General features: G+C 57.6%; 5 protein-coding genes across 8 annotated transcripts; 3 read left to right on the top strand and 2 right to left on the bottom strand.

The window, feature by feature from the left end:
• Window positions 1–909: 909 nt before the first annotated feature.
• Window positions 910–3,196, bottom strand: PGAM1 (phosphoglycerate mutase 1). Its single transcript, XM_088528705.1, has 4 exons — window positions 2,969–3,196; window positions 2,058–2,332; window positions 1,261–1,441; window positions 910–1,180 (listed from the first exon to the last, which is right to left on the bottom strand). The coding sequence occupies exons 1-4, from the start codon at window positions 3,105–3,107 to the stop codon at window positions 1,011–1,013; spliced, it is 765 nt and encodes a 254-aa protein (XP_088384831.1). The 5' UTR covers window positions 3,108–3,196; the 3' UTR covers window positions 910–1,010.
• Window positions 3,197–4,261: 1,065 nt separating this feature from the next.
• Window positions 4,262–15,881, top strand: RRP12 (ribosomal RNA processing 12 homolog). Of its 3 annotated transcripts, none has more exons than XM_088528704.1 (34): window positions 4,262–4,417; window positions 4,658–4,893; window positions 4,995–5,078; window positions 5,331–5,407; window positions 5,601–5,706; window positions 5,912–6,028; window positions 6,149–6,287; window positions 6,645–6,772; window positions 7,118–7,216; window positions 7,291–7,382; window positions 7,461–7,572; window positions 7,785–7,882; window positions 8,049–8,163; window positions 8,442–8,584; window positions 9,293–9,414; window positions 9,554–9,618; window positions 9,693–9,855; window positions 10,003–10,157; window positions 10,764–10,831; window positions 11,012–11,105; window positions 11,418–11,576; window positions 11,726–11,770; window positions 11,843–11,948; window positions 12,159–12,266; window positions 12,463–12,620; window positions 12,985–13,076; window positions 13,236–13,394; window positions 13,568–13,719; window positions 13,850–13,966; window positions 14,315–14,364; window positions 14,667–14,745; window positions 15,004–15,071; window positions 15,465–15,547; window positions 15,765–15,881. In XM_088528704.1, exons 1-34 carry the CDS (start codon window positions 4,279–4,281, stop codon window positions 15,865–15,867), a joined length of 3,831 nt encoding a protein of 1,276 aa, XP_088384830.1. In that variant the 5' UTR covers window positions 4,262–4,278; the 3' UTR covers window positions 15,868–15,881. The 3 variants fall into 3 exon arrangements, 2 of the variants coding, with proteins under 2 accessions (XP_088384830.1, XP_088384829.1); XM_088528703.1 differs by having other exon boundaries at window positions 11,690–11,770; XR_015913595.1 differs by lacking the exons at window positions 14,315–14,364; window positions 15,765–15,881 and having other exon boundaries at window positions 11,690–11,770; window positions 15,465–15,548.
• A 2,916-nt stretch (window positions 15,882–18,797) lies between these two features.
• ARHGAP19 (Rho GTPase activating protein 19) lies at window positions 18,798–42,514 on the top strand. 2 transcript variants are annotated; one of them, XM_088528885.1, is made up of 12 exons: window positions 18,798–18,853; window positions 32,350–32,615; window positions 36,094–36,174; window positions 36,497–36,706; window positions 37,292–37,518; window positions 38,068–38,154; window positions 39,104–39,169; window positions 39,896–40,084; window positions 40,757–40,855; window positions 41,451–41,543; window positions 41,655–41,723; window positions 42,200–42,514. In XM_088528885.1, the coding sequence occupies exons 1-12, from the start codon at window positions 18,810–18,812 to the stop codon at window positions 42,254–42,256; spliced, it is 1,488 nt and encodes a 495-aa protein (XP_088385011.1). In that variant the 5' UTR covers window positions 18,798–18,809; the 3' UTR covers window positions 42,257–42,514. The 2 variants fall into 2 exon arrangements, with proteins under 2 accessions (XP_088385011.1, XP_010211756.2); XM_010213454.2 differs by lacking the exon at window positions 18,798–18,853 and adding an exon at window positions 29,445–29,581.
• An 8,606-nt stretch (window positions 42,515–51,120) lies between these two features.
• Window positions 51,121–89,014, top strand: SLIT1 (slit guidance ligand 1). Its single transcript, XM_088528702.1, has 37 exons — window positions 51,121–51,263; window positions 59,050–59,121; window positions 59,244–59,315; window positions 59,845–59,916; window positions 76,656–76,727; window positions 76,835–76,906; window positions 77,297–77,368; window positions 77,745–77,908; window positions 78,255–78,402; window positions 78,832–78,903; window positions 79,019–79,090; window positions 79,178–79,249; window positions 79,323–79,466; window positions 79,576–79,739; window positions 80,028–80,051; window positions 80,504–80,648; window positions 80,777–80,851; window positions 80,927–81,070; window positions 81,386–81,529; window positions 81,627–81,793; window positions 82,528–82,660; window positions 83,154–83,222; window positions 83,556–83,627; window positions 83,814–83,885; window positions 84,002–84,073; window positions 84,640–84,803; window positions 84,932–85,056; window positions 85,250–85,347; window positions 85,833–85,972; window positions 86,070–86,163; window positions 86,295–86,432; window positions 86,595–86,832; window positions 86,916–87,046; window positions 87,202–87,356; window positions 87,440–87,728; window positions 88,464–88,675; window positions 88,751–89,014. The coding sequence occupies exons 3-37, from the start codon at window positions 59,251–59,253 to the stop codon at window positions 88,990–88,992; spliced, it is 4,332 nt and encodes a 1,443-aa protein (XP_088384828.1). The 5' UTR covers window positions 51,121–51,263; window positions 59,050–59,121; window positions 59,244–59,250; the 3' UTR covers window positions 88,993–89,014.
• A 10,094-nt stretch (window positions 89,015–99,108) lies between these two features.
• Window positions 99,109–109,381, bottom strand: LOC104566648 (uncharacterized). The gene is made up of 2 exons (XM_088528693.1): window positions 109,301–109,381; window positions 99,109–104,053 (listed from the first exon to the last, which is right to left on the bottom strand). Exon 2 carries the CDS (start codon window positions 103,984–103,986, stop codon window positions 99,571–99,573), a length of 4,416 nt encoding a protein of 1,471 aa, XP_088384819.1. The 5' UTR covers window positions 103,987–104,053; window positions 109,301–109,381; the 3' UTR covers window positions 99,109–99,570.
• Window positions 109,382–118,509: the final 9,128 nt, after the last annotated feature.

Below are 118,509 nucleotides of genomic sequence, written 5' to 3'. Positions count from 1 at the left end.
TACTTAGCTGCCCAGGGGCACCCTGCTGTACATCTAGCAGCAGCTGGTGCTGTGACCCAGAGCAAAGGCTCAGGGAAGCATGGGGCAAGGCAGGGAGCCCCCCCAGGGCCCGGGAGCACAGAACAAGCTGCAGCAGGAAGGCACCAATACTTCTTTCATATCACTGCTTTTATTGAACTGGAACAAGACAGCTGCTATGGTTGGACAGTTACAGTGACCCAGTGCAGACCCAGGCTCGCTACGGCAGCAGAGGGTAGAGGCCACAGTGACAGCGCCAAGTACACGTGTGGGAGGGAGGGGGCACGACAGCACCTGCTTCACCAACACGAGCAGCAGGACGAGGATGGGCTGGGACAGGTACGAGCCTCCAGCCAGCAACGCTTCCTCCCTTATCCTTGTGCAAAGGCAGTAAGTGAAAGCGTGTACTGGTGGAGCTAGGTCCAAAGTGACACATAGCATCTCTGGGTGCTGTACGGCACACAGGAGCACAGTGGGTCATGCACCCAGCCACACCCTTTCAGCATACAGACACCCTGGTCCCGTTCTGGCATACCCACGCCTGGAGGGGACACCCCTCTTGGTCACTGGCTGTGCTGCACTCACACCACCGCTCCTGCGGGGCTCCTGGAATGACTGAATCACGCAACGGAACTACAGTAACTGAGTGACAAGAGCTGCCGGGAAGCAAAGCGCGGGAGGAGCCGGGCGCGACAGGGCTGCGCGGAGCACCCGCTGCAGACGGGCCTGAGGGTGGGATGGTGCGGGGCAGAGCACGTGCGGTTACCGCCTGCCTTTCGCACCAGGCCTCCTCACGGAGCAGCCCTAGAGCACAGGCTCCCGGGCTATCTGCAGAGGGGAGCCTGCTCCAGCGGGAATGGGGCCTGGTCCCGGAGAGCTGCTCCCCGCTCCAGCTCTGCAGCTCCAAGTTCCTACGGCTGTGGGGTGTGTGCACAGGTGGGGCGGGGAGGGAAGGGGGCTCACCTACTACTCGCTAGCCCACGCATCCACCCTCACTTCTTGGCCTTGCCCTGGGCAGCAACGGCCTCCATGGCTTTGCGCACGGTCTCCTCGTCTCCCAGGAACTGCATGGGCTTGATAGGCTTCAGGTTCTTGTCCAGCTCGTAGACGATAGGGATCCCGGTGGGCAGGTTCAGCTCCATGATGGCCTCTTCCGACATGCCTGCGGAGAGGCACAGTGGCTCGCGGGGGGCCCTCCCCGGACCAAGCCGCTCGCCCCGAGGTGGGACAGGGCTGACCTACCTTCCAGGTGCTTAACAATCCCTCGCAAGCTGTTGCCGTGGGCTGCAATAAGGACCCGCTTGCCCTCCTTGATCTGAGGGACTATTTCTTCATTCCAGAAGGGCAGCGCCCGGGCAATGGTGTCCTTCAGGCTCTCGCACGTTGGCAGCTGGTCCTCGGTCAGGTCAGCGTAGCGACGGTCCTGCAGGCAGAGCCACTTTCACACAGCAGCCCCAAACCCACAGCTGCTGCACATTGAGGAGCCAGAGCTCAGGGCAGCTCCAGCTGGTAGAGCAAGGTGAGGCCAGGGCCTTCATCCACCTACACTCTGCCCAAGGACCGACGTAAATGCAGAGATGGGCTTGCAGCTCCCGCCAGCAGTGTCACTGCTGCTGTAACAGGACAGCAAACAGGACAAGGCCACTGCAGGCTGGGAAATGCCTTCAAGGTAAACCTCAGCTCTCAGCTATCACGCCTGCCTAGATAAGACAGTGCTTCCCACCCTCTGCTCTCTTTATTCACTGCCAATATCTAGGCATTGGTCATCGGACTAATGATTAACATGAATCCCCCTGGAATCAGTCTGTGCCATGCCCGGGGGTTCAACCTCCTCAGGGACAGCGCAGAGTGAGCCGAGCTCAGCACCAGCCATCCCCACAGAGACAGGAACAGAGGGCAGTACCAGGAATGCCTGACCCACCTCCCTTCCCTGAGGGAAAGGGGACCAACCATGGGACTCTGAGTATTCTTTGAGTTGTTTTTAGCCCAGAGGCTGCTTGACTAGAGAGGGAGGCACAGCCTGGAAAAACCTGCCTTACCTTGCTGATAGTGCTGTAGAAGGGGTGATCCGGCTGCATGGGAGGCGGGGGAATGTCGTATGAGCGTCTCCAGATCTTCACCTGGGCCTCTCCATGCTTAGCGGCCGTCTCAGCCTTGTTGAGACCAGTGAGCCCTCCGTAGTGCCTCTCGTTGAGGCGCCAGGTCCGCACCACAGGCAGCCACATCTGGTCGATGGCATCCAGGACGGTCCAGAGGGTGCGGATGGCCCGTTTCTGCACAGAGGTGAAGCAGATGTCGAACTCATAGCCAGCATCTGAAACAGAGCAGAGCCGCAGGCATCAGCGTGCAGCATCACCGAGCAAAGGCAGGGAAAAAAAAAAGAGCATCTTCCATCCAGGCACCAGGCCAACACTTTTGCTGCTGCTGTTTTCCAAGCTGAACTGTTATTTCAGTCACTCAGCTAACTGCTCCTTGCATTGGGGCACAGTGAGCAAGCTCTGGAAGCCTCCTGGCCCATTTTCCCGGCTACAGACGCTTCCAGGTCACAGAGAAGAGGCCGAGCACGTGCAGTGGAAGGGCCTGTGACTCACGGCATTGCCCGCAAAGGTGCCCACGGCTGAGGCGGCGGCTGGCGCGGCTAGAGCAGCCCGCGCCACGTGCGCCCGCCGCGCACACGGGCTGTGCCCGCCACGCAGGGCGGCTGCAGGGGAAGGACACGGCGCTTACATAACCGGGGACAGGGCAGCCGCGAGAGCTGCCCGGGCCTTCCGCGCCGGCGCCCGCAGAGCCCCGGGGGGGCCGCGGCGCTCGCCGCCTCCGCCGGGATTTGCCGGCGGCGCGGGAGGCGGCCGGGCCGGGCCGGGCCGGGCCAGGCCCGCGCGCCCCGCCCGGGCACGGCTCCCGCCCCCCCGCCCCGCGCCGCCCGGGTCCCCCCGCCCGCGCCAGGTACCTCGCAGGGCCTCGCCGCCGCGCTGCGCCTCCTGCTGCCCGGCGGGGCTCAGGTCGGCGTCGTACCAGCCGCTGAAGCGGTTCTCCAGGTTCCAGGCGCTCTCGCCGTGGCGGATGAGCACGAGGCGGTAGGCGGCCATGGCGGGGCGGTTGGGACCGTTAGGCTCGGCGCTCCGCTCGCCGCACGCGCTGCTTCCGCTCCTGCCGCCGCGCGCGACTGCGGCCCCCGCGCCCCGCCCCGCCCCGCGCCGCGCGCATGCGCAGCCGCCCGCCGCCGCCGGGAGGGGGCGCGCGCGCGCGCGGCGGCCGCCCAGGGCGCACGTAGCGCATGGCGCGGCGCGAAGGGCGGCGCGACCTTCGGCGCCCGTGACGTCACCGCCGCCGTAATGGCGCGAGGCGCGGCGCGGCCGCTGCCGTAGTGCGCAGAGTAGCGGCTCCCTCACGATGCCCGCAGACCCCCGCCGCGGCCCCGCCAAGGGCTCTGCACGTTCCAGCCAGCCCCTCGCAGCTGCTGTGCTGGTGCCATCTCTTGTGCTTGGGCAGCTTCTGGTGGAAAATCTTGTGCTGCCTGTAGAGCTTGCACTGGTCCTGACATGCATGGATGGAGAGGGCAGGAGCAGACCAATGGAGAGAGCGCAAGAAGAAATAACCCCCCTGGCTTGCAAGGTTCTCCTATTTTTCCTTTGGGAGGAAAGTGAGGTCTCATGGGTGAGAGGGAGCAAAGGGGATCCGGCTGCTTCTCACCCCACATCCAGAAGGAGCTGGAGTCCAGGGGGACAGAGGCTCCAAATGACCGTGTCCCTGTGGCCTTGCTGGACTGGGGTAAGAAGTGCTGTGCAGCTGCTTTTCCTGGTACTTTTTGAGGGACAACAGGGCCACTGGCCCTTGGGGTCTGGAAAGCCTCTGTGCCCAATTTGCAGGGTCCTTCCTTGCCTTGGTCTCCTTTATGTTGACCTTCATGGAAGGTATCAGAACAAGAACGTGCTCTGGATAAGGGAAGCTGAATGATCCCCCAGGGTAGTGATGCAAACCCATCCTGTCTTGTTCCTGCTAGCCCAGCAAACCACATAGTGCTTGCACATGTCCCCACAGGCCCACATCCACAGCCTGTATGGCACTCGCTGTCCATGTCCCAGCTCCTTCTGCCATCAGGAGGCCCTTGGTCTCCCATCCACACCGTAACCATGCGCGATCCCGCTTAGCTTCCCTGGCGCCGCTGCCCTGCCCTCAGCAAAGATGGCGCCGGGTGGCGGAAGGGGGCCCGTGACCGGGCGGAAGAGGCGGGGTGCGGGCACGTGGAGCCGGACGAGCATGGCGCGCTGCGGGCGGCTCCGTTCAGGCGCCGCCGCCAAGCTGAAACGCTGGCGGAAGGGCCACAGCAGCGACTGCAACCCCGAGAGCCGCCGGCACCGCCTGGCCGCGCGCAGCCGCTTCTACAGCCGGCCCGCGGGTGAGGGGCCCGGGCCCGGCCCGGGCCTGGGGCCTAGGAGGGGCCTGGGGGGTCGGGCGCGGTGGCGATCGGGGCAGCGCGAGGCGAGCGGGGCGCGTTGCCCAGGCCGGGGCAGGGTCCCGGTGCCGGGGGATGAGCTCTTGCTAGTCTGCAGCTGCTCTCGGCACCGCCTGGCCCTTCCCGGGCTCACCGCGTTGGCGCCTGCCCCCCTGGTGCTCAGTGTGTCCCCTTCCCTGGCAGAGAAGAGCAGCCTGACGGTGGATGCGGTGAAGCTGCACAATGAGCTGCAGTCGGGGTCCCTGCGCACGGGGCGGGCGAGTGACAGCGCTCAGCTCTGCATGGAGGAGGAGGAGGGCGGTGAGGCCGCCACAGAGAAGTCCTCGGGCACCTTCCTGAGCGGGCTGAGCGACTGCACCAACGTCACCTTCAGCAAGGTGCAGCGCTTCTGGGAGTCCAACTCTGCCGCCCACAAGGAGGTACCAGGAGGAGCAGGGCTGGGTGCGGGGATGGCCCACATGGCTCTCCCACAGCCCAGTCAGCTCAGAGGACTGACCCGCTCCTTCTGCCGCTTGCCTAGATCTGTGCAGTGCTGGCGGCTGTGACAGAGGTGATCCGCTCGCGGGGCGGCAAGGAGAGCGAGACCGAGTACTTTGCAGCACTGGTGAGTGGCTCGTGGTGAGCAGGCGTGGAGGGAGTCGCTGTTGGCAGCTAAGATGTGCACATGGTGACCTGTGCACTCAGGAGGGGCTGGTGGAAGATGCTGTGCTCATGTCTGAAAGGCTCTGGGCAGCACCCTTCACGTGCCCAGCGCAGAGAGGTTGCTGGGCTGCTCAGCTGGCTTGCGTTTGCTGTCAGTTGTGCAGCTGGTGGTGACTGTCCTGGATGCTCTTTCTCACCCCTTCTCTGTTCCCAGATGACCACGCTGGAGGCAGTGGAGTCCCCCGAGTCGCTGGCTGCTGTGTCCTACCTGCTCAACCTGGTCCTAAAGCGGTGAGTCCCCAGTCAGAGGGCAGGGAAATCTACCCGGGCCAGGTCCCCGTTCTGGGAAAGGGGCTGGCACTATCTCCCCCCATGCTGCTCTGGGGAAGGACTGGACCCTGGCAGGCTGCGTGCACGGTTCCATGTGTAGCTGCTGCTAACAGCTTGGTCTGTGCCCCACTGATGCTCCCCCTCCTCTCCACAGTGTCCCAAGCCCTGTGCTCATGAAAAAGTTCTCAGACACCTCTAAAGCCTTCATGAGTATCCTGTCCTCGCAGTCCTGCAGTGGCTCTACTTCTGCCCTCCGATGGGTGAGTAGGCGCAGGGTCAGTCAGCAGTGCCAGCTCAGCGGTGTCCAGGTGCCTGGGGGGCCTGGGCTCAGGTGGCTGCTTGAGAGTTGGAGCTCAGCCGGCTGCCATGGGATGCTGCTGCCTGCTCCTCTTGGGGCTGTTGCAGTTCTGAGGGCTGGGGTTCCTAAGGGGAGACACTAATATCCCTGCTGCTCTCCCCTCGCAGGTCCTTTCCTGCCTGGCCACCCTGCTGCGGAAGCAGGACCTAGCAGCTTGGAGCTACCCCGTCACCCTCCAGGTCTATCACGGCTTGCTCAGCTTCTGTGTCCATGCCAAGCCCAAGGTGAGCCCCAGCACCCCGCTCTGTGTGGGTGAGTGGTGACGTTGCCCCTGGGCTCGGTTCTGGTGCTTGCCCTATTCCCAGGGTCTGTGCTTTGCACACAGCTGCGTGTTCCCTCCACAGGTTCGGAAAGCAGCTCAATACGGCGTGTGCTGCGTCCTGAAAGGCAGCGAGTTCATGTTTGGTGACGCAGCCCCGCCGCATCACCCCGCAGCCCCATCCACTGCCAAGTTCTGCGTGCGGGAGATTGAGAAGGCTGGAGGTAGGAGGTGCTGGAGTAAGGGGTCTTGTAGCTGCAGAGAGGTGTGGACCATCCTGTGACCACACAAGAATGGGGACATTATGGCACCTGGGAGCAGGGCAGTGTGCAGGTCCCCAGATCCTTCTGCTAGGGGCTCCTGATGCTGTGGAGGGTGTAGGATCATGCGGAGGCTCCAGAGGTGTTTTGCAGGGCTTTCAGCCGTCTATCCATTGTTCTGCCCTTCCTAAAAGCCTTGTGGGGTTATCCATTGCGCCCCAGGTCTGTGGGAGCAGCTCCAGGACCGTCACAGAGCCTTTGCCTCGGGCAGTGCCGTTGCTGCAGGGGGCTGTGAGCTCAGGCCCTGCTCTGCTCCCGCAGGCACCAAGGAGGCCACCACCACCCTGCACGTCCTGACGCTGCTGCGGGACCTGCTGCCCTGCTTCCCTGCAGCCGTGGTGAAGACCTGCTGCGAGACCTTGCTCAGAGTCATGACCCTCAGCCACGTGGTGAGTGTCCCTGTGCCCAGCACGAAGCTGTGCGGGCAGGGAAGGGGGCAGGCCTCGTGCCAGAGCTCTTGACTGTGCCCTGTAAGGGCTCAGGTTCTCTTGGCTGCTGTCTGGGAAGTTGTGGAGCCTATAAACACAGGAACCAAATGCAGAGGCCCCTGGAGCAGCTGATGTCTGCTGCTCTGTCTGGCATCGAAGAGGGAGGCCATGGAACAGTCACGATGGGATCGGGGTTTCCCATGGGGCTGGGTCGGGCAGAGATTTTATAGGGATACGGATGCAGAGGGGGCAAAGGAGCCGTCATCTGCCCCAAAGCCTGCCATGCTGACAGCATTTCCTTTGCAGCTGGTGACAGCATGTGCCATGCAGGCCTTCTACAGCCTCTTCAGCGCCGAGGCCAACTCGGCCTGCCTGCCAGCTGAGCTCAACGCCCAGATCATCACAGTGAGCACAGGGTTGGAGCGGGGAGGGATGGGGCTGGCGCAGCCACCACACACACCCACCCTCTGTGTCCCCAGGCCCTGTACGACTACGTGCCCAGTGTGAATGACCTGCAGCCGCTGGTGACCTGGCTGTCCACCATGGAGCGGGCACACGCCAACCTGAGCAGGTATGGGCACAGGCTGCTGCTGGGCAGCAGCTGCCAGGGCGGGCTCTGTGTCCCACTGGCCTGGACTCTCTCCCCTAGGCTGCAGAAGGACCTGTGCTGGGCTCACCTGCCCCGGTTCTTCTCTACCGCCATGAATTGCTTCCTGTCCCCGCACTCCCAGGTGGTGTCGACAGCCGCACAGACCCTTGAGGTACTGTTCACAGGCACCTCTCCCACTGTGGCTGCTCGGCGGGGGCACAACCGAGCTGGTCCTTCCTGGAGGGGGCTCCGTCTGGGCTTTTGGGGCTTGCATGGGAGCAGTGGGCTGCTCTGTGCTTGCACTTGCCTCTCTGGCCCGTGGCTAGGCCCAGTCCTGGGGTATCCACAGTCCTCTGCTAATCTCCCTTTCCTTGGCTACCACAGAACCTCCTGTGTGACTGTGTTGCTCCCTACATGAATGACGTGGGCACCGTCTCTGCTTCTGCCTCAGCTCCTGGCTCTTACCTGTGCAAGATGTTCAGGTGAGGATCGCTGAGGTGTGGGAAAGACTCCCCGTGGGCCTAGCTGAGCTCTCACTGGCCTCTGCCTGGTCCTTGATCACTCCTGGCAGGTTCTGGTTGGCACGGGCAGTGCCAGCACTGTGTTGGACCATGCCAATGTCACTGTCTCCCTCTCTTTTTCCCTCAGGGCAGTGGAGGATGGCCTGACGTACCGTTTTCATGCAGCGTGGGCTGATGTGCTGCAGGTGCTGGAGATTTTCTTTGAGTCCTGCGGGAAGCAGTGCCATCCCATCATGAAGAAGGTGAGCAGGGCTGGGAGGGCTGAGTTCCGAGTGTCTTAGAGCAGGGAGCAGAGTCGGAGGAGGTGGTTGCTCTGCTGTCTGAGCTGCATTACTGGCTCTAGCAGCAGAGCGGGGCCGTTGCAGTGCCTGCCATCCCACCCGGGCATGGGGAGAGCGTGTGCGGCCTTAGGACACCCTGGGCTTGCAGTCAGCCCAGGGATGCACAGTGCAGCTGGCATCCCTGAGTGAGAATAGCGAGTGACGTGCACCGTTGTGACTGTCCTGCCCTGTCCCCGCAGTGTCTGCAGTCCCTGTGCGACCTACGTCTCTCCCCGCACTTCCCGTACACCGCGGAGCTGGAGCAGGCTGTGGGCGCCGCCGTGAGCGCCATGGGTCCCGAGGTGCTGCTGCAAGCCGTGCCCCTGGAGATAGACGGCAAGGAGTGAGTACAGCCACGCAGCACCCTCGCCGCGGGCGAGCGGCTCCTGCCAGCCCAGGGCACTTGTCTCCAGCTGGGAAGCAGTTCTCTCCTTAGTACCCTTCATACCTGCCCAGAGTGGGCACCTGCAGCAGAGCAGGGAGCTTGGGAGTCTTGGCTCCCCACCAGCCCTGGCTGCTGTCGCGGGCCCTGAGCAGCCCGTGCCTCCCTCTGCCACAGAGCGGGAGCCTTTCCAGCTTCCTGGGCCCCAGCCTGCGGCTGCCCTAGACCAGCACGGGTGGCCCTGGCTGAAGGTCCCGTGTGCTCAGGCAGGAGTGAAGAGCGGGAGTGTGGCAGGGTGATGCCTCCCCAGCCTCAGGCTGCCCTCAGCTTAGGGCCCTCTGTGCACAAGGGGGATCTGCACTTTCTGTGAACCGCTGCAAGTGACTGGCTCGCAAAGCGTCCGTGGTAGGGTGCCAATCTCTCAATTCCTTTCCTTCTTATCCTGTTTGCTCCCAGTTCTTGTACAGGGAGGTGACTGTCAACCCCTGCCTGTCATGCTGGCAGTTTTGCAGCCATTGTCGCATTCCTGTTTGGTCCCCATGCTGTGCTGGAGGCATTTAACTCTGCTGAGCCCCCCTCTCCCCAGCTCTGGTGCTGAGAGTGTCCTGTGTTCCGGGGCTGATGCTGGTGGCCCCCCGTGCACCTCTCACATGTGTGTCCTCTCCCCAGGGAGACACTGGATTTCCCCCGCAGCTGGCTGCTGCCCGTGCTGCGGGACTACGTGCAGGACACGCAGCTCGACTTCTTCACCAGCTACTTCCTGCCCTTGGCAGCCACCCTGAGAAGCAGAGGTGAGGAGGGGTGAGGTGGCAGAGGCCCCACAGTCTCCCCTGGGCTGTGGGGAGCCCCAGCTTGCCCTCTGGGACGTCCCTTTCTTGGGGCAGAGTGGCACTTAGCCACCTCTGCTCATCTCTCCCTTCTCTTCTGCAGCTGTGGAGCTTGCCCAGGCTGGGAAGAGCCTGGAGTCCAAGATCTATGACACGCTGCAATGGCAGGTAACAAGGGGCCCCAGGATGCTTCTGCGGGGTGTTAGTGATGCCCAGAGTGGGAAGGTCCAATTCCCTTTCAGGTCTGGACCCTGCTGCCCGGCTTCTGCATCCATCCTACGGACGTGGTGGTGGCCTTCAAGGGGCTGGCCCGCACGCTGGGCATGGCCATCAGCGAGCGCCCGGACCTCCGCTCCACCGTGTGCCAGGCCTTGCGCACCCTCATCCACAAGGGCTGCGAGACAGGTTGGGGGAGATGCTGGCAGTGCTAGGGGGATTTCTGGCAGAGAGGAGTCCCGCATGGGGCTCAATAGCGGCTCCCTTTGCGGGTGTCCTCTGCAGAGACCTGCAGGTTGGCAGGCTGATGCATGCAGCTTGTTGTGCTCTCCCTAGATGCAGAACGGGCAGAAGTGGGTCGCTTTGCCAAGAATTTCCTGCCCATCCTCTTTAACGTGTACAGCCAGCCTGAGGAGGACGGGGACAGCAACACACAGCGCCGCTCTGTGCTGGACACTGTCCGGGCTTACCTGACCATCACAGAGCCACAGGTGAGGGGCGCTTGGGGAGAGGAGGGTGGCTGTGCTGCTCAGGCCAGTGTGTCCCAGCCAGACCCAACCTGATGGGCCTGGTGGGTTCGTAATTGGGAATAAACAAGTCGGGCAGAGAGCAGTCTGTTTCCTGCCCACATCCTTTCCCAAGGTTGCGGCTGCACCTGGAGCGTCATATGTGAACCCCTATTGAATTTGTCCAACCCACTTGGACTCGCTGATATTCGCATCTTCACCATGGCATGTAGCAATGCTGCTCCTGGGTGGATTGCGTATTCTTGGAAAAGTGCTCCCTTCGGCCCATCCTGAGCCTGTTCCTGGGCCGCAGCAGGGATTGAGCATCCTGAGCTGCGGTGCTGCCAGTTTGCAGGTGGGGCTGCAGCATGGCAGTCAAATGAGCACGGGCTGTCCTGGGGGCCCCTCGGACACCGAGCCTGCTGCAGAGCCAGGCAGAGGAGTAGGGTGGTGGGCACCAGGGAGGTGAGACCAAAGAGAGGGCGCCTGTCGCTGTGCAGGTGGGAGCTGCGCTGCAGAGCTCCCAGCCTGAGCCCGCGTGTGTGCAGGGGCAGGATGGGGAGCCCTGCCAACTGTGTTCCTGTCCCGCAGATGGTGTGTGGGTTCCTGCAGAAAGCCAGCGAGAAGCTGACGAGCTCCGAAAGCTCCGAGTTTGCCAGGTAACACCCTAGGGCTGGGGTGAGGGGCAGAGCTCCTGGCTTCCACCAGCCAGGCAGCACCAGGGAGCTTGTATAGACCCCTGGGGAAGTGCTGCTGTCCTGCATCAAACCCAGCTCGCAGGTGGAGTCCTAGCATTGCAGGAGAGCCTTAGTGCCCTGCTAATCATCTCCGTGCTTCAGGCTCTCCCTCCTGGATCTGATTGTGGCAATGGCCCCCTACGCTGACGAGCAGTCCCTGGGCTCTCTGTATCGCACTATCCAGCCTTCCCTACAGGTGAGTGGGCTCCCGGCCCCACAGGTGCGAGGGGAGCAGGAGGGCACCTTCCCCATAGAGGTGGGAGATGGGTCATGCTCCTCCTGCCCACACGCAGACCATGTGGCTGGTTAGGATGAGGCTGGGGGCACACCAGGCCATGCTGTCCTTGTCTGCTGGAGGAGCAGGATGGGGCTGTGGTGGTGCCCACGGGGGCCTTCTCATTGCCAGCATGGAGCTGAGCTGCGGGACGGGGCTCTGCTGCCGCGGTCCCCACGGACGCTGCGCTGAGGAGCTGCCCTGCTGAGCGCCGCGCGGCGCGTGTCCCTGCAGAGCAAGGAGCGCAGCGTGCAGAAGAAGGCGTACCGCGTGCTGGAGGAGGTGTGCGCCGCCCCCCACGCGCCCTGCCAGGCCTTCGTCCGCTCGCACCTGGAGGATCTGCAGGCAGCGCTGCTGGACTCGCTCAAGAGCGCGGCCTCTCCGGCCAAGAGGGTGAGAACGAGGGCTGCCGAGCCTGGTTGCTGCGCGGAGGGGACGGGGAGGGCTGCAAGAGCAGCCGGGCGCATGTCCCTGCACCTGACGGCAGCGGCGGTTTCTCTGCGCAGCCCCGGCTGAAGTGCCTGTTCCACATCGTGAAGCAGCTTTCCGCAGAGCACGAGCCCTTCGTCACCGCCCTGGTCCCAGAGGTGAGCCCGCGCCGCGGGGCTGCCCCGTTGCGGCGGTGGCAGCGTGGTGCTGATGGGCAGCTGTGCCCCCAGGTGATCCTGTGCACCAAGGAGGTGTCGGTGGGTGCCCGGAGGAACGCCTACCTGCTGCTGGTGGAGATGGGCCATGCCTTCGTGCGCTTCGGGCCCACGCCACCAGGTGAGCTGCTGCCGCGGCCCCCAGCACCTCTGCAGCCCCTGCTGTGTTTGCTCAGTCCCAGGGGAGATCGGACCCTTGTCCAGCACCCCATGCAATGCAGGGAGCAGGGCCCTGGGACTAGGGGTTGGTGCTGAGGTTGCTGGGCATGGGGAAAAGCACCAGGCTGCTGGCATGGGTAGAGCAGCGCGCTGAGCTGCACCTCTCTTGCAGAGGCCCTGGAGCGGTTCCTGCTGCTCATCTACGCGGGCCTCACGGGCTCTGTCACCATGATCAGCTGCACGGTGCTGGCCCTCACCCGCCTGTTCTTCGAGTTCAAAGGTGAGTGCGGGCAGGGGAGCGGGATGTGGGGCAGCACTGCCCACGCTGGGGTTCACTGCCCGAGAGCTGCCCAGGCTGTGGGGAGCAGCCCCTCTCCTGTGCCCAGCGCTGCTGGTGCCGTTAGCTGTGCTGGGGAGCGGGACGAGGCGGGCGGTGGGAGGAGGCCGGGCCTGGCTGAGCCCAGCTGCACTTGCAGAGCACCTGGGGCTGAGCGTGGTGGAGCAGCTCCTGCAGAACGTGTGCCTGCTGCTGCGCTCCCGCACGCGCGACGTGGTGAAGGCGGCGCTGGGCTTCCTCAAGGTCGTGCTGCTGCTGGTCGACGTCAAACTGCTCGCCAAGCACGTGCAGACGATGGTGAGACCCCAGCGCGGGCGCCCGGAGAGGGGTGGCAGAGCAGAGCCTTGGGCTGCCTTGGGACTGGTGTCCCCAGCAGCATCCCCAGCTACATCCTGCTTCCGCCTGGAAGCCGAGGGCCCAACCCTGGTCCCAGGGGCTGTGAGAGCAGCGAGGAAGCCCTTCTCCTGTATGCTGGCATGGATCTGCCAGTGCCTGTCCATAGCTCAGCCCCGCCAAAGGGGAGTCCTCCCTGTGCCTGTGCCCAGGCGAGTGGCAGGAGGATGCTGAGCAAGGTCAAGAAGGCTGTGCAGGGGCAGGATGGGAGGCTGGGTGCCCAGGGCGCAGGGCAGCTCTGAGCTTGAGGGTTTCCCTATCCTGGCAGCTGGAGGCTGTGGGGAACCTTTCGGACGACATGAGGCGTCACTTCCGCATGAAGCTGCGCAACCTCTTCACCAAGTTCATCCGCAAGTTTGGGTGAGTTGAGGGTGCTGGAGGGGCCCTGGGCTGCCCCACAGCTTATTGGAGCAGCACTGGGGACAGTGAGAAGTATCCTGGGAAGCGTGTGGGAGGAGGTGGAGCTGTCCCACGTGTGGGGGGAGCTTGGGCTCTGATTGCTCTCTGTGTCCCCCTCAGCTTCGAGCTGGTGCAGGGGCTGCTGCCGGCCGAGTACCACAAGGTGCTGGTGAACATCCGCAAGGCGGAGGCGCGGAGCCGCAAGCAGCGCGCCCTGAAGCAGGCGGCAGCGGAGGAGGAGGAGGAGGAGGCACCGCCGCTGCCGCCCCGCGGAGACAGGTAGTGATGGAGCAGGGCCCTGCCGGCGCCTCTGGTGCTGCCGCCTTTAGACATAGTGGGAACGGCTCTGGAGTGGGGCTTCCCGCGAACAGAGGAGCAGGCAGGGCCCTGGGCCTGGGCCCTGCGGCCCTGGGCTTGTTCTGTTTCTCTCATCCTCTCTGCTTCTTGCCCAGCATTGAGGAGGTCCTGGCTGACTCAGAGGAGGAGGAGGAAGAGGAGGAGCGGAAGAATCAGTCATGGCAGAGGGGCCAGGCCTGGCTGAAAGAAGGGGAAGAGGATGAGCCCCTCAACTTCCTGGACCCCAATGTGTCCCAGCGGGTGCTGGGTGAGCAGCAGCGCATTGTGTGTGGCTGGGGTGGCAGCCGGCGTGACACACTGGGGCCGGGGGCTACAACTCCTGCCTTCCCCTGCCGCTGGGCTCTGCCCCAGCCCCTCATCTATCTCTCTATGTGCAGCCACCAAGCCAGGCACCAAGAAGCCCAGAGGAGTGAGCCATGACTTCCAGGTGTCTGAGGATGGCCGCCTGATCATCCAAGAGGAGGAAGAGGAGGTGTACGATGATGAAGCTAGAGGTACTGCCTCGGCTGGCAGGTGGCCACTCTACATTTACTCTGGTTCTCTGATTTTTGATTTTTTTTCTCTTGCACACCAACATGTGGGAGCTTGAGGGAAGGGGGTGGAGGTAGCAGGGGTTGGTGTGACCTTGTGTTACAAGGTACAAGGCCCTGCCACGGCTGCTGACACCCAGGAGAGACAGTCTCCACTGCCATCGGAAGGGTTGGAGGGGACACGACCGTCTGTGCTGTGGGACATCCTCTTGGTAGAGGCACCCTGCTTGTGGCAGCCTGCTGCGGAGGCTGGCGCAGTACGGGAGCGCGCTTGTCCCTGCGTCCTGCTCACCCTGCTGTCCTGTGCTGTAGGAGCAGATGAGGAGGTGGCAGATGTGCTGCAGGAAGTCGGCCTTCGCAGTGTGAGTCTGGGCTTTGTGCTGGGGAGGGCATGGGGGCCTGGGCTGGGCTGGGCCCCTCCATGCTGCTGCAGATGCAGTGCTGACCAAGAGGCCGGTGGGGACACCCGGAAAGCAGCAGCTTCTTGGAGAAGATGCAGGAGGATGGCCTGGGTCAGGGGATGGGCACAGAGAGTGGGGAGAGGGGGGCTCTGGGTGCCTTTTGGAGGAGGCAGGAGGCACTCTGCCCGATGGAGATTGCAGGTCTGTGGGGCAGGACAGTGAGGACAAGCCAGTTGCAGAGTCCTCTCTTGTGCTTTTTCCAGAAGAAAAGCCAGAAGCGTCGGTTTAGAGAGGAGCCAGACGATGAGGAGATGGAGTCTGGGGCCTACGCTCAATACAGAGGTGAGCTGCCTGGTCTGCTGCTCTCTGGGCAGCCAAAACCACATACTGTTACCGCTGGGTTGCTGCAAAGCAGCTTGCGCTGAGGTTTATGCCCATGTGAAAATTTACCACTTTTCTGCTTCTCTTCTTTGCTCACACCTAAGAGGTAGAGGCTAAAAAGGGAGCAGCTCCCCCAGTCCCTTTCTTGTGTTGGAGCTGGAAAGGGGAGCCTGGTCCTGGTCTGGGGATCTCCTGATCTGCATATTCCCTGTTTTCCAGCCGGAGGCTCTGGGATCCACCGGCAGCTGAGCAAGGAGCCAGCCTTCGGCACAGAGTACAGATCCAAGGTGACGACTCCTTGGGGTCACCCGGCTTTGGGGAGGGATGCTTTGGGCTCTGGTGGGACATGTGCTCCAGGCACCAGGGATGGGCCGGCAGGGCAAGCGCAGGGCTGCTGTTGGCCTGGGGGCAGGACTGTCGAAGCCGGGGGATCTTGGCTCCACGGGGAGTCACCAAACACTGGTTTCCACGGAGTGTTTCCATCCCATCTTGTCCTGCCCTTGCTGTACACAACGCCTGCTCGCAGTGGGTGCCTGGTGATGTGTTGCTGGGGGGGGAAATGTGGCCCCAAGGGCCCTGTGCTCGGCTGGCGTCCCCACTGCAGCACAGCCTGCGTGCCAGCGTTGCCCCAGGTGACTCCCTTTGTGCTGCATCTTCTCCCATGCTGGTGTCTCTCACAGAAAGGCAAAGGCGACGTGAAGAAGAAGGGCCAGCTGGACCCGTATGCCTACATCCCCCTGAACAGGGCCAAACTCAACAGAAGGTGGGTACAGCTGGGAAGGGCAGAGAAGGGCAACAGGACCAAAGCCAGGGTTCTGCCCTGCTCTATGTCCCAGTTCCCTGGGGGTCTGGGGACTCTCTGCTGGCTCCTGTGCTGCTCCTTGCAGAGCTGGGAACAAGCCTGTGCGTTCACTGCAGAGCAGCCACCTGTGTGCAGTGCCTGGGCTATAACACAGCCTTGTGCTCCTTCCTCCCCCTAGGAAAAAGGCAAAAATGCAGGGCCAGTTCAAGGGCCTGGTGAAGGGGGCCCAGCGCGGGGCCCAGGCGGGACGCAGGAAGCGCCCGAAGGACCGTCGCCCCTGAGGAGCCTCGCACACCCTGTCTGCCCCTGCCCGGGCACGGCGGAGACGCTGCTGCCCTGGGCGCGTGGGGACAAGGGGGAGGCTCCTGTGCCGGAGGCAGCCGGCGCCTGCTCGAGCCTCCCGTGGAAGCCGCCCCGCCGCGTTACAGACTCACGGCCCCAGCCCTCTCCTCCCGTGCTGGGAGGGGGGCGCTGGGTTGCCCCACGCGGGCCCTGTTTGGCGTGTGCGCGTGTGAGAGCAAGTGGTGTGTAATGAATTCTCCATCGATAAATTCCCACTGTTCCTATCCAGCCTTGCTTCCTGCCATCCTTCCCGTAGGTCCTACAAACTCTTTCTGTTTGCCTGAAACTGCTGCACCTTCTCTGTGCTGCCCTTTCTCCTACCCGTGAGAGCTGAGGCCAGCCCTTTGCTGGGACCACTTCTCACCCCCTGGACCTGAGGCAGGGCTGGACCTTTAGCTGCTCAGTTACTTCGGGTTCACCCAAGCATCCATTTTCACCTTGTCACTTCTGCTAGTGTTGGCCAGAGCGCCCTGGAGAAAACAAGGATGGAGCTGAGCACAGTGGATACGCAACAGCTCTGGGCTGCAGAGCAAATGGTTCACACTGTGAAGAACATGTATTTATGAACATATCTGTTTTTTCTTTCTTCTTCTGTATTAAAAAGCTTTTAGTCCTTTGTCATTTCCTATCATGGTAGCTTACGTGCTGGAATTACAACGCTTCTCAATCTTGTCATAAGCTAAACAGATTGTGCTTGTTCAGCCTCTTACTGCAGGCTTCTTTCTGTAGGCTGCAAATCCAGTTTTGTGGCTCTCTTTTGTGCTTTTTTGTTTTTTAAGATCCTTTTAAAAGCCTGGGTGTGGAGGGAGGAGCTCTTGTGCTGCTATTGTGCCTTGCCAGGGGCACTGTCTCCCTCCTGCTTCCCGACACTGGGCTCTCACTGTGTTGATGTGCACAGGGTTGTGAGGAGGCGCTGCTGCTCTAGTTCTGTGACTAGTTCACCGTTGCTGCCCTGAAGGCTCCCAATCCCCCTGTTTTGGGGAATTACTTTGTATTCCTTATTCCTACCTGGAAATACTGTGTTTGCATGGGTCCAGTCCTGGCTGCCCTGTGGGGCAGCCTGTGTTTCTGCCCCCAATCTTCTTTAGTATTGCATGGGTGGCAGCAGAGATTTTTATTATCTGACATGTGGTGTTAAGTATTGATTATTAGCAGGTCAAAAACAAAAAATCATCACTCAATTGTCCTGTTATAGCCTAGACTTACTCAAATACTCTGGCCCCTGAGGAAAGAAAGCCTCAAGCCCATGAAGAAAAACTAATCCAGAGCAAGGAGGGAAGAAAAAAAAAAAATGAAAGTCTTGGAGCTGGAGGGGTGCACAAGTACCCTCAAATACACCCTCCCTGCCCGCAGAGCTCTGCAGTACTGATAGAAGTGGAGCTGGGGAAGCAAGGACACAGCTCTGTCAGACCTCTGCCTCGACCCTGCCAGGGTCTGGACGTACAGACCCATCACCATGCTGCAGAGGGAGCTCCCGGATGGAGAGGGAGCAAACGGGGAGCGGGTGCACAGCCAAAATTCCTGTGTTGAAGCTGTGCTGCATCTTCTGTGACATCCAATGCTCAGACCATCACACCTGACTCCAGAAGCAGAGTCTGCCTTGGCCCTCACCTGTAACACACGGCTGCAGCCCCCTCAGGGCTGTCGCTTTTACTGCTCCTTTTTATCCTCTTTCCTCCTTTGAGGCGGGAGCTGGAGATGGCTGTAGCTAATTCATTTAAAAGCTCCAAATTATTCACTCTATTGTTCTTCATTTGCATGTTGTAGCTTAAATTAGTGCGTGCCTGTGTGGAACAGAAGAGTTTCATTAGCGCAGAGGCTGGTGTTCGCCCGAGCTGGTGTCCAGAGAACAGATTCTTCTGCAACAACATGTTGTTAATCAGCTAATTAATCATGTAGCGGAGAGGGCGGCGGGGAGCAGCGGGGGAGCTCCCTGCCGCGGGCCAGGGCGAGGGCTCCGGCCTGCCCTGGGAGCCGGGCTGCAACGCGGGGCTCCTCGAGGGGCAGCTGTTCCCCAAAAGGGCTGCACAGGTTGGGGCTGCAGGCGGCAGCTGGGCCGGGCAATGCGGGGTCTGAGGCTGCTCCAGCTGCAGGTGCCGGGGAGGCCCGGAGGAGGCGTGAAAGCTGCAGGAGGAGGGGGAAATGGTGTCTGCTTAGCCTTAGCAAGCACAATGGGAAGACAACGGCCTGGGCTATGTGTCCACGCGGGCTCCTGCGCCTCCCTGCTGCCTCGGAGCGAGGAGCAGGCGCCGGCCTTGGGCAGGGCTGGGCAGCTCTGGGGGGCAGCAGCACCTGAGGAACCGGGTGTCCGTCCCCAACCCGCCCGCAGGAAGATCTTTAATGGAAGCTGGAAATGCCAAGGGACTGCTCCAGCCAAAATCCAGTCAATTAAAAAAAAAAAAAGCCGTTTAATTTCTAGCCCCCTCAGCACTCTCTGAGCTGCACTTTCCTTTGTTTGCTTGTAAAAAGTTTTTTTTTTTCCCACTTTTTCGAGGTTGCTACCTCACGAAGCACGTGCAGGGTAAAAGGGGACTAGTTGAGGGCAAGTTCCTCACACAAAAGGAAGAAGCCAGCCTGATTCTCTCCTGCTCCTGACGGTTTCTATTTAAATTAAATAAAATTGAACCTTTAACGAATTTCAATTTTCACCCACAGCTCGTTCGGGGGAAGGGGGCTACGGCCTACAACTCCCAGCATGCCCAGCGCGTCGGGCGGCCGTTGCTTTCCCCTTCGCGCGCGCGCGGACTGGTCGTTGCCAGTTCGAATGGACCAATGATAGTGCGGCTGCGCCGGCTCCATCCAATGGAGAGCCAAGGGCCAACGGGGGCGGGGCCGGGGGTGGCGCGGCGGGCCAATGGGGAGGCGGGGCGGTAGGTATGAGATGGCGGCGGGAGCGCGGGCGCCCAGCGAGCGGCGCGGCGGCAGGTAGGAGCGGCGCCCTGCTCTCCCCGGTACCGGTGCCCTGCTCTCCCGGTACCGATGCGGCTCTCGCCCGCCCGCGGCCTGGCCCGGTGGCGGCGCGTTGCGTTGCGGGCGGGCTTGCGCATCTCGGCCCGCCCATTGCGGCGCTGCCCCGCGCGCAGGATGTCGCCTTCCCCCCGTCCTCCTCCCGTTCCCCACGTTGCTGCAGCCGCCCGCTCGGCGCGGACGGGTCTGTCGTGCTGCCCGGTGCCTGGCGCGGGCTCGGCGTGCGCCTCCGCGCCGGCTGGAGCTCCCTCGGCGTGCCCCGGCCTCCCCGTGCTGCATTGCAGGGGGAGGCGCATCCCTGTCCTCCAACGCCGCGCGTGGGAGCGCTATTCCCGCAGGGAAGTGTGTCCCTCTGCTCAGGTGCTAACGCTGAACCCCCCCCGCGGCTCCGCTGCGGCCGCTCGCTGCCTGCCCAGGCACCCGCCGGGCTGCGGCTCGGGCCGCCTCGCGCCGCAGCCGCGGGAGCGGCGGTGCGGAGCGCCCGGCAGTTGCAGCCTTCGGAAGGGTGATGGCACTAGATAGACTCGCTCCGCAGCTCCTCTCTTTCTCCCGAGCTTTGTCTGCTCTGAGGTTCCAAATGCAGATACTCTGAAGGGTCATCGTGATTCAACTTTGTCGCATGTTTGTATATGTCTAACAAGCTATGTTTGTGATAGCCGTTGATAACGTAATCATAGAATCATAGAATGCTTAGGGTTGGAAGGGACCTCTAGAGATCATCTAGTCCAACCCCCCTGCATACGCAGGGACACCTAAAGCACGTGGCACAGGACTGCATCCAAGTGGGTTTTGAAGATCTCCAGAGAAGGAGACTCCACAACCTCTCTGGGCAGCCTGTTCCAGTGCTCTGTCACCCTCACTGTTAAGAAATTTTTCCTTAAGTTCCTATGGAATTTTTGATGTTTCAGTTTCCGGCCATTTCCTCTAGTCCTATCAGTGGCCACCACTGAAAAGAGACCATCCCCGTCCTCTGCACTCCCTCCCTTGAGGTATTTATATACACTGATTAGATCCCCTCTCAACCTTCTCTTCTCCAGGCTGAACAGGCCCAGCTCCCTCAGCCTCTCCTCATAGGGCAGATGTTCCAGGCCCCTGATCATCCTTGTAGCCCTGCGCTGGACTCTCTCCAGCAGCTCCACATCCCTCTTAAATGGCAAATATACAAGCACCTTGATGGAACAGTGCTCTTGGTGACTGTTGGGAGGCTGTAATATCCTGCCCCAGAATGTGTGGCAAGGTGTTGCAGACAGTTTTCCTTGACTGGTAATTCATGTGAGCTTGTGAAATAAATTGTCTGAAGGGTGATGCATGGTGCCAGCCTGAATCCCAGTCGTGCCGCCTTGTTCTCTTACGGAATGGGAGCTGTATCCGATGGTGCTGGTTTACCACCTATGGGATGTGCTATGGCCTCCAGAGTGTGTATGTGTGCGGGGAGGGGTAAAAGAAGGAGAGCCCTCCTGTGGAAGGAGGGCGAAGATGACACTGCTCAGTACAACAGCCTTGAGCAGGGAGGGCCTCAGATGCTCAACTTGAGGGCCAAGTGCAGTTTGTACAGGTGATTCTTGGAGCGCTCTATTCAGGTAAAGCATTTAAATGTGCCCTGAATGAGTATGACTGATTAAATTTCCTCAAATTTCCTTACTGTGTGCTGACGGTTTGTATGGGATCTAATCCCCCCGCTCTGCCTGTTCTCTCACAAGCAATTGTGTTAAAGCAACAAGTTTTACTCTGGCGCTTTGTCATCCACAGATACTCATCTCTTGCTTTGCAGGTCTATGACTACAAAGTGTGTGTGTAAATATAACATTAAAAAGTTATAACCTTATTACCCACTGCCGATCTCTCCTCTTCTGCAGAGAAGTTCAAGTTAGCTTGTAAAGCTCCCATGCCATGTGTGTGGTCTTACAGCATGCTGGCTTGGAGATTGAAAGCTTCTTGTCTCAACTGCCTTACCAAATGTTGCTGAACATGACAAAAGATGATTTGTGTGGATGTCTGTTCTATCTGTGGTCTTTCTAACCTCTGCTTGGCTCTTCCTAACTGAGAGTGATGATTGCAGTGTGCCTGAGTGCTCGGTTCCAAAAAAGAACATCTGTCTTTTTGAGTGCGTTTGATGCTTGATTCAAGCACTGCCTAAATGACCTACCAGGCTCTCCGTGGTTGTGTCAGCCGCCTTGTATGACACTGGTGAGATAAGGGCAAGGGAAGGAGCTGCGGGCCTGGGGGGCAGGATGTGCCAGAAAAAGGCATCTTGTTAAAATGCCTGGAAAAGAGTGTCACTGGACGGCAAGAGCTTACATCTTAAATAGGCGATGAAAGGAGGCACAAAAGCCATCTATGTTTTGCTGCAAATAGAAATATGTTCATTGCAAACATGAGTTAGTAGCAAAAAGTCATTCAAGTGGCTTGCCATGGTTACACAGAAAAACAAGTTGATTTGGGTATTAAAGCCAAATCTGAACAGATGGCTACTTTTCTCAGAAGATAGCCTGAAGCACGGGATGATGTTATTCAATTATTCCCTTCTCCACAGCTCGCACTAAAATCTGTGAAACCTAGACTTGTACTTAATCTTCTGCTCTGTCCAGCACAGCACCTTGTGAGGTGCACATCCTGACTTGAACTCGAGGCGAGCTTGCATTTGCACCATCCTTGTATGTCTGCATGTAACACCCTGTCTTGTTCCCATCCGGGGCCTGGATGGCCTTGGACAATGCGATCCTTGTTCTGCTCCACTTCAGCACATTGTCTGTTTGCATGAAGGGGGACATTGCTTGCCCGTGTGTCCCAAAGCAGTGCCTGGGTCTTGTTGCCACCCTGGTTGGTGCCTTGTTGCACATGCATATTTACATACATATGAAAATGTCACCAGGTTCCTTCAATGCTGCTTGAAAGGTGCCTGGGCACTTAGGTCATTTTGAAACTAAACTTCCTTGTTCTGGACGCTATACCTCTGGAAACCAAATTCCTGGGTCCAAGAGCAGTGGTTTTCAGCACAATCAGAAGGGAGAGAGATGGGACAACATGGAAGTGGTGGCTGATACTTAATGGTCACCCTGAAGTCAAGTTACTCATGGAAAGGGTGTTCCTCTGCAGACTGCATCCCACATCTGATCACAGCTGTGGTCCTGTATTTTCTGCTAACTGATTTCAGAGTTAGCTCTTTGTGTAGGTTACTTCATGATTTTCACCTGCTCACTAATCAGAGGCAAGAAAAGGGAGCTGAAGCCTTTTCCCTTGCATATGCTCTGTTACAGTCAGGCATGGTCTTTCTGTGGTGCTTTTGTGTAAAAGTTGCATGCTTTCACCAAAGTTGTGCTATTTCACTGTGGCCTGACTTTGGGTTATGCAGTCCCAAGTTAAAAGTGTTTTGGAATCAACTTGAGGGGGAAAAAATGGGCAAAACAGCAGCCCTGTGTGATTAAATTTGGCCCACCACTTGTTTCAGAGGTTTGCAGGTCTAGGTTTGTTCCTTGACCTCTCTTCTGGTAAATTCATCACTCTTATTATAGTAACAGTGACAATGTCTGACATCAGGTTGGGTGTTTTTCTCTGAGATGTGGAAGCCTTCCTTCCTTCCTGGCTCCTGGCCTTTCTCACCTCTGGGCCAGGTAATTGCAATTAAACTATCTCGAGTTCCCTCATAAAATTCTTCAGGACCTGTAGTGGAGAATGTGATAAGCCACATAAATAATTGCCTGCCAGCTGGCTCATGAGAACTTTTAATGTGTTTGCTTTTGGCCTATAAACCTCTGATAACTTGGCATCCAGCCAAAACATCCTTTCTTCTTGAGTGGTAATGTGGCAGGCTCTGATTTTCAGAGGCAGGAAGTTCCTCAGGGACCCGGCATTAGTTTCCCTTTTTTCTTTTGCTGGAATTCAGACTTGCTGTTGAAATGCAGCTTCATGGCTTGGGAGTTCCATATGGGCATTCTCGCAGCCTGCTCGCGAGCTGTCACCGAGCAGCAGATAAGCATGCACTGGCTGCTCGTGCCTCGGAGAGCGGAAAGCCTTTCAAGGAACAACCTTCAGAAAGTCCCACTGGTGCCTGAAGTTCTCCTCTCGCACGCTTGTCGCTCCTGCTTCGGCTGCACGCTCTCCAGAGCAGCACAGAGATTTGCCGGTGCTCCATGGGCTCTGCAGAGATACCGGCTGAATCCCAACAGCAATAGTCTGGAGGAACGGGAAAACTGAAGCAGTTTCTGATCTCTATGGGAGCTTTGCATCAAGGGTCAGTACACATATTTGCACATGTATTTTAGTGTCTCTACACCAAGTCCCAGGCTGTGACACTGTAGCCTGCCCAAGTCTTCTCCAAAAGCCCTTGGCCCCCGTTCTGTTCAGTTACACCCAGGTGTTTTTGGTGAGTTGATCAGGCTGCTTCGGTGCCCCTCTCCCTGCTACTGTGTGTTGTGCTGCTCTGCGGCCAGCCCAGCCTGTTTATGTGTGCACCTTGGCAGCCCTGACCAGATGTCACCAGCTTATTTAAATGCTGGCATGGATCCAGGTGAGCCTCATTGCAATTCCAGCTTGGGAAAGTTTACACATCTGGAAGCTGGGATGTGGCCTCTGACATGCACACTGGTGTCTGCAGGGGATTGCTGATGAGATGGGACTTGATGTGCTCTCATCCTTAGCAAACATTACCATGATGTGAAATGTATTCGCAAACATGGGGCTTGCCCACTGCACTCCCAGAGCTAAGGAATTGCTTTATGGAATTGCTAAGGAGTTTTGTGGAATTACAGAAGTGTAACAAATGGAATGAGCTATGACATCCCAAGCACCTTTGTTCTCAGTATTAGCCTGGCTGTGACTACAAAAATTCACCAAGCAGCACTACTGGGAGCAGACTCTAGGTCTTGGTATCCTCCTGGTCAAGGAAATGGAGTTTCCAAAATGCCAGTCTCGAGTTCCACAGCATGTCATGCTGAAGCCACTGTGCTCTGGCCCCGCAGTGGGATTCTGAACTTGATCTTGGTATAAGTTGGTGTGACCGGTGTTAAAAGATTATCATGCTGTGCAAAAGCAAGAGCTGGGTGAGCACATCCTTCCTTCCTAGCTGGGTTTTCTGATTTCCCACAACTTGGTGGGTAATACCATAATTAAAAAAGTGTCAAGTACAAAAAAGGTTTATTTTCCTGAAATATCAAATAAGTGGACTGGCCATGCCAGTTCCTTTGCATTAAGGTCAGCCTCTGGTCAAGCTGGTTCTTTTGATGTGCCTCAGAGGTAGGTTTTTATCTTGTTAATGCCTATCTTCATAATCCTGTCTGTTTCTCCATGCCTCATTTTGCAAATATTTTTCAGCTATCTTAAATTTCCTGATGTGCACTGAGCATCATAAATTGGCTTGTTGGGTCTGCAGAGGCATTTCTGCATTGACAGATGGAGTCCTGACAAACTAGGTAATGTATAGAGATAAAAAGCACTCGTTATCAACAGGTATGATAGAAAGGAATCTGCTTACGTGCACAGCAACATTATCCATGCATTCATATGAGCTCACTGATTGCTACAAGAGCTTGTTAATTTTGCTGTGCAGCTTTTGCGTGATTGCTCATTTTTTGATGTCAGAAGTAAACCTGGTTGTGTTGGGGCTGCTCTTTGTAGATGGTAATTCTGCTCTGTCTGGGCACCAGCTGGGAGCCACTAGACTGAGAAGCAGCAGCACAGCGTATCCGTATTTGTCCATGTCTCTGAAATTCCTGATTCCCTGCCTTTTAAGGATGCCCTGAGGCTCTTATCCTTAAATATAAAGGTGGCTGAATGAGAGGTGCATGCAGTGATTTCACAAAGTCAGAGGCTGAGGAGGCAAGGGCAGGACAGGAGCGTATTTTTTAATGATTTCCAGTACACCCAAAACTAGAAAGCTAAGGAACTAAAGACACTGAAAAAGAGTAAGGCAGTGCTGCTGTTTGGGCAGCGCAGGCACTGTACTGCTGCAGTGAGAGCACGAGTGCCCTGGCAGGCTGCTCTCCTCAGGCTCTGCGTGCTTCGAGGATAGAACAGGAGCTTGTGGACCTTGCGGCTCCTCCAGCTGAGGGGCAAAAAGGCCAAAAGTGGGAAGAAATTTCCTTGCTTCGGCTAAGACAAGCTGCAGAGAGGTCAGCTGGCAAGAGTCGATAGGCACATGTTCAGCAAAGGATTTTAGGTTTTACAAAAAAAAAAAAAAAAAAAAAAAAGCTGCTAGTGTCCAGAGGAGGATTCTGCAATGTCTTCCTGCAGTTCATTAGTTTAACTTCATAGTCAAAGATTGTACCAGGCAATCCTGCAAGGCACACATATCTAGGACAGGGATTTATGTCTCTTCTGAAATGTTATTTAGGGTTGATACTTTGTGATGCCAAGCAATGACTGAAAACAAAACCTGCCATGATTGTATCCCCAGAGAAGGGAAGTTTCTGAATCTGAAGGCTTTGGTCTTCAGATTCAACCAAGTGGCCAGGGCCTTTTCCTGGGCCACGAGAGCTTCATCCTTCTGTGGGTCAGGATGCGGCTGCCCAGCTCTGTTGCTCTGGTTCTGCCTGGGCACCGCTGGCCAGATGCTGCTCTTGCCCTGTTGTTCCTGCCTTGCCGGCAGCTCCGGGCCGGAGCTGGGAGCTCAGCTCTTCAGCTCTGAGCCCGGCTGCCTCTGCCTTCCTGATAGCTTTCAAACCAGCTCCTTTGTGCTTAGTCCCATGTTGCCCCTCACACAGATGCTGGGTTTCTTCTGAATGTCTGCAGTGTGACCTGATTATTTTTCCTGTCCTTCCTTGCCCTCCTTTTTAATAGTGTCTATAGAAAAGCTGATGAAGTTCAGTTATATCTGTCATGCTGACTGATAGTGCTGCTTCTTCTCTTGGGATTCTTCCTCTTTTCTGTCCCTCCAACATTCATTTCAGATTTAGCTATCAGCCCTCTAAAGACAGGGCACTGCCTTTGTTCTGTGTTTGTACAGCATGGAGCACAGCGGAGTCCCCAGCTGTGACTGAGGTTCCCAATGCGACAGTGATAAAAGTGAATAGATTGGTAATGAGAAGAGACAGCTGCTGCCATCTCAAAAGAATCAGTTTTGGTGCTGGTTTCAGGGAAATTAGGATCACATCTAAGGCTACTTTTTCATTGCTGCTTCCCATAAATGTTTAGATTAAAATGAAACCACATACTTATAAACTTTGAATAAAACTAGAAGTAATGGAAACTATAGCAATGTTGTTTTTTATTTAATCTGTTAGACTCTGCTACTGTGATGTTAAGGTGGAAGTGTAAGAACTTGCAAATCCCTAATATAAAATTACTGGGTTTCTGGCTATAGCAAGAAGTATTTCTGCATTCTTGCAGAGATGAGGGGGGTGGGCAGGCTGAGCTGTCAAACATCATGGGAGCATCCAGAGCTGTGTTGGTTATCCTGGGAAGGAGATACAGTGAAGAGTACTGCAGCGAACATGCAGTTCTACTCTAAAATGCTTTCTAGTTCTTTCTCCTTTTAGTATTATAAGGCATCTGGATACTCTTCTGTTGTGATGATAGTTGATTTAAGTACTGCTTTGTTGTCTTCAGATATTACAGTGGATTTTATTAAGAATCACACACAAAATTCATTGAGCTCAAGTTTGAGAAATCTAATGATGAAAGGCAAATTTCTCGATGTTTTACATGCATCAAATTCTTTCTACTGAAGTTTTGTTTGATGCTAGTGGTATGATGCTGAGACAGAATTTGACTTAATAGATCATAGCAGTGGCTTCAATATGCAATTATTTGATGTCCCTAAGACGGCCAAGTGTTCTGTTAGCCTGTGCTAGACAACATGGGACTATCATAACATAACACCAGGATTCATTTCCCTACTCACCCCTGTGTAAATTGTATATTGTTATCTGATTTCCACAGCCAAAAGACTGAATGCCTCTAACTTAGCTGTTTAAATGGGAAGAAAGAAAGAGAACAATTAAAAAGGGAGCAGTTTCTATTTTCACTTGTACCAAGTCTAGAAACAGTGGTCCAGGTTTGGCATCCACTGTGCTATGCACTGTGTACTCATAGCAAAAGCTCTCTGCCCCTAAAGACCTTATGAGTGTAACCCTAGGCAAAAATTACTGCATGTTTTTCTTAACATTTTCAGAGGCAAATCAGTCATTCTGTGGAGAGTTACTGTGCTAAATGTGAGGACTGAATGTGATCTTTGTTATGCTGTCTTACAAGAATGTCAGTCTGAAGTGCAATTCTTAGAGCAGCGTTAACTGTGAAGTCACTTTTAAAGTCTCTACAGTCCATTCCCATTAGGCTTTTTAGGATTTTTTTTTCTTTTTTAATCTAGGAAATAATTTGTCTTCTAGTCCCTTTGTACTTAAAATGATTTCACATAATTCCTCTACGATTCTTTCATCTCTTTGCAAAATCTGGGATGGCTCCTATCTGGCTCTGGAATACTGACTTCAGACATCCTCATTAATTGATTCCTTATTCTGGCACAGCCTAGGAAATGATACTATTTTTCTCTCCCTGGGGAAATATGTGCCTGCGTGCATCTGTCCCGTCTTCCTTTGTGCTTACCCAGGCAAAGAATCCCTTAAATTCTGTGTTCTTTAGCAGGGTCTGCTTATCACTCTGCTCTTGGTGTTTGGTAGTAGTCCAGCTGTTTCGCACATTCTAAAGATTTTGTTCATATAGAAGGAGATTTTCTTCCATTATCTGCCTTATTTTCAAAAGCTCTTTAATCCCTTTACTCCTGTAATGGTAAGGCTCTTCTGCTGTGGTGTGGCTGTAGCCTTTTAGTGACAACTTATGAAATGCACAGAATGCCCCTGGAGATGAATTTTGCCCACTGCATTAACTACCTCAGACTATTTGGAAGTCTGTAGCTTCCAGCTTTTCCACTCTCCCAGCTACACAAACATAGCTAATGTCTTGCCCCAAAGGGTACCTCTTCCTTCTCTTTTGGGCTGTATTTGTGTTCTCCTTATGCTCTAGTTTCATGTTACGTGAACTCCTTTCTGCTGTCACACGCATGAAGTTACAGCAATATAAGACCTGCAAAAGCTGCTAAAACAGCCAGGTCTCCCCTATCTGAATGCAATCTTGCTTCCATACGCACTAATTTGTCTGCTTCCAAAGCCCTTACTCCACAGGTTCAATCACAATGTCTTGCCAGTTCAGATCTCCTTTTTGTCCTCGTTTCCAAGGCATTGCCCTGGTCTGGATCTAGTTACCTTAGGGATTAATTGATCCATCATGATTTTGACCTCCTGCACCACCTACTCCCCATGAAATGATGGGGCTGTCATGCCTCAAGCAAGAACGCGGTGTGTGACAGACAGCTTTCTTTGTGGCTTGGCTGGGATCACAGGCTTCGCTCCTAAAAGATACTAGAATGGCAAGGATCTCGGCACAATATAGGACCCATTTTTTTTAATCTGCTGTCTTAATCACAGCCCTATTAGTACAAGTTTTATTATTCATTGGGATTTGATTTTATTCATGGCAGCAGAGAGGAAGCTATTTGTTCCTTTTTGTTGTCTTTGACATGCTGTAAAGCAATTGCAGTTTGCTGTATGTAGAAAATATAACTCTTGCGATATAATTGCAAGCAAAGCAAAAAGCAATAGGTTTTCCAAATAATGTTTTGTCTCCCTTTTGCTGCTGTTATACACACTATGAGCGTAGGTGCAGCGCATCCATCTTCTTTTTTTTAATATGCATACAGCAGATGGGGCAAATGGCTTTTTTTTGAAGGTTATGGTGTGTGCAGCACTGAGGATTGGCATGGTTATTGTGTGTAAAGCCAGTGGGGGCTTTATCTTTGCTCAGAAATGGAGGTTTGCTTCACATTTCCATTTTGATTAGCAATAATGATACAAAGGCAAATTTTCTGCACGAGGAAGAGCTGCTAATAAAGTGACCTTTCAAAATTAAGTAGCTCATTGAAGTGCAATGCCACAATAAGGGTATACAAGGCTGGTCCCAGCTGCGGCAAACAGGGAAACTGGACGGGAATCCAGAGAAACACGGACCGGGAAGGCTTATGCGGGAGATTGCTCATGGTTGCATAGTAATTGCAGCAAATACCAACAGTCCTCTGCAGTTTCCAGCTCTGGAGGGGGCAATCTGTGTACTTAGGCTTTGAGTGGATCTGAAGGAAAGATGCCAAAAGCTCCTTGGGCCAGTGGGAAAGGCAGGGGCAGAGAGTATTTACAGCAAGGTCCCTGGTGTGGGCTTGATGCAGTTAAGAGACACTGTTATTTTTTCTGCCAATGCTGTAATGTTATTTGTGCTTGACTGCAGCTGGAAATGCGTGTGCATGGTTTGCTCAAGGCAGGCTTAGGGTAGTTTTGGGGCAGTTTTGCAGATTCCTCTTAGACGCAGGTGAAGCACAATTAACACCAAGCTGGTTTTAATTCAAAGCCCTGGTTTCTGTGTAGGAATTATTTGCCGCTCAACTCCAGCTACACAGCCTTTGGCAAGAGACATGAATCAATTTGTCCAGCTTTTCTTTTCTGTTTTGTCCCTGTGTGAAGGCTGATGCCCAATGTGTGCCAAGGGGGCCTTTCAGACCCAATAATGCATCCTTGTGTCTCGTAGCATGCGTGGAATTTGCATAGGCTGTGCTGGGACAGGCAGGTTTCTTTGTTGCTGGAAACAAGGAGCAAGTTATTTTCCCTGTCCCTGCTTCCTAATGCCTCTCCAAAAGCTCTCAGCACTCATGTAAGAAATTTACTTTTTTCTATTTATTTTTGCGTTAAATGTTGTTAAACTTTGTGTGACTGTAACAACGGGTGTGCAGAAAGTCATGTCAGTCAGTTCTAGTTGACAAAATTGTTTAATTTTTTTCTCTGAACCTGGATATCTAACTGTCGGAGGGAGCAGATAATCTGTGATGCTTGATGTAACTGCTGCAAAGTATTTGCATATCTTCTCTGTGGGGAAACAAAACTGCTAGTGAGTGAATAACAGTGCACGGATCATTGCAGGCAGGGTCACTGGGCCTATACACTTGCTATTAACCCTTCTCAGGATCTGTAATGCCATAGAATGAGTTGTCATGGGTTTCAGGCAAAGGGCTTGCTCCACATTATGGGCAGGGTTGCCACTTGTTTGTGCATTTTTAGGCCCATGCAATGAAATGAGAATATGATCAGATCCGTTGGTAGTTGCTTTTTGGCAGCTGATATTGAGTTCTTGCATTTTGGTCTTGATTTATTATGGATAACAAACTGCTGAAAAACTTGCTGGGAGGTACTGGGGAAAATATGGCTCCCATTTGGAGTCAGCAGCATGTTCTCCGGGCCACTCTAGGCGATGCAGCTGGGAACCTTTAAGAGCTTTCTGAGCTTTTAGATGACCTGGCAACCTGCCTTGTAGTCTGCCTTGCAGACCTTCCTCTCCTCCATCCCTTTGGAGGAGTCTTTGACATCCTTGGAGAGCAATGGCAAGGGGAGAGGTTTCTGTACAGATTCTCACGATGCAAATGGTGCCGAGAGCCGAGTTTCCTGTGATTTCAGCAAGTATCTTTCAACCCGTGCAGCCTGAGTCCCAGCTTTTCTTCTCTTTTTGTGATCACGCACCCTGGAAATCACACCAAGATGGTCCTACAGGTCACAGAAATACAGCAGCAGTTCAGATATCTGCTCAAGCTCACAGAGAAAGCATGCGAGTGGCATGGGGTTCAGCTTGCTTGCTGGTGTGTGTTTCCATGTCCTCTTTGTTAGCTGCTCTCAGTTTATATCAGAAAAAAGCTGCTTGGATTTCCAAATTAGCAGGTCAAACGCTCTATATCTGATTCTGCTCTGTTGCTGGAAGCAGAGGGTGTCAGGTCCAGCTGGTTGCAGGTACGCTCCTTTTGTGGAAGTTGTGCCCAGCAGCAAGTGCTGGCGCCCTGCCTCGCTGGGAATGCAGTAATGTAGCCACTGCTTCTGCAAAAGTGAAAGGGATGGCAGGGTCTCCCACGGGAAGATCACTTTGGAGCGCGCGATGGAGAAAACTGGGGTAGTGACTGGCAGAGCACAGGCTTCCCCCAGCACGCTGTGCTGCAGCAACCGCAGGGTCAGTGGTGTCTGAGTGCGCTTGGTACCCGCTGGTGGAGAACAGTGTCCTGTGGTGGCTCACAGGTGAGAGGAGATGCTCCAACAGTGGAATGGAAAGGATTATACAAGAGCCAAAGTATGATTAAAGGATTAATAAAGGTGTCACAGTGAAAGCACCCCATGTCTACAAGCTGGGTGGTCAGACAGACTCCACCCAGAACCTAGGAGGAACTGGCACACCAGCTTGCAAAGCTGGAGCAGCGCGTTGTAGCAGAGCCTGACATCTGGGCAATAGCTTGTGATGGGAGAACAGTGATTTTAATTCTCACATCTAAGTAAAAGGGGAACAGAAGAGGCAAGCTAGGGAACTGGAGGGCTTGACTTTAGAAGCATGCAAGTTCTTGAGAGAGTGGGAGAAAGATGGTAATGAAAGACCTGTAGGTAGTTGGGTAAGATTCAGTGTAAGCACTTAAGAGTGCTGATTAACCTGAGATCTCTAATAACCACTTGCTTTGTTTTTAGGCATGGGAAATATAGCTTACCCAGCCTCTGGTAAACCTACCCAAACTCTAGTAAAGGCAGGGACCCGTTGTGGATAACTGCTAGTACAGCAGTGTCTCGAATCCATCTCATTTCCCATGCCACAGGAGAGGCTATCAAACTGGAGAGAGTAGATGTCAGCAGAGAACTGGAGGTAGGATAAAGGGCAGCCTGAACAAGAGGTAATAACTGGATGAGCTCAAACAGGTCTATTAGGAAGAAGGTTATTAAAGGATTCCTCAGGGACTGGTCTTGAGCAAATGCTGACAAGTTCATACTCACTTTAGACTCAGCGCACATGGCTGGGCAGTCATTTTAGCTGGCAGAGGGCATGAACTGAGGTGCTGGTAGCTGGTCACCTGGGAGCATCTGACCATATTTCTAGCAGAAATAAGGGTCAGTGTGGCTTGTTTGTGACTGTAGAAATGAAGTCCTGTGGTGTGAGATGTGAATGTGATGCTAGGAAGGTAGTGATGATGACTACAGGAGCTGGTTAGTATAAGATGGCCTTGAATCAATTTAAATTAGGGTTTCGATTTTAAGCCCACTAGGAACATATTTCTGAGGAGGAAAGGGGACATAGAAGCCTCCTGTGAGGGGGGCGCTCATAGAAGCCTGACGTGTGGGGAAGTGGATGCAATGAGTTTCTTCACTTTCTTCACTCCCGTGTTGCAAATGCTCTCATCACGGTATGGCGTGCTGGTTTGGGGCTGTGTTATGCAAACAGACCCATTTTTTTTCTCCAAAGGGGAAATTAAGCTGTAGTGCTGAACGCTTGCTGAAGACACTGTACTATGAGTCTACACCAATAGTCGCTATGTTGGCAGATGTCTCCTTCAGGGCAGACCAGCTGGCTGCAAAAACAAAGTAATGAGGAGATTTTTTTTTTCTCCTTCCCTTTTTTTCCAGTGATGCCATCTGCAATTTTGTCATTTGCAATGACTCCTCCCTCCGCAGCCAGCCGATCATCTTCAACCCCGACTTCTTTGTGGAGAAGTTGCGCCATGAAAAGCCAGAGGTGTTCACAGAGCTCGTGGTCAGCAACATCACCAGGCTCATCGACTTGCCTGGGGCAGAGCTGGCCCAGCTGATGGGAGAGGAGGACCCAAAGCTGCCGGGGGGCAACGGCATAGCCTCTGGATTTCTGCGTTCCCTTATGTCTCTGAAGCGCAAAGGTGAGAATGGCATCGTGCCCGATGCCCGCCTTGGTATGGTGCTGACTGGCATCACCTAAACATGTACTTTAGAAAGCTTGCAGTGCAGGCCTGTTATTTCAAGCCTATGTTAAGTGTTTAATATTGTAGCTTTGTAATCTCTGGGGATGCCAGCTTTAATAAGCAACAAAACAGGCTAAGAAGTTCAGCCAGGAACTGCCTTGCAGCTTCCAGAGTATCCTCCTTCTGGCCGTTTGTTCATGTTGGCCACAGTCAATTGGCTGCTCGTTGTGCTTGGTGCAGCCCAAACCACAGAAATACAGTTTTGGCCCTATGGTTTCTGGTCTGGCTCTGTGGATGGCATGAGTTGGAGAGATGTCCCAGATCAAACCGTAATCGATCTTTATACGGCTTCTCTAAGTTCGAAATTTATGCTAAGACCAAACTTATGCTTCTATAAGGATAATCTGAGCGCCACTGCTCAGTGGAGTCTCTGGTATTGACGTGTGCCCTGCAGTCCTGGCTTCCCTGGTGGGATTGCTGATAGACATCTCACCCTGGCAGCGCTGGGCTGGGCAGCACTGCAGGGGTAATCAAGTACTTTGGCATCCTCAGGTGCAAATCACTCAATCATGGTGATTTTCCTTTATGCTCCATAATAACAGGTCTTTATGGTTTTTTCCCAAATGGCAGTTACACTGTGTTTGGGCCTGTGTTGCACTCACCTCTGTTCCAGAAAAGCAACAGGGCACCTGAAATTCAGATGCATGTCACTGGACAAATAGGAGTCATGGAGAAATGTTCTGATGTATCTTGTTAGTGTGCATGAAAACTTCCCTGTTCTTCCCCAAATCCTTGTAGCAGGGACTTGTCAGCATTCTCCTTTCCCCTCTGGTTTCTTCCCCACTGCCCTTTTTTTTTTTTTTTTTTTTTTTTTTTTTAATAGCTGTATTCTGCTGGAACACTGTTCTTACCAGCTTTCAGAACTGATGTCTCCTGCTAGCTCCTCATCTACCAGCAGCTCTTCCTCACCTAGCACAGACTGCGTGTGTTTCCGTGGCCGTGTGTCTGCACTACAGCTACAGCAAGCAGATGTTTCCAAGTCAGCTGGCTGCTCTCCCAGGCTACATTGGCAGTGTCTCCTGCATTGACAGGCCCTGTCTGTGAACTCCAGACTTTGAGAACAAGTTTGTGCCTACAGAGAAAATCAATTTCATGTACTATGTTTCATCTTAGAGCTGTCCTTTGTTTCTCTTGATGTTATAGACCAGCTAGAACAAACAGGTTTTATTTCTTCAAAGCCAGAGGCCATGGACCGTAGAGCTCAGAGCTGATCAAACTGTAAATACTTATGACTTTGAGCATCAGGAAACTCAATCTCATGCTGCTTTTAGTTTCTGAAGCAATTGCACAGTAACATCTAAGCCTTTATAACTCAGCATCCATTCTCCAGACACTTCTTTCAAGTTTCTTTGAGAATCAAATTCTCATTCAGATATCAACTTCTGACTTTAAAAGTAAATCGAATTCATCAGACCCTGCACGTCTCCAGAAAGTATGTTTTCCTCTCCCTGGCCACTATGGATTCTATCTGATGAATGTATAATGAATTTAGTTTTCTTCAAGGACAAGATTCTTTTGCTAACCATTCTTTCACTTCATCCTCAAGTCTTTCAGATCTTACACAAGGATCAAGAGGTCGCATTTTCCTTCTTCCTTCTGCAAGATTGAAGACTTTTTGCATGTGCTTTATCAGAGAGGGGTCAGAAAGTTCTTAATTTAACAGGAGGTTGGAGTTCTTATTAGCTTACCATGTATTTCACAAGTCCTAGAAGGAAGTGGAATGTTCTTCAGGCAGAATAAATTTGGTTGTGCAGGAGGGCTGCTTGAGAAGTGCACAGGGTTAACCTGGTCTTTCCCACCTGCCCTTTGGAGGTGTGAATGTACACACCTCAAAACAGTAAGATCTGTAGTACAACACAGGAAACAATGTAAAATCACCATGTGCTGTGAGGTGGCGGGGAAGCAAGCCAAAGCTTATGCGGGGGGATAACTATTATTAGACCAGCCTGTGCACCTGCTTGGATCACTTAGCTGTCAGCTGCAAGGACAAGAGGAGACCTTTCAGCCCCCCAAAGCTGGTGTAGATGTCCTGCTTGCCCTCAGAAGTGGCCTGTGCTCTTGCATGTCTGGTGATGGGGAGGGGACATTTATTCTTTTCTTAAATTTGATGGCTCTTTGAAGCCTGCGCTCAAGAACAGGCCAAACAGCCGTGTGCCTGGTTCCAGTTCAGGTTAGTCATCACGCACTGCAGGGTCTATCCAGCATTTTGGCTCTAGCTGCGGTCAAACCAACGTTTGTATCGGGGAGCAGTGGTGTCCCTGGCTCTGGCTGCTGCAGTCATGGGAGTTGCTTCAGGCTTTGGAGGCACAGTGTGCTAGCTGTGTGTATCTGATCAAAGAAGTCATTCACTTCGAGGACTCCATTTATTAGACAATATTTCCCTGCTTGGTACCTGCAGTCTTACCTGGGAAGTCCCTCTCTAGACAGGAACAGTTTTTTCTGGTGTTTCAATAAGTGCTTTTCACTTAAAATGGGCTTCTCGTCTAATGTTTCATTCCACAAAGGGGTCTCTTCCCTTTCAACTCAGTTGCTTCTCTCTTCCTTTATAAGAGGAAGAGAAAAGCAACCCTACTGGAGCCAGTATTACTGACTGGAGCTGGCAACTCATGCCTGATTTTTGCTAGCAACCCCACAAGATGAAAGCAAACCCTGGGAGTCAGAGTAGCTGTCTCTCTTCCTTATAGAGAAGGGCTCAGCTCACTGCTTCCCTAATCTCCCTTCTGGTTCTTCCTTGTTCAGCCTTCTGATACTTCATGCTTTACTGTGCTCAGCCCAGGGCAGGTGACGTGGGAGAAAGATTCACTGCTGCTTATTCCTGCCTGGAAAGGAGGCTGCCATGAGCCAGTCAGACCACATCTGCTCTTCTCAATGGTGCTTATTCCTTTCTCCCACATCTTGCAGGTGCAGCTCTTCCTTCCATCTCCCTGCATGTCAGGTTGCAGTGAGGACTAATCCAGGACTTGCCTCCCACTTGTGCAGTGGCTACGGGGCGCACCGAGGAAGTCCAGACTGCACATCTGCTTTTCACATTTTGTTGCTTTCATAGGACCTATGCTTGCAGTTAATAGGCACTTTAAAAATGAAACATCTGTTCTGTGTTTTTGCGAACTACAGAGTATTTGCTTTAGCTGATTAAAACCTCTAAGCTGAGGTAAGAAGCAAAATGATGAAGCCTTTGGAAATACAGCATTGGGAGATGGCATGAGTTATTTGGGAGTGCTTGTGAGATAATGTCTATTAGGGGATCTCTGAGGCCTTGATTCTTAGTATTTTTGTGCACTGGTCTTTGCATGCTGAGATTCTATCCTTTGGGGAGCACTGTTCTGGGGCTGTTGGGCTCTGAGCTGCCTTGAACATGTTATCCTCTGTTCTGCAGAGAAAGGGGTGGTGTTTGGCTCACCGCTGACTGAAGAAGGCATCGCACAGGTTTCCCAGCTCATTGAGTATCTGCACAAACGTAAGTGACCATCTTGCTGCCTTTCTACCTGCTTTGGCCACCCCAGGCCCCTGGTGTGGGCTGAGAGGTGAGCTCTGAGCCTCTCCAGCAACAGGAGCTTGGGGCAGGGCTGGGTGGCTGCTCCTCAGAACTGCCTAGCAGATGAGTTAATCTATTTCCCCCTGTTTCTGTGAACTTTCTGTTGGTGTGACCCAGCCTGAAGTCATGGCTCTGAATGCTGCTCACTGAGGTTTGCTGTTGAGCTCTAGAACTGCTTTAGTAAGAGGAAGGGAAATCAACGTCTGAATAACTAGGGGATTTTTCCCTCCCCTCTGTTGAACAGATCTGCGAGCAGAAGGCTTATTTCGGGTGCCAGGCAACAGCATCAGACAACAGATCCTAAAGGATGCTCTGAACAGTGGTACAGATATTGACCTGGACTCTGGGGAGTTTCACTCCAATGATGTGGCCACCCTGCTGAAGATGTTCCTGGGCGAATTACCAGAGCCCCTGCTGACACACAAGCACTTCCATGCCCATCTCAAAATTGCAGGTGAGTGAGCAACAGGAGGTGGCGATGAGCAGGGGAAGGAAGCCAGCCTGCTGGAGAGCTGGTAGTGCTACTGAGCCACGCAATAGGCTGGGGAAGTGCGATCCTCAAAGCAGGGTAAGAGCAGCCTTATGGTAGAGAGATTGAAACTGAAACTAAGAAATCAAACTGAGTCTCTCTAGCCCAATTTCTTCTCTTCAACAGTGGGTATAAGCAAATGCCTAAGGAGGTACTGGAGTAGCATTGGGTAAACTTGGGTCTCCAGCTGTGTTAAGTCTGGAGGTTTCATGAGCCAGGTTTGGTATCAGCATACTTAGTAACTCTTATTGGACTATCTTGTGTGAACATGCTCTGCCTGCAACCCAACGAAACTCTTAGCAATTGTGTTAACCTGTGGGAGTAGCACTGGAGATTAACATAGCATTTGAGGGACTTGGGAGCTGGGGGGAGGGAACTGGAGGGCTGAGACCTAAGCAGGAGTTTGGAGGAGAATTGGCTTTGTGAAGAGGGGAGAGTAAGCAGTTGCAATGGGTTTGCTGTTAGGGAAGACAATGTGGATCCTTCACATTCTGCCTTGTGCTTTGGCAGACTTGACGCTGTTTGATGAGAAGGGGAATAAGACCAGCACTCCAGACAAAGAGCGCCAAATCGAAGCCCTCCAGCTGCTCTTCTTGATCCTTCCTGCACCCAACCGCAGCCTGCTCAAACTGCTCCTGGATTTGCTCTACCAGACGGCCAAGAAGCAGGACAAGAACAAGATGTCTGCACATAATCTTGCCCTCATGTTTGCACCACACATCCTGTGGCCCAGGAATGTGAGCAATGCCTCAGTACCTCCTGGTGGGATGTTGTAGGGTAGAAAGCAGAGGCTCAGCAGGCCTAGAGAGGAGCCCTGAGATGGGAAGGATGAGTGTTGCAACACCAGTGGGCTATGGACTGCAATGGTGAGGCTGAGCTCCCTGGCAGAACTCAGGCAGGGATGAGACCTGCTGTTTGTCTCATTTGCCACTGATGGTTCCTGTTTTCAAGTAAGATTTAAAGCACATCAGTCCTCTTCATTTTAAGAATTACTGCTGTGGGCAAAACCTGCAGACCTGACTCTGCAGCATTTCCTGGGCTGCTGGTGAACTACTTTGCCCTAGAATTGTCTGGGTGGCCACGGTGTTAGGCCAGCTCTGCTCAAAGAACTTTAGCTCTTTGGCTGTGTGGGCTCAGCTTGTTGGCATAGTGTGAGCCCTGCCTGTTCATCTCCTCAGAGGTGAACTCCTGCTGAGCCCCTGCATGTGTCTGTGTCCCTGAAATATGGCAGACACAACCCTCCTCCCCTTCTAACAGCTGCTCCTTGGCCTGTGTCTCTTTGCCAGGTAACAGCAAATGACCTGCAGGAGAATATCACAAAGCTAAACAACGGAGTGACCTTCATGATCAAACACTCACAGAAACTCTTCAAAGTAAGTGTGCTTCGAGGTCCTGCTGCTCTTGCCTCTTCTGCAGGAGACCCTTGTCCAAACAGCTCTTGGATATCAGGGTATATGCTGGGTGCTCCCTTCTGTGGTGGGATTTATACAAGAAAGAATTTATACAAGAAATTACTGACTAGAGAGGAAGCCTTGGCTGGGCGAGTAGCCCAGGGGAAGAAGGACACAGCCATGGAGGTGGCTTTTCTGCCTTGGCAAGGTCAGAGGCATGGTGCAGTGTAATACCACCCTCTACTGGACACCCATTACCTGCTTTCCACGTGGGAAACAGGTTTTCTTGGGGCAGTTAGTGGTGGGACTCCTGTTGGGAAGCTTTAGGGATCTGGCAGCATAAGGAAACCGAAGGGATTCCTCTTGGATGAGGGCTGCAGGCATGGGAATCCCTTGTGCAGGAACACTGTTGTGAACACTTCTGCCCAGGCACAGTTTGCAGTTCAGAGCCTCCCTGTGCAGCTCAGCACAGGATGTTTTGTTGCAGTTAGGGGTGTGGGGCTTCTGCAGGGCCCTCCAGGAAAGGGTTTCCAGCACACACAGTGTCTTGGCTTCCTAGGGCCTTCCTGCTTTGTGGGCTTCTGCTGTCTGCATAGGGTCTTCCCATAGAAAGTGTCCTTTTCCCCTCTATCAGCCCCTTGTTTCCTCAGTTCAGAGCCAGGGAATTGCTTGAAAAAAGTTTATATGGAATCTGTTGTATTTCTGTGTCCCCCTTGTGTTGATTACATGTGTTAGAGAGGAAACTGAGCAGAGATTGTACCAGGGACATGGAACAGCACTATTGGTCTGCCTCAAACAGCTGAATCTTTGAAATGGCTTGTGTGGTGCAGCTGAGGAGCAGCTCTTGGGGAAGCTGCATCTTCCCCCAAAGTCAAGCATACTAAACATGGTACTTACCCTGTGAGCAAGGTTTTGTGTCTTCTCTGCTCAGGCCCCTGCTTACATCCGGGAGTGTGCCAGGCTGCACTACCTTGGATCCAGAGCCCATGCATCGAAGGTAAGGGCAGCCAGTGCAGTGCCTGCCCCCAGGGAAGGGCAGAGGCTGGGCTGCTGCAACAGGATCTCTGGGAGCAAAAGGGACTGAAAACAACCCAAGTCATAAAGGAGGGTCTGTCTGTTGGAGAGCAGGAGGGAGGGAACCATATGGTATGGTGGTGCAGGCAGCTGCATTAGGGAAATCGGGCAGAGTTGAAGCATCTGTTAATCAGAAACACTGGGAAGGCCACCAGCCCCTCTTCAGCAGCAAACCTGCTCCCTCTGCCCAGCACCTGCTACTTTGAAGGGCTATGCCTTCCAGACAGACAGCATCCACTGCCATGGCTGGGCTGCTTACAAAGCAGGACTGCAAAAAAGGCTACTTGCTGCTGCTGCTGGCATAAGATTTATCTGTGTCTTTCCAGCAAATGCTTCCCTGCTCCATATAGCTGCAGAAGAGGGAAGGTGCATTGGAAGGAACTTCAATAATCCTTCTCGAGCCTGTTAGAGCTCCTGCAGCTGGTATCCAGGAGGGAGGGAAGAAGCAATAGGGTCACCTTTGTGTTGCTGTCACCTCTGCCTGGCACAGGGCCTGCTGGTGCAGTGCTGCTGCAGAGGGGTAAAGGAAAACACAGCCCTGTGCGTTTGCTGGGGTGAAGCAGCTCACGAGACAGCTCCCAGGGTGGCTCGAATGGGCGGCTCGCTTGGATTAAAGCATGGCAAGCAACTGCTCTCTCCGCTTTCCCAGGACGACTTGGACCTGCTGACCTCTCCCAGCTCCAAGGAGCTGCAGCCTCTCAAGTCTCAGAAGCGGAGCCGGCTGGACACTTGCCATCAGGAGGAGACCCAGCAGCGCACAGAGGAGGCCCTGAAGGAGCTCTTCCGCCACGTCCACAATATGCCTGACTCTGCAAAGAAGAAGAAGCTAATTCGGCAGGTAGCGTGGGGAAGAAAAATGAGTTTGGGGGTGTGTTTGCCAGGCACGGGACTAAAGGGAGGGCCTACCATAGAGCTGCTCCCAGTTCTGGGGAGGGTGAGCTTTGAGCCCTGCAAGAGGCAGAGCTATATGAAGGAACGGGAGGAGGAAGCCTGTGCTGGATGTGGCTGATAGTGGAGGTGGTTGTTGCACCAAGCTGTGCTCTGAACTGTCTCCTAAGCTCTAGAGACTTGCCAGTCAGAAGTCCCTCAATCCTGATCATGGTTGTATTGAATTTGTTACCTCAGAGGAAAAAGCCTGTCTCACTTTGCCTGCATGGTGGGGACAAATTGGTCTACTTGGTCCAGGGAGCCTGGGCCCAGGCAGTGCTTACCCTGCCTGCCACCCCCCAGTTCCTGTTCAGCCCCCTTTCTACTTGGTGGCTGCTGGTCTTGGCTGACCTGGTAGCCAGCACAAAGCAGCCTTATGTCCAAGCTTTGTGTGAGCCTGGACAGGGGCAAGGGCCCTTCCCCTGCGTTCATCTCCCTGCAGCTCTGAGCTGCCCCTCCACTTTGGAGAGGGAGGAAAGCCAAAGCGGTGCATGGTCTGAGGGCAGCGCATAGAGCTGCACGCATCGGCAAGAGGCTGTAAGATAGTAACTGCGTAATGTGCTGATCTCATGTTTCCTCCTAGTTTAATAAGCATCCTGCAGCGCTCACTCCTGGCTCTGATGTCCGCACACCCCCTGTGCAAAGACGCAACCGCTCCCGCTCCTTCAGCGGCCTCATTAAGGTAAAGTCAGCCCCTGACCCAGGTGCTCTGCTGCAAGTCTGTGATGTTGCTCTGTGCCTCTGTCTTGTCCTCGCTTGGATAAGGCACTTGACAGTAGGGACTATTCAAAGTACTGTCTGCTAAAGAACACAGATCCGCTGGGGATGGGAAAAGCAGCCCAGCAAGAATAAGCCTTCTTAGTATGAAATGTAATTATGTACGAGACACTCTGCTGTAGGATTTGTATGCCTTTGTGAAGGTGTCATTGCTTCCCAAGGTGAGATGAAGACTGCCAGGGAGCAGTCAGTCTAGGTGACTGGTAGCACAGGTGTGAGCACATGGGAGACTGCTCTACAGCTGCAGGTAGCTGCTTCTGGCAGTCTGGGCTCCTGGCCAGGCCTGGTGTCACCTCCTGAACTCTTTAGGAGCAGGCAGGCTAAGCCTGGCAGAATGGTATTTCAGGTAGTTCTGTTTTTCAGTCTTTGTCCCACCTGGTTTCCTGTTTTCTTTCCCAGCATCTACCCATTTACCAGAAAGGCATCTTGCTCCTTCTCTTCCCTTCCTTTTCCCTTTGCACTGTGAGCACTAGCTAACAGCCTCTCTCTTCTTATGGCAGCGGAAGGTCTTGGGAACACCAGTTATCATGGAAAGGAAGAGCAGAGATGTCACACCAGAGCCAGAGCGAGCTAGCAAAGAGAACATCCACCTGGTAAGAGTGCAGACTTGGGTGGGAACTGCTCTGGCAGAACAGCCTGCTTCAAGAGAAGGTTGTGGATATCATTTCATTCACCATGTCTCTGATCCTATTCCTCTCTTCCAGTTACAGAAATGTGGCTCTCCAGCTCATGCGTCCCCAGCGAAAATGAAATTTTTAGAGGGTCGGAAAGAGGTGAGATGCTCATGCGCACACACACACAGCCCTTCCTGAGAGGAGCCTGCCCCCTTGGGCTCTCACCTTGAGTGCAGAGAGACTTGCAAAGACAGTGTCACTGCCAGCAAGGCTCTGTGGCAGCCGTGGTCCCCTGGCTGCAACAGTCTGGCAATCCCTGGCTCTGAGCTGGGAGCCATAGGCGCTCTGGAAGCCAAGCCAGGCAGGGATCCCTCGGGCAGGATGGGTGTCAGGGGAATGAGGGCAGATAGCCCTGTGGGGCTGGTGCTGGCAGCCTGTCAAGGTGACAGTGAGGGCAGAGGTTAGTACAGCCAAAGGTGCATTAATTGTTCTTGTCTGGTCACTGTCTTGTGCTCCGTTTCTGTGAAAGTTACGGAAACACTGCGGTGGGAGCTGTTGTAGGGGGAGGGCAACATGTCCCTGCTTTGTGTGGCATTCAGGGTCTTAGGCATTCAATCTCTAATCCTCTGCTCCAGGACTCCTGCAGACGTGTGCGAGCCTGCCTGCTTTCCAAGGAATCATCGTCCCTGTGAATCGCCTCTCACCAATGCATGGATTGGGGAATGCCCAGCCTCACAAGCTGTGAATAATAGATGCTGCCCTGAGAGGGGAGCACTGCAGGCTCATGGCAGCCTCCAACCTGCCAGTGCTCTTGGACCTTTGCAAGGACTGCAGGGACTTGTTTCTATCTGTATATAAATATATGTTATTCTACTATGGGGCAAACCACTATCTAACCAAAACCTGTGCAGCATGTCTGACCTGCTGGCTCTGGGAAGAGCTGGAGAGCTTAGTTACGGAGAGAGCCCTGTGCATTACAGGGCTCTGTTTGTACTCCCAGCTCTTTCTGCAACGTGCTAGGCTGTGTTTTTGCTTTCATCTCTGAGCTGCTAACCGGTTGGCTTGTTTCTGCTGCTTCTTCTCTGTATGTAGTGAGAATGGAGTGCAACCTTCCTGGGCATCCTGGCAGCTAACCTTATCTCCAGGCCTCCTGTGGAGCTTTGTTCCCTCCCATCACACAGCACTGCCCTGGTTCTGTGGGGGAGCAAGGAGAGTGTCTGAGCAGGGCTGCCTCGGGGGCAGGAGGTCGGCAAAGGCTGTCCCAGGGCAGCTCAGCTCGTGGAAGCTGGGATGACTGGGGCAGTCAGTCTGTGCATGGCATAAAAACAGTTTGAGCATCACAAGAGGTGAAGGAGGGCTCCAGCCATTTGCAATCTGCTGCAAGTGGTGCCAAAGGCTTTAACTCAAGATATCTGGATGGCCCGTCTGGCAAGTGGCTGATTAGTTACTAAACTGGGGGAAAGCTGGATTCATGTCTTTGCTGTGAGCTGCAGAAAGGGGATGAAACCATCTAGATACAAAATAAACCCCTGTTGCAGCTGGCCAGTGTCAGCTGCCTTGTTAAGCCAAAGTGCTCCAATAAGCCAGTCTCACCAGTAGCTGTCTGCAAGCGTTCCAGGACAGGGAACACATTGGGTCACTACTGTGGAAAAAAAGATTTAATCAGCTGAGGAGCCCTCTAAACACTTCTCAGCCCTTCTCAGCGAAGCAAATAATCCCTGAAATCCAATTATAATTGTCTGCTAATCCATAAGAACCAGCAGCCGACAGAAGTTAGAGCTCTGTCCTTGACAGTTTTTGAGACAACTGGTGGCAGAAGTGTGAGGCTGCGGCATGAGCGGGGTTCAGTCCAGCTGACCAGAGCTGTCCAAACAGGGCTTCAGAGCCGTGTGTGCCTTAGCTGGCATCTGTCACGTTTTGGTACTCTGATTTCTTTTATTTAAGAACTACAAAGCTATATGCCTTGTGCTGCTTGGTCTGGAGGGGTTTTCCGATAGGACACCTCCTCTCATTCTGAGCCCAAAACAGAAGAGCTTCCTCACAAATGTAGGAGGTAGTGGAGCTGTTGATGTGGGAGCCTCTGCCACAGCAGAGGGAGAGCCCTGGTTCTGCAGGGGCCGGGCGGGTGAGGATGCTGTGAGGAAGGGCAGAGGCTGTGCTGTGTTAGCTGCAGGTGCTTTTTGGATGTGTCTAATGATTCCTTCTGGAAGGTGGAACTGTCTGTGTGCTCTGCTCCCAAAGGCAGGCTGTGTTTGCTGGAGCAGTCCTGCCCCTGCAGCCTCTGCCAGGCAGCAAGTGCCCTGTTAGCAGCGACTTGGACCTTGGCACCACCTCTGTTCAGAGGTGTGGGCTGAGCTGAAGGTCCAAAGCCCAGTGAAATGCACGGAGAACCCAGCCTGATGCTGCTACCTCTGCTCTGTCTGTATCGAGAGTGGTTGCTGAGTGAAGCATTTGTCTGCAGCCCCCCTCTTCCCTCCCCATAACATAACTCTAGCTCTGTATGGATGTTGGCTTGGCAAGGCTGGCTCACTGCTAAGGCTAAATGCACTGTCCCTTTACAGATGGGAGAAAAGTAACTTTTCCTTCTAGTGGCCAAGCAACTGTGTTACTCTTGGAGGTGGATCTAGCTCAAGAGCTGTGTCTGATTTCTGGCAGAGCTGGGATGTGCTTAGTGCTGAAGAAGTTACCTCTGGGGCACCCACCTGGCATTCTCCTTGTCTCAGATGCCCTCCCTGCCAAAAGCAAGCCAGGGGCAGCCTCTGGACAGGGCAGACCAAGGAGGGGACTTCAGGACTGTCAGTGCCCTGGGCTTTAACCCAAGGTGCCCTCCTGGTGCCAAGGATGAGGGGGAGCAGCAGGGACCTGGGCTCTAGGATCCCTGGCTGTCACAGCCAGGTGTGTTCACGCTGCCTTGCAGGGGAGGGGGGTTGTGGCACTGCCTGGATGTCCCTTGTCCTGCCTAGCACGTTGCCTCATGGGGATGCTTCCTCCCACAACAGCAACTAACTGTTCCCAGAGTCTAGGGTTTCTGAAATATTTTTAATCTTTGTCCTTATTTATATATGCTATGTATGTACCACTTCAGACTGCTGCCTTCCATATGTTCGTGTGAAATCCCCATATTAAATGCTTTTATTTTTAGTGGTTTTGCTCAGCGGCTTAAGCAGTTTTATTGGGACAGTGCATCTGCTTTCAGCAAGGAGGAAGCATCTGCGGAGGAGCCGTGTGCTGCCACCCTCGGAGCAGAGGTGCCTGGTGAGTGTGGGGACAGCTCTGGTGTTCTGTGGTGGCACCCATGCTCCTTCCTTCTGGGTGTCCCATGCAGCACGGTGCGCAGATGGGCTTCCCCACGCACTGCCAGGTACAAAGTCAGACCTCTTCCTTTTGCTCTTCCTCCCGCTGTCATCCAGGGTGAAGGGAAATCTGGGTTTACAAAGAGCACTTTATATAAATAATGGATCAAACGAATACATTTTTCTCTTTAGAACCATTCTTTTCTTGCTAATCTTGGCTGCCGAAGGAGGATGGTTTCTGCTTGCATTTTCGTTTCCTTCTTTCTAATAATGGCGTCTCACATTTTATGCAGATTATTTCTCTGTGAAGTTCTTCCACATTTGAAATGCCCTGGGCTTGCCTGCCGTGGCTCAGACACTCATTAGCATCCTTGCTGTGTGAGTTAAAAACAAGCAGGAGAAGCAAGCTGCGTGGTACGTTTGAAACCTTCCTGCAGGCTGAGCTTCAAGCAGGCCCGGCTCTGCTCCAGAGGCTGGAATTGGGTGTCATGGGACTGCTGCGCTTCCACTCCCTGGAGCTTGCAGGGCGGGAGGGGACGGGATCTTTGCTCACTTAAAAGCAGCCTTGGGAGTCGAGATGTTTCTGTTCTTCAAACCGCTGAACAAAAGGAATGTGCACACTCACTGCAGCTATTTTGAATATTGCACATCCAAGTATCGTCTCCCTGATAATCATGATTCAAAGCGCCAGGCTTTATACTGCTTACATAATTTTTTTTAAAAATGAATAATTTCTAGCCCTTGAAGCCACAACCTGAGCACCTACGCCTGGCTGCAAGTAAAACAGTAGCAGTTCTGAAGTTGGTGGCAGCGAGCACAGAGGGAAGGTACGTGCTTGAAAAGGGGAGCCTTTAGTCTTCATTATGCTGCTATTCCTGCACAGCAGCGGCGGCGCAAAGCAAACAAGCCCTGTTCATCCTTCATTTCATCATACAGTTTTATGTCAAATTGCACAGCAGACTTGCAAATAAGTTCTGCACTGTCACTACTCTCTAAATCAATTTTTGCAAATTGTTTTGATTTTAAAATACCCTGCCCCGACTGGGAGTTGAAACAGGATCTTTTTTGTTTCTTAAATTACGAAGTGTGGCTTGGAGCTGTCACGCTGCTGCGCTATCTCACTGTACGATTGCCCCAGGCAGACAAAAAACATGAGCCATATTAACGATAACTGGTCTGGCTGGTGCCAACATCTCTCAGGCTTTCCAATCTCATTGGCTTGCATTAACTAATATTTTTTCACAGAGTGAATAAATTACCATGTTTAGCTCTATTTGCTTGTGCCCCTAGCGCTCAAGTCTATAAATTGTGCAGGCCTCTGCACGCCAAGCTCTCCGTGCTCGGCACCTCTGCTGGCACCCGCTCCCTGTCCCATCCTGCCTCCAGCCCTGTCCTTGCTCCGAGGGCAGGGCCTGTCCCTGAGGGGGGTCGTGGGCTGTTCCCAGGCTCCTGCTGGACCCAGCTGTGGATCAGGGAGGAGGTTCGGACGCTCCCCTGCCAGCCTTGGAGGTGCTGGTGGTGGCAGCACAGGCTGTGCTGAGGGCAGGGGGAGCAGAGCTCTCCTCCTCCCTGCCTGCGCCCTCCCAGGCCCTGGGCACCTGGCACAGGAGCAGCGGCTCCCCGGCGCCTCGCGAGGGCCGTTCTGCGCCCAGGATGGGAGCCCCTGTGCGCCCAGGCCCCCGGGGCTGCAGGAAGCTGCTTCTTCCCCAGAATGAGGTTAAATCCATTTCCCTTTCCTGCTTCCTAAGTTGTTTTGGGGTGCTGGCTGCCTCTGGAGCCAAACCCTGTACCTGTCACTCAGGCTTGTGTAGCCGGTGCTGCAGCGCAGGTGACCGAAACCCAGCGGGGCTGCTGCCAGCTCCCTGCCCGCTGGCTCCTGGGCTCTGGCTCCCTTCCAGCCTCTCCTAGCCCTGGCTCCTGTCTGTGCTGCAACTGGGATGGGCGAGGTGTGGAAAAGCCGCTGGTGACTACAGAGGCCAAAAGAGCCTGACCAGGCCCGTGATTCAGCGATTACGTCCCTCTGTGGGACCAGCTGCCAGCTAGCTGTAAATAGGGAGCACAGACATGCTCGTCTGCACCCACGGTGTCCTCGTTAACAAGATCAGGACAGAGCCTCTGCCTCTCTCAGCTGTTGAGCAGAGGTGCTTCTTATCTCTCAGGTTACCTGGTTTTCCTTGCACAGGGATGTCCGTGCAAAGGGGGCCTGCAGGAAAGCAAAAGGAGTTGGTGGGAACAAGCTCTGTTCTTCCAAAAACAAAGCCCAGTGTCCCTGCTTGCCCCATGGCCAAGGTCATGCGCTGCATCCTGCAATCCCAGGCAGCAGCGCTTCACAGCGGCGGAGCTGCCATTTATGGCACCGTGGAGAAATATGTTGGATGAGCTTGGCAACAGCAAAGGGAAAGTTAGTCTATTAAACAGTAAATTATCCCTGCAGCGCATCCTCATTGAGGAGGGTTAATGAATGGCTGCAGGCAGAGGGAGCGGGAAGAGCGCGTGTGCGCGGTGCGGATGGGGACACCCGCTGCACCTGGGAAACCCGGTTCGGCCCCACGGAGCTCGAACGGCCCCGTGTGCGGGCGCCCCCAAACGCTCCCTGCGCGGGGCTCGTTCAAAGTAGCTTGTGCTGCGCTGCTAGGCTCACAGGCAGCCGCTGCGTCCAGCGCTGGGAACGGCCTCTCTCCACCTGCCTCTGGCTGCTCAGAGCCGGTGCATCTTCCTGGTGGGCTAGGAGCTGCTCTGGGGAGCACCGGGCTCTCCGCTCCCCCCGGTCGAGGGGTGCTGTCCCTTTTGGGATCCGTGGGGCGATGCTGGTGCTGGGCAATGCTTTAGCGTTCGCAGGGCAATGCCGGCGCTGTCTGGGGCGATGCTGGTGCTGTGTGTGGGGCGATGCCAGCGCTGCTTGCCATGGCCATGCGCCTTGCCCTCAGGGAGATGCTGGTGGAGCAGCAGCTCCACGTGCCCCAGCCCTGCCTGCCACTAACCAGCAAGACTTAATGCACGCCTGAGGCCTGGCCACCCACACCGCTCCCTCACAGACCCACCAAGGGCTCGGCAAGCCCAGCAGGGGCCCAGCAAAGCCCCGGCACCGAACGCATGGTGCAGCCCACGCAGGCGCCTGGGCCTCTGGGCGCAGCCCCGCAGCCCCTGCCCGTGTAGCCCGAGCAGCAGCAGCCGCACAGGGGCTCCAAAGAGCAGCCACGAGCGCGGGCTGGGACGCGCCGCCGAGGCGCACGCTGCAGCGCGGCTGCCCCAGGGCCCGGGCACGTGGCCCGGCACCGACGGGCGCCCACGGCGCTGGCTGCAGAGCTGCCCAGAGCCGGCGCTCGCCGCGCGCCCGTCAGCAGCGCGCCGGCCCGTCGGGGCGGCACGGCGGGCGCCCCGCGCCAGGGCCGCGTGCAGGCTGCGGCCCATCCCAGGCTCCGAGGAAATGCCCGGATGCTGCCCTGGGGGGCTTGGCTTCAAACTGGCAGCAATTTTTGTTTGAAGCTTTGTAGCTGCTTCGCATCTCTTTGCACGACAGGTCTGGCGCGTACCCTGGAATCCTTCCCCAGCTCTTCCCATGGAAACTCCTCTCCTGCAAAAAAAGCTTCTGCTTCATTTTAACCAAACCCAGAGCCCATCAGACAATCCAGATGGTCTCTCTCTCTATCAAGCAGTTTGGCCCAGATCCCGGTGGCAGACGGCAGGACCAGGCCTCCCTTGATAAAGAAAAGTTTGTTTTTTATTTTCCTCCGCACTCCTCATCCATATTCAGAGGCACCCTGGGCCTTCCCCAGGCAGCTGTTGCTCTCAGCACCCCGTGCGAGATCCTGTCCCCGAGGCCTGAGCACTTCAATTCCGGCCCATTTCGGAGCGGTGTTGCTTCACCTCTCCTTTGCCTCTCTGTGCTCCCCAATTCCTGCCTGTGCCGGAGCTGTTCCTGGTTGTGCAGACAGAAGCTGCTTGGTGGGCAGGTTGCGTATACGCTGGGTCCTGCTGAATCCAAAGGTGCATGTAGGACACAGCACAGATCCGCGACTTGGATCATGGTCTCCGAGCCCCAGCCCTGCCCTGGAGCCTCTCCCACCGCCTGGCCCAGGTGGGCGCAGGCAGGAGGCCTCCGAGCACCTTCCTGCTCTGCTGAGGCCCTGGCTATAAAGCGACCCGATGTTGCTGCAGCTGGATGCAAAGACTGAGGGGAGTCTCTGTTTATCCTGCGCATCACGAAGGATTTGCCTCGGGCAAGAGACTTTGCAAAAGTTAGGAAACAAGATCCCTCGTCCTGCTCCCCCAGCAGGAGCAAAGGGCAGGGTGGGAAGACAGACAGGTCTGCGGGGACGCCGTGTCCTGTGGCAGGGGACACTGCTGGACAGCACAGCTGCCCTCAGAGGGGGCCCTGCTCCGTCCGTCAGGGGAGGGGAGGGGGAGCAGCCCGCAGGCATTACATGGATAGAGACCAGCTTAGGGGGTGCAGGGCAGCCAGGAAATAATCTTCACCCCCAGAAATTCAGACCGGCGTCACCAAAGAGGCTGGTCAAGGGAGCCACTTTAGGAGGAGCCGAGTGCTGGGGTGGGCTCTGCGCAGCCCTGGCCGTGGAGCTGGGGTCCACAGCAGGGGCTCTGGGTCCCTTTGGGTGCTCAGCACACGGGTCTGAGCCCCATGGCAGGCAGCAGGGCCACCTCTCCTGAAGCCGTGCCAGCCGCGGGTCAGCTCCCGGAGTCCTGGGAAGCAGCTCATCTTCCTCGCTGTCAGGGCTGCTCTGTAGCAACAGGGAACAAACCCCTTTCAAGCATCTCAGCCGCAGCTTCCTCCCGGGATTGGGGCCAGAGGAAGGAGATGTCATGAAAATGCAGACAGATGATGGGAGCCGGCATTCGGGATGGGAAAAGGCTGCTGATCTGGGCCAAGCTGATGCTGCCCTGTCTGTGTGTGAGGGGTAGCCCTTGCCGGACTGAGATTCATGCAGACACCTCTCTCTTTCTGACTAAAGAGCATTGGCTTGCAGAGAGCTGTGCAAGGGAGCACTGCTCTGAGAGGCACTTCTGCCCTGAGACCCATCGTCATCCCTGCAGGTGTCCTGCAGGCCAGGGGGAGAGGTGGAGGGGGTGACTGTGGTGGGGTGTCCCCTCCCCTTTGCCACCTCCACGCTCTGCAGAGCGGTATGGAGCAGGTCAAGGGGCTGAGGAAGCAGCTTGTGGCCCTGAGGCCAGCAGAGAAATGCTTTGATCTAGGCAAGAAACCAGCTCCCAGTGGGAACTTCCCCTGGGAGCAAGGAGTGGAAGGAGTTTCCTGGAGGGATGCTGCAGTGCCATGGGGCTGGCTTGGCCCCTGCGCACACTCTGCTGCCTCCCCAGCGCTCGTGCCCCTCTCCAGCTGCTGGGGAAGCTGGCGGGCTCCCTCCTGCCCGAGGAGGCAGCTCGCGGCAGCTCCTGTCAACAGTCACAGCTCTGCTGGGCACCTCAGAGCCTCCACTGGGCACCTCACAGCCTCTGCCGCTTTCCTTAGGACTCAACCCTTGGAGTCATTGGTTATGCAAGTGCTTCAGGTATAATTAATAAAATGGGTGTCCAGCCCTCCTGGTTACACCCTTCTGTTTTCCATTTGCAAACCTCAGGGAAGAAAACAGAACCAAAACGAACACAATGTTCACCCGTTTGCGGTGTCAAACAACCTGGGCCAAGCTCAGGAGGCCTCCTGGCTTCACCAGTTTTTCCATCAATGCAGATAGATTGGAGTCTTCCTCACTGCTCCTTTGGCCTCCGCAGTCGGGGGCTCTTGTGGGGCCGGGGTGCCCGCAGAGCCCGGGGGGCCGCGGCGGCGCGGGGGGCTGAGCCCGGCGCCCCGCGGGGAGCCGGTGCCCGCGGTCCCGCCCGCCCGACGGCGCCGGCGCCGGTAACGGGGCGCGCGGCCGGTGCGCGGCGAGGGGCGGGGGCCCGGGGGAGGGGGCCCGTCGGGGCGGGCAGGGCGGGGGGGCGGAGCCAGCGCGGGGGCTGAGCCGGGACTGCGGGACGGGGAGCGGAGACGGAGCGCGGCGGGCGCCGACGGCGCTCTCAGCCCGCAGCCGAGCCGAGCCGAGCCGAGCCGAGCCGAGCCCAGCCCAGCCCAGCCCAGCCCAGCGGAGCCGAGCCCAGCGGAGCCGCGCCGCGCGCCCCGGTGATGCGCAGCGGCCCCCGCGCCTAGCGCCGCTGCCGGTGCCATGGCGGAGCGGCGCGGCGCGGCCCCGACGGCCGGCCCGAGCCCGGCGGCGGCGGCCCCGGTGCCGGCGGGGCTGCGCGCGGCCGCCTGGCTGCTGGCGTGCGCCGCGCTGTGCCGGGGCCGCGCCGCCGCCTGCCCGCCGCTCTGCGCCTGCAGCGGCACCACGGTGGACTGCCACGGCACCGGCCTGCGCGCCGTGCCCCGGAGCATCCCCCGCGCCACCGAGCGCCTGTGAGTACCGCGCCGCGACGCCTTTGTCAGCGCCGCGGCCGCCGTCGGGGCTGCGGCCGTGCCGGCCCGTCGGGGGACGCGTGTGCGGGAGCCCGGGCGGCTGCTTGTGCCGGGGCGCGCGCTCCGCTGCCGGTCGGGGGGTGCGGGAACCCCTGGGGGGCGGGTGCGGGAGCCCGCTCAGGGGGTGCAGGCGCCAGCACCAGCTGGGGTGGCTGCGGGTGCAACACCCCGTCCAGGGCGCGTGTGAGCAAACGCCTGCGCAGGGGATGCGTGTGTGAGAAGAGCCTGTCGCGGGGGGTGTGTGCACGCAGCGTCCCCTCCGCGGGGGGATGCAGGAGCCTGTGCAGGTGGGGGTGTGCGTGCGGCCCCTCGCTTTGGGGGCGATGTGCCAAGGGGCTGGCACCTGCCGCCTGTGTGTGCCCGCGTGCGTGCAAGTGTTCGGAGCAGGGTGCGGGTGAGAGGCTGCCGGAGGAGGTGTTGCTCCGTGGGGGCCATTTGCACAGGGGCATGGGGCAGCCCAGCATGTGTGGGGCTGTGCTCTCCTTTGCCACCCCCTCTGTGAGCCGGGCACCCACACTGCTGGTGGTCCCCAGCACCCCCTGCACTGGGCATCCCTTTGTCCTTGGGAGGGCACCCTGGGAGCACAGACTGGGCAGTCTCTAGTGCAGGGCTCACCCCCAGGAAAAGCTTTTTCTCCATGGAGCACAGGCTCAGTGCAGCTGCCTCGTTGGGTCCGGCTGCCCCATGCGGGGTGCTGTGCACTGAGCTCTGCTGTGTCTGCCCAGCTCCCGCGGCCGCAAGGCCAGGTTGGGTGTCTGCCCCTGTGGGAAGGGGCAGCTCTGCGCAGGGCCCCCCGCACACTGGCAAGAGGGAGCGCTGAGGAGCAGCACAGGGATGCGTGGGGCTGCTGCTGCCTCCGGCAGAGTGGCCGGAGCCTGGGCAGGGGCCCTGGGACCGCCACGCGCGGGGGCTCCTGCTGCCCTGGCCAGCTGGGTTGGGACCTGTGCTGCAGGCTGCCTCTGCCCCGGCTGGCTGGGTGCTAAGGTGCAGCTTAAGATGCTAAGATGCAGCTCGGCAGAGCCCCAACAGGCTGGCACAACTGCACGGGCTGTGCTGGGGGCTCCCGTTGCAACCCAGACTCGTGGTGTTTCTGCGGGCGGCAGGTTTGCCCCGGTGCCAGGAGGTGCTGCCAGTTCTGGGCACCCTCTTGATCTGCATGAGCTGCCTAGACGGGGCAGGGCTGAGCGACCGCCATCCCACGCCTGCGTCCCTGGGCTTGGGCTCTCTGGTTGGAGATGAGAGGTTGCAGTGTGTGGGGCCAGCTCATCCCTTGTCCGCGAAGCTGCCGCGTTCCCGGCACCTCACCCTGCCCTGGGAGCGCTCCGTGGTCGCGGGCAGGCACCGCAGCCCAGCAGCGCTGGCAGCTCGGCAGGGCGCCGCTTTGGTGGAATTTTCTCCCTTTGAGACGTAATTATCCTCCCGCAAGCGATCCCTCCCCGGTGCCGGGAGCTGCGGTCATGCAGAGCGAGCCCCATCGGCTGCCTCCTCGGAGGAGGGCAGGTGCTAGTGCCGTGCCGGCCCCACGGGCTCCGTCGGTGGCTGGCCACCAGCGCTGCTCACACCGCACTCCACGCTTTTTCCCTCGACTGACCTGTTTCTCCACGTCTGTCGCCACGGGGGGACTTTGGGGTTGTTTTTTTGTGTGTCTGCGGGAGTGCTGTGCGCGGCAGTGCCAGACGTGCCCGTCCCACAGGGGTTACCTGCAGGGCGCCTGGCAGCTGCACTGGAGCATGTCGCTGCTGCAGGGGCTGCGGCAGCTCCTCAGAGCTCCCTGGAATTGCGACTTTGCAGCCACCAACTTTTCACTTTTCACCCCAACAAAGCTGGGCAGCGCAGGGTGACAGGAGCCTGCAGCATGGCTGGGGAGGCTGCATCCTGCCTCCCAGGTGGCTTTTTCGGGAAAACCACCATGCCTTAAGCTGCACTCGGGGCCAGCTTTGGTGCAACAGGGAATTATTCACTTGGTCTGATTTGATTTTCCAAAGACGCTGAGCATCTGCAGTCAGCGTGTGTTAGAATCGGGCTGTGGGTCCCTGTGCACCTTGTCCATGAGCGTCCGGGCTCCCCGGAGGCGCCTGCGTCCTGCACCTCTCGCTGCATCGGCCCCGAGCCTGGAGGCACCGCGGGCAGGACGGGGCTGTAACCCCCCAGCGCTGCGGTTGTATCTGCTCCCGGGCATCCCTCAGGGCCCGGCACGGGAGCGGAGCTGGCAGAGCAGGGCAGGCTTCCCAACCCACTTGCTTTTCCTGCTTCCTTTGAAAGCTGCTCTGATGAGCAGACTGCCCTGTCGGGGGGCTGGGAACTCCCACTGGTGCCAGCAGGATCAGTGCAAATTTACCACCCCAAATGGCTGCTTCCAGCACCGCTCTTGGCGAGCAGGTGTTAAACTGAGCGGCAGAGCCTTGCACGCGCCTCTGCGTTTGAAGTTCTCGGCTGGCAGCCGAGCACGGCCGCGTGCCCCGTTCGCCTCTGCTCCCTCAGCCGAGCGGCCCCGCGCAGCAGCCGTGCTGTGCAGCACCGGGACGCGGTTCCCTGCGCCCCTCTGCTCGCCCCACACCATGGATGGCCGGGGAAGAGCAACCCTGGGGGCGCCTGGTTTTGCGGTTGCATCCGACTGTGCAGCGGACTCATAAGGGCCAGAAGGCAGCGGCAGGGCAAATCATCCGGGGGCAATTTAGGGGCTGTCCAGGTGGGATCTGGTGCCTGGAGAGGGGAAGCACAAGCGACGCTCTGCAGAGCCCCGGGGCGCGACGTGGGGCGGCCCCAGCTGGTCTCGGGGCTGCAGGAGCGCACGGGCTCACCGGGAACGCCGGCCCGCTCGGCCCGCCGCGATGCCTCCTTGGGAGCCTTCCCGGACAGAGGAAATTTGCAATTCTATTCCAATTTCTCCCTTCAGCTACGTCCGAGGCAGATGCTGTCTATATATCGCCATGGTAACGCTGCGTTCTCGCTCTCCGTGGAATTGCATGCTGGAAAAATATTAGTTTAAAAAACTATGTCGTGTTTGTATTGACTAGAGCCGAGGCTGATAGCGGAGGATCTATTGTCCCCTGGTTGGGAAAAGTCACCCGTAACAGGCAATAAAACCAGCCCGATTGGCCTCTGGTGACTACTTCTCACCCTGCACAGCAATTGCTTCCCTATAAACCCTTCGCTGTCTCTGTTTTATTGCACCCTTTAAAATAGATATTTTTGCCTTAAACGCACTGCCACTTTGCTCCTCTGCGGTGATGCATTTCTGCTGCGGGCAGGTGCTCTACACCGAGCTGGAGCCAGCAGGGAAAATTACTCCCCGTGCTGATCCCTGCCCGCTGAAGCACTCTTTCAAATGTCACCACTGCCCCCGGTGTCCCCGGAGCATGCCAGCCCTGAGGCCCCTGTGCCAGCGCATGCAGCGTGCAGTGCATGCCCTGCAGTGCTGCAAGCACGAGGGGGGCATGCAGAGGTGTGCGAGCCTGCAACCCTGCACTGCAAAGGGCTCCGCTTTGCATGGGGCTCCGCTTTGCGGGGCGAGCGTGAGCAGGATGCACATGTGTGTGAGCCGGCACTTTGTCTCGCGGCCGCCTCCTTCGTGCCTCTCTGTCCGCTGCAGCGGCGCTTCGGCCACGTGCTGCTCCCCTCTCTGCTTGCGCTGCCGGAAAACCCAAAGGGCCGAGAGATGCCCCCGTGCGCGGTTTTCCGGAGGGCAATAAAGCCAGCCCGGTGCCAAACCTCAGGGGCTGCCGTGGCAGCGTGCCCAGCGGGGTGAGTGAGGGCTGGGCTGCTGTCCTGGGCCGCTCCGGCCCCGCGTCCGGCCTCGCCGCCGCGTGCTGCCTCCGCAGCCTCCCGGAGCATCTGCTTCCCCGGCACGCATTTCGGATGCACGCGCTGCTCAAAATAGCAGAGGCGAGTGTCCTATGGGGGAGAGCGAGGCTGCTAGAAAGAGGAAGATCAGAAAAAAGGGAAGATTAATTTTTCAGGCGCTGCGGCGGCGGCGCGGCCCTCGGCACCGCGCGTGGGAGCGCGGCTGAGCGCGGGGCTGCCGGCGCGGCGGCTGCGTCACCACGCGGGCAGCGAGGCCTGCGCGGCGCCCCCAGCGCATCCCGCCTCCAGAGCGGGGTGCTCCGTCAGCCCGAGATGGAGCAGGCGCCTGTGTCCCCGAGCCTTGGTGCCAGAGGGTGCTGAGGAGCCAAGAGAGCAGCAATTTTCCCAGCCGAGCAGCAATTTTCCCAGCAGCTCAGCCACTGGCTGAGCGGCGCTGCACAAAAAATAAACATTTTGGGAGCAGCCGGGCAAAGCTGCTCTCTTCGCTGAGCCTCAGTTTCCCAGTTTATGGCCTGGAAACAATGACCTGCTGCCTTTTCTTTCCTCAAGCCAAGGCTAAACAAGCTTATTTATTTATTCCCAACCCGAAGGTGACGCACTACGATGCTGTGCGAATGTCAAGCGTTCCCTGACTGCGAGCGGCTAATGGCTGTGGCATGAAAACCCCAGAGATAACTTAGGCAGCGCAGAAAGCCCGACCGCTCCTCCACACAATCAATGCTGTTTGTAACAGTTAAAAATTTATCGTGATGCCAGCCAGGCTTAGCAGCTCCTGAACGCCTCCAGAGCGGCTGTGCCGGGGGGCTCACGCGAGGCTGGGCCTGGGGGCCTCGCTTGGGGCTCTGAGATGACCCCAGGCAGCGCAGAGCGGCTCTTGGAGCTCTCCGCACTGGACGCTTCATGCCAGCAGCTCACCCTCAAGGGGACAAAGCTTTGAGGAGCCCCGCGGGCCATGTCCTGCTCCTCCCTGCAGGGCTTGGACAGGGAAGGGGAGGGAGAGGGGCCGTGCGTTGCCTGTTACCTATGCAGGTGTCAGCAGGCTGGGTGAGGTACAAGGGTGCTGGAGGCCGGGGGAGATTGCAAAGAACTCTTGGTGCACAGGAGAAAGCATCACAGGACAAGCCCCTGAGCGCCCTTCCCGTTGTGTGCAGCTGCTTGCAGGGATGGGATCACAGCAGTGAGAGGGTGACATGCTGGAGGGGGCACAGGGCAGCCTCACCCGTGCTGCGCGAGACACCTACGCATGCACCAGGATTGATGGAGGCCTGCGGCGATGCCGCTGCATGACCTTGCAGCCTTCATTTCCCTGCTTCCCTGATCATTATCCAGCACCATCGGCTCCAGCTGGGGCCAGGACTCTGGGATGAGGGACACGGCTGTGCACCGAGGCCAAGTGCCTCAGGCCAAGAGGAGAAACCCCAGGGAGCGGGAAGGACGCAGCATCCCACGGGAGCGCTGCCGGCCTCCCCTCGGGAGCACAGCTGGCACAGATGTTTTCAGCGGGCGGCCCCGCTGCACCAGCCTCTGCGGTCACCACCGCGGTGCTGAACTTCTCCCGCAGCAGGGCCGCTCCGGCAGCGCAGCCTGTCATTCTGCACGCCCGCTCCCGAGCACGAGCCCTGGAGCGAGACCCTCTGCCTCGGCAGCAGAGCAAGGCGGCAGCGAGCCCCAAGACTCAGGTTTATGTGTGTGCCAAGCAGCTAGTGCTTTGCACCGCCGTACAAGTGACCGGGTTGTTATCTCTGCCCCTGAAGCCACCCCGGCCCCTTCTTGCCACCCATAAATCCGTGCCCAGGGGAACATCCCTCACGTTGGCTCCATTTCATGAGTTACCTCCCGGCATTGCTGCTCCCTTAGGTGGTTACAGCACGAGTTTAGCTCCTAGATGCTGCAAATGGAAAAGATGCATCCAAAGGTTGAACACAAATATCAGCCAGGCCTGTGTAATGCCCCCCACTCATCACCCTCATCCCCTCGGTGCTGGGATGACCCCGAGGCACCGCAGTGAGCGGGTGGCTTGTTTTAAGTGACTTTTTTCTCCCTGGAGAGGGCTGGGGGCGGGAGGCTGGGAAATGCAAAGGTTTCAAATAGAGATTAGCTGCAGCATGACCGTGTGAGGTCTGGGGGGCTGGGACGCAGGAGATCAGCCTGGACGAGCGCAATGGCACTTTCCAGCATCCGAGCCTATGGATTAACAGGGAAAGGGCATGCCCTGCACTCCGTGCTTTAAGATCGCAGCCCAGAAGTGCAGCCCAGCAGCTCCCCAACACGTGAGCCCATCCGCAGCGGTGTGGGCCGGGGGTCCCGCTCCACTGGGAAAGGGCACCGAGGTGGCGGGTTGGCTGCCGAGCAGCAGGGAGCTGCTGTCTGGGCACAGCAGCCATCGATTTATCTCCATGAGGAACTGAAGGTGATTTTAGCAGGGGGGAATAAAAAAGGCACGAAGTTAAATAGCAGTGTTGCCTCGGCACCCTTACAAATATGTTTTACCTGCTCTTCCTTCCCATCCTGGCTACAAAAGGCATCATTTATTGCGCTTAAAAGCAAGGGAGATGCAAGGGCACGGCAGGGCAAGCACCCGAGGGAGCCACCAGCCCCAGAGCACCCCGGAGGCGCTGAGCTGAGCACTGACTCGGTTGATCCAAGTGACCTTGATGCTGGTCTCGGCATGAGGAAGGAGGAGCCGTGTGCGGCTGCGGTGCTGGCACCTTTGTGCCTCTCTGCCTTCGGGCTGCCCCTGCTCGGGCTCTGCCTTGGAGCAGGTGCGTGGGCGCTGATCCCAGCCACCCTCGGGCTGTGCAGCCCGAGGTGGTTTTTAGTTGAAGACCCTCATCTGGAGGTCTCCTAACTGCGCTGCAGCCAGAGGAAGGCTAAAGGTGCTTGAGGAGGCAAGGGGGGATCCTGTGGGCAGCAGAGACTTGCACCGCTGCCTCCAGTTCAATCTCCAGAGTGGCCCTGGGGACCTGCCTTGCAAGGACCGCTTAGGATGTTGGGGCAAAGCATCTCTGAAGCAAAGGCTCTGCTGGATATGAACCCGGAGCGCTCCGGCAGCCTGGGTTTCTGGCGCGGTGCCCGGGAGCTGGGCAGCTTCGCGCCGGCCGCGCGGGGAGCTGAGCCCGAGAGGGGGTTCGGTTTAATCGCTGGGGCCGGGGAGCGTCTGCTCGTTCCCTGCTCTCATTCAGCTGTGTCCTAGTAACGTGCCGGCCCCCTCCTCTCCGGCACAGGCACGCACGGCTCCATAATGGCAAGAGCCGGCAAGCGCGGCGGCTGAATAGCTCCGTAATTACGGGGCTAGAATGGCGAGCGGGAGCTCATTAGCCATTACCAGCCGCTTCAGCAGCACAAAAGCAGCACCCTGGGGTGTGCGGCTGGGCTGGCGCTGCCCGGCCACCCCGTGGCCACAGGGCTGCTCCGGGGCCACACTGCCACCGACCTCGGCCCCGCACGGCCGCTGGCTGGGAGCCCCGCTGGCCACCGCTCCCTCTGCCGCCGCTCCGCTTCCCTCCTTGCTCTCCGTGTGAGCTCCGGGCAGGCAGCGGGGCCGCAGCCTCGGTTTTGGCCTGGGAGCCCTCCCGCGCTGTGGAGCAGCATCCTGCACCCCTGGAGCGCATCACGGGCACTGCGAGCTGGTGCAGGGGCTGCTCAAAAGCAGCGTTATGCAACCCAGGGGGATCTGGCCGGGTCTTGGAGGGACTCTGCCCCTAAGCTGGGCAGAGCATCTGTGAGGCTTGGGGATCTCCTGTCTCCCTGCCTGGAGGGGCTCCCTGGGGGGGATTTGGCTGAGACCTCCTGCAGCCTCATGCCGTTTTGGGGGTGTGCAGGTGTGTCCCCAGGCCGGGGCTGGAGCAAATGCAGCGGCTGCCCTTTGTGGGACATCCCCATGGGGAGCTTCCCCACTGACCTCGGCCTCTTCTCTCCGCAGGGAGCTGAACGGCAACAACATCACGCGCATCAACAAGAACGACTTCTCCGGGCTGAAGCAGCTGCGTGTCCTGTGAGTGCCCGAGCGGGGCAGGGGGTGCAGGGAGGACCCTGCACCCTCGGGAGGGCCAGGGCTGGGCTGGGACGAGCGTGGCCGCCGCGAGCAAACCCGCTCTCTGCGCTTCCCTGCCGCAGGCAGCTCATGGAGAACCAGATCAGCACGGTGGAGCGCGGTGCCTTCGATGACATGAAGGAGCTGGAGCGGCTGTGAGTGCTGGCGCAGGGGATTCGGGGTTGCTTCACTTCGCTTCACCCATTTAGCAGCCCTGGCAGTTGTGGTCCCCAGGGGCATCCTTCACGCTCTGCCTCAAACCTTAACAGGCTCTGCTCCCTGCAAGCATTCCCATTCCCATCCCTGTAGGCTTTCAAGCCCTTCCTGATGCTTTTGAGGTGAGGGGCAGGTTAGCCGCAAATCCCTGCCGCGGATTGCGACTGCGCGCGGCCCTTCGCGAGGGAGCTGTGCATTACGGTTCAGTACTCCATGCACTAGCTCAGCAGTGGAGAAACCCGAGCAAATGTTAAGAGCTGGCGGAGCAGCAGGTTAACAGGGCAGTTAAGCAGCGCTCGGCAGTTACCAGCTTGCAGCGCTGCCTGCTCGTCAATGCAGTATTGCCAGGGACCTGCTGCCGCGGGCCGGGGGTGCTGCGGGCGGGCATGGGCGTCCCGCCGGCCGGGACCCTGGGCTGCAGCCAGGGCTCTGCTGTGACAACGTGACTCTTTTCCTCCTCCCTTGCAGGCGGCTGAACCGCAACCAGCTGCACACCCTGCCGGAGCTCCTCTTCCAGAACAACCTGGCGCTGTCGCGGCTGTGAGTACCAGCCGCGGTGGCGGGGGGTGTCTGCGCAAGGGCTGCTCTGTTTTACATCAGCACTCCTCTGCCCTCTTCTTTTCCCCTCGTCTTGGGCTGCTTTGCTTGGGCAATGGTGCCAAGCCTCCTGCGGGGTTGCCTGCAGGAGCCCCGGTGCCCACGGGGAGCCCGGGGCCATGGTGCGGCCGCGAGGGCTTGGCTCGAGCCTCTGCTTCCCCGCTGCCAAATGAAGATGTCTCGACCTCGGGAGCAGCCGGAATCACGGCGGGTTGCGGCGGTGCTGCCAGGGCCAGCGCGGCTGGGCCTGGGCCAGCGTTTGTGCCCGGGCCTCTTGGCTCCACGGTGCTGCCGGCTGCTTCTCGCGGTGCCGGCGAGTCGCTCCCCGCGTCCGTTCAGAAGCTGTTGAAGGAAGGGTTAAAACGCCATGTGGGTTGCTGGCGTGGGAGGTGTGAAGCAGTGGAGCGGTGCCAAGATGGGCCTAGGTAATGGCAGCTGATAGCACAGGCGTTCAATTAATTATCGGACGGCATTTGTTGAGCTCAGCTGTGCCGTAGCGCGGCGCCAGCCGAGCCCCATCCTCCCGCGCAGCCGGAGCGCTGCAGGAGCGGGGTCGGGAAGCGGGATGCGGGGGCTCTGCACTGTGGGGCCCGCGAGGACACGGGTCACCTTTGCTGCTGGCTGCGTCGTGCTGCGCGTTTCGGCTGCCGCAGCCCTCAGGGCAGCCCGGCGAGAGCACCCGGGCCGAGCGCGTCTAGACTCGCCGTCACGCTGCTTTAGCGGCCGGCGAGATCTGAAGCTGCTCTAGGGCAGCCGGTGCGAGAGGGTCATAAGGACGCTCTTAAATTGGCATCAACCTGTCTCCGGCTACGGCGACAGGAGCCAGCAGGGAGCAGGTCGGGGGCTAAAGTGAAATTAGCCCCCCTTGCACTGAAATCGGAGCCTGGCTTAGCTGCGGCGGGGGCGACACGGAGCTCCCTGCCCTGGGGACGGCACCTCGCGGCCTTGGCGTCGTGCGGCATTAGCCACGCTCCATGCTGAGGGCAGGATGCCTGCTGCTCCCTGCGCCTTGTCCTCGGTGCAGGAGGGAGGGCAGGAGCACCCAGGGCCCTGCCAGGATGGAGAGTTCAGTGCGTCCAGCTCCCAGGCTTGAGCATCAAAAATTAATCCGCTTTGGCAATGCCCTGTGTCCTCCCTGGGCAGCATGAGCTGCAGGAAGTTGCTCAGCTCTCGGCTGTAAAGAGCATTTGAGCCTTGGGATAATGGAGGGGATTGGAGTTAAACCGGATCCAATGGAGCTTAGGCAAGCTGGGGGCAGCAGGAGAGGACCAGGAAAGCAAGTCCCAAAGGAAAGCATGGGGGAGGTGAGAGGCCTGAAAAGGGATGTTTTCCCGTTGGATTTCGGGAACGTGGAGCTGCTGCTGGCCAGAGCCCATTGCACTGCGCATTTGGGGCTGGCGCTCCTCACAGCATCGCGTCAGCCCTGGCTCCAAGGGGAGGTTTGCACGGAAACGGGGCTCCCCTCCCCATTCCCGTGCAGCAGGCTGCAGTTCGGCTCCCCACCGGCAGCCAGGATCGCTATAAATAAGCGGCTTTCTCCACAGGAGGCCGAGCCAGCATGAAGGAAGAGGGGAGCCTCTGCCCGCCCCATCCGTGCTGGCGGCAGAGAGTCGATGGTCTCCAGGTCCTGGCTGGACTGGAGAGGGGGCGTCGCGGCGAGCTCCGGTCAGGGATGCTCCCTGCCGTGCCAGCATCTGCCCCGGCGTGCTGGGCTGAGAGGGGTGGGTGGGGGAATAAGAAACACAGAGCGGCGATAAATAGCATGAGAAAATGCAAATTGCAGCCTTGGGGAAGGAGCGGGCCCCGACCACGCGGGAGAAAGCTGCGAGCGGAGTAGTAGCAAAACAGGGTGACAAGTGAAAAAGGAGCTGTCGGAGGAAGCAACAACAACACAGGCCCCTCGCCGCTCGGGCGGGCTGCGCGTGGGAGGTGTTGCTTGTGAGACGCTGCCAGTGGCCGTTCCTCTTGGCACAGCACCGGGAAAGCCCCCGGACCGGCCGGGAAGTGGTGGAGAAGCGTTGGGACTTAACCACACGTGTTTGATGCTGTTGGTGGAGGAGGAAGCCGTGCCGGTGCCGATGCCATGTGCGAGTGCCTGGGCTCTGCAGCCACCCCGGGTACCACGGGGGGACCCGCTGGGGCACGGACCAGCTCCGTGCTGGGAATCCTGCCACGGTGGTGGGTTTTCTGAACGTATCCCGTCCTCATGCCCCGTCTGCAGTCCTTGGCTCCGTCCCCGTCCCCCTCCCCTCGCCCAGCGTCCCTGCTGTCACTGTGCCCGCTTTGAAGTGGTGTCCGTCGTCCCCGCTGCTCCGGGCGCCGGACCCCCTTGCGCTCCCCTACAAAGACCCCTCTGTCCTGGACGGAGCGAGGCAGCGCGGGGCCGGGGGGAGCGGGGCCGCTGCGTGTCCCCCCGAATACCAATCAGGAGGGGGGGGGCTGGGGAGGGGGCGGCAAGCGCGGCCGTGGGGAAGGGGGAAGGGAGGCCCGCGCGGCCCCCGGGAACAAAGAGTCAGTGTGGCTGCTGACAGCTCTAAGGCAACGCGGGAAACAAATGCGCCGCTAATAGGTGGGGAGGGCACCTAGGGAGATGCTGCCAGCAGCTGGCGGCCCGCCCGGCCGCGGGGGCGCGGGCTGGGGCCCCCACACCGGGCCCGCAGCTCCCGGGCACCCCTGGCTGTTCCTTTGGAGCATCTTGGGATGACCCTGGCTTCGCAAGCCCCTAAAGCCTCCAGCGCCCGCGTGCTGCTTCCCGCAATGCCCCGGCGGCCCCCGGGCAGACGGCACGCTCCAGGGCTCCGTGTTTGCCCTAATGCCTGGGAAGGGAATTGCCCGCCGGCTGCTTGGAGATAATCTGCTCCCTCCACACGGGAGCAGCCACAGCAGCTCTGAGCCGCTGCCAGGGTTTCCTCGGCAATGTGGGGCCAGGATGCAGAGCCAAGCCGGCTGCCCAGCGCTCCGCTCATTCCCGCACCGCTTCCCTACCTGCTCCCATGTGTCCGGCCGCAAACGGGGACCCACGCTTGGCCATGCTCTGGGTTTCTCTATTCCCTCCACATCCCTCAGCTCATTGCATCCACTCTTGCCCCCCCACCACTTTCATTCTGCTGAAAGGGTTAAAAACACATGAGCAGAAGTCGCTGCTTTTGGCGGTACCTTCTGGTAGCAGAATCAAGGCATTTCCCGCCGGCGCACGTTTTTACAGCTCAGGTAGCAGGAAGGTTCAAAGTAATTTTAGAAGAATCGTGAGCAAAATTATCCTTCAGCAATTTCTAGGATGTGGAAGGGAAAAAAAAAGAGTGTTAGAGTGTATTAGCATCAGGCAGTGATTTAAAGTAAATTATAACTTGGTGCTTGTGCACATGCATCCTGCAGCTCCGCTAATGCACACCGATAATTAACCCTGCGCGGTGGGTGCCTGGCCGCGCTCCGCGCACTCATCACTCCCTGCGGCGCTGCCCGAGCGCGCTGCTGCCCTGGCCTTGGGGATGGGGGGGTGTTCATTTGTTCCCTGGATTCTTGTCTGTCCTAAATTAATTATCATCACGGGCATATCCTCTCTCAACCATCTTGATGCAGACGTCTGCGTTCAGACCCCCGCCGGAGCCGAGCCGCCTGTGGATTATGGTGCCCCAGCCCCTCTGTGGGCATCGGGCTCCCCTCCGCCCCTGCAGGGCTTCAATCCCAATCACCGTGTTTTCCTTCAGGACAGGAAAAGCTGGATTAATTTTTACAGCTCCCAAGGGAGCTGTTTGTAACCGAAGATGTCTTGCCGCCTTGTTTTCCGCAGAATGGGAGACGGGAAGCGGCGGCGGGTTGAAACGGCTTCCTCAGCCCTCCCCATCCCTGGCCCCCCCTTCCCGATCCGGGATGCTTTTTCCCAGGGGCTGTGGTGGCCGTGGCGACAGGACACGGGCCTGTGGGTCGCCTGGGCAACGGGGATGCGGCTGGGATGGGCCCTCCGGGGCGCTCGGCACCGCTCCCCATCGGCTACGTCCCGGGAGATCCGCTCTGCCCTTGCGTGGCCGGCCCTGTGTCCCAGCTCCCCAGGAAAATCCTGCCCCAAGTAGCGCGCGGTGAAGCGTGGCAGCAAGAGAGCAATTACTGCCGCCGCTGTTAATTACTCCTCACCCGAGCGGGCTGCGGCCGGGGCAGCGCGGGGCTCCGCGGCCGCAGGGCGGGCGGCCGGCGGCTCGTGCAGCGCTCCGAGCGGCGGCATTTCCTCCCGGCCCGCTCCGGCTCGCTTGCTCTCCTCCCCACGGGCGCAGCGTGCTGCTCATTCCTGCATCCTGCGATTTCACAGCATCCCCGCAGCCGGGTGTTAATGAGATTAGACCCGAGCTATAAGATGTCTCTCTCTAGCCTTTACCATCCAATTACACAGCCCGCATGGTATCTGATTGCCTGCGAGCGGCGAGGACGGCGGCTGGCTGGGACGGAGGATGCAGCTGGCCGTCCTGGGTATCAGCCCTGCCGTGCCGAGCCGGCTTCTTTCTTTTCTTCCTTTATTTCTTCTCTTATTTTCCCTCCCCTCCTCCTTGGCTTTGAGCTGCTTCGTTTGCCTTTTTCATTGCCTCTCGACGTGGCGGCTGGGCAGAATTTGTTTAAATTAGCTGCTTGAATGGCAGCGTTTGTGTGCATTGGGGGGAGCCCAGACAGCACCAGAATGGATGAGGGGGATTAAAGGTACCTAATGGGTTCCAGATGGGCATCCAGGACTGGGAAGCAGCGCCGTGGAGGTGGCCGGGTGCCGGGCCACTGCTGGCTTTGCCGGGGGTGCGAGCTCGGCGGAGCTGCGGGATGCACAGTGGCCACCGGTGCTTTGTCATTAACATCTTGATGGTCCCGAAGGCATGAGCTGGGAGAGCCTGGAAAAGGCTGGTGCTGGTGTGAGCGCTGCAGTGGGACAGCGTGGCTGAGCTCGCGGCAAGCGAGCCGGCCCTGGCCCCTCTCCCTGTCCCTCCGACCGCCTCTCATTTCCTTCCACAAATATTGAGAAAACAAACAGCGGAGCGGAGAGGGGACGTCCCTGGGCTGCTCTGTGCATGGCCCCTTCCCGCGGGGGCCGCGCAGGTGCTGAGCCCACATTCCTCAGCACTGGGATAACCTGCCCAAAAGCAAATGCCAACAGCTCCCGTGGGCTCCCTGTCCTCACTGCAGCCACCGCGGTGGCAGCTCCCGCCGCCTGTCCCTGAGCATGCAGGGTCGTGACACTTTGTGACACTCTTCTGTGCATCCGTCACTTTGCCCCTTGTGAAGGACAGGGAGACTGTTAACCCCTGTGGCACTGCGGCCGCCTCGGCTGCTCTGCCTCCAGCTTGACGTTGATCACAGTTAAAATAACGGCACGGGCGGCAATCGGCGAAGAATTAGAGGATAATTAATGCCAATCCGCACGGAAAATTGCTCTCGTCAAACAAACCCAGGATCATTTTTTTTCCTGATGAGCTGACAAATTGGGTTTATAGTAGTGACTGCGCTGACATGATACACCAAGACTCCCACAAGTCACTTTCCTCTTGCCTGAAGGATATTGTGATGAAAACATTAATATTCTGCAAAAATCCGGGTAGCGTCTCTGACAGCCTGATCCCGTGATAGACATCCGCAGGGAGCCACCAGCGTGGTGCTGCTGGCGGGGGGCAGCCGGGCTCCGCTCCCACTGACATCCTGGATCCGGAGTGCCGGGTTGGGGAGGGAACAGGATCCTTGGTGACAATAATGTGTGGAGTTGAGTGTGAAATTGCACCCAGGTTTGGAAGGAAAGGGGAAGGGTGCAGGGAGCCGGCGGCTCCGAGTGAGACACCTGTGCCGGGAAGCAGCCGCAGTGCAGGGTCGCGCAGCCGGCAGCTAAATGTAGGTCACGGCAGGGAGGCAGGGAGCAGCACCTGGGGACCGAGGGACACTGGAAAGGGCTTAGCATCCTCGCGGGATGTGGCCCTGGGATGCAGCGTGCTGGGGTGCAGTATTGCTCCCTGGCCCCTGGGGCAGAGAGGGGCTGAGAAATTAGGAAAGGAGAGGAATTCAGAGAGGAAGCAGGGGAATAGCTGAAGGTCTGGAAAACCCACCTGGAAGTGAAGAAATTAAAACGCTTGTGGTTGATGCTTAGCTGATGCTAGAGGAGGTTAGGAGGGGGATTTGATCACAGTCGCTGGGTACTTGCATGGGGAGAAGCCTAATTGCAGACAGCTCATTAATTTTTTTTCTTTTCCTTTTTTTTAAGCATAAAATGATTCAGTAGCTGGAGGTTGAAATGAGACAAGTTCAGACTAGAAATGAGTTTGGTTTCCTCGCCCCGTAGGGTGATAACTGCTGAGCCCCCAGCAGGAAAGACGGGCTCCTGCTGCCCTTCATGGTGGGGAAGGGGCTGGCGCAGCGATGCCGGGCAGGACCAGTCCCAGTGCCTTGAGTTGCCTTTTGCTGGTGCAGTAAAAGCAGAAGCAGCTCTGGTTCAATTTTACAGGCTGCGAAGTGTCTTGTGCAGAGCAGTGCTAGCTCAGCTTTGCAAGGAGCACCCGGGGCTCCCCTGGCTCTGAGCAACCGCTCCTGCAGCGGAGCTGCGGGAAGAAGCCTGCCTTTGTGCGTGCACCCGCGTGTGGGCAGCACGCGAGGCTGTGCGCAAGCGCCCGCGTGCGCTCCCCGCGCGCTGACCCCGCGTCCCCGGGCTGCAGCACTTTCCTTACACGCTCCAGGGATCTTTGTGCTCCCATCCTCGAAGCCCGCTGCGGCTGGGGGTGGGTTTTGTGTGTTTTATTTTAATGTATTTCATTTTTTTTTCCCGCCTCTCGAACAAAGACACCTATTCTGCCCCCGCGCCGGAGGGATTTGCAGGCAAAGCTCCCCCTCCGCGCGCGCCGGCGGCGGGAGGAAGCGGCCACAAAGTGCGGTGTGTGGCTGCTTTGTGCCGCCTTTGTCACGCGGCCGCACAATGAGCCACCCGGCCACCCACCGGCCCCGTGGGCCGAGGTGCTGGCGCGGCCGATGCTCCCCGCGCCGCGGCCAAGCGGGCACCTTCATGCTCTGCGGAGAGGAATACACTGGGCAGAGACCCTCAGCTTCCGTGGCGGCCCCATTAGCATTTGCCATGTTAATGGCCTTGCCGGGGCAGCAGCAGCTCTGCCTACAACCTGTGTCCAGCCCTTGGTCACGGACATTTGCTCGGAGACACGTTGTTAAATATTTATCCTGCCCGCCCCGCCAAGCGTGCATTAACAGCAGCAAGCGCGCCGGCCCCTTCCCCCTGCTCGCCCTGGGCCAGCCCAGCTAACCTTATCGTTTGTACCTGTGAATTATTGATACGGGCTGAGATGCTCCTTGCAGGGGCAGGGATAAGGCCCGTGGTGAGCAGCTGTGTGCGGCCTGGTGGCGGGCGCCGCTGCAGGCTGCTCCCTCCCGGGGCGATGGGCTGCCCGAGCCCCTTCCCGCTGTGCCAGGAGCCCGTCCGCCAGCTGACCGCGCCGGGGGCCTTCGCAGCGTGCGGCCGCAGACGGGGCCGGGCTGCTGCTGTGCGTGGCGGGGGGCGCGTGCGCCGCCAGCCCCCGGCTCGGATCCGGCTGCGGCGCCTCCCCATCGGCAGCCCCATGCCTGGCTGGCTCCCGGCTGCCTGGAGGGGAGCGCGGGCTCCCGGCTCCGGAGCCCCGGGAGAGGCCCCTGCAGACACCCTGGCTCCGGCAGCCAGCTGGGGTTGACCCGGGAGAGCTTTCAGCAGGCCTTGCATGGAGCCGGGATTTCCCAGGGGTGGGGAGGACCTGTGCTCTGCTCCCGGCCCTGCATATGCTGTCTCCATGCCCTAATCCTTGCTGGTATAAGGGGCAATGAGGCAGCTCATCCTGTGGGAGCAGCGAGGCTAAGCATGTCCCGAGGGGACCCTCCTGCGGAGCCACTCGCCCGGGCTGCTGCTGGAGCCGAGCGCTCCACCAGGCTCTGGGGTGCTGCCCGCCGTGGGGCAGGTACTTGTGGGCACCTCGTCCCGGGTGGCTCGGGCTGGCGCAGGCTGCACCATGCCGAGCGCTGACGGCAGCGGCTGAGGCCAGGGGAGACACGCGCGGTTGGGGATGGGGAAGCTGGGCAGAGCCCCGCACTGGGAGGCAGAGCGAGCGCAGGCTCCGGCTGCAGCCACCCCTGATCCCGGCGCGGAAGCCTCTGGGGTGCAGGCGGGGGGGTTCTCGCACACCAGGGACGAGCCAGCACGTGTGAAGTCGACTTCACAAGACATCAAATGTGTGGCGGGCGGGTGGAAATTGCCTCTCGTGGCTCCTTTCTTCTAGTGCGGAGCAGCTTCCCGCTATCTCCCGACGGCCGCGGCGGGCTCAGGGGCTGATAATAGGGAAAAGCGGCTGTTCCGCCCCGAGCGGCAGCGGCCGGGATCTCATCTCCAGGCTCGCAGGCAATTTGCATTAATGTTTACTTAACTAACTGGGAGCCCCTTGCATCTCCACCGCCTCTGTGGCCGCAGCAGCTCTCGGGCCCGGCACAGCCCCGTTTCTGGGCTGCCTCCTTTGTGCTCCATGAGGCTCAAACCCCGATAAAAGGCTTGGCCAGAAGAATAGCCCCTTCTCCCAATTTACATGAAAAGATGTCCCAGATTTCTGCCCAGCCAGGAAGACGCGTTGTTCCCTGGCAGGATTTCAGTGGTGTCTCTGGCTAATTTGCAGGATTTTACATATCTAATATGTTGTCGCAAGTGCTTTTAAATCCCTATAATATTTAATTAGGAGGCAGCTTTTGGCATATTAGGCAAGAGTGGGGCTCTCTAATTAGTTGGTGGTGATTTCATAGCCATGCGCAACACTGAGCTAGGGGAAAGCTGGTTGCAGGTGCCCTGGCCACTTCGGTGCCCTTTCAGAGCTGCTTGGGACGCTTCAGGGTCCGCATTTTCCTGTGCCAGGCTGGAGCAGGGCTCATCCCGGCGCGGCTCCTGCAAGCTCCCGTGGGGCTGCTGCACCTTCTTGGGCCCATGATGCACTTGTCTCCAGAAAAAAAAAAGTTATTTTTATCTCAAAACTGAGCTGGAATCTGGCAAAATATGAATCATATGAGAGACGTGCTTGCATCCTGCAGCCTTTGAAGGCTCCCTGGGCGCCCTCTCCAGCAGCCTGCTCGGCTGCGGGCATCATCCCCTGCCGGAGCCGCAGGCGGGACCCCACTGCTAGGAGGTTTCATCCCCCCTTTAATCTCGGCAGTTGGAAGCCCGCGAGTCAGTAATGATGAAGGAGTGGCAGTGTCAGCGGGAAAGCAGCTTCAATCAGGCCTGCTCACAACAAGCCTGCCCGGCGCGCTCGGCGGCGGCTGCTCCCGCTGGGCCCTAGAGCTCCTGCCCGTGCCGTGCTGGGGACCCGTGGTTGTGTAGCGGGGTCTTCGCTCTGCTGTCCTTGATGCATTTGCAGAACCAAAAGCTGCTCCAGGCTCCTAGGAGGCCCATGGGGCTGCTCCTGCGGAGGTGTCAGCAGAGAGGGTTTGGCAAGGAGTCTGGGAGATGCTTGAGGGATCTGCAGCATGGGAAGGATGGCACCTAGCATGGGTGGTTTTCCTTGGGGAGTCTCTGGCGTGGTGCAGGTGATAGTGGCGAGGCTAGTGGTGTTGCTGCTCTTTGCATAAGGGCCAGCGCTTATGTCCAGCCTTGTGGGATGCTCCCCAAATGCTCTGCTTGTGCGTTCCACCCAGGAGGAGTGGGGACTTGCGGAGATGCTCGGCCTCCATGGGAAACGCAAGTCGTTGGCTTGGCCTCCTGGGAGATGCACAGCTTCCCAGTCCGTCATGCGGCTGTCACCAAGAGGTCACTCGGGGCACAGGGATAAGGTGGGCACCAGCCAGGTCACAGCCACCACGTCCAAACCTGACAGGAACTGCGTTTGGAACAGGGACAAGATGTGGATATGCATTATTAGCCCCAAAGGCCCCTTGGAGCAGCTTACAAAGGGGCATGGGTGAACAGCAGCACTTTGAGCTCTCTTGGGAGGCTTGGGGGTCTCCGTGAGACCCTGGTGTGCAGCGTGCAGGGGCGCTTCAATCTAGAGAAAGACATGAGGAGCAGAGAGACATGTTTCTGGTGTCTCATTTCTGTTTTCCCCCTGCACACAGGAGGACTCGCCTCCCGAGCGTGCTGGGCTCGTGGGCGGCAGCGTTTCGTAGCCGCGGGCGCTGCAGCTGTGTAAGGGCCTGGAGGCAGAGGCTTCTCCCGTCCCACGGTGTTTTTGTGCTCTCCAAAGAGCACTTCTGCAGCGGGGGCATGGCGCAGACCCACTGGCCGCGGTGCAGTGAGGACAGAGACGTTCAAACCCCATTTGGCAGCACAGTGACCAGGGGTGTCTCCTACCCTTATCCCACCTCTGTAGATGCTGCCGGGTGCTTTCAGGCAGCCAGAATATGAGATACAGCCTCCACTGGGGCACAAGCTTTTGCCCATCCTGGCACCACGGTCGAGTGTGAGGAGCCTGAAGGACTTGCTCAGGCCAGGGCAGTAACTCAGCAGCTCTCTCCAGCTCCTGCAGAGTTCAGCGCCACTTTCCGAGCATCCTGCAGACCAGCCGGAGCTTGCTATGGCCATCCCAGAGCCGGGACTGGGGCTAGGAGTTGCTAGACCCATGGAGCTGAGGGCTGAAGCAATCCTGTGCCCGTGCCATGTGCCCGTGCTGCAGGAGCTCGGCTGAGCGAGCCGCTTGGCAGCCTTGTGCCTTGGCTTGCCAGGCTGCACGGGAGCGGGAACAGCCGGGATGCAATTCTCGGCTTGGCTCAGCCTCATTCGCACCTCGGAGCAGTCCAGGAGGGCCGGCAGGGCTGGCTTCACACTTATTAGCAATTAAAAGCCTCAGAGCCGGCGAGTCAATTAGCTCAGAGCCCGGCAGTGCCGCAAACCCGGGGATGCGTCTGCTAACGAGAGCTGCAGCCAGCTCCCCGCCGGGCTCGGGGCTGCCTGGCAGAGGAGCTTTATTTGCTTTTTCATTTGCACCTTGGCTGAGTGTTGCCGCGCGGAGCCAGGGGCGGCTTTGCCGGCACGAGCCGCTGGGCAGGGAGCAGTGGCTGCAGCGCTGCCGGGCTGGCCGGCACAGGCTGCGTCTGCCTCGCGCGCCCGTCACGGATGCACTGGGTGCTGTGACAAGGATGTTACCGGGAAGCCAATGTAGGACACGCGTCTCCTTTCTCATATTGTCGGGGTTAACTGGTGCAGACACGAGGCCAATGCACCTCCCCGCACACCCTTTGCCGTCACAGGCTTCGGGGCTGGGTGAAGTGCGGAGACTTGGCTGTTTCCTTGCGCAGCGGGTGAGCAGCACGCCGCAGGTCTCGAGTCCCAGCACTGCGCTCCCACAGCCCGCAGGAGCTCGGGTCTGGCTCTGCGTGGGCTGGTGTGCAGCCGTGGGCAGGAGGCGGCTCGTGGCCTTACTCGACAGTGCTGGCACTTGGCAGGATGGTGCCATCCCGACGGGGCTGTGTGGGCTGCAGGATAAATCGGGAGTGCGGGTGCTGGAAACGCTTGGGTGGAAGGTTTTGTGGGGATTTCCTACTAGTAAAGGGTGAGGCAGAAGCCAAAGCATGAAAGGAGGGAGAAGAACAAGATCACTGGGTACTGGGGCAGAGGGGACTGCGTCCATGGAAAGTAGAGATGGAGAGAGGCATCAGACCCTGCCTCGGGAGATGCAACTGAGACACCGTCTGGGTCCTTGAGGCACCTCAGCTTCCAGCCACTCTGGCAGAGCAGGCAGGGCACTGCCTGTGACTCAGAAAGGGCAGTTTGGATGCAGTTTAATACCTGGTGTCCCATCAAGGCACTTACTGGCAGGGACGAGTCCTCACCCAGGTGAGATGCATTGGCCGACAGCGAGGGCTACCTGCAGGCACTGGTGGAGCTGGCTCCCTCTGGGTGCACCCTGTGCTGCGCCCTGCAAGTGTGCATGCTGTGCTGCGCCTGGTGAGCATGCATGCTGTGCAGTGTCCTGTAAGCATGCACCCTGCGCGGTGCCCTGTGAGCGTGCATGCTGAGCTGCGCCCTGCAAGCGCGTGTGCTGGGCCGGGGGCCAGGGGCACTGGGTGCCACCGCTCGGGCTGTGGCCTCCTGCTGTCCCCCTCTCCAGCAACTAGCAGGCTTCAGGAACAAAGGGGCAGCAGGGGCGGGAGTGGCGTCAGGCACCCTGCGCTCGCGCTTGTTGTTTCACTTGTGCTCCCATTAAGGCTGCCGCTTTTAACTTGTTTCAGCCTCTGAAGAGGCTCCAGGGTGGGTGGCAGATGCTTTATTCCCCCTCCGCCTCCCGCCCACCCTCCCCTCTTTTCCTCGGCCAGCTCCTCTTGTTCCCATAACATCCTCTGCCCCGCGGAGGCAGAGTCCTGCCGCTCGGCTTTGCAGCGCAGCCCGCACAGGAGCCGCTCCTGGCGGGAGCTGGAGCGCAGCCACGGCACAGAGTTTGCCTTCGGGCATAGGGCTTTTCCACACAGGCCCTGCGGGGCCGGGAAAGGCCCTGCCCGAGCCGCGGGATGCAGCTGGCGCCTGTGCCCAGGGGCGTGTTGCATGTCCCTGCCTTCCCCTGTGCCCAAACTGGCGCCCGACAGACTCACCCAGCTCATATGTGCACTGAGCTGTTTTGTGAAATCAGCACTAAGGTGCTGGGGAAGGGAGGGGTTTTTCCCAGTAATTACTGCCATGAGCATAAGTTGCATTTTACCAGCTTGTGCTTAGCTGACCGAGCACGCCCGTGCAGACCTATCCTGCTTTAATGTGCTGTAGAGCATCTGCATCTGTGCATCGTCTGGAGAGCAGAGCAGGGCCAGGGCTGGAGCCCTGCTCCGCACGGTGCTGTGCAAGGCCCTTTACGCAGGGCAGAGCGGTGCAAAGCGCCGTGTCCCCGATCTGGCAGCATTTCCCTGCCGTGTGTGAATGGGAAACAGAGAACGTGGACCTGGCTCGTGTGGCTGATGTCTACAGTCACATACACTCGGTGCAATGGTACTCAGTGGCACCTTGTGCCTTGCTCCGTGAGGACAGCTCTGCTGTGCCGTGGTGCTCGGATGCCGAGGCAGGTCACCCGAGCGCCCACTGCCTGGCCCGGGGCTCTTTCCTTGGCTGCAGAGAGCGGTCTCGCCCAGCATGCTGTGGCACTCGGAGCCAGCACTATAATGAGATCTTAATAGTCCAATTATAGCCCATCGATTTACTCAGCACGTAATTGTCGGCTGCTGAGGCTGCCTGATGGAGCAGCGGCCCCGGCTGCCAGCGGGGCCCTGCGGGCGGGAGGCGGGGAGGCTGCGCGGTCCCGCTGAGGCCGCGTTGCTGCATGCGGCCACCAGCTGGTCACCCCAGCGGGGGCGGCAGAGCAGCCTCCCTTGCCTGTCCCCCGCCTCACCCCGCAGTGGGAGTGACAGGATGAGACTGGAGCGGGAGCCCCGGGATGGTGGTGGTGCCGTGTGCGGCTGCGGGGTGGTTGGGATGTGTGAAGGGTGATGGGCTCCCCGAGCATCCCCCTGCGGCCCCGCACGTTGCTCCTGTGTGCCCAGCTGCAGGGCTGCACGTGCATCCTCTCCTCTCTTCCTCTGCCTGCGCCTGGTCCAGCGCCGCTCTCCTTGAGGCTGCCGTTCCTCCCTGCGATGCCTAGGGAGGCGCAGGGGTCACGGGCAGCAGCAGGCAGTGCGCAGGCTCCCGGTGACCTCAGGGACAGAGCATGAGGTGGAGGCGCAGGGGGTGGGACGCCTGTCTCATCCCCCCAGCCAGGCTGCAGCAGCGCCAGCAGCTGCTGGAGCCCAGAGGAGCCCATTAAAAATCAAAGAGCCTGACGTAAGGCTCGGTGCGTGCGCGGAGCCCTGCTCCCGCCTGCCTCCCTGCCGCGGGTGCCCCCTCTCGCGTGTCACCGCACAACGCGGGATGGCACCTGCGTGCTGCAGCACGGACGCGCTCCCGGGTCGCCTCGGCGGGCTGGCTGCTCCGGCTGCCGAGGGAGCTGCTGGCGGCAGCGGCTGCCAAGGCCGGGGCCGGGCGCGCGGAGGCTGCCAGCGCGCGGAGGCGAGCGGCGAGCGCTGTCGCGCGCGGCTGGCAGGCGCCGGGGGGCTCGGCGGAGCCGGGGCCAGCGCTGCGAGGAAGCAATTACCTCCCTGCTGCGGCCGGCCCTAATCCCCTCACGGCGCGCGAGGAGCCAGCTCCGCAAACAAGGCTCAATCAGGTTAAAGTGTGAAGTCAGGATTAGCCGAGAGAATGGGAGCGTGGTAATAGCCGCCCGGACGCCGCGGCCCCGCGGCGGCCCCCTCCCTCCCGGCCTCCCGCCGGCCCGCCGGGCTCTTGCTGCGGAGATTAAGGCAGCCGGGGTTTGTTTGCCTGAGTGGGCTCCCCACTGGGAAGCGATGTCGAACAGTTTTGCTCGGGCGCCCTGCTAAGCGGCGGGCAGGGCCGCGCGCCGGGGGGTTGGCTCCCGCCGCTGAGCCCCTGCCAGCCCCGCGCCGCGCTCCCCGGTGAGCCGGGGTCTGCGCCAGCCTCGCGGGGAGGCTGCCGCGGCGGGGAGAGCCGCGCAGGGCACCAGGGCTGCTGGGCAACTGGAAAACATGGGAGGTGCGAGCGTCCCCAGGCAGGGTCTGGGCAATGCCCATGGCAGGCTCCGTCTTCCCCATCCTTCCTCCTTCCCAAAGCACCCCACGAGCCTGTTGCACCCATGCCGGGAGAAACTACCGCATCCTCAGGGCAATACGGTGCACAGCTCCCGGGGTGGGGATGAACATGGAGTTGTGGATGGAACAACTACTCGGCATCTCCCGCATTCAGCAATTAGGAAACCACAGCCTTGAAGTTTTAGGAAAATATTTAGAAATGAACCAGAAGTAAAGAAAACACTTTCAGGAGAAAGGCTGCTTTCTCCTACAAACCCGCCTCTCCGCTGGGCTGCTCACTGCCACCGCAAGATGCCCTGACGACTTTTGAGGGCATCTGTGTCCAGGGTGCTGGATTGGTCTTTGGGCCCCAACTGTGGGCCAAGCGCATGAACACCAGCGGGGCCGTGAGGAGCATGAGTGCCCTTGGTCCGTGAGCGGTGCCGGCGGGCGAAGCGCCTGTGCGCAGAGGGCTGCGACACGGTGCTGGCGCGGGCGCCACGAGCCGTGCGCCGGAGCACAGCCGTTGCCATCTGCTGTTTCCTCGGTGGCGACGTGTAAAGCAAACATAGCTGGGAGCTAAGAAACACCAGGAGGGAAGGGGCCGTGCCGTGTTCTCGCGCCGGGGAGCGCGGCTCCCGCCGGCAGAGCATGTGTTTGTGCCGTCGTCGTCAGCTGGGTAACTGCGCCGGCAACGTAAAGCCCGTGCCGGGGCCTTGCTGAAACCTTCCCATCCAGCGTCTGTCCCTCTTGGCTTCGGTAGCCCGCGTGGCAGCGCTTCATCGGTGACTGTCATGAAAAGCTGTGAAGAGGAGAAGCAGTGCAAAGTAACATGCAGCCTCCTCGCAGCGCTTCCCGCGCGAGCTGTAAGTGAGCAGCTTGCAGACAGACGCCTGGATTTGCTCCCCGGGCGCGCTGGGGCACCCGCGTGCTGCGTGTGGGGAAGCACGAGCCCCATTTCCCCAGGGGTGACACCCGCTGCACACCGGGGTTGCCGCTGGGCGAGGGGTGCCGGCCACTGTGGTGGCCCTGCTGCAGCCGGCTTCATGTTGGAGGACAGACAGTGGCAAAAGGGCAGCGCGAGGCACTGAGTGCTTTGCAAGGAGGAGCAGTGAGCTTAATCCAGGGGTTTCCGTGGGGTTTTGTAGGGAAGAAAAAAAAAAAAAAAGAACTGGAAAAGTTCTGGCAAACCTGAACAGCCAGTGAGGCCGTTTGCAGGGGAGAAGGGACTCGGCAGGATGCTGCACTTCTCTGAGAGGTCGGGGCGTTAGCTGGGGGCTCCAGCAGAGCCCGGGGAGGGGGGCACACGGTGTCGGGAGGGGGCTGGGTCTGCGCTGCGGAGGCTCCTCGCGGAGCGGGGCGGCAGCGCCGGGGAAGCCGGGCAGTGCCGCCGCGTGGGTCGCGCGGAAACTGCACGGCGGCAGCTGCAGCTCCGTGCAGCGCTGCCGGGCGCCGCTCCGCAGCTCCCGGGCGCCCCGGCTCAGGGTGCCGCGGGGGAGCCGCAAAACACGCGCAGGTGCCCGTGGTGGGGCGGGCTGCGCCCCTGCCCCTGCAGCCCGCCTTGCAATGGGTGTTTGTCTGCGTGCTCCTTGTTAAAGCCGGCCCTGGAGCACTGGGAGCCCGAGCCCACTGCATACAGCCCTGAGCTGGCACCACGGGGTGGGCGATTGCACGGAGGTAAAGTAATTAACGAGCCAATTATTTGTGCCCTGGAAAGTGCAGGGCAGGCTCCATGGGAATGACTGCGAGAGTCACCAAGTGTAATTACCAATGAATCAGCGGGGACCTATAATTGCCACAGTCATGGGGCGTTTAAGCTCCAAGGGCTTTCCCTGAGGGGTGCCCTGCTCTGCACATCGCAGGCAGGAGCTGGGCAGTGCCGGTATCCTGGCCACTTGCAGCTGCTCCGGCTGGTGCCCAGTTCCCTCCGGGATGACTGGGACGCTCGGGGCAGCAGGAGCAGCTCCCTCTTTGCTGATTTATGGCTTCTCCAGGGCGTTGGGGGATGCATTAAATGCCAGCACTGCACAGGACCAGGATGTACTCCACACTCAGGGCAGATGATTCCCCCCCCCCCCGGTGCTTCACAGCATTGCTCATTTTGCCTCCTGCTTCCTCAGGGACCTGAGCGAGAACTTCATCCAGGCCATTCCCAGGAAAGCTTTCCGTGGGGCCACCGACCTCAAGAACCTGTGAGTGACATAAGGGTGGCCACGATTTGCATGGAGGGAGGCAGAGATGGCTGAGCGCTCCCTGCCCCGGCTCTCCCAGCAATGCGCCCTCCTCCTTTTCCCTGCAGGCAACTGGACAAGAACCAGATCAGCTGCATCGAGGAGGGGGCCTTCCGCGCCCTGCGGGGGCTGGAGGTCCTGTAAGTGGGCAAGGCTGGGAGGTCCTGCCAGCTCCGCACAGGGATGGGTGCGCTCAGGTGCTCCGCACACACGCAGGTGCCGCAGGGACATCCGCATGGCATCGTCTCTCCCAGCTGGGTCTGGCACCAGGCACTGCCTGGGATGAGCCTCTTCTCCCAGCTCCAGGGCTCGATCCCGCCCCGGGGTCTGCTTGACTGTATAGGAGGAAAAGCTTGCAAGTGGCAGCAGCACCTGCCTGGGCACTTGGTCCATCCCCGTTCCTCTCCTCTCCATCCAGCCCTGCTTGGGGCGGGTGCTGTTGCTTCCCGGGCTTTGGCACTGTCCAGATGGAGTCACGCTCCCTTTTGTGGTCTGGCTGTCCTGACCTGTCTCCCTCTGCCTCCCCGCAGGACCCTGAACAACAACAACATCACTTCCATCCCCGTGTCCAGCTTCAACCACATGCCCAAGCTGAGGACATTGTGAGTGCCAGTGGGGTGCGATGGGACCCCGAGGGCTGGAGCGGGATGCCCCAGATCTGGATGTCCCAGCAACCCCCTACTTCCCATATGCCGACTGTTCAGTAGTGCCCTGGCAGCATCGTGGGGAGGGAGGGGGCACAACCCTGCAGGCTGGCAAAGGAGGATCAGACCCGTCCCCTGAGCAGTGCCAAACAAGATGGGCTTGGCAACCCATACGGAGGCTCTTGGGCTCCCCATGGCCCCTTCTCCAGAGCAACATGGCCCTCTACTCCCTTTGTGGCACCCCTCAATGTGCCCAGTGGGTTTGGGGCAGCCAGAAAGCAGGAGGGGGTGGGCAACCCATCCCATGGCCCCTGACTGCCCCGTCCGCCCGCAGCCGCCTGCACTCCAACCACCTCTTCTGCGACTGCCACTTGGCCTGGCTCTCGCAGTGGCTGCGCCAGCGCCCAACCATCGGGCTCTTCACCCAGTGCTCCGGGCCAGCCCAGCTCCGCGGCCTCAACGTGGCCGAGATCCAGAAGAACGAGTTCAGCTGCTCCGGTGAGGGGGCGGAGGCGGCGCGTGCGGGACAGGGACACACTCTGCGCCCTTGACTGGGTCATGCCCACTCCCCGCCATGTGTGCCCAGCTCAGGGGAGCCCGCGCAGGGACGTCACCACCCTGGGGTCCGCTCTAAAAGGGGACGTCTGCCCCTGCCCCTGGAGCTGTGCGGGCTCAGGACACACCGGGACCAGTGCCACATGCACCCACTCGGCTTGGCGTGCAGCTCCGGGCCCCGTGTTGTCCCAGCAAACCCAGCCATGACCGAGGTCCTGTCCCCGGTGTGGTGCCAGCCGGGCGCCTGGCCGGCTCCTCGCTATTGCCACGCTGGCTCCCTCCCTGGCAGGACAAGCGGACAGCGCGCGCGCCCAGCTCTGCAGCCTGTCCTCCGGCTCCTGCCCGGCCATGTGCACCTGCAGCAACGGCATCGTGGACTGCCGCGGCAAGGGGCTCACAGCCATCCCCGCCAACCTGCCCGAGACCATGACGGAGATGTGAGTAGGGGCGGGCAGGGTGCCGCGGTGCCAGGGCAGCCCCTCACCGTGGCGGGCCGGCTCCTCCGCGCGCTGTAACGTGCCCGGGGGGCGGTAGCCCTGTGTGATGCTGTGCTGCAGCCCCCAGCAGTGCATCCACATTGCGCGCAGCCAGGTGCAGGGTACTGAGCTGTGGGGGCTCCCTGCATCCCGCTTGGCAGCCCTGGATTTAGCTGCGTTGAAAATGTAAATGGAGAAATAATCCCCTTAGGGGAATCCAATTACAGTGCAAAGCCCCCACTGGGATGGCGCGCAGAGGGTGGCCGAGGTGGCAGGCACCCCCAGGCCCAGGGCCCCAGGGGAGGGAGGAGGTGCCCCTGCCCATCCATGGGGCGCTGGGGGGGACTCACCAGCCCTGCTGCCCTCACCTCTTCCCCCTTCTCTTTGCAGACGTCTGGAGCTGAACGGCATCAAGTCCATCCCCCCCGGTGCCTTCTCCCCTTACAAGAAGTTGCGGCGGATGTAAGCACGCTGCCCACAGGCCCCCTGCTCCCGTGGGCATGGGGCGCCCACTCAACTCGCTGGCGAGGAGGCTGTGGGCAGGGGACTCAGGTCACCCTCTCCCTTTGGCTTTCAGAGACCTGAGCAACAACCAGATCTCGGAGATTGCTCCCGATGCCTTCCAGGGACTGCGCTCGCTCAACTCGCTGTGAGTGGCTGTGCTGGGGGTGTGCAGGGATCCTCATGCCCCCCGGGACAGGGGCAGCGGGCCCCTCATGCCAGCATCTCTCCCCAGAGTGCTGTACGGCAACAAGATCACGGAGCTGCCCAAGGGCGTCTTCGGGGGCCTCTTCGCTCTGCAGCTGCTGTAAGCGGGGGGCGCAGGGCCGGGCGGCCGCAGTGTGGGGCGCCCGACCCCTCACTGTGCCCCTTCCCAACAGGCTGCTCAACGCCAACAAGATCAACTGCGTGCGGGCGGACACCTTCCAGGACCTGCAGAACCTCTCGCTGCTCTCGCTCTACGACAACAAGATCCAGAGCTTGGCCAAGGGCACCTTCGCCTCCCTGCGGGCCATCCAGACGCTGTGAGCACAGCCCCGCGCTGGCACCTCCTGGGCTTGCCGCCTGCCCTGCGGTGGCACGTGCCAGGTCCTCTGGGATCCCAGCCCAGCATTCGCTCCTTCCGTGGCACAGGCACCTGGCCCAAAACCCCTTTGTCTGTGACTGCAACCTCAAGTGGCTGGCGGACTTCCTGCGCGCCAACCCCGTGGAGACCAGCGGCGCCCGCTGCGCCAGCCCCCGCCGCCTCGCCAACAAGCGCATCGGCCAGATCAAGAGCAAGAAGTTTCGCTGCTCGGGTGAGAGGCGGCCCCTTCCCCGCTGCGGACACTCCGTGGGCACGTGCAGCCTGTGGTGCTGGGGTTGGAGCCGCTGGGCTGGGGTTGGAGCCGGCTGCAGGGCATGGAAAGGTGGAGAGGGGGCTTCACCCCTTGGCGGGATCCAGCCACGAAACAAACCCTCTCCTGCACCTCATTCCCTTGGCCACAACTGCCTGAAGCCCTTAACTGTGAGATTTTGGGGTGGAAATGGTGCATCTTCACAACAGCTCTGTGCTGACTGGCATTCACATGCTTTTCTTTCCGCAGCCAAAGAGCAGTATTTCATCCCAGGTAAGAGGACGAGCCACATGGGTGCCTAGGCATGTGCATGAGGGGGTCTGCTTGCCTGCAGCAGTGTTGGTGCCATGTGGAGCCAGACCGCATTTCCCATGGGATGCCCTGTAACAGCCGAATTCCCAGCTGCCGAGGGATGCGGTGCCGCCCGCCTTGTCCTGCCATCACCCACCTGGGCGCTAAGACACCCGGCTCCGCTCGTGGAGGGCAGTGTTCGCGGGGTGCCTGCGAGCCCCCAGGACAGACCCCTGGCCCCGTGCCTGGGGAACAGTCCCACAGACATGCGGACAGGGCCAGCTGCGTGCGGTGGCCGGGGCGGGGGAACTGGGGAGGCTGCAGGCTGGGGACAACCGGGCCCGGCTGGAGGTTCGGGACGGGAGCACGCCGGTGATGCAGGCAGCGTCAGCGGGGCCAGTGCGGGTGCTCACTGCGTGCTGGCCACCCCGCAGGCACGGAGGACTACCAGCTGAACAGCGAGTGCAACAGCGACGTCGTCTGCCCCCCCAAGTGCCGCTGCGAGTCCGGCGTGGTCGAGTGCTCCAACCTGAAGCTAACCAAGATCCCTGAGCGCATCCCGCAGTCCACGGCGGAGCTGTGAGAGCCTGGGCCACGCCGGTCCCCTCCTGCCCTGCTCCCTCACCCGCTGTGCGGCGCTCGGCTCTGCTTGGGGCTGGGCACTTTGCAGCCGTCCCCTGAGATCTTTTCTCCACCGCCTACCCCAGGCGCCTCAACAACAACGAAATCTCTGTCCTGGAGGCCACGGGCATCTTCAAGAAGCTCCCACACCTGAAGAAAATGTGAGTATGGGACATGCAGCTGGGCCAAGAATGCATGAGGGTGCCTGGTCCCAGCCTGCTGCTTTTCCCCACCAGCAACCTCAGCAACAACAAGGTGTCAGAGATTGAGGACGGGGCATTCGAGGGGGCCGCGTCCGTCAGCGAGCTGCACCTGACCGTCAACCAGCTGGAGTCGGTGCGCAGCGGCATGTTTCGGGGCCTGGACGGGCTGAGGACCCTGTGAGTCTGCTCCCTCCATCCCGGGAACACAGTCAGGCACAGGGACCACGATGTCCCTGCTCCTTGTCCTGCTCCAAGCTGCCGGGCTGGTGCCGCTTGCATTGCAGTGCGTGCAGCTTGGAGCAGCTTCCCCATCCCCAGGCTGTATCTGGAGCTCGAAGCTCTGCAGGAGGAGCTGAGTTTTGCAGGGTGCAGCTGCAGCCCTAGGAGCTGGCTTGGGCTGCTCCTGCCCCGCAGGACCTGCCTGGGCTGGCCTGACTGAGCCCGAGTTCTTAGGGCTCAGTTTCCTCAGTCATGCCCTGAACTTACCTGCAGGATGCTGAGGAACAACCGCATCAGCTGCATCCACAACGACAGCTTCACGGGGCTGCGCAACGTGCGCCTGCTCTCGCTCTATGACAACCAGATCAGCACCATCACGCCAGGCGCCTTCGACACGCTGCAGTCCCTCTCCACGCTGTATGTGGCGCGTGGAGAGCCCTTCCCCGGGGCTGTGCCGCGGCGGCAGCTGGCCCGGGACACTGGCGATGCCCTCGTGCTCCCTCCATGTGCGCAGGAACCTGCTCGCCAACCCCTTCAACTGCAATTGCCACCTGGCCTGGCTGGGAGACTGGCTGCGCAAGAGGAAGATCGTGACAGGGAACCCGCGGTGCCAGAACCCCCCCTTCCTCCGGCAGATCCCGCTGCAGGACGTGGCCTTCCCTGACTTCAGGTGTGAGGAAGGTAACTCATGGGCCTATGGAGCTGGGGGGGATGGGGCTGCCCAACCCCATAGGCAGAACTGCTGTGGATCGGTGCCGCTCCGAGCCTTGTGCGCACGTGCCGGCGCCGGGCAGACAGAGGCGGCACGTTCAGAGAAAAGCCTTTTTTAACCAGGAACAGATTTTGAGCCCAGGAAAATATTTACAAACAAACCCTCCCTTCTTCTGCTTTCCCTCCTCCAACACGTCCAGCACGGGAGGGTTGCATCCTGCACCCTTCCTGGCGAGCGGGAGCGCGTGCGGCGGTGCCGGGGATGCCTCTCCCGCAGGAGCCCCGTGCCCTGCCAAGGAGAAGGAGCAATGCTCCGGCCCCCAGCTGCTGGTGCAGACCCTCTAGCACCAGATGCCCTGTTAGAGGGTGGTTGAAGGGGTTATTTCAGGAGCTGCTGGCCCCAGCCATCTGGCCCCAGCACCTTCCTCTGCTCCCTTGTCTTTGCGGTGCTCCTCAAATGCACTTTTGCTTGAGAACGGTGGAAATCAGATCAGCCTTGAGCTGGCTGGTGGCATCCATCATGGCAAGGGGTGCAGTTTGGGGAGCAGTGTGAATCAGCCGGGGCTGTTCTCCAAGGGCAGCCTGTCTCCAGCACCCCACTCTGGGGGCGCAGGCACCGTCCGGGGCTGGGGTCATGGACAGGCTGAGCCCGGGGGGCCACAGGCTGGACACCGGTCACCGTGCGCCTCTCTGTGCCCCGGCAGGTCAGGAGGAGCCGGGCTGCATCCCGCGGCCGCAGTGCCCCCAGGAGTGCACCTGCCTCGACACAGTTGTCCGCTGCAGCAACAAGCACCTCAAGGCGCTGCCCAAGGGCATCCCCAAGAACGTCACTGAGCTGTGAGTGCTGCGTGGGCCTCAAGGCTCCTCCCTGGGTGCCTTGGCTGTGGGGCAGCCCAGACTGCCACACCGTCCTGCAGAGAGGGGCTTGAGTTGCGATGCCCGTGGGCGGGCTGGGAGCAGGGGGCTGCACCGCGCGTGCTGGAGTGGGGTCCTGCGCGGTGAGCGAGGGGGCCTGGGGGGGCTGCAGGCAGCGACTGTGCACATCCGTGTGTGTAATGCCCGCTCCGAGCCCGGAGCAGTCTGGCGCTCCCCTCTCCACAGCCTCCTCTGCCTCGCACGTGCCTGGCGAGCGCTGCAGCCGCCCACGCGGCGCGCGCGGCACATGTCTGGCTGCCGGGGGAGCTGCCCCGCGCGCAGGCGGCTCCGCGCGCTAGCGCTGCGGGGGAGACGCTCCTCATAGCCCCGGGTCCTCGGAGGGAGAAAAGGAAGGGCAGAAGGAGGCATCTGGTGTTTCACACCCAGCCCAAGGTGCTTGCGTTCTCCCTCGCAGCTACCTGGATGGAAACCAGTTCACCCAGGTGCCTGGCCAGCTCTCCACCTTCAAGTACCTGCAGCTAGTGTAAGTAGCTGGGAGCAGCGCCCAGCAGCCGCCCCGCTGTGGGAGAGGAGGGGGGTGTGCAGCCCAGGGTGCAGCTCCCAGGCTGCGCGTGCAAGGCTGGTTTCTGCAGCAGCAATTGCACGTGTGGGAGACTACACCTACCTGCTGCTCCGCGTGTTCTCCTGGCCAAGCCAGCCCGGGCTGGGAAGCGTCCAGCGCCCGGTGTGGTGGGGCTGCCACGGGTGCCCACGGCAGGGCAGTCCCAGCTGTGTGAAGGGGAAGACTGGCCCTTGCAGCCCGCTGCCGTCACAGGGCACAAGCTGGCCACGATCCCCCCATGTTTGTATTTTCCAGCGATCTGAGCAACAACAGGATCAGCTCCCTGAGCAACTCCTCCTTCACCAACATGAGCCAGCTCACCACCCTGTAAGTGCAGCCTGGGCCATGCCAGGCTGCAAGGGGACGTTTCCTGGGGGACCCCGAAGAGCAGGGGGTGCTGGGGGCACCAGGAGCTCTTCCACCTGGGCGATGCTGGGTCTCCAGCGGGCACAGGGGACAGGGTAGGGGCTGGGAGGGCTCCGTGCAGCATCGCCGCCTCCTTGCCTTCCGCAGGATCCTCAGCTACAACTCCCTGCAGTGCATCCCTCCGCTGGCCTTCGAGGGCCTCCGCTCCCTGCGGCTGCTGTAAGTGTTGGTGGCAGCGATGGGGGAGCCGCAGAGTCCACCTCCTCCACCCCCATGTGGATCCTTGGGGCTGATGTCCGGGACCGCTGGACCCCAGAGCCCCCGCTTGCCTGCAGGTCTCTCCATGGCAATGACATCTCCAGCCTCCCTGAGGGCATCTTCGCAGACGTCACCTCCCTGTCCCACCTGTGAGTACATTGCGCACCCCAGCTCTGCAGCGTGGGAGACTTTTGAAGCGCGCCAAGGAAGGTGTTTCACCCCCCTTATGAAGGAGCCTTTACCTGCAGCCTAACAGTCTCCTGCTTGGGGTGGGGGGTGTTCGGCTCTGCTTCCCACCCCTTTCCCCGGAGGTGGTGCAGGAAGCTCCCGCTTGCTGTGGTCCCGCTGGGGTCCATAGCTTCAGCAGCAGCCTCTGTTGCGCCGCCGGTCAGCAGCGGAGGCCCAGCCGCGGCGCAGCCCTGCTCTGCTGCCATGTGCTGCTGCGCGCTGCTCCTGCCGTGACGGGCCCTGCGCGCTGCACCGAGCTCTGCTCCTGCCCGCGACTGCTTGAGCAGTGGCCGATGGCTCCCGCCATTTGCTGGAGCCGCAGCTAAATTTCTCAGCCTGCTCTTCCCCCAGCTCCTTTTGATCCCTTCCCAGCTCCACGGTGGAGCAAATGGCCAGGTGTCCCCTCTTGACATCTCCCTTTGCCTCCTCGGGCGCTGCTGCACAGAGATGGAAAAGCTGCTGCAGCTTTGTCCCTGTGCCCTTGCAGCGCCATCGGGGCCAACCCACTGTACTGCAGCTGCAACCTGCGCTGGCTCTCCAGCTGGGTCAAGACGGGCTACAAGGAGCCTGGGATCGCCCGCTGCGCAGGGCCCCCCGACATGGAGGGCAAACTGCTGCTCACCACCCCGGCCAAGAAGTTTGAGTGCCAAGGTGAGAGGCGCCCGCTCCATCCGTCCCTCGGCCCATGCACGGGGGAGCCGGCAGCCTCCCGCCCCGCTGGCTCCCGGCACGCAGACGCCTCCCCTTGGCTCACGGCCGCCTCCGCTTGATGCCCCCAGGCCCGCCGGCCCTGAGCGTGCAGGCCAAGTGCAACCCCTGCCTCTCCAGTCCCTGCCAGAACCAGGGCACCTGCCACAATGACCCACTTGGCACCTACCGCTGCGCCTGCCCCAGCGGCTACCAGGTACCGCGGGGCCCAGGGGCTGCGTGCCCTGTGCCGAGAACTCCCTGCACAGCTGTGAATGCTCCGGTGCCTCCCGCAGCGCCCTGCAGGCTGGGCTTGGGGCAGGAGGACGGAGGGGGCGAGGGGGCACAGTGCCCATGTCCCCTCCACCTCCCTCGGGGCTGCCTGTGCACCCCTGTGCTTCCTTCCCCAGGGCAGGGACTGCGAAGTGGCTCTCGACGCCTGCTCCAGCCAGCCCTGTGCCAACGGCGGCACCTGTGAGCCCCGGGAGGGCGAAGGAGCCGCCTTCAGGTGAGGACCCCAACCCGGGGGCTCAGGCAGCTGCCTGGAGCCCCCGTGCCTGGGGATGAGCTCAGATCTGCCATGCCCCCGTGCCGCCCCTGCATCCGAGAGCCCTCGAGGCCTTTCTGGGAAACTGGACACAATTAGAGGCTGAAAATAAATGCCAGGCTGCGGGCGAGGAGCTGGGATGAGCTAAATGGCCTCTCGGCCCGTCGCCTTGGCAACTCAGCATCCTTCCCGGGGCGCCCGCAGCCGTGGCAGGGCTGCCACCACCAGGCGCTTCCCTCCTTCCCCAGCACTTGCTTTTGCCCACACAGCTCAGGGGGGATGGGGAGTGCAAGGGTTTTGATTCCTTCCCAGCTCCATGGCAGTGCCAATGGCCAGGGCACCTGCCACAAGGACCCCTGGTGCTGCCCACCCCTGCCCCGGGGCTCCTGTCCCCGCGGCCACCCTGGGGTCTTCCCGAAACGCTCGCTCCCCTGCCCCTTGGCCAGGTGCCTGTGCACGGCGGGCTTCGAGGGCCTGAGCTGTGGCACCGCCAGCGACCCCTGCAAGGAGCACCGCTGCCAGAACGGGGGCTCCTGCCAGCCCGCCACCTCCAGCTACACCTGCCTCTGCCCGGCCCGCTACACAGGTACCCACCGCGTGGCCTTGTGGGGTGATGTGCCGGGCTGCACCGGTGCTGCAGGGACCGGGTCTGGCTGCGCCGCCACCCTCTCTCTGTCCTGCAGGGGATTTCTGCGAGCAGCCGCCGGATTTCTGCTCGGCCGAGCTCAGCCCCTGCCAGCACGGCTCCAAGTGCGTCTCCACCAGCCACGGCCCACGGTGAGTGCCGGCCCTGCTCCCGGACGGGCGCCCGCCCTGCTGGGCCGCTTTCCTCCCTGCCGCCCGGGTGGCGATTTGCCCTGCGGGGAGCAGCCGTGCAGCGCCACAGCTCAGCGCCGTGCTGGCCGCAGGTGTGAGTGTGCCCCCGGCTACGTGGGCACCAACTGCAGCGAGGACTTCGATGACTGCCAGGACCACCGGTGCCAGAACAACGCGCGCTGCGTGGACGAGGTGAACGGCTACTCCTGCCTCTGCGCCGAGGGCTACAGGTATGGCTGGCAGTGCGCAGGGGGCCGTGTCCCCATCACGGGCTAGTGCAGCTAGTGCAGCTAATGCCAGCTGCAGCAAGGCAGGAGAGCCCTCTCCCCACTGGAGTGTGGACACCCGGCTGCCCCGCTGAGTCACCCCCGCGTGTCCTCTCTGCCCCACAGCGGCCAGCTGTGCGAGATGCCGCCCCGCGCCGCTGGGCAGCCAGGGCCCTGCGAGCGGGCCGAGTGCCAGAACGGTGCCCAGTGCGTGGAGCTGGGCGCCCGGGCGCTCTGCCAGTGCCTGCCCGGCTTCGGCGGCCCCAAGTGCGAGAAGCTGCTCAGCGTCAACTTCGTGGACCGCGACACGTACCTGCAGTTCACTGACCTGCAGGACTGGCCCCACGCCAACATCACCCTGCAGGTGGGTGCACGGGGCCGAGCTGGGGCGCCACGGGTGGCTGGGCTGGCATGGGACGGGGGGGCTCCCTCCTTTCCTACCACCAGGTCTCCACGGCGGAAGGCAACGGGATCCTGCTGTACAATGGGGACAGTGACCACATGGCCGTGGAGCTGTACCAGGGCCACGTAAGGGTCAGCTACGACCCCGGCACCCACCCAAGCTCGGCCATCTACAGGTATCTCTCTGCTGGGGGGAGTTGTTCTTCAAGCCCCACCTTGCCCGGAGCCAACCCCATCCTTGCTGCTGTGGGAGCTTGAGGAGGGTCTGGGGGGCTCTCCATGGGGCAGGAAGGGGCCATGGCCACCTCTGTGATGGATCCCTCCCCGCTAGTGCTGAGACCATTAACGATGGGGAGTTCCACACTGTGGAGCTGGTGACCTTCGACCAGATGGTGAACCTCTCCATCGATGGCGGCAGCCCCATGACCATGGACAACTTTGGCAAGCACTACACGCTCAACAGCGAGGCCCCGCTCTATGTGGGAGGTAGGGCCCATGGATGGCCATGGCAAGGACTGCATTGGCTCCTTGCCTGGCACGGCATGCTGATGGACCCTGCTCTCCACCAGGGATGCCCGTGGATGTGAACTCGGCCGCCTTCCGCCTCTGGCAGCTGCTCAACGGCACCAGCTTCCATGGGTGCATCCGCAACCTTTACATCAACAACGAGCTGCAGGACTTCACGAAGACGCGGATGACGCCAGGGGTGGTGCCAGGCTGCGAGCCCTGCCGCAAGCTCTACTGCCTGCACGGCATCTGCCAGCCTGCCGGCGCCCAGGGCCCCGTGTGCCACTGCGAGCCCGGCTGGGCCGGGCCCCACTGCGACCAGCCCCGCGACAGCCCCTGCCAGGGGCACAAGTGAGTGCCCCTCCGCCACCCCACAGCAGCCCTTTGGCTGCCCTGCCTGCCCCATTGGATGCCCTAGAGTGACCTGCTTGCCCCATTTGCTGCTCCATGTGACCCATTCACCCCACTGGCTGTCTCACCATGACCTCCTGCCCCATTGGCTGCCCTGCAGCATCCCCCATGTCCCATTGGCTGCCTCAACATAAGCTTCCTGCCCCATTGGCTGCCCTGAAGCAATAGCCCTGGCCCATTGGCTGCCCCATAGCAAGAGCCTTAGTGGCTGACTGCAGCACTCATCCCATTGGCTGCCCTTCCATGACTGCCTCAACTCATTGGCTCACTGATGGCTCCACTTGATTGACTGTCCTTCCATGACTGCCTCTGCTCATTGGCTGCCACCCGCTTGGCTCATTGGCTGCACCTGCTCATTGGCTGCCCCTCATCACTCGCCTCTCTATTCACCCTCTGCCTTGACCTCAGCTGTCCCTCACTGGCCACCCCCTCCCTCCCTGCGCTCTTCATTGGCTGCTGCACTTTGTGACACTCCATTGGCTGCGCACTCCTTGCTGCCTTCCTGCTGCCCACTCCCATTGGCTGCCCGTCCCGCTGCCAGTGTGGGCAGTGGTGCCCACTGGTGGGATGCGCTGCCCACGCTGCTGTGCCAGTGGCTGCCTTGGCAGTGCGGTGCCACTGCTATGCGGGTGCTGCTCCGTGCCCACGGGAGCTAACGGTGCCGGCTGCCCGCAGGTGCGTGCACGGGCTGTGCCTGCCCCTCGACGCCCTCTCCTACAGCTGCCAGTGCCGCGATGGCTACCAGGGCGCCCTGTGCAACCAGCCGGCTGAGCCGCCCGACCCCTGCCGCCGCCAGCCCTGCGTGCACGGCCGCTGCCGCCTGGGCCCGGGTGGCGAGGCGCTCTGCGAGTGCCACAGCGGCTACAGCGGAGCCCTCTGCGACCAAGGTAGCGGGGCGGGTGGCAGTGACGGGGCCGGGGGCGGCGGCGCCGCGGGGCTGAGCCGGCGCCGCTCTCCCGCAGAGCCTGAGTGCCGGGGGGAGCCGGTGCGGGACTTCCACCAGGTGCAGCGGGGCTACGCCATCTGCCAGAGCACGCGCCCCGTGGCCGCCGTGCAGTGCCGAGGCGCGTGCGGCGGCGCGCCGGGCTGCTGCGCCGCGCTGCGCGTCAGGCGCAGGAAGTACGCCTTCGAGTGCAGCGACGGCGCCTCCTTCGTCGAGGAGCTGGAGAGGCCCAGCAAGTGCGGCTGCAGCCAGTGCCTGTGAGCGCCCAGCCCCCAGCCGGGGCCGCCCGGGGCGCCGGCGAGCGCGGGGGGCTGCCCGGGAGCCCCCCTGCCACCACCGCCGCTGCCAGGACTGCCCTTCGCCCCCGCGGCCGTGCGGCCCTGGCACCGCTTGCCCAGCCCGGACGCAGCTCTCGGAGGAGCCCGGCCAGCCTCGCGCCCCGGCCCGGCGGAGGGTAGAGCTCTTGCATCTAAAGGGTTGAAAAAGAAAAAAAAAAAGAACAAAAAAAGAACAAAACCAAACGTGTAGATAGAGATTTTTTTTTTTTTAAAGAAATGCAGCTACACAGATGGACTAGTACAAGGTGGGCTCATGGCAGGGGCTGTGCTGCCCCCTCCTTGTCCTCTGGCTTCATCTCTGTTCGTTCCTCTGCGGTGCCTGTGCAGGGGAGCTGACGTCCCCCTGGCTTTTCCCCATTCCCGGGGCTGGACTGAAGGGACCTGTCACAGCCCTAGGGAAAGGCTTGGAAAGGCACGCGGGCCGACGGGCCACAGAGCAAGGTGCGCGGTGGGCATCAGTCCCGGCATGCCCACGGGGCTCCAGCTTCGCTGCCTCCCCTCCGGGCAGCCAGCAACGCTCCCGGGACAGCAGCCACCCTGCGGTGCTGCCCTCGGAGCCCGCGTCACCACTGCCAGCTGTGTGGATGGGCAGCCCCCCACTCCGGTCAGCCTGAGCCCCAAACGCGCCAGGCTCTGGCTGCATCCAGCTGTGCCCAGAACTGAGACTCAGCTCCAACATAGCCTGGGATGTGCTGGATGGTCTCGAGGTGCTGGGGGGGGCAGCTGAGCTGCTTGCTGGCTGCCTTACCCTGGACCCGCTTCGAGGCTGATGTTAGCAGAGCACTGGCCCCAAGCTCGGGTCATGCCCCATGGCGCTTACAGTCCTGCCTGGCCTCACCGACTGCCAGCCTTGCCAGCTGTGGGATCTGCAACCCAACAGAGCACCCAGAGCCTTGGAGGGCTTGGACGCTGCTGTGCTGCCCACAAGACCCCGGCGGTGCCTGAATGCGCCTGAAGAGCTTTGGGGGGCAGCTGGCAAAAAAAAGCAGGAGGCCTTGGAGCCCAGCAAGCCTGAGGAGGGGGCTGGCGGCTGCCAGGACAGTGGGGGTGCAGGTTTGCCATGTCCTTTGCCAGCATCTCGGCCTCACAGATGCTGGGGCTGAAGCTGCCCATGGCAGAGGCGCCTGGGGCAGGTCCCACCAGCTCCTGCCCCGCGGGAGCTGCTCTGCCCACGCGAGGCCCCTCCACACGCACAGCCAGCCCACGCTGGGGACAGCATGTGGCCTGGCCGCTCCAGCCTTGCTTTATGGACACGGGGGCTGTGGACCAACCCGGGACACCCCATGCGCCTGGACACTGCTTCAGCCCTTTGCTGGCATGGACGAATCACGCCGGTCCAGCAATGCTGAGTCTCTCAGTCCCACGGACCAGCGCCGGCTGCGGTTGTGCCCTAGACAGACATCACCACTGGGAGCACTCCAGGGTGATGTGACCATCGCTGATGCATCCCCAGCTGCCAGGGTGCCCGTCGCCTTGGGCCCATGTTCTGGTCCCAGCCGCCCTCTCCAGCAGGGGACCCCTCTGCTGCACGATGGACCCAGGACACGTCTCATTTTGCCCATGGCCAAGACTGGGCTTGGTTGTGTTGTGTTTCTGTTCTTGCTGTAAGCTAACCGCTAAAGTATCTCTTTATACAGAATACTTACAGATTCTAATATATATTTGTATTTCATTTTGTTATAGTATTTTTATATGTTTGGGTCAACAAATGATGTTTTCTTTTTGTTTACAGATGCTACAGGGCAGGACAGTGGCTTTGTTGGGCCCGTGGGGTTTGTGTGTGTCACTATTGAGGACGCTGGTTTGTACTAGGCCGGTGAGGGAGGCACTGAGCACCCTTTTGCTAGCAGAGGCTGTGTTGTTTTAGGAGATGTTTGATATTGTCTATGTTGTCTTCCATGTGAACATGACATTTATTCCTTCAGAGGCCTGGCCTCGTCTTTGCTGGAGGGGGGGAGGAGGGCAGTTCGTGTCCTGGCCCTGCTCGGACGCGAGGAGGTGGCAGGAGGAGGCCGCGCTGCTGGGGGTGTGCGTGGGGCAGGAGGGGAAGGGATCGAGCAGGTGGAGCGGCTGAGAGTAAAGTGGCCACCTGTTAAGCCCGGGGGTGCACGAGGTGGCCAGGGCAAAAGCCAGGCAGCCTCAGGGAAGAGAAATACAAACCCACTGCGCCGCAAGAGCCGGCTCCCTCGCCAGCCTCCCCTTCCAGCACATGGAGACCCGGCAGCACCACGGAGAGCTGCAGGAAGGCACAGAAGCTGCTGCCAGGCAGTTTGTGCAGACCCACCTCGTGGTGAAGAAGAACAAGTGCCATAGGCCCTCTTCTTTCTTGGGGACCTCAGAAACCCCCAAGGCAGGAAAACCCTTTGCTCCGAGCTTACCTCTTCTGGGATCCATCCCTCAGTCTCTCCCCAAGCCACCCCGTCCCTGGGGTGACAACGCCGAGGCACGGGACACACAAAGCAGCCCTGGGGGCAGAACGGGGCCACCCACCAGCTCTGGCACCTGCCCGCGGGAGCTCCCACTTCTGCCGGGCATTTCCCCGGGAAAGGGGGAGCTCTCAGCCCTTCCCACCGCGCTGCCCCATCTGCACCCACACTCACCTTTGCTCTTTCCCAGTTATCACACCAAGCAAACTTGGATATCAAAGAAACGTTTAATAAGCTGCAATAAAATACGGACCTTTAGAAAGCTCATAGGGTGAATATCAACAATGGAGGAATAAAAGAAAACAAGGTGGTGGGAATCCTTGAGGAGTTCAAATCTGAGTCAGGAACCTTTTACCTGTAACAAGAACACAACTTCCTCGATAGTCTAATATGAAATAAAAGACAGGAGCACAGAGTTCACAAAATGTCAACATTTAGAGAGTTGATACATATTCAAAATTCAAACAACTCAGCTCTTATAGCTATACATATTGATTTAAAGCAACTTAATATAATTTTATTTTATTTTTATATACATTTTCAAAGGTTCGTCAGGTGAGGTATGTAAACATTATCTAATGAAAACTCCTCTCAACACTTTCAACCAATAATTCACAGCAGACATTTCATATTCTCAAATCAAGATGCAGTATTTCCCACAACCCAGAGCAAACGGAAATGCAGTCCCAAGCCCCATCTTCCCAGCTTACATTTGCCATAGCTGTTCTGTAAAGTTCACATTGGTTAGGCTCAAACATACAGTACCAGACAGGAGGACTTTTCAGAGCAGTGTCTAAAAATCACACAGAAACAAAGAGAGAAACAAAACTCTTCCAGGGAAGCAGACACAGATGAAAGAAAAACACTTGCTACTGGGATGGAACTGATATATAAACACTGGACAGTTTAAAAAGAAATTAATTACCGGGCTTTTGCTGCTGCTTTTTAATGCAATTGTTCTGGGAGAGAAGGGAGCGTGGGATGAGCTCCCTGCTCTCCCTCCAAAATTAGGGACATGTCACCAGGAAAGCAGAGCTGACCCACGGACAACCGGGCTCATCCTGCATGGAGCAGGGCCAGCAAACACACCCAGACAGAAAGGGTAAAACAAGAGAAACCCAAATACACCCAGGGGAAAAACAACCGAACAAGCCAAAGACCTCAAACCCCTAGAAGGAGACTATGAACTGCAGAACGGCAAAGCAAAGCAGCACACGGCCTTCTGGGCCTGGCACTGGCGGTGTGAGGGCGACGCTGGCCGCCCTCCCTCGGGTCATTTTAACCCGCTGGAAACCCAGGAGCCCAGAAGGAAGCGGTTTGGGACACATTTCTCAGCGTGTTCTCGCTAGGGGTAACTACCCGTTCTGTCCTGACTCGGGCGCCGTGGCCCAGGCGCCCCCGTGTCCCCACCGGGACCCGGCCGCAGGCACCGGGGAGAGGCGGGCGGCCGGTGCCTGCCCCGTGCCGCTCCGCCCGGGCGGCAGGCGTTATTACTACTACTCTTATTGCTTGCGATGCCCCCCGCGCCCCGGGGGGGCCATGGCAGCTCACCCTGTCCCCAACAAGGTCGGGGGGTGGCTGCCTTTGACCAGTTCTAACACCGTCAAAATGAGATGAAGAGAAAGAGTTAATGCTTCGACTTGGATGTGATAGCCGTAAAAACAAGCCACGCACACCGCCACCGTCCCCCCTGCCCACCCCAATCCCCCCCAAGAAAAGCCAGCCCTTTGGTTGAGTCGAGCCAAACTCCCAGAACCGCCCCGGGAAGCGGAGACGGCTGAGGAGCCCCTGCCCACCAACCGACACCAGTCACAACAAGAACCTGTGGAAAGCTCATGAAATAAATATAAAAAACCACTATTTACAATATTAGATCCGTGAGCACGAAGCCAGAGTAGAAGAAAAAGAAAAAAAGCCTTTTCCTGCCCCCAAAAGCTTAAAAAGTAGGTTAGCATCCTGCTGCCTAGCACAACACTATCTTACATGGCACCTACACATTATATATATTCACATTTCATTTTAAAATTAGGTACTCTTACAAACAGACTTAGAAAACCTTGGCTAGCGGCGCGGCCTGAGGCAGCGCCCGGCCCCCGCACCCGGGGCGAACCAGCGCGGCGGGAGCCCTCGAGCTGCCAACGTGCCCTGAATCCATCGCGCCTGCCGCTGCCGGCCGCTGGGACCGCCTGGAAGTGCTCTTGGAACAGAGGGCTCGTCCATGGAGGGAGGGAGGGAGCAGGGGAAAGGAGGGGGACCATGATTTCCGCTAAGCCTAGGGGGGGGTCTTAATACAAACAAGAACTCCTGAGAACATCTTAGAACAGATGGATTCATTTCACAACCACCGAGCTAAAGGATGGGCCAAACGGATGCTACGACGCAAGGGGAACGCGCGCGACGTGGGGAAATCAGATCCTCATGATTCTTTTTTTTTCTTTTCTCAAAAATCTACAGCTACAAAAAGGGAAAAAAGAAAAAAGCTACGGCGACGTCCCCGGCAGGGGATCGAACCCAACCCTGCCCTGTCCGTAGCCTGTCCGGACGCACGACCTGAGGACGCGGCCCCGTGGGCCTGCGCGTGGAGGAGGCGGTGCTGGCCGGGCGCTGCGTCGCCACGGAGGCCGGCGGGAGCGGCGGGCGGCAGCAAGGCTGTGCCCAGCGCTCGAACCGAGCGGAGCGCCGTGCCGAGGCCTCACCGTGCCGAGGCCTCGCCGCGCCTCCTCACACGGGCCCGGGCAGGCACTGGGAGTCCAGAGGTGCCGAGAGGAGAGCGGGAAGAGCGGCAGGGCCGCAGCTTTGTGCCAAGAGGCTTAGGCAGAGGGCAGCCCGCGTGGTACCGGCAGTGCTGAGCTGCCCCTGGCACAGCGGGCCGTGATGCCGGGAGCACAGGGCACGATCTCATCTTGCTTTCCTGGTCCCCAGAGGCTGAGGAGGGGGAAAGCTCCTCTGCAAGCATCGGTGCCTGCTAGAGAGCTCTTGGGAGAAAGTTTGCTGCGAAGATGCCCTGCTGAAGTGTTTGCCACAGGTCAAATGAACACAGAGGTCACTAGCTGGTAAGAATGACCTTCTCAGTGTCAAATATTAATGTCTGTGCACATCTCAGCTACACTGCCTGCATCCAGTCCGTAGAGAAACGGATTCATTGCTAGATGACAGTCTAACAGCTACAGATAGGAGGAGCCATCCCACACACAAACTGCTTTTGATACAGCCCATAGGTACGATGGGCGCGTGTTAAGACAGACACATTTAGACTCTGAGCGCAGCGATCCCAGCCGAGCAAGGCCCTCCTGAAGGTTAGGAAAGGCGTCAAGTTCCTGACCATGTGAACTGTGAAGGCCCAGAGCTGCCAACGACAAGACGAGATGAGAGAGTTAAGCAAGGAAATGCGAGAGGTGGCTGGACAGAAGAGGCTGAGATGCAGATCTAGGAAGATGCGACTCCAGCTACATGGAATGGGGAGCTGGAATGGAAACTGGTTTCAAGAACATGATGAGAAAGTGCTCAGTAGGGAAAGCCAAAGTAAGAGATATAGGATAAATCCTTAAAAGAGATGAACGCCTTATGATATAGGACAAGCATATGTGTTTAAGAAGAAAAACCCTGAAAAACACAGAAATGGCAATTTGGAGTGAGTCAAGATGACAGCAGAATGGCTTCTATCATGGGAAGATGGCCACAACTCCAGGGCAGCAGCAGTAACAGCATTTGCCTCATGCTGCAGCTGCAGATGGAGACAGGAGCCTGAGTGGGAGATGCAGCGTGCACAGAGGACACGGCTGTGGAGCAGGGGAGGGCACTGCCACGGGCATGGGCTGCACCCGCAGCAGAGGGAAACGTACTCGATGCCCCTGTGGAACACAGGCAATGAAAAATGTAGTTTATTTCCTGCCATTCATTAAGATCATCTACAATTCCCTGTCCATCCACCTCATGGTGTGCAAATTGCATTTATTTGGCACAGGATGCTGCAAAAGCACAGGCCGTGCCTCAACAGTGCACAGCCAGGTAGCAGAATGAACAGAAACAAGCAGTGCATGTCCCAAGTCTTTAACCAGAGCAACAGGTATTACCTCTCTGCATGTTTGTAGCTCCTGTACACTGTTCTAGCTGAAACGTGGCTGCATGGAGAGAAGAAATGCCAAAGTAAACCAGGAGATTTACTTTGGAACATGAAGACTGATCAGAAGAAAGAAAAGGAGGGGGAAAAAAAAATCAAACATCTGAGCACTCATCGAAAAAAACCTGTCTGCCCAGCCAATGCCACCCTGTAGTTTTTCTCCCCAAAAAGTAAGTACTCACGGAAGCAAGCTTGTGAAGCCCATTAGAAAAATGCCTTCTAACCTGCAAGATGAGGAAGCTACACTCAGTTAGAAGGGCCAGAGATGGCCCTTCCCGAAAGCAATGAGTTCCTGGGCATCTGTGACGGCAAGGAAAGGAGGTAGCTGAGGGTGTCCTCAATGCCAACAACTGCACGGTATTTCCAGAGAGGATGAGGATCTCCAGTCTTCCACAGCCCTGGGCCTCCTACCCCAGCGGGCAACTCAAGCGATTGCACAAGGCTGTAACGCAGAGAGGCTGTAATGAAGCGCCGGCGAGCCCAGCGCCGCTCGGGCCGCTCGGGTGCTGCCAAAGTGCTGGCTGCAACTTCCCGGCCACAGGCGACAGCTCCACGCTAGCCACGTCTCGGCAAAGAGGCGCCTCTTTGTAAGAGCTCCCTGTGCAGCTGTGCCTTGCAGACTAGGGTCTCTCTGCATGGGTTAAAGCCTCCAGCAATAGGGTCCCCAAGCAGAGCCAGCACCAGGGCCGCCCCTGGCCGTCTCCAGCTCATTGGTGCACCCTGGAAATCTGCTGCTCCCCATCCCGCGGTGCCCAAGGCGCCGCGTTCCCAGCCGCTGCAGGGCCGGACCCCGCGTGGGACGGGACGTGCTGCAAACCTGGACCTCGACCCGTCGTGCACCCCAGGGCAGCCGAGCCCACCCAGCATCCTGCAGCAACTACGCTCTAATGAGGTTTTCTCTGGGGGAAAAAAAAAAAAAAAAGAAAAAGAGAGAACTCCCAAACTCAAAATTACCTGTTTTCTCCTCCCTTGCTTTCTGAGGGAAAAAGTAACAATAACCCATAAGGCTCAGCCCAGCCCAAGCCAGAACCCCTATCCTCATACAAAACACACACCTCTACACATCCTTATTAAAAAGCACGGAAATTCAGATTTACAGCTACCAGGCCGAGCCCAGCTCCCATTAAAAGTCAGTAGCATCTTTGCACGGATTTCATGAGCGTTGCGCTTTGAGCGGGACGCACAGCAGAGCTGGGACTTGCTGAGCCCTGCTGACATTCGCCAGGGATGGACACGGGTGAGCAGGCCCTGGGATGAGCCGCAGCGCGGCCGGAGTCAGCCCGGCTCCCAAGCCCCGCGGCGCCCGCCGGCAGCGCTGAGGCCCACGGGGACCTGCCTCCTGCGCAGGGAAGCGCCACCAAACTCAGCCAAAACACAGCAAGACTACAGGAAACCGCAGAGCAAGAAGGCAAGTTCAGAGGGGTGGGAAAATAGGGTTTCCCTGTCAACATCTCTCAGCTTCTCTCCGCGATGGGTGCCAGCCATTCCCCTCTGGAGCCGAGGCCTGGCTACGAGTCGGTCCCATCAACTTCCCGACCGAGCGGCGGGTGCCAAACCTGCGAGTAGTGCAAAAGGGGAGAGACAGAGGGACACCCCAGCACTGGTGTGCTGGCTCAGGCCTCTGCCCTGCTAGCACCAAATGCTCTGCGCCTCCCCGAAGCCTGGGGCTGCGGAACTGGGGGCCAGGGGGTCCTCCATCCGCAGCACCATGTCCAGAAAGCCTCTTCCCACCTGTTTGTAGCGGTTTGATCCCAGTGAGGCTACTGCCCCTTAACCCCGCAAGATGGAAAGTAGAGCAGCCCACATTTACCAACAGCAGTTTGGGAAAAATTTACCAGAGCGGGAAAGAGAGCTCAGGTCCTGGAGAAAGCTCCTGTCCCCCTGCACAACTCTGCACCGGCTCCTCTCCACGCTCCCAGAGCCAAGGCAAGCGACAAGGAAAGGCAGATGCTGCAGGGGGGCAGAGCGAGGTCTGGGCGCTCCCGAGCCTACATTTCTGCAGAGGTTGCCGTAAGGAGCAAGCGGGAGGGCTGCAAATTCAGGTAAAGAAGCAAGAGGAAAAGAAAACCTATAAGAAAAGTACGGAGCAGTCATTGAACTGCTGTCAGCGCCCTCCCTCCTCACATCTCTCCCCAAATGCTTTTAAATCTTTCCTGATGGAATGTTTGACATATTTAATACATGCAGTAAAAATTAAAGTAATAGATAACTTCATATTAATCTGTACAGGGACTGATAAGCTAGATTTAATCACTTCATAGCTGTTCAGAGAGTTAACTTATTCTAGCATGATTCAAAGGGAAGGTAAAGGATTCTTTTTCTTTTTTTAAAAAATCAGCCATTTCATAGTAAGAGAAACACGTGCTGCAGACTCGTGCACGTTGGCACTGGGGGAAGGGAACGCCGATCTCCGCGAGAGCCGGGGGTGCCCTGCAAAGGATGTGCGAATCTCAAACGCCTTCTTTCACCCTCTGTACTAAGTGGGTACGACGGCAGACTGAAAGGCAGCGATCGGCTTCCCGCTGCCCGGCCACATCTGCAAACAGATGTTGGGCAGCGACTCAAAAGCGAAGCCGTAGAACTGAGGTGCTGGCCGTGCCCTGGTGCTGGGCGAAGCGGTCGCTTCCAGCCGCTGCGCCGGCAGGGCCACGTGCACGGGAAGGTGGCTCGCTGCCTTTCCTACACGTCTTCCTCCGAGGTGCGAGGGCCTCCCTGCGCCTCCATTACGGACTCCTCGCTGACTCGTGGATGCGCAGGAGACCTGCAAGGCGCTGGGCAGGACAGAGCTCAGCAATGGCCTGGCCGGTTCCCCCCGGCTTTGGGCTCCACAGCACGGAGACACTGCAAGGAGAAACACACCCTGCCAGGAGGAGGATGAAAGGGAAATTATACTTAAAAAAATTAAAAATTACTCAGACCCTTGTCTCAACCTTATTCCAAACACTGAGACCCCTGCTCTAGGAGGGCGCTATGCAACAAGTGAGCAAGGACGTGCCGTGAGGGCCAGGGCTCCCCGCTGGGGGAGAGCACGAAGAGCCAGGCCAGGAGAAAGCAAGAGACTCAACCTTTAGCAAAGAGCTGCAGAAACCGCTTTGCTGCCCGAGACCACAGAAATCGACACCGGTGCAGCGAGCTGCGGATGGGAGAAGACGTTCTGTCCAAAACCAAGGCGTAACGGGACCGGTTCAACCTGCCACTGGAAGACGTGAGGGCGAGCACAGCCCAGCCTGTCCACCCAGACCAGCGCCCAGGATCTGCACAGCATCTCCTTTGCCTTTCCAGTCTGCCCAGGTCACCCCAGCTGGAGGCCTGTGCGATGAGAGAGCGAGGCGGTGACCAGAACATACACACAAGTAGCTCGTTAACACTTCTATGCAGGTAACAGTGTGGGACACCAGTAGCTGCTACTAACGAACCGACAAATGACAGATTCACCTTCCTCTCCCTCACCGATGGGAAATGGTTTTGGTTTTGCTTTAAATGCCACTAGTAAGACAGACAGAAGCAGGACTCTGAAGGACAGGGAAATGTTTGCGTGCACTGAAAGGCTGCTGAAAGCTACTTCATGTGCACAAAGGTGGTTTTCGTTCTGCTACAGTACAAGTGCTTGTGCCTCAAGTATAAAACGCAAGCCTCCAAATCACACAGATGAGCTTCTTATTTTTATTTTTAAAGTGATAAATAAGGCACTGTACTTTTAACTAAAACTGCCTGGTTCCAAGTTTAAAAATCCAAGGATCGTTCAAACTGCAGGAACTTCCTTCTGAACAGCAGAGATAGACAGGCTGATCTCTTCTCTGTCCGAGATACATCCTCCGATGCCTAAAATCACGGGCGTTTTCCATTAACTGCGGATTTTTAAAGGCTTGCTACAGCTTATAAAAGCAGCTTTAGTTAATGCATGGTAAAGGGTTACTAGTATACAACAGTTTTGTACATGGCAACCAGTTCTTCGCTATTTCGGATCCAGTCGCGAGCGCTTGCTGTGTGAACAGTCAACTTTTGCCCTCAGCTTCCTCTTCCCCTGCGCCCCGCTGCTCTCCTGCATCTTCTTCATGGACCTCGTCAGGGTTTTCCCACTGCTGGGCTTCTTGTTGGCCATCTTCTGTGACCGCGTCGAGGACTCCCCCAGGGGCTTCTGCTTCGGAGACTTGGCCAGCTCCTCGTGGCCGGGAGGCAGCACGGCCCGGCGGCTCGTGTTCTCCTTGCCCTTCCGCACGGGGAGCCGCACGTTCTCCAGCTGCCTTCTTGGGGCTCTCTTCTCTTTCAAAGACATCTTTCTAGCAAGCTTATTGCTCCTCTCCATGGCAGCTTGCTTCCTGGTGGCAGGAGCTTTTGTGCTCACCTCCGAATGCTTTATTTTACTGGCCTTCTTGGCAGGCAGCCTGTCTCTGCCGGAGGAGCCGGACCGCTCCTGCGGGCTCCCGCTCTCCTTCAGCGCTCTCTTCTTCCTGCTGAGCTGCAGGTCGCATTTGGGCGAGGGGTCCTCCTGGGATTTGCTCTTTCCTTTCCGCCCCTTTCCCGGCCCTTCTACCGACAGAGATTTAGCAGGAAACGCGTCCGCTTTGATCTGCAGGGCCAGCTTCGGCGACATCAGGGGGTTGATGCACACGCTTTTCCTGCTTTGCTTGCTCTCCACGGCAGAGTGATCCCCCAGGACGTCGCTCTTCTTCTCTGCCTTCATCATGCGATGCTGGGCTCGGAGTTTCCCCCGCAGGTTGGAGTATTTCCGCAGGATCCTCGTGCTTGCCTGCGTGGGCAGGCTCGGAGTGGACTGAACGCTTTTGTCTTCGCTCACTTCTTCAGAGCTGGCTTCAGAAGGGGATGTCTGGTTGGGACAAACGGTTTCTTCAGCTTCTGCTTTTTCAGCATTCTCTCGAATTTTGGCCCACAACTTTTGGTTCTTCAGGTTGTTCCGAGCTGGGGTAGTTGCAGCAAATTTCTTGAGGTGTTTTTTCAAACGTTCAGCTTGCAGTGAGCTGGGATAAAGACTGGAAGAGGAATACTTCTGCAGGGGCACTTTAATGGGGGGTATCTCCCCTGGGAGACGGGTGTTGAGTTTCTTCACAATTACTAGAGATCTGGTTTCAGTTGTCTCCAGGAACCACTGGCAGATGTCAGACAGTTTAAAGGCCTTCATAAACAACATCTGGACAGGAGAAAGCTTCTGAACTTCCAGTGACCCTCTACTTTTCCGTGTCCTTTTCTTGCTTTTCCAAATCTCTTTCAGTTTGTCAGCTTTGTTCTTTACCTTGGGCGTCGGTTGCGCTTCCTTTTCCAGCTGGATCCAGCCCTTCTGAATTTTCATATACTGGGTATTGAACTCAGCAATGAGCTCCTGGTTCTCCTCTTCAGCACACCACTCCATGAACTTTGGCTTGCTGTCAGCTGTGTCTATATCCTCCAATGCTGGGGAGTCGTCATTCCCTGAAGTGCATTCGTCCCTCAGTTTGGGGATCACTTGCATAGACTCCTTCCCTGGTGGGTTCTTTTTTGCAGTGTCTACTGGTGCAGGCGTGTGTCTTAAGTTATAAAACTGCAGGGCTACCTTTTTATGCTTCACAGCCTTTGCCGGAACATGCTTGCTTCCACCCCTACTGCTGGGACATAGAAGCAAATTGGTCACTGGCTCGAAATTCTCCATCTTTTCCATGTCCATGGCACTGTCAGCACTCTCCTCCTCCTCCTTTGCACTGTCATCGCCTGGTTTCACATCCACTTGCTCTGCATCACTTGTGGCCACACTGCTTTCCTGGGGGAGGAGAAGGCTTCTCTGCTCAGAATCAGCCTGGACACAGGTTTCCAGCATCACACCTGCTTGACTTTGGCTGCCTTTGGCAGGGGGGACATCTTTTGAGGAATTTTCTCCCTCTGCTGCAGTCTCTTTTGCTAGAATGCTTTTATAGGTTTGCCTAGTAGTGACACCGTTCTCCTCACCTGGCAGCTGCTCAGGGCTGCTCTCTGGAGCCTGGCTGGTGCTCGGCCCCTCACTGTTCTCGAGCAACGTTTTATGGAAGCAGTCATTTGGGAAGTGCATGGATGCTACCTCATCCGGCTGCACTTCTCTCTTAAACCGCTTAGCGCCAGGACTCTTGGAGAGTTTGATCTGGAGGCAGGGAAGCTGCTCAGAGCTGGAAGAGCCGGCCTCCTCCACAATGCCCTCACCGGGTGGCTGCTGGCTTCGGAGACGCCGGTCCGATGCCACAAGCACTCGCCTTCCTTTCTTTCGCTTCTTGTCCAGACTCTCTTTGGAAGAGATGAAGTCTTTCCCTGGTGTTTCTGAGCCTTCAAGCTCAGGCAACGTTTCACCCTCAGCAGACTCTTTCTCACCTGGCAGACTATTCTGCGCTGTCTCCCACTCCAAGGGAGCAGGGAGGTCTGCGTTAGTTGGCACAGCCTCTCCTTGCTCCAGAGAGCTGTCGCCCAGCACGCCGGAGAGTTCAGCTTCTGGTTCAGCAGGGCTGCTTTTGTTCACATCCGCACACTGCGAGGCGGCAGGGAGCTCTGGGGGGCTCTCCCCATCCACAGCGGCAGGAGGCTCGTCGGGAATTTGCAGAGAGCACGGGGAGGGCTCTGCAGTGTGCACCCCGGAGGGCTCCACATCTCCAGCGCCTGGAAGCTCAGCACTGGCCAGAGCTGCGGTGTCCACAGCGGCAGAGGGCTGCAAGGGAGGCCTTGGCTCCGGGCTGGCAGGAAGGTCTGGAAGAGTTTGTGTTTCTGAACCTGGGGCACCTTCCTCCCCACCGCGTGCTTCCGAGGCAGGGAGGCTCGTGAGCCCCGCAGCGCACGGGCTGCTGTCTCCGGGCCCGCTGTCCCCAGGGGAATCCAGCCTGCTGCCAGCCTGCCAGGAGACGGCGCCTCCAGCTCTCGCCTCCCCCCTTTCCATGGGAGGGGAGCCTGGGGGCTGCGAGCTGGCCGAGTCATCCTCTTTCTGAGGACTGGGTGGAGCAGACAGAGAGAACAGGGGCACGGCGGCAGCAGCTTCCCTTGACCTCAGCGCCCAGCTATCCCAGGGCTCGCGTTCCGCAGAGCCCAGGTCAGCTCGCTCTCTAGTTTCTCTGCTGGATGGTGCCCCTTTTGCCAGGAGCCGTAGGGAAACCCTCTTCTCGCCTTCCCTTCCTACCCCCAAAGACCCACCCGCCGAGAGCACCAGAGGCGGCTTAGTGCTTACGAGCGCTTCTGTCCGCAGGGCCGGGCCGCTGCCTCTCTCTTCCACCCGGGAGCTTTTAACCAGCGTGCGCACAGTTGGGAGCTCGCAGCACTCCCCGTTGAAGTAGTACCCCCGCGTGCTCTTCCTGGCCGTCTTGCGGGACGCCACCGACCGCTGGCTCTCGAAGTGGCACTCGGTGATGGGCTGGCTGATGTAGACCACGTCGCACTGGTTGTCGTAGTCGTTTATCCTCAGCCCCGAGGCCTTCCTGCCCTTGCGGGGCGCGCGGGCGGCCTTGGCGCGGGGGTGCCCGCCGGGGGCGCGGGGGGCGGCCGGCGCGGTGCCCGCGGGCAGCCAGCCCTCTTTGGGATTCTCTAGCGGGCCCTTGTCGCCCGCGTGCAGGGGGCAGCCCGCCTTGCCCTTGGCCGCGGCGTGCAGCACGTGGTTTTCTTGCTTTGGTCTCGCGTCTGGTTCTTTCACGTCGAAGTCCTGGTGCAAAGAGGCTTTCGAGCTGCACTGCAAAGCGTTCTCTTTGTCAGCTCTGCGAGGAGAGTTCACCGTAAAGCCAGAATCCCAGGACTCTTCGGGTAAAGCTTTGTAAGAGTTCTTTTGGGACCCCAGACAGCTGTCTAAGCTGTCCTCACTGCCGTTCATATTTGCCACTTTGACAGAGATATAGCCTTCCATGAGAGTCTTACCTGCTACCTGCTCTTTATTGTCCTCACACTTTCTGACACCGATCTCTTGCTCACGTCCAGCAGCCTGTCCTTCCAAGTTCTTTGCGGCATGATGGAAATTCAAAGAGGAAGAGTTCAACGTGCTGAGGTATCCTTGGGTGGAGCTATCCTTTGGACTAGCAGAACTAAGTCTAGTAACAGGGATTTCAGAGAAGTCTCTTTTCAAAGCAGGACTGGAGCTCTCTGCTCTGTCCGTAGACTTCAGCTCCGTAGGCTGCTTCAGGGTTTGTCCTGTAACATGCAGGGTGCCATCAGACCCCAACTGTCCTAGGTCTGAGGAAGAAGGGGGCTTTGATTCAGTACAAGCAGCACCCTTGTCCTGAATTTCAGTGCTTCGCTGGCTGCAACCAGAGCCACAAGTAGACGCCTCCATGCTTTCAGATTCAGGTACCTGCTGGCCTTCGGAGTCTGGCTGTACTTCAGTGTATATGTCGTTTAGCACACGAATGAATTGCTTCTGGTGATGCGTACACAGTCTGACCATAAACTTTTCCAGCGGAGACTTCGGCTGATTGTTAGAGTCTATTGCTATTGTCTCTGCTGCATCCTCACTAGAGAGACAAAGAGAGAAGCAATCAGTACCCGTCCCAGGGAACAAAGGCTCACGCTGCAAAACTGAAATAACCCTTCTCTTCCCACCTAGGCGTAGCATTTGCCTGATCCCAGATGAGATCAAGTGTCCTGCTGTCATGAGGTTGGCAGGTGTCCCTTCAGTCCCTAGTGTGTACGCTTACGCAGGCATATCATAGGCAGGATAGGCACTGCACTTTTGTTTGCCTCCCATTGCTACAGCACCCATTATTACATTTCTACCTAGAATTTCCTAGATAGAATTAGGTGAGTAGGTGCCACATGACAACTACGAGGCAAACCTAAGTTTCCTAAAGAAAACAAGACATACTGTATGCACAGTGCCCGCTGCAGAAAGTCCAGCTCTTCTGGGACCCACCAGAATGACTGCAACCGTCTGCAAATTTCAACTGCACATCTAGGATCCCTGGGAGCAGCTGCCAGACATCAAAAATCTTAAGTCTTAAACACTGCTTATTTCTAGATAACAAAAGAGAATTGGAGGATTGGCCTAGGGCAAAAGAGCAGACTGCAGCTTGGGGAACCTTTGCTGTAATCAGAGGGGAAAATTTGGAGGATTCCCAGTCTGCAAGACACACATGCACCCTTCCCTGATGCAGCACCTTGCCATCTGCACTGACCTTTGATTTGCTGCCACTTAATGAGGTTGCAAGAAGGACCTACTGCCAACTTGCTGCAGTTGCACAGAAAAGCAGCCTCCTACAGCACCACTGTTCTCTGCATCACTGCTACCAGCTGCCATCTCTTAAGTAGAGACAACTGCCATTTACCTGCTCAGCAGAGGCAATTAATCAGGACTTCCTGATGGAGAAGTTAAGGACTTGCCCAAATCTAGTATCTGCAAGAAGCTGTTAGCAAGTGCAATGCCAAGAACTGTTATAAACCCGTACTGGTTACCAACAACACAGAGCAGCTCTTCTGGGCTGTGTGTGTGTTGAGCACTTGTGCTGCCTGGTGTGGGACCTCTACCAGCAACTTTGTGTTGCTCTGGAGTAAGTGCTGCACTTCAAACCTCCCTCACCTCTACCATCACCCAAGCAGTGAAAGTCATTCCCTCCTGCTCTCCCCCTTCCTGAGATGACTCACGGCTCACCAGGAGGAGCAGAGCTCAGGAAGCTGATGAGGCTAATTGACCCCAGCCAGTGAATCACTGCTGCTGGCTACCGTATGGTCTCACAGAAACTTTTGGCGACTGTGTTGCTCTTGCGGTGGACTAGCAGATGACTTGCGAGCTGTGTGTCTTGCCCTGCTCCGAGGGCTAAAATACAGCAGGAGGTTGGCAAAGGTCTCAGCTGCCGTACTGGCCCCGCTGGAATCCCCATGGGGCTGCAGCACAAACCACAGGAACCAGGGTGAACCCCTCTGCGGGAAGGTCTTGAATACATGAACCATTGCTAGCGGGGATGCTGACCTCACTTGATCGGCCGCGTTGAGAGGAGCAGCGCTAAGCGCACGTTCAAGGCAAGGCTGGAGAAAAGCAGCATTATCTACCATGGCTTCAGGGGTTTTCCCTTAACAGGCTGCCAGCGCTCGCTTCCAGTGCCCCCGTGCCGCACCAAGGGTGATTCGCGAGCCGAGACTGACTGACAGAGAGGGAGGAGGAGAGAAAGTCAGTGACATGAGGCAGCGGTGCTGGTGCCATCCCGTGCGCCAGAGCAGGTCCCTGGGAAGGCCTTGCCTGCTCTTACCTACTGCTTGTCTGATTCACTTCTGGCCACCGGTAAAACCTGGGGAGGCACCGCCAGCCACCTGGCCCCCCGGCACCCTTGGGATCCGATGCAAAACCCACCAAAGGGCAGGAGGTGACTCCTGGCTGGGCTAGGGCCTGGCCTCTCTTCACCCACTCTCTGCACTGAAACATTTGGCTGTAGCCAAGAGCCAGCCCTGGGCATCTGCTAGGCAGCCCTTGGCTGCGCAGCTTGCCCAGATCTTAAGGATAACGAGGCTTTGCATCAATCACGGCGGCAGAGGCTCTTTAAGCGCCTCTCTGGCAAGGTTTTACCAAAACTGCCTGGAAGGGCTGGGCGAGTTGCACTCGCTGAATGGACTTTAACACCTCCGGAACAGCCTCCCCACGTTAGCGATAAACAACGTACCTGCAGAGCGCTTTGCCTCAAGCAGGCGAGACCGCCCTTCAGCAACCGTCTTAACTGGTTCTACCTGGTGCTGCCGGGACTCCCGGCTTGCAAAGCCTGGGGTTAATTTAAATAAAAATGCTCAGGTAGGTGCTGGCCCCTCTCCAGGGCTCTGCCTGCAGAGGGTTTATGTCAGAGAGGATCTTTTACACAGCCCAGCTCCTCCCCTCGCCCTGCTGAATAACAATGGCGATGGAGAGGGACACTCTGGTCCCCCTGGAGAGCAAGGAGCGGGAGCTGGGAGCAGGGCCCCGGCAAGGAGGCAGCGGGGCAGGACGCCTCCGCCCGGGCCGCGCTTGGAGGGCGGCGGGCGCCTCGCTCGTCTCTGCGGGGCGCCCGGCTCCTCAGAGCGGCAGCCATTTTCCCCACGCCGCGCGAGCCTGCGTTCGTTGTGGCGGCGGCGGCAGACGTGTGGCGCCGCCGCCCTCCCCGCACTCCCCGCTCCCGCCGCCGGCCCTGGAGCGCTGCGGGATCGGCGCGCGGTGGCGGTGGCGCGGCAGCGGCCTTCCTCCTCAGCGCGCTCGCTCGCAGGGCTGCCTGCACATGCCCGCCGAGGATGGGCCCAAGGCACAGGCAAATTGCTCGCCTGGCTCTGCCAAGAGGAGGAAAAGGCCCCTGCAGCCTGAGCGATGCCTCACTAGGGAGGGGATGGCGGATTTCTAAGAGCTGCATCCCCAGCGTGTCCCTGCCTCGGGAGAATGGAGCCAGGCGACCGGGCACGACTCCTCCTTGCCTTGCAGCAGTGATGCAGAGCGCAGCCGGTCGCCTGCGAGCCCCGCGCTGCGTGCATGGGGATGTGCTCGGAAAGGCCCCCGTCCCACTCGTGGCACAGAGGGCTCTCCTGAGCCTCGCTGGCACCTCGCGCCTTCCTCCGAGCCGCTCTGCGAGCGCGGCTCTGGCGTTCGCCTGTCCGTGCTCCGCGGAGGTAAGCTGAGATACACGCAGCCTGCTACACTGCAACGGTAAAAGCAGAGAGAAAAATAGTTCTCCTTCTTCATAAGGGAAATAAATCCAATAAGATTCAAGCCCCCGTGTCCTCGGGAAACCCATCTCGCTCTCAACAACTTGGCTGTCTCTGCAGTCACATTATGTACAGGGCTCTCCACTTCCACATCACCTAGTCCCAAAGACTGAAAGCAATTTCCCATCTCCAGCCCTTCTACTCCCTCCTCAGCCTGCCCTGGCCCAGGTGCCTCTGGCAGCTCCTCCTTTGCCTGGCCCTCGGATAAGGCTCTCCATGTCAGCCGTGGCCAGGCTCCCACCCAGCGCGACGGCACCGCGGCCTCCCCTCGCTCCCGGCCTCCTGCGCAGCACAACACAGCCTGGGTCACTACCACGTGCCCACTAATCTGCATGTCTTGGCATTCTGTTATTACTAAATAAAACAGGCTCATGCCCATCCTCTGGCTGTGAGGCCTGGACACAGGATTGCCCACTTAATGCTGCAAGCCTCCGAGGCAGGATAGCCAAATGCAAGCAGCACATGCGGACTGGCACCGTTAATGATAGAGATGTCCAATGTGAGCCTTAGCTAAGAGGGTCACACATAGAGAAACAGCTTTGGAGCAGAGCTTGATGTGTGCTCAGGTGTAACTAGAGCTTATTTCTAGTGCCGCATGGCTCCGTAGGCCGGACTGCCTGTAGACTGTGCAGTCTGTTTCAGAGAAATCATTTATTTATGCAGCTTAACAGGGAGGCAACAAAGAGGTGAGCTGATTACAGAACTGGAGTGCCAGCACAGGAGGAGCCCACCAGGCACTAACGGGTTCTTCAGTTTGGCTGGCAGAGACACAACGAGCACTGAAGGCTAGCGGCAAACTCGGAGAAGCAGAAATTAGGAACATGGTTTCTTTGGTTCCTCTCTTGGGAACCAGGCACTCCTCTCACTGGAGCTTGCCTTTCTGGAGGCACAGGGCGGCCAAGCAGTAGTTATTGGGCTCAAGGGATAAGCTGGGAGGCCCAGGACATCACTCCTTTTCTGCCCGTACACTCTACACACTTTTCTTCCAGTGTCCATGCTCACCCTTTCCCACAAATTTGGGAAGCCTCAGTTTTTGGAGGCCGGAGAAGCTGCGAGCCTGGCTGGGCTGGGGGAAGCGTGGCACTACGGGCAGGACACACGGAGACTCTGCTTGCTGGGGCTCCACGCTTACGGGCGAGTTCCGTCAGGGCACAGAGGGATGTGGGACAGACGTCCCGCCGTCGGTGTGCGTTCCCACAGCGCCTGGGAGATGGCATGTTGCCCTTTCTGCCTGTCTACACAAAGCTGCCTATAGGAAGCTATACCTTCCCGGGCTGCAATACCCTCGTTCCAGGTTGTTTGCATCTCCTACTGTCACCAGCAGACACCCTGGTGTCCCAAGTCAACCGGGCCAAGCCCATCCCTTCGCTGCCTCCTGGCCCTTCCAGCTTCCCCAGGCCAGCCCTATTCATTCCTCCTCTCCCGTTTGTCACAGAAGGTGTCAGAGGAATCAAGGGGCAGGAGCTGTCAGAGGCACCATCGTGGCTGTTGCTACGCAACCGTCCCGGTGTAGCAATTAACGCTCAGGAAAACGTGCTGTGCTCCCGAGCTATTTGCATAGCTGCGTGCTGCAATACGTGTGTTTGCACGGTGCCCGCGCCGCGGAGCGGGGAGCCGGCCCTCCCCCAGCTCCTGCGGCTGTGCCGGGCTCGGGGATGGCACCGCTCCGTCACCCGCACCCAGACACCGCACAGGGACGGGACCTGCCCTGCCGGGCACGGTGCAGGCCGACGGGGGCGGGAAAAAGGCCAAGTTTTCGGAATTTCGTTGCGCAGCCATGGCATCAGTGCAGGCACCTTGTGGGATTCGGGATATTTTTGGCGGGGGAGGATTAGGGGGAGCAAGGAGGAGGAAAAGGGAGAAAGAAATCAACTGTTTCATACCTGGAATGCTGGTCTCCAAAAACCTGCCAATTGCCAACTGCAATCTTCTGGTTTGCCCACCCCAAGAGTCTCACTATTGAACATGAAGCCTGTGCCCTTTTTGGGTTTCTTTTTTTAGCCCTTGAACATCGGTTTGATTGATTATAAGTTTACAGGTATGTTTTGTACCTCAGAGGCACAAGAAGCAGCAGCAGAACAAAAGTTCAAGGCTAAGTGTTTCTGTTCCTTTCAGACCACTCTAAGCACCAGGATTATAGTTCTGTAAAAGAAACAAAACATAGCTATAAACTTATAAAATCCAATTTACTGTTTCCACTGGGATGACCTCTCCCCTCCCTCTCCTGCAGTGAGGCAGCCGATGCAGAGCGGCGTGCGCTGCTCCTGCCACAGAAACCCAGAGCAAGTGGCAGGATCCCACCAAAGAGCCAAAGGGACTCTCCAAAGCCAACCTAAAATGGCTCAGACCTAAGAAACGCAGCTAAGAAAAAAGCCTACGCTGCGAGGGCTGTTTTTCATCAGCTGATCTTAGAGCACTGATGATGCCTGCTCTGACAGCCCTGAGGTGGCACGTCCTCACCCGGGAGCCGCAGCCCTTTCAGATCCCTCATTTATTTTGGTGGGCAAACAGAGATTTCATTTTGAGGGACGGCCTTTAGAAGGGAGCTCCCCTGCCTGCATGCAAAGGGCTGGGCAGGCCGGGGGGCTTTGCAAATCCTGCACATCAGAAGTGCAGCTCCGCACGCACTCGGAAGCGATGTGACCGTGGCCGTGGGCAGAGGCGGAGCAGTCTGCCACAAACGAGTGTCCCAAAGCACCGGCAGCAACGGGCACGGCGCTTTGCCCCTTCCCTGCTCCAATTCGCCACCGGTACCTGGTTCAAACCCACCTCCACCAGCCGAAGCCAAGACCTCGGGCTGGGGAAGGTGGAGGGGAGGGCACGCGGTGCCACCCTGGCAGGAGGTGGGCACAGCCACCCCGGGCAGCGTAAGCCGCTGCACCGTGATCTTCTGGATAAACCAGTTCAAACCACTACGCTTCAGTCCTCAGAAATATGCCTGGAAGCTAACACTCCCCACACAGATGAATGAGTTGCTTCACACCTCTGTGGGTGCTACAGTAATTCCCTCTTGCTGCCCTGAGAAAACAGGAGAGCAGCACAGGAGGAGCTGCGGCTCAGCACAGCAGCGAGCGAGGAGCAAGCATTTTTCTTCCTTAAATTAAAAGCTTAACTTGCGCAAAGCACAGCCAGAATAAATACAGAAATATTGCTACTGTGTTTTCAAAGCCCCTCAATTTACGCTGCCCTTGGTGATGTGCTTGGGGGTTTATAAAGCTTGAGTTCTAGCTGAAAAGCAGGAAGTAAGAAGTTATAGATGCTTTTGTTTGGTTGGGTTTTTATCAGCTACATTTATTTGTCAGGGTGTCCAGGCTGTACAATAAAGCAGCTGACCAGATAAATAACAAACATCCATTACTGATTCAGACTTTTAACCCTTCAGAGTAGTGTCTTATTGTTTTTTTAAAAACATTTAAAATAACCTTCTCCCCACCTGTATCCAAATAAAAATCAACGAAAGTAGGTTTTATAGCAAAAATAAAACAGCCTCAAATAAGTTTATCTTCTCTGTATTCCTGTAATTGCCTTGTCTGCTCCCAACTTCCCCAAGTAACTCACCCAACCATATTGTACAGTGGTTTATCACCAGTTGTGATACTTCTAATGCAATACTTAATGACTAATTAAAAACCTTGCCATTGAGCTATTTCTTTAAAACCAAGGGAAATTCATCCTGTTGGAAACATTATTCCACATACCATCTTTCAAAGGCTTTCTAGAAATGTCCTTGGTAATTTTTCTAATTACCAAGGACATCTGGGATCATCCCTTTAAGGAAAGAAAAAATTACCATGAGTGTTCCTCTCTGAGACGGTACTCACAGCATCTTCCCTGAGCTGGGCGCTCCAAAGAACGGTAGCACCAGAACACAGATTAAAAAGGAAATGATCATCATGCAGAGCAAGAAAAGTTCTCGAAAGGCTTTTCCACAGTTTTGTATTTGTTTTTAAAGGCCCTCAGCTAAGGCAAGGAGGGACGCACCATAGGGACCAGTCCCACAGAGCAGGAAGGGATCCCCGAACACCTCAATGTGTCACAGGTACCACTGGAGAGCACACGCGGGCTCTGGGCTGCTGGGGGGCACTGGTGGGAAGCAAACTGAAGCTTGCAAGCAGGGCACGTGCCAGGCAGCCGCTTGCCCTGCAACGCTGCAGCTCTGCTGCAGGGCTGCCCCGCGGAGCGCAGCGAGCCCGCTGAACACCCCACGGCGGCTGCTCCGAGGGTTTTAAAGCCTCCAGGATAATTTTTCCTTTCATTTCCCCCTCCCAGTACAGACATTAAGGAGGCAGTGAGGCTCCTGAGGCAGAGCACTCCCTGCAGCTGAAAGCACCCGGCACAACCGCGGTCGGCCGCGTCTCCGAGGGGCCGGGGGGACACGTTTGGAGAGCACAGGGTACCCAGGGTGTAATTAACAGACGCTGGGGGAGATGACCCCATTTCAGATAATTGGGGCTTGGATGATCAAGGCTGTACTGTTAATAGAAACAGCTTTGCAACCCTGACTGCAGCAAACACTGCCATGCCCTGAGAATATCCAAGTGAAAAAAATGAACTAGTTGTTTGACACTTGTCCGTATTACCTGTCAGCTGCTGTCCTGAGCAGCAGCCCACGTTTCGGCTCCCTCACCACACACTGCTGCTCGGGAAATAGGTTAAGACAAAGAAAGTGGATTGCACCCCCAGGATGCCTGGGGGATGCGGCTGCCGCAGAGCTGATGGCTTAGGTAAGTTCTATTTTGAAAGTGGGTTAATTTAACTGCCATTCAACTACCATTAAGTGATGTAGGTTAATTTTATAGTCAGATTACTATTAAGAACCCCAAACATAAGGCAGGAAATATCTTTTTGCCTGCCAGCAGGGACAGGTTTCCTCTGTGCTAAAGTACAGCCCCCCACCTCTCTCCAACTCCAGCCTTTCATCCTTCCCTTCAAATTCTGCACGTCCCTCACTGCCTCTTCCCTTCAACCTCTGTTATTATTTACTACTGTCCTTATTATTTATTACTGTTCTTCTTCCCCCTCTTCCCCTGCCAAAGGCATTCTCTTCTCAGAAATTCTCCTTCGTATCCTGGCCCGCAATTATTTTTCTCATTCATTTCTGTAATCACACAAGTCTAACAAATCCAAACCACATCCAACCAGGGTGACTGTCCGCTAAAAAAGGCCCCATCTCCCCTCAAGGATCCAGTATTTGTCCAGCTACCCACTGCAGGGATCTACACCTTGTTTAGCATGTAACGTGCTGCTATCACCACTAAAACAACTCATTTTCTTTAGGCTGTTTGTTGTATTTAAAGCATCCTTGATTTTGGCAGTTCACAATTTTATTCTGCAGTTAAAATGTGTTTTATTGCTGCGCAATTCTCCTTCTGCATATAATGACAGCTATTGCCTGTTTCTTTGTAGTGGGGAGAAAAAATTGTCAACTACTGGTTTGCCACAAAGAGAAAAATAACGGGAAGAATTTTTCAACAATTCGTGCCTGTAAAGCAACAAACCCTTTGGAAAAACCACACGAGTGACTGATCTCTCATCACACACAACAGCACAGAGGAAGGAGCTGGAGCCACAGAAAGTGGTTTCCCCCCAATGCCGATGCCTCCTGCATCGTCTCCCCGGACTTTTGCACCACGCCGGTCCCACTCTTCCCACCGACAGGGAAACGATTCCCTAACCTCTTCACTGCAAACTGCGGTGACCATGACCCCCATTAGCACGTGCGGCCCATCAAGCACTCGCAGACGTCCTCCCTCGCAGGCGTTTTTAACCCATTAACAGTAAGTGCACTGCGCCCACCCTGAGAGCTCGCACTTAACCACGCGTTGCCGGTGACGAGCGAGACCGCAGGACTGACAAGATGCTGGCGTTTTCACTACGCTTCCACTTCAGGAGACCACAAAAAGCAGGCTGTGACCATCCTCGTCAGAAAACACCCCGCAAAACCACCTCTGCAAAGCCCCTCTGCAACCCTTGCGACTCGTGCAACCCCAGAGTCCCGGCCACAGACCCCACGCAGATTTTTGACCTGCCAAGGGCTGAGTGAGCACTGGACTCCCCACTGCCCTGGGGAGGCCTCGCTACTCCTATCAACCTCACAGGGAAAGTTCTTTGTCAGCATGTCCTTTGTCCTGTGGTAAGAGGAGCCACCCTGACAAAATGCCACCGCTCTTCCCCAGCGCTAAGATGGAGCGACTGCTTTTATCATGTCCCACTAGGTTACACAGATTTTAAACTTCAAATTGATTTAGGAATTCACTAAGGAGCTCAAAAAAGGATAACGGATGCTTCCCATTAAGACAGAGTTATGTGGTTTTTGCTTTTATGCATCAGCAGTACGGTGTACTCTCGCACAAAAGTAAAGGCACCGACTCAAAGACCCAAACCTCCAGCTGGCAGCAGGGCTACATCGCTGTCACCAGGGTCCAACGAGAACATCATTATCAGCTAACACATTTGGCTTCAAAAAACAGCCTGTTTTAACTTTCAGATCTCAGGCTGAAGTCTGGTGGCCAGAAATCAGAAGAAAACTTGTACTTACTCGTAAACAGAGCATACGCGATATGAAAGCTTCTTACACAAAACCAGAACCACACTGTGTCTTTCTTCAGCAGCCCATTTCAAAGCCAAACAATTTGTTTTCAACCACTGTCAACACCTCAAAGGTGGTTACTTGCTTTAAAGGTCTGAAAGCAAATCTTAGGAGGATACCAGGCTCGACCACAGCAGATCATCTGAAAAATGATGTAAATAGGCCACTACCCACCTCAAAGGAGAACGCGGGGAAACACCACACTGAGCGTTACTTGCCTTACACTATTAGCTATAAAATGCCTTTTAACTCGAGAAAATATATTTTTATACATGTATAATAAGAGTCAATAGCACTAAGCTGCTGCTGCACTTGCACTGCACTAAGCAGGTGAAAAATAGATTAAAATAAATCCTGTGCTGTGGTTGTAACCGTCCCATCCAAATCATCTACGCTGCTATCCCGTAAAGGCTCGTTAAAAGATACAAAAGGCAAGAGTCGCTTTCGACAGCAGTAGAAGACATATGAGATCAGTGCCATTAAAACACATACCCAACACATTCCCCTTGAAAGAAGGGCTGCAAATCAACAGCAGGTTTTAGCTGTCCTGAGCAGCCAAAGAAAAGACCACTGGGCTCCTGATACCATGGGTGCATCCCTGGGCTCTCCATGCAACACCTGCAACTTGGATTGCAACCATCAGTCGTATGTGTGAAAACAGCATCACGTGTGTGTTAGAGAGAGAGGCGGGGGGGGAAAAAAGAGAAAGAAGAGGCTGGGTGGCCTTTGCCAGTGACAATTTTTCTGCTGTGCAACGTGCCAATAACTGCTGCCAAAACCAGCATCCAAAACCCAGTGGTGAGAAAAGCCCACTCAAAGGTTTTAAGGAAGGAAATCATAAAAACCCTTTTGAAACTGAGAACACCATCCCCAAACAAGCTCAGCACGCCCTACCCTTCAGGTTCTGGGCAGGAGGGATTTGGGACATCTGATAATGGGATTCTGGAGTGCGTCAGCAGCCCCAGGCTCTGTCAGCCCCCAAGGAGGCCCTGCTACAATTTAATACCTTTGCATTTTTAGGCATCAGGACTTACATCACCTTGCTCTGAACGAGCCTTAAAAGTTCCCAACTGCATCTCAGCTGGCCATTCAGTCAGGGCAGTGAGAGATAGAGATGTCAGTCAAAACAGTCTGGATGTATTTAACTGCATTAGATAAAAAGCTAGTGCTAAACATATAATGTATTTTAAGGCTCAGCTGCACTGCCAAGCTTACTGCTTTCCATGAACTTGTTTAAAAATATATATTAAAAAAAAAAAAACATCCTTCAAAGCAATTTGTGTAGAGAAGGTCCAACCATCCCAGAAAAATCTACCTTTTGTAAAGCAGGCACCAGGCCTTCTGCCAAGCTGCAGGACACCTGCAGCCGCGGAAGCTGGAGAAAATTCCAGGGAATATTTTTAGTGGAACTTCAGTGTCACTTTTTAATGTGACATATGTGTAACATCTGCTGCTTTAGAAGTTGTCTATAAAATAAGATGCAGCGGCTTTGTGCTACCTCTTCCCCTTCCCAGCATTACTGCCACCAAAAAGGTTTCAGTGCAATGCTCCTCTATGCATGAGGTCACATTCCTAAACAGCTCCAAGAAACAACTAACTCCCCATTAAAACCACAGTTTAGAGAAATACTAATTTCTGGGCATGTGCCAAAGCACATGCAGCAGGTTACAGATTAAGAAATTAGTGATTTGCCTAAATCCTTATTCAGAAGGACGCTTAAATCCTCCCTCCTCCTCCCCCCAAACCCATTTTTGGCAAGTCTTAAAAAATTAGCCAGCTTAGACCGATCAGGCAAGGAGGCCACGGGCAATCAGCCTAACACACCACAGCCAGCCCTGCTCTGCTGCTCTGCCTTGGGGCGGCAGCAAAGGGGGATCTTACTGTGTGTGCACGAGAAGATGTGATAATCTCATCATGAATCTCCTCAATTAAATCAGATTCCTTCACAAAACTGCGGTGGCAGAGGAAACAGGAGAGATTCAGGCCCTCAGAGCTCGGGGTAGGGAGCTCCCTGGTGTGGGGTCCTTTCCAGCTAGCACTAACCCCAGTGTGTAGAGGGGGTGACCCCAGGCTGGCTGGTCTTCACAGGGGCACAAATCTCACAGGGAAGCACATTTCACACAGGCTACAGTATGTGGGTTGTAGAAACAACATGAGTGCAATGGGACCCTTCTGGGAACTTCAGCATGGGCTCAAACACGCAGCAGGAGCAGCAGCAGAGGCCAGTGGAGCAGCTCACAACAAACCCAAGTCAAAACGAGCTGAGACAAATCGGCAGAAGGCTAAGCAAGCTGCCAAACAGGCTAAATGCATTTATTTTCTGCTTTTACAACACAACACGGATGCTTCTTCCTGGCTCTGGTTGCAACATCTAGCACACACTGGACATTATTATACATGTTTGTATTGGAGAAAACTTAAAAAGAAAATCTAAACTTCTTTCTTTTAAGCCTGAACAATCTCAGCTTAAAGCCCAAGAGCATCAGCAAGTCCTCTAGCGAAACTAAAAAACTTGCTATTTCTGATAATCACAGGACAAAAGGTGTCGATTAAAAATGTTCCGGGAAAAGCTTGCAATGTATAATATAACCTAAAGAATGGCAGATGGGAATATGGTTCATCACTTTCAAAGGCTATTTTCATCAATTTGACAGATGTATTCAGACATTCAGAAAAAGATATGATAAATGCTAGTTTACAGCACAACACTTTCAAGCTATTTACACATAAAGACATAACTATTCCCAAATTAGTAAGATGGAGCCTCTAATCAAAGCTTTTTTATTTGAGAGATGTGCAAAGTAAAGACAAACCAATGACAGTATCAAGCCACCTTAGCATTTTGCTCTTAGTTTTTAATACTGGGATTAGTATACAAGGAACACAATAGCTGATTTTTCAACAGCTATTTAAAGATCTCCAACAGGCACAGAAAAATTGTACCAACAAAAGCAAGCCCCCAAGTACCTACATTTCACTAGCACAAGCTGAGAAAAATGACTTCTCAGGAAAAAAGGAAGGCTAGATGGTCTGCAGCACTGCATGCATGTTCCTAAAGCTCGGAGATCCCTGCGAATTGCTCTCATCAGGCGAGGACTGAACGCAGAGGTTAACAGAAACGCCAAAACTCACGTGGGTTCCATTATCCGACACTTACTGTAACCTACTTTTTAGTATTCAGCATTTCCCTATCAATAATGCACGACGTTGGAAGGAGCTCAGCCCAGCGCAGGGCCGGGAGGCGCAGCCGGAGCGGGTGTCGCTCCGCGCGGGGGGCAGCGGCTACGAGCGCCGCTGGAGCTTCCCAAACGTTAACCCGGAGCTGCCGACAGGCCCCGCGGAGCGCAGGGAGAGGGACAAGCGGCAGCGCAGGCGGCTCGTGCCAGCAGCGAGGGGCAGGCGCGCGCGGGGGCTCCGGAGCGCGCGAGAGCCCCGGCTCGGCCGCTATTGCTACCCTGCCTCCTTGCTAAGTGCTCAGCGAGCAAGCCCCCTTTCTGCCCCCCGCCTCTCCCTGCGAGACCGTTCATTCTTCACCAGATAAATTATTTACCACGAAAGAAATTAAGGGGGCCAGTAGGAAAGAGCAAATTCGAGTAAGGGAGTTCATAGGAAACGCGCCGCGGCTGCAGGGTTGCGTTTCAGCTTCCACACACACTCCCTGCCCCGCTGCCGGGCGGCTCCAGCTCCGCTTACGGCACGGAGCGAACGGAGCAGAGAGACTCCGAACCTTGATCCCTCAACCAGAGCTCGTTTTACCTTCTATTTTCACTTCCTCCTCGGGTTCTCCTTATTTGTGATACTTTGTGTTTTGTAACACGCGATTGATTGTTAGTGCGGGCACTCAGAGAGCACACTAGAAACAACAGAATTGGAACCCCTTAAAGTTTTTCACAACAAAATTTATTAGAAGAATAGTGGTTTTGAAAAGTCTAGCATCCAGTGAAAACTACCATACACAACGTTACAGCTGGGAATGTGTTTCCAAAATGACATGGTCAAATAATACAATGGAGCCATTAAATCTTACACATGCACAACAAGAGAATTAGCGCTTTGACATACAATGCAAAAAATAAATGGACCACATGAAATAAAAATTTAAAAGTACTTATCACATACATTAAGACACAGCTTATTTAGTCCAGTCAAAAATCAGAACTGCATTAAAAAAAATTAACGTAGTGCAATCAAACCAAAAACCTTAATTTGTGATCATAAGTGCTCTACTACATAAAACATTGATCATAGCAAGGAACAAAAAAATTCAAATCACACAGTACAAAAAAAATCTGTAAATAAATATAAACTACAGTACAAGAGAAATATTAAATTATACAATTCCGTCAAACTGTAAACAGTATATTGAAATGAGGTCCATAAGAGTAAAGGGGGGGGTTCCTGTTTCTTTTTTTTTTTTTTTTTTTCCCATGACACTTGAACTTCTAGAGGTCAGAGAGAAATGCCATTTTTCCATACTCTTCAAAGACTATGGGTCACATAAATAGAAAGAGAAGACTTTTTAGATGTAAAGTGTCAGGTAATGGAGCAGAGGCGTTGCTGGCGCGCGCCCGCACGGGGGTTACGGCGGCGGAGGCCCCGCGCTCCAGGTGCCGGGCGCCAACGCGTGCGGAATCGGCGCCAACGCGTGCGGAATCGGCGCCAACGCGTGCG

Source organism: Tinamus guttatus, unplaced genomic scaffold (genome assembly GCF_059628265.1).
Source record: "Tinamus guttatus ecotype Peru unplaced genomic scaffold, ASM5962826v1 Tinamus_guttatus_pri_ptg000314l, whole genome shotgun sequence".
Classification (NCBI taxonomy): domain Eukaryota; kingdom Metazoa; phylum Chordata; class Aves; order Tinamiformes; family Tinamidae; genus Tinamus; species Tinamus guttatus.
The sequence above is the reverse complement of the archived record's forward strand: the minus strand, read 5'-3'. Positions and strand labels throughout refer to the sequence as shown.

Excerpts from the sequence above, each read along its gene's own strand:
- PGAM1 (XM_088528705.1), bottom strand. The coding sequence starts at position 3,107 with ATGGCCGCCTACCGCCTCGTGCTCATCCGCCACGGCGAGAGCGCCTGG. Across the intron at positions 2,333-2,968 it reads CGGCGGCGAGGCCCTGCGAG|ATGCTGGCTATGAGTTCGAC; the intron begins GTACCTGGCGCG and ends GCTCTGTTTCAG. Across the intron at positions 1,442-2,057 it reads TCTACAGCACTATCAGCAAG|GACCGTCGCTACGCTGACCT; the intron begins GTAAGGCAGGTT and ends CTCTGCCTGCAG.
- RRP12 (XM_088528703.1), top strand. The coding sequence starts at position 4,279 with ATGGCGCGCTGCGGGCGGCTCCGTTCAGGCGCCGCCGCCAAGCTGAAA. Across the intron at positions 4,418-4,657 it reads CTTCTACAGCCGGCCCGCGG|AGAAGAGCAGCCTGACGGTG; the intron begins GTGAGGGGCCCG and ends CTTCCCTGGCAG. Across the intron at positions 12,267-12,462 it reads CCTGTTCTTCGAGTTCAAAG|AGCACCTGGGGCTGAGCGTG; the intron begins GTGAGTGCGGGC and ends CTGCACTTGCAG.
- ARHGAP19 (XM_010213454.2), top strand. The coding sequence starts at position 29,460 with ATGCGTGGAATTTGCATAGGCTGTGCTGGGACAGGCAGGTTTCTTTGT. Across the intron at positions 36,175-36,496 it reads CATTGAGTATCTGCACAAAC|ATCTGCGAGCAGAAGGCTTA; the intron begins GTAAGTGACCAT and ends TCTGTTGAACAG. Across the intron at positions 40,085-40,756 it reads AGAAGAAGCTAATTCGGCAG|TTTAATAAGCATCCTGCAGC; the intron begins GTAGCGTGGGGA and ends GTTTCCTCCTAG.
- SLIT1 (XM_088528702.1), top strand. The coding sequence starts at position 59,251 with ATGGAGAACCAGATCAGCACGGTGGAGCGCGGTGCCTTCGATGACATG. Across the intron at positions 76,728-76,834 it reads GCCACCGACCTCAAGAACCT|GCAACTGGACAAGAACCAGA; the intron begins GTGAGTGACATA and ends TTTTCCCTGCAG. Across the intron at positions 83,628-83,813 it reads ATGAGCCAGCTCACCACCCT|GATCCTCAGCTACAACTCCC; the intron begins GTAAGTGCAGCC and ends TGCCTTCCGCAG.
- LOC104566648 (XM_088528693.1), bottom strand. The coding sequence starts at position 103,986 with ATGGTCAGACTGTGTACGCATCACCAGAAGCAATTCATTCGTGTGCTA.